At 34.3% G+C, this 142,016-nt stretch overlaps 1 protein-coding gene and 1 pseudogene across 1 annotated transcript; both read right to left on the reverse strand.

The window, feature by feature from the left end:
• Window positions 1-3,895: 3,895 nt before the first annotated feature.
• Window positions 3,896-104,352, reverse strand: LOC123387166 (cyclic nucleotide-binding domain-containing protein 1-like). The gene is made up of 4 exons (XM_045063124.1): window positions 104,249-104,352; window positions 102,552-102,702; window positions 48,725-48,792; window positions 3,896-3,998 (listed from the first exon to the last, which is right to left on the reverse strand). Exons 1-4 carry the CDS (start codon window positions 104,270-104,272, stop codon window positions 3,933-3,935), a joined length of 309 nt encoding a protein of 102 aa, XP_044919059.1. The 5' UTR covers window positions 104,273-104,352; the 3' UTR covers window positions 3,896-3,932.
• Window positions 104,353-123,541: 19,189 nt separating this feature from the next.
• LOC123387174 lies at window positions 123,542-124,843 on the reverse strand (annotated as a pseudogene).
• Between the last annotated feature and the right edge of the window lie 17,173 nt (window positions 124,844-142,016).

Consider the following 142,016-nt stretch of genomic DNA (forward strand, 5'->3'; position numbering starts at 1 on the left):
GGTGATGCATCTGCTTGGGAAATATTGTCAAAATGAACAATACAAATAAGCATTGATGCCAAACATTTTTCATTAAAAAGTTAACTTAGAATGTATGACAAATCCAGAGGGTTTTTTTTGATTCTTGTTAGTTAATACTGGAAAATGATTATTTCCCCTCAAATTTTGACTTCTTACTTAATCTTTCATTACAATGTGAATATCTCATCCCTCTGATTCCAGCCCTCCATCTAGTTTTGGTGGAATGGCTTGCTATTTCCTCATTATTTCCATTATTCTTTGTAAGTTTTAAAATTAAAAGCCAAATTTTTTCTCCGCCTAGTTGTTAACTCAGGTTTGTGTAAATGCATAATCTCACATACATCAAGAACCACTTGTGTTCCTGGGCCAGCTCCCAGAGAGCTGATTGGGTGCATCTCTCCCAACTGTACTTATAGTAACAACACATTGGGGACTTGAAATTGACAATGATGGGGATATTTACACCCCATGATGCTACTGGAATGCTACAAGTCAAATGCTTTTTATTTGGTTGGTTTTGTTTGGGAGGAGGGGAGTGGTTTGTTAAACCTTGATTACACCACCATTTTGTGCAACAATATATTTTTCCATACACTTTCCAATTGGTTTTTAGTTCCAGTTTTTATGAATCAATCAGAAAATATCTATAGGGCGCCTGAGTGGCTCAGTGGGTTAGAACCTCTTCTTTCAGCTCAGGTCATGATCTCAGGTCCCTGCTCAGCGGGGAGCCTGTTTCCCTTCCACCAGCCCCCGCCACCACTCCTCACCTCTCTCTGTCTGCCTCTCTGCTTACTTTTGATCTCTCTCTGTCAAATAATTAAAAAAAAAAAAAAACTTAAAAGAAAATATCTATGGAACACCCATACTGCTTAAGCCTATTAGGCTAAAAAGCATAAACATGAAAACTCACAATCTCTTCTTGTTAGTGTACACATAATACCTATAGACTATGAAATCTGATGTGTTCACTCTCATGAAGTTAAAAAAAATGCATAGGTATTTCAATATTCCTTGGTATATACATTACAGGAAGAAAGGAAATCAAAGTTTAGCTCCACAACTCCTTGGCTCTAGAAAATATATCCTGATAGGATCAATAATCAAATAAGAGGTAACAGGACATTTTTAACAAAATTCTTGTGGCAGATACCTTTGCACAATTGGCAAATAATTTAGATTTTAGTACTTGGGACAAGAATTACAAACGTCAGGTGCAACTCTGTGGATTGCTCTGTGGATAATCTGTTCTTGCAATAACTTTAATTAATCTGAGAGTCTTATACATCCAACTAGAAGTTCATGAATCATTTTCTAAAAATGTGGTGAAAGTGTGTCTGGCAGCAGGGAATCATTAAAGAAACAATAGCTTGATTGAAGGACCTTGAGCTCCCAGATTTTCCAGGGTTTCCTCCATCACTGATTAGGGAAGACATCAACAAAGTTATGGCATCTTTATTCTGGGCTATTTCAGCTATAAAAGCATCTCTGGTAGCATGTTTATCATTCATTCTAATTCTTCATAATTAATAAGTTCTCATCAGGTAATAGGCTCTATGCTTCTCATTATCTCATCCTTCCTGAAACTACAGTCTAGTAGTAAAACCAAAAATAATCAGTTACAAACTGATTATTACACCCAGTAAGGGTGAAGGTATTTCAGACAATACAGAGAATGGCCTTTTAGGGAATTGAAAAACATTTACTAGAGTATTTCAGACAATACAGAGAATGGCCTTTTAGGGAATTGAAAAACATTTACTAGAGTATGAGGTTCTTAAAAAAAATTAAAAAAAAATTAAAATCACATGCAAATTTTAAAAATCAGATTTGAATTTCTTTTCTTTTTTTCTTTTTTCTTTTTTCTTTTTTTTTTTTTTGTGTCAGAGACAGAGTGTGTGTGTGTGTCCGCGCATGTGGGCGCGTGCGGAAGCACCCAGAAGGGGGAGGGGCAGAGGCAGAGGGAGAAGCAGGCTCCCCACTGAGCAGCGAGCCCTACATGGGACTCAATCCTGGGACCGGGGATCGTGACCTGAGACGAAGGCAGACGCTTAAGCAACTGATCCACCCAGGCGTCCCCAGATTTGGATTTCTTAAGGAAATAATGGGAAAGTATTAAATATTTATTTTATTTATTTATTTTTTGTGTGTATAGGATTAAAGAAATGATCAGATTTTATTTTGGAAAGAACCTAAATTTAAAGGGAAAAATACCTAATCTTTAGTAAATTAAAATATTTGGAGCTATGCAAATCCCAGTGGGAGCCAAATCAGTGCTCACAAACTGAAAAGAATATGACCAAACTCAGAAGAACTAGTTCATTAAGAACACAGACAGGAATTTTTTAAGGAAAGAGCAAACTGTCACTCTGCCAAAGCCTTCATCATTGCAGATGGCTATGGGAAGTAGTGTTTCGATGTGGGAATTCATCCCAATCTTTGCTTCACTGTTCTTCTCTCAATAGAAATAATCATTTGGAAAGTTTCTTTGACATACTTATTCTTACTAAATGGGTCAGTGTTTCCATCATACCCTACATGCCTACAACATAAATAAGAAATACATATTGGGCTTAAAGTCATGGAGTAGTTGTTCAGTGCTTACCTCTGGTGTCCTGGAGCCAGAGCCTAAGATTGAGCTGCTTGAAGAGATTTACCCTTTTATTTATTTATTTATCTCCATAAAATAAGAAAAGCAATAGTTGTAAGTTAAAAAGATTAACTTATGGGGATGGGGTAACTGGATGATTGGCATTAATGCAATGAGCACTGAGTGTTATATGCAACTGATGAATTACTGAACTCTACCCTGAAACTAATAATACACTAAATGCTAACTCAATTGAATTTAAGTAGTATGAGTTTTAAAAAAGAGGTTACATTATATAGCATTATAGTCTGGAGTGTTTTTTTTTTTTTAATAAAATGCCCTATTTAAAATATCTGCCCATTATTTTTACTGTCTGTTAATTATTTAGTCTCTTGTACCAGATTAATCTATCATGTAAGTCAGAAAAATAAAGAGAGGTTGTTACCTTGAAAGGCGATGCATTGTCTTATTTCTTTATGGTGTGTTCTAAAATTTTCTTCATATATTGGAGACTATGTGTCTTAACTTTCCCACAGTTTCCAGAGTTATTCTTTATTTTGTTTCTAAATTCACTTAAACACGTAAACAAATGAGATATTTAAAGGTTTTCACCCACTGTTGGATAAGTGATGATGGGGATAATAATGATAATGATTCTGGGAGTCAAATTTTCATCTGCCAAAAAATTAGATTAATTCCACAGCTGTGAGAAAATCACCATAGTCACAAATTTTTCCTTTGGCATATATATTATAAAATATACTTTAATCCTCACTTGCCAACTTCATGCTATCATTCACACAGAAAGAACCATAAAATTAAAAATAGCTCATTGATTCTGGAATTGGGCAAACCCAAGTTGTATTACTGAAAGTTATACTATCTGTATCATTTGAACAAGTTCCTTAATCCCCACAGTCCTTGGATTCCTCTGCCATAAAATAAGAGAAACAATAACTGTGGTTAAAGAGGTTAAATGATACAGCATATATAAACTCCTTAGCACAGAGTAAGTACTGAATGCATAGTCTTCCCCTCCAAATTTAGAAAAAAATGTAATTACTGCAAATTTATTTTGCATGTTTCTTATAATTCAGTACAAAGCTATAAAGAATTAAACAATAATTTCAGTTTAATTATTGTTTAATTTAGCTACAAAGAATTAAACAATTTTTTTCAGTCGAACTGTTCTCTTTAACATCAGTTTATTATAATTATTTTCCCTAGTATTCATCCTCTCTGAAAAAGTTATCACAATTTAATATAGGTTCCCATAAAAAGAGAATGGTTAGTTATTCTATATATTTTCTTGCAACATTTAGTGTCATACCTTGAAATTTTTCCATTCCTTTTTTTGTTCCCTTTGCAAATATTCAGTTTTGATATCCTCCTGTAAGAAAATAAGATTCTATTGGTTAAATGAGCCAATACTTTTTCCAGTTATTTAGTATCCTGTACTGTGATTCAAACTATTTTTTTAAAATATTTTATTTATTTATTTGACAGACAGAGATCACAAGTAGGCAGAGAGGCAGGCAGAGAGAGAGGGAGGAAGCAGGCTCCCTGCTGAGCAGAGAGCCCCATGTGGGGCTCGATCCCAGGACCCTGAGATCACGACCTGAGCCAAAGGCAGAGGCTTTAACCCACTGAGCCACCCAGGTGCCCCTGTGATTCAAACTATTAGAATCTATTTAGAATCAAAGCAAACCTTGAACATGTATAACTGTTAGCAGCTAAAAAACAATAGCCAAGATGTTGAACAGGCACATGACAAAAAGAGATGCAATAACTTGTTTGAGCTTAAGAGATGAAGTGTCAGAGATGAAGAAAGAGTCAGATCTTCAAGGACAAACAGGGTTTTGAAATAAAGTTCTATTGGTAGCTGATAATGGATAATTATCAAATACGTAAGTAACTTAATTATATTAGCATAAATTCACCCACAGTCTTTCCAGCCATTCTTTTATCTTCATTAACACTTCCATTTTATAAAATAGTAAACAAATAAGAAACAGAGGGATGAAATTAGAATGGTTCCACATTTTTAAAATAAAGAAATGCTCAACATGATCTCTGAAATTATTATCCCATTTCTTCTGTGTATATCATCATTTTTGTTTTTATTGCTCTTAAATTTAAATTATGAACACAATGAGTGAATACACGTCTATATTTATGTTGCATGTTTGTAGAAAATGTAATAAAAATTAAAACCTAACAATTCTCTTACTAAGTCTCCCAGAAAGCTTCTAGTTATCAAATGCAAAAGGGCATTCTTACATTTTAGAAGGAAGTGATTGCTCATCTATTATATTTTACATAAATTAGAAGGACACAAACATAAATATAAAAACTGTTTTCTTAAACAAAAAAAAAAGAGCACCCCTTAACATATGAACTGTTCTTCTCAAAACCTTTAATATTACCTTATGGTCTATGTATAGTCAAAAAAATCCAAGAAATAATTAATTTGGCTTCATGCATTGTATCACATAATAAAAGTATTAAAGACATTATATACAGCAACTTATTTATCTTCTGGAATATGATCTTTCACATAAAATAGTAAGTTTCCAGTTTTTCAGTATGATGGATACATGTCACAGTTAATAAAATAATCAAATAAACAATTTAATAGAGAGTAAATCACATAACTATTCATTTTCAGCAAAAATATGAATGCAAGCTAACTAAACATAATTCAAACCTTGGTAATTCAGCAGGCACATAAGTGTTTTTTTCATTACTTTTGCTTTTACTTTAGTGTTCAGATATTATCAGTTTGCAGTGATTCCCAGGTAATAAATGCTACATAAAACTACTTTTGTTTTTATTTGGAGATTTGTGAGAGTTTGGCAATCATTTTTGGAATTATGCTTTTGATGACTCCCAGTGTAAAGCAAACCTTAGGATTAAATGTAGTGGCTGTGGCTTTCCTGACATTATTATTCCTCATACAAAGATAATCTGCTGGATAACTTCACACTGTAGAATAACTAATGACCCCATTCTCTTTTTGGCAGTCCAAATGAGGCATTTTTCAATGAAAACAAAGAACAGATGTTCAACATTAGCAGATGTCTAGGGTGACACACTAAACCTATGCAGGGAGTAGAAATCCTAGATCCTCTCATATGCGTAAGAAATGCTGACCAGTGCGTGTAAGATTTCCTAGTAGCATCATCTGGTTTTGTAAGAGTAAAATTTTGCTCATGTATTAGATTAGATAATGATACCATCCCACATTCTAATCCCTATCCTGCTGCCAAAACTATTTTTCTTTTGAAAATAATATTAATGATCCATTAGATTTTTTTTCAATATGCTAAATCTTTTTTTAAAATTTTTTATTTTTTTATAAACATGTATTTTTATCCCCAGGGGTACAGGTCTGTGAATCGCCAGGTTTACACACTTCACAGCACTCACCAAAGCACATACTCTCCCCAATGTCCATAACCCCACCCCCCCTTCTCCCAAACCCCCTCCCCCCAGCAACCCTCAGTTTGTTTTGTAAGATTAAGAGTCACTTATGGTTTTTAAGCTATAATTAGGGTTATATTACTTGTAAACTCTTTCTCTGTCAAATAACAAAATAAAAGACTGTAACACACAAAGATCATTTATCTGCACTACTCATATAAAATCTTGGCCTTTTTTTGCCTCAAGTCCATATGGCTTTCTCTATTATTCAATTTTTTAGCCTACTGAAATATCATATTCTCCGTGTCTTCTAAGTAAACTTGTCCCCTTCCCTGTGAAGGTCCTTCTCATCCTGATCAGGCTGCAAAACCAGTGCTTGGTAGCCACCTGTGCAGGTATTCTCTCTTCCCTGAAAAACTGCTAAAACCTTGTGCATAACTTCTGGACTCTTCTGACAGGACCTGTACTCAGTTCTCTTGTGCTCTCATGTCCTCTGTGGGACAGTTCTCCCAAGCTGGCAACCTTCTCAAACTGCTCAGGCTAAGACACTCAGCACTGAACCCTACCCAATAACCCCAATAACCCCTGCCATGCAACCCTACTAGGTGAATGCCACATTGTCCTGCATGGGTCTCCACACCCTATCCTTCCTTGCTGGTGCTGCCCTGCTCACCCATGGCTTCAGGACTAAAGTGTACAAGAAGGGAAGGAAATGGAAAGAAGAAGCACTCCTACATATATACTCTGTATATATACCGTGTGTATATACTCCTACATATATACCCTGTATATATATACTCCTACATATATACTCTGTATATATACTAATATATATACAAAATACATATCTACATATATACTCTGTATATATACTAATATATATACAAAATACATATCTACATATACTTATGTATGTACATATGTATACATATGTTGTAAACATAATTAAGAATAACCTAATAGTGAAAAAATAAACTCACACTATTTATAACTGAGTTATTTGTTTCAGATCTTATATTTTGGCACAAATATAATAATTCTGTTGTGAGTGAATGCAAATAACTTAAATGTTACTGTTTAACTTGGAGAATCAACTATTTTTTACATATTTTTGGTGGTGCTAAGTTATTTAAATGTTTCTTAGAATTTGTTTCTAGTCATGAAAAAATTTTTTTGAAGATTTTATTTATTTGTTATTTGACAGAGAGAGAGCACAAGCAGGAGTGGCAAGCAGAGGGGCAGGGAGAAGCAGGTTCCTTGCGGAGCAGGGAGTCCAATTCAGGACTTGATCCAAGACCCTGGGATCATGAACTGAGTTGAAGACAGATGCTTAACAGACTGAGCTACCCAGGTGCCTCTGAAAAAATTGTTTTATAAGTATAAAATAAAATACACTTTCAAAGACAAAAGAAAAAGATAAATCTTGAATCACTAGCAAAGTTGAGATGTACTTATGAGTTAAATAAATTAGTTTCTTGACCCAATGATAAAGAAAGCACATTTTAGCTCTCAGCACCTGAAAAAAAAAGTATATTTTCCATCTTCTGAATCCTTTTATAATTTAGGAGGCATTATTGTATATCTGGTCAACGTATTAATCCATTCTGCTAGGAACCCTTTTAAGGTAATGCTTAATTATTTTTAATTTCCCCCTATATTTGGAATTAAATATAATATATGTATATACACAATAATAATAAATAAGTATATAATGAAGATATATTTGGAATATATACTCTGGTCTATTTAACGTAGTTTCATTTTTAGAAGTTTTTAAACCTAGAATCCCAAATTTTTGTTTTTATAAATTTCTTCATCTTTTTTTAATCCTTCCTGTGTTATCTCTTTCTCTCTTCCCACTTTTCGTATAATACATTTCCGTCTCATTCTTTTTCTAGTTTATTCATCAAGGAAGTGTATAAAGCCTGATGTCACACTATTTGACACAAGTACAATTGGATTTAAATTTTAAAACTAAATCTTTTTAAAGTTTTAGTATAACATGGAAATTAGTAACTATTCTCCATCTAGTTTTGTACATGGTACCCACTAGTAGAATTATCAGGAGTGCTTATTACTGCCACCTCTCCAGATTATCCTAAATTGGTAACCACAGAGCACGTTGCCTCACTGATACAATGAAATGAGCTTTTGTGATTATTCTATTATTATTATACCTTTATTGGCTATTGCAAATGCAGTGTAGCCTGAGAAACATCTAAGCTTGATAATCCATTGCCTTCTTGAATTCATCTGCTACTTTTAATTGTCATTTGATTGGGCTTTTAATGGATTACTTTTCAATTGATTACTTAATTAAATAAACTATATGTATTTCTCATATGTCAGAAGCCAAAAGTACACAGATGAATGACATTTTTGGTTATTGTTCTTGAAGAATTCTCAGGTTATTTGAATATAAATATCCTTGAAAAAATCAAGGGTGCCTGGGTTGGAAAGTCAGTTAAGCCACTGACTCTTGGTTTTGACTCAGGTCACGATCTGAGTCCTGAGATCCAGCCCAGCATGGGCTCCCTCTTCATCACAGAGTCTGCATAAGTTTCTCTCTTCTTCTCCCTCTTCCTCTCCTCTGCATGCTCTCTTTCTCAAAACAAATAAATCTTTAAAAAAATAAAATTAAACAGAGCAAAGTTACACTGAAATAGCTATTTTATGTCTTCAGTGATAACATTGATGTTGCTTTCCCATAAAGCTCCCATAAAGCTCAATAAAAGCTGTACTTTACCTGACCACTATGATAAAGGATATGCTAACAGACACAATGAACAAACTACACTGTTTATTTCTTGCTCCTGTCATATTCCAGTGCAGGTTGGTAGGATGGCCGTGGTACTGCTTTACATAGATATTCAGGAACCCAAGCTCTATCTGTGGCTTCTTAATTCCAGAGACCTCAGAGGCTTCCTCTAATTCAAACAAGGGAAGATAGAAAATATAGGATCATGAGTGGGAGAATATGGAAACTACAAGGAAATCTGAAAAATACAATTTAGTTGTGTTCAGGAAGAAAGTGAAAAGATTTGGGGAACAACAAGATTGTTTCTGTCATAAACGTTATTTTATCCTTGCAGTTGACAAAGATCTAAAAATAATGTTTATGACAGATAGTTTATGGTTGATCATTTTACAAAATGGAAACATAAATCATGGAAAATAATAGAGAAATTCTAATCAATATTGAGATTTTTAACATGACAAATCTCTCTCTTTTTTTTCCTGGCAGTTGATATGTTGTAATAGATTTGTTTCTATTTTACTATAAGGAGTTCTTATTCTATATAGTATGCATTTTATCTGATTCTTATTTAAATAATCCTTAAGGACCCATCCAGTTTTGGTGCTGTTAGAAATGGGAGACTTATGAGATAATCTATAGCTGAAGTTATTGAAGATTCTATTGGTTGGTAGCAAGTATTAGCTAACTCATTTTACTCCAGCTCTCAAAACTATCACCTTTATAAAAAAAAAAAAAATGCACCTTGACTAAAAGAAAATAGTTACTATTACATATGCACTTTTAAAAATTCACATAATTGGTAAAATTTAATCATGGGAGAATTAGATTTTTATATCTAAATAATCTGACAGATTAAAAAAGCATCAACAGTAACAAACTGAATCATACTATTTTTGCAATTTTAGAAAGAAATTCATTTAGAATATTGTTGATAAATGAGAGATTACTTAACAAAGCAAAACAAAATCTGTGTTCAGCAAAAGTAAAATAGCAACTAGCTTTCTAAAGAACTAATTTAACCTGAAACAAAGACATATGACTTTTGATCCTGGTATTGTATAAAACAACATTTAGGAAAAGATTCTAGAATCTTTGAAACAGAATCTTAGACATATTTACATTAGCACCATAGTCCTGGAATTTCTTCTATAATTATCTTGAGACAAAGCATCCCAATCTTATTCTCAACACTTCCAATGGATGGAGTGTTACTACTTCTCAGGTGAACAAGAGCCATTGCTAAGTATATATGTCTTTATAAAAGGCTATCCTATACTGACTTAAAATAAAATTCCTTATGAGTTCCAGCCATTAATCTTTTTGTGTGTGTGATCTAAGACAATAAATATATTTATTGTTCTACATAAGATATTTTTAAATAATGATGATGGATTTAATGTAATCAATCCATCTCCTTTTTTCTGTTCTGAGCATCTTTCTTTTTACCAGTTCTTTAAAATTTCCAATTAAATTGTTGGCTTTCCTTTCAGAATTTCTGTGGGTATTCCTAACCAGAAAAACATGTTTGAGATGAGAAGCAACATACTTGGCATTTGTGATATCATTTTTAACATGAAAATATGCAGTAAAAATAATATACCCCAATAATGAAATCCTTGAACTTCAAATTTCTCATGCAATACAATAAAATTATGTTCATACTCTGTTACTTGGGTTTATTCTTTGAGTAAAATGGTGGCATTGTTATCTCAGGAAAAAATTGTTCTTAATATTTATTATTTATGAACATTAAGCTAGAGAGAGTACATAATTTTTAGGTCAGATAAATATCCAGTAGGATACATCCAACTGGACATGGCTAGAAGAATAGAAGTATTAACCATCTCTCCACCCTCAAATTCCAGGAAGCAAAAGAAAACTACTAAGGTAAAATCAAACACACAGCAATGTTCAGAAGGAGAACACAAGGACTAGTAAGATCCTGTATAAGATAGAAAGCTCATTTGGGGCACCTGGATGGCTCAGTGGGTTAAAGCCTCTGCCTTCAGCTGAGGTCATGATCCCAGGGTCCTGGGATCAAGCTCCACATTGGGCTCTCTGCTCAGCAGGGAGCCTACTTCCCCCTTTCTCTGCCTGCCTCTCTGCCTACTTGTGATCTCTCTCTGTGTCAAATAAATAAATAAATAAAATCTTAAAAAAAAAAAAAGAAAGCTCAGAAATGTTAGACATATTTTTAAAAAAAGAAACAAAAAACTTTTCCTACAGAAGGAACATTTGCTTGAGAGACCAACCAATTAATGCATATATTAAGTGACCTCTTTGAATCTTTCTTCATCAGAGTGGCTGACTTCAAGATAAATCCTCAGAATAAAATTAAGTAATTCCACTATTAGAATGGCGTTTGATGAGCTTTATTTCAGGAGGCCAGTGTAGGTTTTGGGTCAGAGAAGTAGTAGCATTATCAGAGCTTTACACCATCCTGCTGCTATTAGCCTTACACACATACTTGCTGAAGGAATCAAGAGCCAAGCTATACATCAATGGTAAACTCAATAATCTCCTTCTACTGCCCACTTTGTCCACATGGTCCAAAAAAGCTAAGCCTTCTTTAAGCAGAATCTACATTTCTTGGTTTTGTACAGAGTTCATAACTGGGTTGAAGATGAGCATTCTGACTACCAGATGTGGATGTCTAAAAATAGAGACACAAAAAAAGACCATAATAGATATATTTAATGTCAAATCATATTCGTGGAAATTAAAAACATAACTAGATAATACTTTTTAAAACTTCCTGATTAAATGAACAGTAAAATGTACTTGATGATTCACTCTGGTAAGCTTTAAGATCGAATGGAGGTTGTATCTTAATACTTTAAAAAGTACAAAGGAACCAAAATGGAAAGAATTAATAAAGTTAGAAAAATGAAGAGCAAATCTATGATATTTAGGATTCATTTCACATGTGTCAGAAGGGATAATGGAGATTAGAGCCTCTACAATATGAAGCCTTTAAAATATAAAGTGTTCAGAAGCCACAACTACCTTTCTAAACTCATCTCCTACCTCTCATCCACTCCAACCACTCTGGCCTTCTTTATATTTCTTGCACTTGTTTACCAAGTTCTCAACTCAAATAAGAATTGGACCTTTGAATATGTCTATTCCCTCTGTCTGAGACACACTTCCATAAAATAAATGTCTGATTCTTCCTTCAGGTCTCTGTTTAAATGTCAGTATATCCACAATGCTTTCCCTGTTTATACGTTATAAAATTGCCCTTCCAGCCCAATCTGGGGCACTCCATCTTTCTCTAGATCTGCTATATTTATCCCTACAATGCTGATTAAGTCAAATAAATTATGTACACTTTTATTTTCAATCTCTTTTGTCATACTGCAGGAACTTGCTCTGTTTTGCCACCTACTACATCCCTGTAATCAGAGCACTGTCTTGTACATAGTAGGTACTTAAAATACTCGTTGAATGACTGACTGAATGAAAAAATGAATGACTGGGGGGAGGAGCAAGATGGTGGAGGAGTAGGAGACCTAATATCCTTGGGTTCCAGGAGTTCAGCTAGATAGTTATAAAACCATTTTGAACACTTACACTCTCAACAGGAGATTGAAGAGAAGAAGAGCAGCAATTCCAGAAACAGAAAAGTGACCACTTTCTGGAAGGTAGAATGTATGGAGAAGTGAATCTGAGGCAACATACAGAAAGATAGACTGCAAGGGGAGATGCCGGCTCCTGGCAAGCAGTAGAGTGGTGGAGCACGAAATTGGAACTTTCAGAAATCTGCTTCACTGAGGATTGTGGCTCCAGAGGTTAAGCGGGGGGTGGGGTGGTGGGGGTGGTGTGTGGTGTGTGGTGTGTGGAACTCTCACCAAGACAGTGTGGTCTCAGAACCCATGGGGTCACAAAAGGACCAGGGGTGCCTGAATGTGGCAGGCCCTGAGATATCAGAGCAGGGAAGCCAGCTGCAGAGATGGGAGCTGAGGAGGGGGCTGTCAGGTCTGAGTTTCCTTAAACCGTGATCTGAGGCACAGTCAGGCTACTGCTCTTTGAGCAGGGACCCCAAATGTGGCAGATCTGGGGAGAACCCTTCCTTCTTCCTCTGGGAGGAGTGGTGTGGGAATGCACTGCAGGAATCTGCTGGGTTTGGAGACTCAAAAGGGGGCTGTGTGCCAGAGATAGAAATGATCAGTCACAGGCTAGGTGAACACAGAGTGCAACTGGAGAAAGGGAGACAGGAGCAATTGACTGCTTTTCTCTGAGGACACACTGAGGAGTGGGGCCCCGAGCTCTTGGCTCCTATAGGCCACAGACTGGGAGGCCACCATCTTCATTCCTGTCCTCCAAAGCTTTGTGGAAAGTGTTCAGGGAACAACAAGCTCCTGAGAGAAAACCCAAGCAGATTACTTAGCCTGGCCCCTGGCAAGGGCCCCTCCCCAAGAAGATCAGCAAGAACATACAATCGAGACCAAGTTCAATAGTCAATGAAAGCTGCAGACCTCCAGAGCTAGGGGAATGCGACACATAGAATTCATGGCTTTTCCCCCATGATTCTTTAGTCTTTCAAAGTTAAAATTTTTTAAATATTATTTTTTTCTTATTCTATTTTTAAAAATTTTTCCTCTTTCATATTTTGAAGTTTTTAAAATATTTTATCTTATCAATACCTTTTTAAAAATCTTTTAAATTTTTCATTGTTATAGTCATATGCTATCCATTCATTGTATTTAGCCTTATTTGTTGTATACATATTGGTTTTTCTTTCTTTAAAATTTTGGGATACAGTTTCTTCTAAGAGATCAAAATATACCCTAAATCTAGCGCATGGCTTTGTTCTAGTCACCAGCCTGATCACATTCTTTCCTTTTTCTTTTTCCTTTTTCTTTTTCTAACCAACTTCTTATTAGTTCTTTTTAAAAATATTTTAAAATTTTCACCTTTACAGTCATATTCCATCCCTTCATTGTGTTTACCCTTATTTTGTATACATATATGTTTTTCTTTCTTTAAAATTTTGGGAGGCAGTTTCTTCTGTCATACCAAAATACACCTAAAATCAAGTGTGTGGCTCTGTCCTATTCACAACTCTTATAGAGTTATATATATATCACGACCTAAACCAGGGAAAGGGTTGGGGCAGAAGCAGAAAGGAGAAACAAACAAACAAAACAAATTATATTTAGAACATTCCATCCCAATACAACAGAATACATGTTCTTCTCTATTGCACATGGAACATTCTCGAGAATTGATCACATCCTGGGTCACAAATCAGGTCTCAACCAGTACCAAAAGATTGGGATCATTCCTTGCATATTTTCAAACCACAATGCTTTGAAACTAGAACTCAGCCAACCACAACAGGAAAGGTGGGAAGAACACAAATACATGGAGGCTATAGAGCATCCTACTAAAGAATGAATGGGTCAACCAGGAAATTAAAGAAGAATTGAAATAATTCAGGGACACAAATGAAAATGAAAACACAACAGTTCAAAATCTATGGGATATACCAAAGGCAGTCCTGAGAGGAAAGTATATAGCAGTACACACCTTTCTCAAGAAACAAGAAAGGTCTCAAGTACACAACCTGACCCTCCACCTAAAGGAGCTGGAGAATAATAGCAAAGAAAGCCTAAACCCAGCAGGAGAAGAGAAATAATAAAGATCAGAGCAGAAATCAGTGAAATAGAAACCAAAAGAAGAGTAAAACAAATTGATGAAACTAGCAGATGGTTCTTTGAAAGAATTAATAAGATTGATAAACCCCTGGATAACCTTATCAAAAATAAAAGAGGAAGGACCCAAATAAATAAAGACATGAATGAAAGAGATCACAACCAATATAAAAAAAAAATCAAACAATTGTAAGAACATACTATGAGCAACTGTACACCAACATATCTGATAATCTGGAAGAGATGGATGCATTCCTAGAGATGTATAAATTACCAAAACTGAACCAGGAAAAAATATAAAACCTGAACAGACCCATAACCAGTAAGGAGATTGAAGCAGTCATCAAAAATATCCCAATAAAAAGAGAAAAAGAGCCCAGGGCCAGATGGCTTCCCAAGGGAATTCTACCAAACATTTAAAGAAGAATTAATACCTATTCTCCTGAAACTCTTCCAAAAATTAGAAATGGAAGGAAAACTCCCAAACTCATTTTATGAGGTCAGCATTATTTTGATCTCAAAACAAGACAAAAACCCCCTACAAAAAGGAGAATTACAGACCAGTATCTTTGATGAACACGGATGCAAAAATTCCCACCAAAATACTAGCCAATAGAATCCAACAGTATAAAAGGATTATTCACCATGACCAAGTAGGAATTCTTCCTGGGCTGCAAATTTGGTTCAATATTCACAAATTAATCAATGTGATACAATACATTAATAAAAGAAAGAACAAGAACCATATGATACTCTCAATAAATGCAGAAAAAGCATTTGACAAAGTACAGCATCCTTTCTCGATCAAAACTCTTCACAGTGCAGGGATAGAGAGTACATACCTCAATATTATCAAAGCCAGCTATGAAAAACCCACAGCAAATATCATTCTTAATGGGGAAGAACTGAGAGCTTTTCTGCTAAGGTCAGGGACATGGCAGGGATATCCACTATCATTACTGCTATTTGACATAGTACTAAAAGTCCTAGCCTATGCAACCAGACAAGAAAAAGAAATAGAAGGCATCTGAATTGGCAAAGAAGAAGTCAAAATCTCACTCTATGCAGGTGATATACTTTATGTGGACAACTCAAAAGACTTCACTCCAAAACTGCTAGAACTCATACAGGAATTCAGTGGTCAGGATATAAAATCAATGCACAGCAATCAATTGCATTTCTATACACTAACAGCAAGACAGAGGAAAGAGAAATTATAGAGTTGATCTCATTTACAATTGCACCCCAAACCATAAGATACCTAGGAAAAAAAGCTAACCAAAGAGGCATAGAATCTGTACTCAGAAAACTATGAAGTACTCATGAAAGAAATTGAGGAAGACACAAAGAAATGGAAAAACATTCCATGCTTCTGGATTGGAAGAACAAATACTGTGAAAATGCTACTAAAACAATATACACATTTAATTCAGTTCTTATCAAAATGCCATCCTTTTTTTTTTCAATTATGGAACAAATAATCCCAAAATCTATATGGAACCAGAAAAGACCCCAAATATCCAGAGGAATGTTAAAAAAAGAAAACCAAAGTTGGTGGCATCACAATTCCAGACTTTAAGCTCTATTACAAAGCTGTCATCATCAAGACAGTATGGTACTGGCACAAAAACAGACCCATAGGTCAAAGGAACAGAATAGAGAACCCAGAAATGGACTCTCAACTCTATAGTCAACTAATCTTTGACAAAGCAGGTAAAAATGTCCAATAGAAAAAAGACAGTCTCTTCAGCAAATGGTATTGGGAAAATTGGATAGCCACATGCAGAAGAAGGAAACTGAACCATTTCCTTACACAACACACAGAAATAGGCTCAAAATGGATGAAAGACCTTACTGTGAGAAAGGAATCCATCAAAAACCTTGAGGAGAACACAGGCAGCAACCTCTTCAACCTCAACTGCAACAACTTCTTCCTAGAAACATCACCAAAGACAAGGGAAGCAAGGGCAAAAATGAACTATTGGGACTACATCAAGATCAAAAGCTTTTGCACAGCAAAGAAACAGTCCAAAACAAAACAAAACAAAACAAAAGACAACCAACAGAATGGTAGAAGATATTTGCAAATGACATAACAGATAAAGGGCTAATATCCAAAATATATAAAGAACTTATCAAACTCAACACCCAAAGAACAAATAATCCAATCAAGAAATGGGCAGCAAACATGAACAGACATTTTGGCAAAGAAGACACCCAAATGACCAACAGACACATGAAAAAGTGCTCAATATCACTCAGCATCAGTGAAATACAAATCAAAACCATAATGCGATACCACCTTACACCAGTCAGAATGGCTAAAATTAACAAGTCAGGAAAGGACAGATGCTGGTGAGGATGTGGAGCAAGGGGAATCCTCCTACACTGTTGGTGAGAATGAAAGCTGGTGCAGCCACTCTGGAAAACAGTATGGAGGTTCCTCAAAAAGCTAAAATAGAGCTACCCTATGACCCAGCAATTGCACTACTGTGTATTTACCCTAAAGATACAAATGTAGTGATCCAAAGGGGTATGTGCTCCTGACTGTTTATAGCAGTAATGTCCACAATAGTCAAACTGCAGAAAGAATCTAGGTGTCCATCAATAGATGAATGGATAAAGGTGGTGTGTGTGTGTGTGTGTGTACATATATGTATATATATATATACACACACATATATATAAAATGGAATATTATATATGGAATATTATGCAACCATCAAGAGCCCCCAATCTTGCCATTTGCAATGACATGGATGGAACTAGAGAATATTATGCTAAGTGAAGCAAGTTAATCAGAGAAAGACAATTTTCATATGATCTCTTTGATATGAGTAATTTGAGAGGCAGGGCGTTAGTTCATTGGGGGAGAGAGGAAAAAAACGAAACAAGATGGGACTCTTAATCTCAGGAAACAAACTGAGGGTTGCTGGGAAGGAGGGAGAGGGATAGGGTGGCTGAGTTATGGACATTGGGGAGGGTATGTGCTATGATGAGTTCTGTGAATTGTGTAAGACTGATGATTCACAGACCTGTGCCCCTGAAGCAAATAATACATTATATGCTAATAAAAAAGAATAATAAAAATGAATGAAGGGTAGACAACAATTTTTTTGTTTCTGAAAGAGTTATAAATTCAGAACAAAAAAGCACAACTTTCATTGAAAAGGAAATATGTTCAGAAATAAATGACCTCAGGATCAAAGGAGAGTCAAGACAGAAACTTAAGAAAAAAGCACAATACAGGGAAAAGGAGGTTGACTTCAGATCACTTATCTGCAACAATGAGCAATGACTCAATAAAATAATATCGAGGCTATGGTTATTTATTCAACTAAGCTAGCATTCAAATGTGAGTTGAAAATAAGATTTTGGTACAAGAAAACCTTTAAAAATGACATTTAAAAAAATCAAACTGAGAAAAGGCATATTGAAAGACTTCAGAAACAAAATTTAAACTTAAAAATAAATATTATCATTAGAAATGTGACCTTGAAATACTTTATTAGGAAATCATTGATAACTAATTAGAAGCAGGATTTCAGAAATTACTGACATTTGTGTATTAACTTTCCAGATGAAATTAAAAGAGCATTAGGTGAAATGGAAGATAAAATGGATATTACCGTATTTTATTCAGGTCATATCTGTTTACATTTTCAAATTCATTTTGTATTAGAAAATGGAAGTGTGTATTTGGGTCATTGAGTAATATGTTTACTATTACTTTCATATATGGACTTCTAGTAAAAATGTTTTTTTTGTGTTAGAAGGGAGGAAATATTAGGGGACAAGAAGGACTTCAGTTTTTATTTCATTTATCTTCTGTAATTTCATCTGTGAAACATGAATCAAAATTTTGGAAAAAGTACCTGGTATTTCTGGTCAACAATACTAAAAGCAATATATAAAGAAGACATTTCAACCTCAAATTATTTCTAACTTTATTCTTTCATAATAAAATATTCTCAAAAGAAAGGAACTAAACAGTTGTTAAACCATATTCAGTCAAACATGCTACTTATTATCTTTTTTTATTAAAGCAAATACATACATCATATTGTAAAGGGTTTGAAAGTGCAAAAGTATCTGAAATAAAAACAAAAATGCTTATATCTCACTTCCTCCAGCCACACTTCTCCCCTTACAGATAACCACTGACAGACATTAACAATGACAAATTCTAGGAACATGCAAGTTGGAATTTTGATAGCAAGAACATAAGTCTACAAGGATATCCCGTCAAATAAATTACTCATGAAGGCACAAAAAGGATTTTGAGAAAGAATATTGTGATTTTCCTATTTCAAGACAGGAAATCAAGACAACTCAACGCTAATTCTTATGAGAACATGCATTCTCAGAACGCAGGCAATCTTACTTTTTGCAGTACAGAAATGAAACATCAATGCATTACTTCAGCTAAGGCACTCAGTTCACTTGCGAGAATTTTCTGGTTTATACTTTGATGATTCTAAGTAAAACATTGATAACTTTTTAAATATAAAAATGGCATTCTAACATTTATAGCAATCAGTCTCTATTTATAAAATATAACAGTTGTACCAGGTGGAGTCCATGTTCAGCTCATGCTAACACTTTAACAGAGGTTAAGATAGAAACAGGAAGACAGTTTCTGCACTTAAGCAGCTTATATTTTAGTAGAAGGGAGAGGTAATTTTAAATGAATGATAAATGAAATTAAGTGATGTGCAAGATCCAGATGCAATAGGAAACAAAGAAGTGAGGCAGGAACCTTCCCAGCAGGTGTGCAGCATTTGGAGAGGCTTCAGAGAGGAAGTTTCCCATGGAGAGGATTTGAAAGATGAATTTATTTACCAGGTTTGTAAGAGAAGAATACAACAAAGGCAAAGGCACAGGGGTGTGAAATTAGATGGTGCATTTAATAAATTTAAAGCAATTCGGCACTGGTAGAGCATAAAGAAGTGCAAATGCAGGAGGGGACCCTGGAGAAATTGTCAGGGGCTGAATCATGGATGGACTTGTATTAGCTAAGTCACTTGGGCTCTAAACTGTAAGACATGCATATGAATGAAAGTTTTAGAACTGGAGGATATTTAGAGCTTGTATTATCCGAATGTATCTAAGACTTCCTAAATCGTATATTACCATTGAGTGAATGTGATCTGTGAGCAATTTACACAAAATTCCTGAGCATCTATGTTCATCTGTCCTTGCTGGAAAGGTCCTGTGAGCAAAGTTCACAAATGAGTCTGGCTTATGTATTGTCAAATAAGGAAATTCTGGGCTAAAGGGAAGGTCATTAATTTTAGAAATATATCAGGTTTGTTAAATCACATAGAAAATCATTAGCAAAATATGATTTGGCCTGGATTCAATAATAGATTTCACCTGTTTCAATCTTTATGGTAAACTATGGAACTATTAATTCATTGCATATTTTTGTTTTCAATCAATCATTTAAAGGTGTTTATTTATCTACCTTAAAGAGTTTAGTGCTGTTGTGGGATGTCTCAATTAAAAAGGTGTTGCTCTTAGTTTAAAAATGCATAAGATTATGTGCTATGGTGAATGCTGTGAAGTGTGTAAACCTGGCGATTCACAGACCTGTACTCCTGGGGCTAATAATACATTACATGTTAATTTAAAAATGCATAAGATTGTTGGGGATACAGGGCATAAACATTATAAATATTAAATAATGCAAGAGATAAACAAAATAAGGTATCACAAGGTAAGTGTCAGCTTTATTGCTAACTGAATTTCTTTGTTGCTAAAGAAATAAGCATTATTTACTTGTGACTTCCTTAGAAATTCTTATTTTCTTCAATTCTAAGATTTATCATCAATTTTATCAAATGGATCTGGTCTAGATAAATAGTTAGTTAATTACCAAAAATATGTCCATAATTACAATATTGGATCTAGGATGCTAGATCACATAACACACATGAATGGAATGCCACAAGTTGACAAGCGGGAGAGTATATGAGCCATAAAAATGGATAAAATTGAATGCCTTAGTTCAAGTAGTAGAAGTCATTGCAAATATGAGATGACATGGGACAAAATGTAAATAGGTAAAGTGGTAATTTGTACATGAGTCAAACTCCTTTCAACAGAGAATGGAAATTGCAATTTAACATTCAGTGAATTTCCAAGACAGTCCCAGAGCCCTGCTAGCTTTTAAAGAGAGTGAAAATAGAATAATATTTACTTCATATAATTTGAATGTGATGGACTATATTGAATGCAATGCCCTAAGGTACCATTTGTTACCAAAGTTCTGCCGAAGACCACTAAATTTAAAAATCAATAAATTCAGGACTAAGCTGAAAAACTAGTGAGGCCTAAATTATCAAGACTATTTTGTTAAGCTTTAATAAAAGATGAGACATAGTCAATAGTCATCAGAGCAATGATGGGATATTGGCATGCACACTATTTCACACTTAACTGAGTTGATGTGAATGTTTTCTTTTCACTGACCTTATTTTAAATGGTATAGGAATTTTTAAAGCACAGATTTATTTTGGTTACCCACAGAATTTCTATGAATGGTATTCATAAGCAAAAGAATTTCAAAGATGACAATAGAGATTTTAAGTTAAGTATATCTTGAAACCATTAAATAAAATTTGATAAAAACAAACATTTACACATATTTGACTGCACTATCATATAAGCAGTAAAGAAAGAAGCTAAAAGGAAATCAGGGTTGTCAATTGCACACTAGTTAACATTTTAAAAAACATTCATGAAGATATATATCCAATACCTAGATTAAATAAAATAGAATTGCACCATATTTAGGCACAATTGTAAAAGTAAAAGTGTATATCAATAAAGTTTTCCGTACAGTTTCTGAAGTATGAAAAATGAATGTGAAAGATGTTATTTCTAGGATTGATAACTTAAGATACAGTACACAGAATGGTTAGTAGCATGAGTAATGGAGCCAGATAACCTGGGTTCAATTTCCAGTCATGGGCCTTATGAACCAAATGACCTTGGGAAATTTATCCGACTTCTTTATACCTCCATGTTCTTATCTCAAAAACAGAAATGATAATAGAAGTTACCTTATAGAATTGTAAAGATTTAAGCCATTAAATGTAAAGCATAGAGTAAATACTCTGTGTATTAACTAAACTACAGCAATTTAAAATCAAAGAGAATGAAAATCAAAAAGATATCTCTGGTATCTTTTGGAAAAGGAAGCTCAGTTGAATGTTATTTTTTTCTTTCTTAAAATGATAAAGCAATATCTTACACGAGTATTTTGATATTATTCATTTCTACCATTAAAAATGAGACATATGTATGATTTATCTCATTAGAAAGAAAGTTAATGCTTGTGATAACCACAGATTATCTAGTTTTATCATCTTAGATATCTGTAGGGAAATTGATTATAATAATTAACTCCATATTTAGCTATTTTTATAATGTCTGGTTATAACAAAACATGACTTGAAATGAGAATTAAATGAATTAGAAAATTCAGATTTGCTTTATATTAATGGTTAGAACTATGACAGAAATATACATTGAACATACATTGTTCTTCTGTTAATATTGTTTCAGTATTTTTCAAATTGATATACATTACTACTTACAAATATCACATGAGTCCTAGTATGTATTTGTCCATGTTGAAATATTAAGCATTGTGTTTTTAATTGAAGTGTAAAAGTGTAAACCTTTTGGAAAATAATATATATCTATATCTACATTTATGTCTATCTATGTCTATAAAATATGTCTTTTTTTTTAGTCTCTTTCATCCAACATCTTATTGTCTAATATATAACTATTTAACTGAGTGGATAGAGGATCCACCAGCCTTCAGCATTTTCAGAAATTAACAACTCCTCTGTTGAGGGCTGCGTAGGAAAAGAAAAAAGAATAACACGGAAGACACTGGGAGATGGAGAAGAGAAGTGAGTTGGGAGAAATTGGAGGGGGAAACAAACCATGAGAGACTGTGGACTCTGAGAAACAAACTGAGGGGTTTGGAGGGGAGGCGGTGGGGGAACAGAGTAAGCCTGGTGGCAGGTATCATGGAGGGCACCTACTGCATGGAACACTAGGTGTGGTGCATGAACAATGAATTTTGGAACACTGGAAATAAAATAAAATTCAAAAACAATTTAAGGAAAACAAAAAAAGAAAAAGGAGGAAAATTCCCAAAAGGTCATGTGCATACTCAGATGGGTTCATTGTAATACTTTGCTTCTTTTGCTCTGTGTTCTATTGTTATTACTCACAGCTTTGCTATCTCTTCTCACAAACTATACACCATATCTTTCCAAAAGTTATCTATGGTTCAAAAGGACTGAGGTCTCCTTTCTCTTATTTTACATAGATGCTGAGTGGTTTCTAGCGTAGTAAAATAGTCCTGATTATTTTGTGATTGATGTTAGTATGAGTAATAAAAATAATGGTTGAGAATCTACATTAGAAAGTAGGAAATTTGGTAATATACTTGTGCTTTTGGCTGCAAAATATAAACAGGCCATTGTACTTCATGAAAACAGCAAATTTTGCACTGCCTCTGTACACATTGGCGAGGCTACATTGAGATAGTCCAGATGTGACAGATGCATGAACCACACTGAGCTGATCTTTATCCTGGAGGAAATCCCAGAATATTCTGGCCAGAGAAAGGTGAAAGAAAGCACTTAGACTTACATCATGTACAACTTTAAATCCGGAAGCAATAACGAATAACTTGTTTTGTTTATTTGTATTTGAGATTTTTAAGACAACACCCATTGTGAAATGCCACAGGGCATATGTCTCATGAGAAATAAACAAAATGCAAAAAGCTAGAAGTCATCTTTAATTAACATATCAATTATGGAAAGCTCAATTGAACAGATGTCCCTTGCTTTGTGCCCAGAAGTTCGATGAACTGGAGTTCTGTCTGGTCAATAGGGGAAAAAAAAAAGTTTAATAGCTAAAAGTTTTAAGACTTTTTTTTAAGATTTTATTTGTTTATTTACTTGACAGAGAGAAACAGTGAGTGAGAGAGAAAAGAACACAAGCAGGGGGAGCAGCAGAGGGAGAGGGAGAAGCAGGCTCTCTACCGACCAGGGAGCCGATGCAGGGCTCAATCCTAGACTCTTGACTAAAGTTGAAGGCTGATGCTTTGAGCCACCTAGGCACCCCAGACTTATGACTCTTAATAGGAGCACTCTTGTTGATTTTACCCTTTGTGACCATACATATAGATAGCTATTGCTCTAAAAAAAGGATATCTTTTAAAGGCCAATGTCATATGAAGTTTTACTTATTATATTTGAATTTTATCACTGAATTTTATTACATTTTTATTACATCATTCAATATACATGTATGGAAGTCACTTAACTAAGTATATGTGGTATGTATAACCAACATGATACTCTTCCTATACTCATATCCTCAATCTGTTTTCCACATGAGTAATTTTTATGAAATATAGACTACATACCTTCCTGTATAAAAATCTCAGTGGAATACTAGTGATGGTAGGAGAAGATCTGGTCAAATAAAAATCAAGTCATTCACAAAATATGACACCAAGTAACTTCTCAGACTTCTTTGCTATAAATATCCATCAGAATCTCTCCATTTCAACCCTATGTTTTCCTTAGTAACTTAATAATTCATGTTGTGCTCAAAATATAGATCATCTCACCACTTCCTAACATTTACATCTGGAAAACTCTTGTCGATTCTTCAAAGCTTAGATAAAGTGTTTCATATAGAATCATTACATCTATACTTCATAAATTGTACCTGCAAAATTAACTGTTCCTATTCCTTGTCTTACTGTTTTTGGTAAGAATGCAGTCTAGCCCCACTATGAGGGCTTAAAGGAGTCATAGTTGATTGGATTAATGATATACAAATCTGGTGATAGACTGTTCAATTTACTAAACGATCAATGAAACAGGCTCTTTCTTTTTTGCTACAATACCTATTTGTAGGCAACATGAGAACAAAATGGCCACTTCTTTTCTCACAGTCTGTGCTCTAGTTCTTGAGAAAGGTCAAGAACATTTTGCTAGTGAGATATAGTCTGTTTCTTTAGAAGTGAAGCCATTTATAGAGAACCCCTGTAAACATTTAATCAGGTGACATGAACACTCCAGCTGCAATAGAGTTTGAGAAAATAAATATTTTTAAATTTCAGAATCTTGAGAACATCAGTATGTAAGTGACTCCATAATGCTTCTTCAACTGTCATAAAACTTACCAGTTTTGTTATTAATTATAGCTACTAATATAATTCACTTATGTTCAATTTTGCAATTCTGATTTCCTTGAAGGAAGATAGCTTTAGTAATCTTATCCCTCATGCATGAGTAATTTTTAGACCATATTTGTAGAACATATAGCTTTAGGAAGAAGATACTTTTGACAGAACCCCAGTCTTTGAAATAAGACACCAGAGGTCTATACACTAGCCGAAAGCAACTTGAAAATAGATCAATCATGATTAAATCAAGGTAATTCTTCTAGTACTCCTACTACTAACTAGAAAAAAAAATTCTCTCTGAAGAAAATATCATCATTCATAGACTTTATATTTTTGTCAAACTTTTTCAAAGAGAGATTTTATCATAATTCATTCCTACCAACAATGTATGAGTTCCAATAGTTTTATATCCTAGGCAACCCTTAGTACTATCAATATTTTTTAAAAATTTATTACATATGTAGTGATATTTCATTATAATTTTATTATTTATTATATTGAAGACTACATTGAGCATTTATTCATGGTTTTTGACTATTTTTATGTCATGTTTTGTGAAGTGCATGTTCAAAATTTGACCATGTTTTAATTAGTTTGTCTTCCTTTTTTCCTTTGTAAGAGTTATTTTTATATTCCCTATCATTTATTGAATATATATCTTTCAAAGAAGCTCTCCTAGTATTGGTTTTACTATTTAATTTTATTAATCATAACTTTTTATAATATTTTTATTAAGACGTAATGTGCATATCATAAAATTTACACTTTAAAGTGTAGGCTTTTGTGTTTTTCTTCCTATAGTCATAGAGCTGTAAAAGCACCAACATTATCTAATTTTAGAAGAGCAAAAATTTTTAATTTTCTAGTTCAATTAATCACTTTGTTTTCTTTATATGACTCATTTTTTGTCTCTTGTGTGATAAATCTTTGTTTATTCCAAGTTGCAAAGATTTTCTTCCATGTTTTCTTCTGAAATTTGTAGTTTTGACATTTTTTAATTAGTGTGTCCATGAGGTTTTATAAGGCACACATTTGTTTTTTCATATGTATATCCAATATTTGCAGGCTATTCTTTCTTTGTTAAAATATCTTTCTTCATTAAAATATCTTATCAACCTTATTGACCATCTATACATGGGTCTTTTCTTTTTCAAATTTTTATTTAAATTTTAGTTAGTTAACATACAGTGCAATATTGGTTTCAGGGGTAGAATTCATAATGAATTCAGGGTTCATCACTTATTCAGTGGTTCATCACTTATATATACCACTACCAGTGTTTATCATAACAAGTCCCTCCTTAATACCCATTACCTATCTAGCCCATCTCCTACCCAACTCCCTCCATCAACCCCATTTGTTTTCTATCATTAAGAATCTCTTATTGTTTTTTCCCTCTCTTTTTGCAAGGATCTACTCCTATTTGTATGTTCTGTTCCATTGGTTTGTTATACCAGTATCATTTGGTCAGTGTAGCTCCATAGTGTATCTTGATAACTGGTTCATCTGTTTCTAAATTGTGCACATCTATTTTAAATATTTTCATGTATTTCTAAATTGTTTTGGCTATTCTGTATACTTTATATTTACATATAAATTTTATAATAAAGTTTTTCAATTTCTAGAGAAAAACATTCTGGAATTTGTAATTGTGTCTAACTATAGATCAAATTGGGAATGATTGTAATGTGAACAATTTTGAGTCTTTCAATTCATGAACATGGTATTCTACATTTACTTGTATTCTTTGGTTTTTCTCAACAATTATTTTTAGTTTTCAGTGAACCTAAATATTTCATGGTTTCAATGGTATTTTATTTGATGCATTTCCCCCACTTTTTTGAGGTATAATCGACAAAATTATAAATGTCTAAAGTTTGCAAAATGATGAATTTATACACATGTATATTGTGGAATCATTGCTACAATCAAGTTAGTTAATATAATGAACACACCCATCACCTTACATCATTCCTTTTTTTTTTTTTTTTTTTTTTTTGGAGAACAGATACCAAAAATTTAAGTAAAAAAGGTACAGCAAAACTTTATATCTATCTATATATTATATTGCATTAAGTCATATCATATTATATTATATATGTGTGTGAGTATGTGTATTGTTTTGATCCTTTTGAGAATGGTGCCATTTTTGCTAAAAGCAGGCAATAGACCTCATAAGGGAGATAGAGCAATAACACACATTAACCAAGTAGCAATTACAGTCACTCTGGAAGTCACTCTGCTAGGTTCAGTCTGTAAGCTGCCACACACCTTTTGTGGGCTGTTATCCCAGTGTCAGTTGAGTTTTCAAGGACTTTGAAGTGCTTTCAGATCTGTCCCCAATATGTGACACCCATGGCCACCTGGGAGGTAGTCTATCTGCTGGCTCAGTTCTCAAAGTCTTTTTTAATGCTGATTAGGAATAGTTCTACACATGCACAGCTGAGGTATGAGCTCAGGATTTTTTTTAAAACAAATTTATAAACTGACTTTCATGAACTCCTTCATCTCATTATTCTCACTGGTACTTTCCAGTTCCCTGTGGTTCCCCCTTTCCACTTCTCTGGCCAGAAGGTTGTGGAATCAGTTATCCCATTCTGCCTTGTACTTCTGAGACTGTACTCACCTATAGGGCCAACCAACATGAAAAACCAAGGGGAAAATAAATTATAAACTCACTGTCAGTTTGGTGTTACTTTGAATTCTTATTTTCGTCTCTGATATACCTGCCACTATTTACATTTGAAAATGCTCAATAGCCTCCCTATGATTTCTGTCCAGGTTCTATAACTTCATTCAGTGAGAAAGACATAGATGAATGTGTTTAGTCCATCTTACCTGGTACTAGGTCCAACAGTATTATTCTTAACAATGAAAAACTCAGAAAAAACAAAATGTCCATAAAGGGCAAAGTCAATTGTATATGTTTGTTACATAGAATAATAGCATGTTTATACCAACTACTGTCATTCATCAATGAAAAAGAATAAAAAACTGCTGCATACAACCGCATTGATAAATGTCATAAATGTAATATCAGGAGAGGAAGCCTATGATAAAATAATGCATACTATATAATTCTATTCATATAAAGGTCAAGAGAAGGTGAAACTAACTTATGAGAAAGTTAGACTAACTCTTACCTTTGGGGAGAAATCAATGATATGGAGTGAAAATGAAGAAGGCTTTTGGGGTGCTGGCAATGTTCTGTATCATGAACTTCATGAACCTTGTAGGGGTTACATGGTTATCATTATGTACACTTAAGAACTGTACACTTTTACTATATTCATATTATACCTCATTATAAAAATATGTAAGGAAATGAAAACAATGAAGTGAATAAAACAGTGGTCATATCACATTACATTTTAATTTTGGGGAGCACAAACTTCCAGAGTGACTATAGTTGCTACTTGGTTAATGTATGTTATTGCTCTATCTCCTTCATGAGGTCAACTTGGCAAATACTCTTCTCTACCATCCCATCTCTTAAACCGTTTCTCTCTTTCTCTATTTAACTATATTTCTATCTTTCATATACATATACTTAGTGTCATTATGCAATTTAATCCTGAATCATGTGAGTTTAAATACAAATCTAAAAATAACTAAATATTTATCACAAATTTGAAACAAAACCTGAATAAATCAATGACTTCAAATTTTTGTTAAGCTTCCTGAATATGAAGAACATTAATCTTCCAAGGTGAAGAAAAATCCATAGAATTAAGGAATTCTATTCTTAAGGTATAAATCATAATTTTACTTTTCCTTAGAAATAAAACCTTTGGTCCTGAAAATAAATGCATGGCCATTAGAAGATCATCATATTTCAAAAATGATAAGCACTCAATTAAGTCAGTGCGGTTAACAATAGAATATGTCATATATTCAGTTGTTGAATAGATCATATGGTGACTCTAATTTCCTACTGCATAGAGTTAAAACAATCATGGTAGAAATTTTTGGGTCATTAGCTCCCTGGAGTTGTCAACACGTGTTAAGTAGTACAACTTCAGTGAACTTCTCTGTCATTTGGTTAACTGATTGAATCATTTGTACATGATTTACTTAAGGGTGCAATAGGAATAGCCTAACAACATTAATTATATATCAAATAGCAGGCATTAATTGAACAATTTCCATTCACTATCTGTACTTTATGTATTTCATGAGCAATAAAATATTGCACCTTATACACAGGGTAAATGGCAACAAGGAAAGTTTCATCATAGCTGCAATAGGGACTTTCTTAATTCAAAAATAAAACTCCGATTAAAATAATAGAGAAACTCAAATGATCTTTGTTATTTTAAAATTATTTATGCAAAAAAATAGTTGTTCAAGTAAGTTTTTAGAAAACTTGAAAACCATTTTTGAAAGAAGAAATAATTGCCAAGCTCTAGAAATTTCCTTTATATTAGTTTTTCCTTCTGGAATAATATGATTACAAACAGAAGGATTTCTCACAGTGATTATGCATGAAAGTAAGCACATTAAATCAAGAGTAATTTTAAAAGACCATAACATTTGTTCTAATTAGAAGCAGAGCAATTTTCATATTGCAACATAACATTTGTTTTTTGCTTCTTAAACTTTATTTTCAAAATTGACTTGGTAGAAATATAAAATAAGGTAGTCACATTAGACTTTTAAAATTCCTGTGTTTATAGTTTTTTAAACATTTGTATTAGAGAACATTTAGTTTAAACTAAAATTTAAAATCATGTATCAGATAGTACAGATGATCCACAGCAATCATAATATTTAGACCAGAAACATAATAGAATAAACTGACAGTTTCAAATATTAATTAAAGTAAATGTTAGCCTATTGAGTCTTTTTAAGAGGTAACTAAAGGGAAAGACTGGGTTTTATTCATTTAATTAAAAATACTTTCCAAAATATCTTAATTATTCCTTCCATCCATTCTCTTTTATTGTACATTAATCCATTATGCAAATGAATAAAATAAAATCACTCCCTAAAATTCCCTGGTAACAATATTGGTCATTTTAATGTATTGCTCTAGTCTCATTTGAACCATGAATAAAATGATACACTAGTAAACAAAAGCATACCATGCAAAATTATATCATTCTGATTATATTAAGGGTAAAATGATTTTTTTGTAGGTTTTACTTATTTATTTGAGAGAGAGAGAGAAGGAGAAAGAAAGAACGAATGGGGGTAGAGGCAGAGGGAGAAGCAGACTCCCCACTGAACAGGGAGCCCAACGTGTGATTCCAACCCAAGACCCTGAATCATGACCTGAGCCAAAGGCAGACACTTAATCAGCTGAGCCATCCAGGAACCTTAGGGATAAAATGATTTATATCAGGTGGTTGGCACTAGGTGATAATGATTACTATGAACTCAGTTTATTTTCTTTTCCTGTTAAAAGATATATCTTAAAAAGTTTTTGTTATAAAAATTCATGCAAAACTACAAAACAAAATAAATCAAGACTGACTAAGAAAATTGGGACAGAGGGAAAATGAGGATAGGAAAAGGAGATGATGTCAGAAGTAAGATGAGTACACTGAAAGCATACCAAATGTTCCTGTACATCTGCTAGAGACAGGACACAAATTTAGCCCAAGCTTTCTAGTAGTCAACACAAAGAAGGATCAATGATTCATTTAATGGGTCACAGTATCCTTGAAATGAAAACAAGGTACTCATTCAGGAAAAGACCTATTACTGGCACTATAACAACAACAGAAAAATCCCACATGTCTTAATAAAAAGAATATTGGAAATTACATCCATACCTACATTTTTACAATAAAGTACAGTCAGATGAGCTCTGACATTTTTAGTAAAAACATATTTAAATTAAGCTGTGCTATGACACAGGACACAATTCAGAAAAGCCAAAGCAATCTAATTTGGATGGATACAATTATCAGATGATATGGCTTAACCCTGCAATCCAGTGTGGACTATCTAAAGCAGGAGGCTTCATATTTTGACTTGTCCTAGGAGCTGTCCTATGCACACACATGAGTGCTCACATATACAAATAGAAACACAGATATAAGGAGATCCAATACCATTTTCAACAGGAAAAATTTAATAATATACTATTTTTTCTCCATTTTTATATACTGTGGCTTATATGTAGAAAAGCTTGAAATTGGTTTGTTTCTAACAGATAATTTAAAAAATTCCAGATCCGAGCAAGGGCTGGCTGAAACACTGTTTAGGAAATTCTGAATCACTAATTCTCAAATGAGTGAGAATTAGTGACAATTACTTCCATGTTATTCTTCCTAACAGATTTTTAAATTTTTTATTTTATTTTATTTTATTTTTTGTCTAGTACAAAACCAGTTATTTTAAGAGTTAGCAGAACACTCACCAGGATACTAGCCAATAGGATCCAACAGTACATTGAAAGGATTATTCACCATGACCAAGTGGGATATTTTCCTGGGCTACAAAGGTGGTTCAACATCTGCAAATTGATCAATGTGATACACCACATTAATAAAAGACAAGAACCATACAATACTCTCAATAAATGCAGAAAAAGCATTTGACAAAGTACAGCATCCTTTATTGATTAAAACTCTTTGAAGTGTAGGGGTAGAGGGAACATACTTCAATATCATAAATGCCATCCATGAAAAGCCCACAGTAAATATCTTTCTCAATGGAGAAAAACTGAGGGCTTTTCCCCTAAGGTCAGGAGCTTAACAGGGATGGCCACTCTCACCACTGTTGTTCAACACAGTACTAGAAATCCCAGCCTCAGCAATCAGACAACAAAAAGAAATTAAGGGCATCTGAATCAGTAAAGAAAAAGTCAAACTCACTTTTCACAATGACATGATACTCTATGTAGAAAACCCAGAAGACTCAACCCTAAAATTGCTAGAACTCATACAGGAATTCAGCAAAGTGGCAGAATATAATCAATGCACAGGAGTCAGTTGCATTTCTATACACTAATAATGAGACAGAATAAAGAGAAATTTAAAAATCTATCCCATTTACAATTGCACCAAAACCCGTAAGATACCTACAAATAAACATAACCAAAGAGGTAAAGGCTCTGTACTCAGACAGCTGTAGAACACCTATGAAATAAATTGAGGAAGACATGAGGAAATGGAAAAATATTCTATGTTCGTGGATTGTAAGATCAAATATTTTTAAAATGTCTACGCTACCCAAAGCAATCTACATATTCAATGCAATCCCTATCAGAATACCATCAACATTTTTCACAGAACTGGAACAAATAATTCTAAAACTTGTATGGAACCAGAAAAGACCACAAAAACCCAGAGGAATGTTAAAAAAAAAAAAAAAAAGCTGGTGGCATCACAACTCTGGACATCAAGCTATACTACAAAGCTATAATCATCAAGACTGTATGGTACTGTCAAAAAACCAGACACATAGGTCAGTGGAATAGAAGAGAGAACCCAGAAATGGACTATGACCCAGGAATTTCACTACTATGTATTCACCCAAAGGATACAAACATAGTGACCCAAAGGGTTACCTGCACCCCAATGTCTATAGCAACAATGTTCACAATATCAAAACTATGGTAAAAGGCCAAATGTCCTTCAACAGATGTATGGATAAAGAAGATGTGGTATATATATGTAATGGAATATTATTCAGCCATCAAAAGAAATGAAATCTTACCATTTGAATTAGAGGGTATTATGCTGAGTGAAATAAGTCCATCAGAGAAAGACAATTATATTATTTCACTCATACATGAAAGTTAAGAAACAAGACAGGATCACAGGGGAAAGGAAGGAAGAATAAAATCAGATGAAATCAGAGAGGGAGACAAACTGTAAGAGCCTCTTAGCTAAAACAAACCTAAGATTGCTGGAGGGGGAAATAAGTGGGTGGAAAGATGAGGAAATTGTGTGATGGACATTAAGGAGGGCACTTGATGTAATGAGCACTGGATGTTATATGCAACTGATGAATCATTAAACTCTACCTCTGAAACTAATAATACACTATATGTTAATCAAATTTAAATTAAAAAAAAAAAGTAAAAAGGGGGCACCTGGATGACTCCATTCCTTGTGTCTGCCTTCAGCTCAGGTCAGGATTCCAGGGTCCTGGGATCCAGCCCCACCACATTGCACTGGGCTCCCTGCTCAGCAGGGAGTCTGATTTTCCTTCTCCCTCTGCTTCTCTCCTGCTCCCCCCATACTCGTGTTCTCTTTCTCTCTCTCTCAAAAATAATAAAATAAAATACTTTTTAAAACTTTTTTAAAAAGAAAAGAACTAAGACAGGGTTGTTTTGAAAAGTAATAATGTTGATGAGGTATGCATACACTTACAAGGTACCCTGGATTACTTTAAGAGTCAAAGTTGTGCAGCTTTTATTTCAGGACCAATAACAAAGTTTAAAAAATGTGTTTTCAGATTGATGCCAGGTAAACGTTTTCAAGTCTCAAGGGAGCTTGAGTGCAATCATTTATAAAACTTTTAAAAATACAGGTGTCGGAGGAGGAGTCAAGATGGCGGAGAAGTAGCAGGCTGAGACTACTTCAGTTAGCCGGAGATCAGCTAGATAGCTTATCTAAAGATTGCAAACACCTGAAAATCCATCTGCAGATCGAAGAGAAGTAGTACAGCAATTCTGGAAACAGAAAAACAACCACTCTCTGAAAGGTAGGACTGGTGGAGAAGTGAATCCAAAGCGACAGGAAGATAGACCCCGGGGGGAGGGGCCGGCTCCCGGCAAGCGGCAGAGCAACAGCGCACAAAATCAGGACTTTTAAAAGTCTGTTCCGCTGAGGGACATCACTCCAGAGGCTAAACCGGGGCGAAGCCCACGCGGGGTTAGCGTGGCTTCAGGTCCCGCAGGGTCACAGAAGGATCGGGGGTGTCTGAGCGTCACAGAGCTTGCGGGTATTGGAAAGGGAAAGCCGGCTACAGAGACAGAGCCGACAGTAAGCTCACAGCTCCGTGTTACCTTGATCCAGTCGCAGGCTCCGTGAGCTCGGAGCGTGGCTGGAGGTCAGGCAGACGGGAGTAACTGGGCGCTGTTCTCTGAGGGCGCACTGAGGAGTGCGGCCCTGGGCTCTCGGCTCCTCTGGGCCGGAGACCAGGAGGCCGCCATTTGTATTCCTGTCCTCCGGAACTCTACGAAAAGCGCTCAGGGAACAAAAGCTCCTGAAAGCAAACACGAGAGGATTACTCACCCCGGGCCCCTGGTAAGGGCGGTGCAATTCCGCCTGGGGCAAAGACACTTGAGAATCACTACAACAGGCCCCTCCCCCAGAAGATCAACAAGAAATCCAGCAGAGACCAAGTTCACCTACCAAGGAATGCGGTTTCAATACCAAGGAGAGCAGCAGAATTCCAGAGGAGGAGAAAGCCAAGCACGGAACTCATGGCTTTTTCCCTGTGATTTTTTTTAGTCTTGCAGTTAATTTAATTTTTTTCTTTTTCATTTTTTGTTTTTTTTCTCGCCTTCTGGTAAAATTTTTTTTTAACTTTTACCTTTTTCTTTTTTAACGTTTTTTAACTAGTTTATCTAATATATATATATTTTCTTTTTTATATTTTTCTTATTTGCTTTCTTTTTTTAAATTATTTTCTTTTCTTTTTTCTTTTTTTTCTTTCTTCCTTTTTGAACCTCTCTTTATCCCCTTTCTCCCCCCCTCATGATTTGGGATCTCTTCTAATTTGGTTAAAGCATATTTTCCTGGTGTTGTTGCCACCCTTTTAGTAATTTACTTGCTCCTTCATATACTCTTATCCGGACAAAATGACAAGACGGAAAAATTCAACACAAAAAAAAGAACAAGAGGCAGTACCGAAGGCTAGGAACCTAATCAATACAGACATTGGTAATATGTCAGATCTAGAGTTCAGAATGACAATTCTCAAGGTTCTAGCTGGGCTCGAAAAAGGCATGGAAGATATTAGAGAAACCCTCTCGAGAGATATAAAAGCCCTTTCTGGAGAAATAAAAGAACTAAAATTTAACCAAGTTGAAATCAAAAAAGCTATTAATGAGGTGCAATCAAAAATGGAGGCTCTCACTGCTAGGATAAATGAGGCAGAAGAAAGAATTAGTGATATAGAAGACCAAATGACAGAGAATAAAGAAGCTGAGCAAAAGAGGGACAAACAGCTACTGGACCATGAGGGGAGAATTCGAGAGATAAGTGACACCATAAGAGGAAACAACATTAGAATAACTGGGATTCCAGAAGAAGAAGAAAGAGAGAGGGGAGCCGAAGGTATACTGGAGAGAATTATTGGGGAGAATTTCCCCAATACGGCAAAGGGAACGAGCATCAAAATTCAGGAGGTTCAGAGACCGCCCCTCATAATCAATAAGAATAGGCCCACACCCCGTCACCTAATAGTAAAATTTACAAGTCTCAGTGACAAAGAGAAAATCCTGAAAGCAGCCCAGGAAAGAAGTCTGTAACATACAATGGTAAAAATATTAGATTGGCAGCTGACTTATCCACAGAGACCTGGCAGGCCAGAAAGAGCTGGCATGATATTTTCAGAGCACTAAACGAGAAAAACATGCAGCCAAGAATAATATATCCAGCCAGGCTATCATTGAAAATAGAAGGAGAGATTAAAAGCTTCCAGGACAAACAACAACTGAAAGAATTTGCAAACACCAAACCAGCTCTACAGGAAATATTGAAAGGGGTCCTCTAAGCAAAGAGAGAGCCTACAAGTGGTAGATCAGAAAGGAACAGAGACCATATACAGTAACAGTCACCTTACAGGCAATATAATGGCACTAAATTCATATCTCTCAATAGATACCCTGAATGTTAATGGGCTAAATGCCCCTGTCAAAAGACACAGGGTATCAGAATGGATAAAAAAACAAAATCCATCTATATGTTGCCTCCAAGAAACTCATTTTAAGCCCAAAGACACCTCCAGATTTAAAGTGAGGGGGTGGAAAAGAATTTACCATGCTAATGGACATCAGAAGAAAGCAGGAGTGGCAATCCTTATATCAGATCAATTAGATTTTAATCCAAAGACTATAATAAGAGATGAGGAAGGACACTATATCATACTCAAAGAGTCTGTCCAACAAGAAGATTTAACAATTTTAAATATCTATGCCCCCAACGTGGGAGCAGCCAACTATATAAACCAATTAATAACAAAATCAAAGAAACACATCAACAATAATACAATAATAGTAGGGGACTTTAACACTCCCCTCACTGAAATGGACGGATCATCCAAGCAAAAGATCAGCAAGGAAATAAAGACCTTAAACGACACACTGGACCAGATGGACATCACAGATATATTCAGAACATTTCATCCCAAAGCAACAGAATACACATTCTTCTCTAGTGCACATGGAACATTCTCCAGAATAGATCACATCCTTGGTCCTAAATCAGGACTCAACCGGTATCAAAAGATTGGGATCATTCCCTGCATATTTTCAGACCACAATGCTCTAAAGCTAGAACTCAACCACAAAAGGAAGTTTGGAAAGAACCCAAATATATGGTGACTAAACAGCATCCTTCTAAAGAATGAATGGGTCAACCGGGAAATTAAAGAAGAATTGAAAAAAATCATGGAAACAAATGATAATGAAAATACAACGGTTTAAAATCTGTGGGACACAACAAAGGCAGTCCTGAGAGGAAAATATATAGCGGTACAAGCCTTTCTCAAGAAACAAGAAAGGTCTCAGGTACACAACCCAACCCTACACCTAAAGGAGCTGGAGAAAGAACAAGAAAGAAACCCTAAGCCCAGCAGGAGAAGAGAAATCATAAAGATCAGAGCAGAAATCAATGAAATAGAAACCAAAAAAACAATAGAACAAATCAACAAAACTAGGAGCTGGTTCTTTGAAAGAATTAATAAAATTGATAAACCCCTGGCCAGACTTATCAAAAAGAAAAGAGAAAGAACCCAAATAAATAAAATCATGAATGAAAGAGGAGAGATCACAACTAACACCAAAGAAATACAAACTATTCTAAGAACATACTATGAGCAACTCTATGCCAACAAATTTGACAATCTGGAAGAAATGGATGCATTCCTAGAAACATATAAACTACCACAACTGAACCAGGAAGAAATAGAAAGCCTGAACAGACCCATAACCAGTAAGGAGATTGAAACAGTCATTAAAAATCTCCAAACAAACAAAAGCCCAGGGCCAGACGGCTTCCCGGGGGAATTCTACCAAACATTTAAAGAAGAACTAATTCCTATTCTCCTGAAACTGTTCTAAAAAATAGAAACGGAAGGATAACTTCCAAACTCATTTTATGAGGCCAGCATCACCTTGATCCCAAAACCAGACAAGGATCCCATCAAGAAAGAGAGCTATAGACCAATATCCTTGATGAACACAGATGCGAAAATACTCAACAAAATACTAGCCAATAGGATTCAACAGTACATTAAAAGGATTATTCACCACGACCAAGTGGGATTTATTCCAGGGCTGCAAGGTTGGTTCAACATCCGCAAATCAGTCAATGTGATAAAACACATCAATAAAAGAAAGAACAAGAACCATATGATACTCTCAATAGATGTTTAAAACGCATTTGACAAAGTACAGCATCCTTTCCTTATCAAAACTCTTCAAAGTGTAGGGATAGAGGGCACATACCTCAATATCATCAAAGCCATCTATGAAAAACCCACCGCAAATATCATTCTCAATGGAGAAAAACTGAAAGCTTTTCCGCTAAGGTCAGGAACACGGCAGGGATGTCCATTATCACCACTGCTATTCAACATAGTACTAGAGGTCCTAGCCTCAGCAATCAGACAACAAAAGGAAATTAAAGGCATCCAAATCGGCAAAGAAGAAGTCAAATTATCACTCTTCGCAGATGATATGATACTATATGTGGAAAACCCAAAAGACTCCACTCCAAAAACTGCTAGAACTTATACAGGAAATCAGTAAAGTGTCAGGATATAAAATCAATGCACAGAAATCAGTTGCATTTCTCTACACCAACAACAAGACAGAAGAAAGAGAAATTAAGGAGTCAATCCCATTTACAATTGCACCCAAAACCATAAGATACCTAGGAATAAACCTAACCAAAGAGACACAGAATCTATACTCAGAAAACTATAAAGTACTCATGAAAGAAATTGAGGAAGACACAAAGATATGGAAAAATGTTCCATGCTACTGGATTGGAAGAACAAATATTGTGAAAATGTTTATGCTACCTATAGCAATCTACACATTAAATGCAATCCCTATCAAAATCCCATCCATTTTTTTCAAAGAAATGGAACAAATAATCCTAAAATTTATATGGAACCAGAAAAGACCTCGAATAGCCAAAGGGATATTGAAAAAGAGAGCCAAAGTTGGTGGCATCACAATTCCGGATTTCAAGCTCTATTACAAAGTTGTCATCATCAAGACAGCATGGTACTGGCACAAAAACAGACACATAGATCAATGGAACAGAATAGAGAGCCCAGAAATAGACCCTCAACTCTATGGTCAACTAATCTTCGACATAGCAGGAAAGACTGTCCAATGGAAAAAAGACAGCCTCTTCAATGAATGGTGCTGGGAAAATTGGACAGCCACATTTGATGTTCCAGGTATTAGGGACTGATAGACAGTCTTGAACCGTTCACTGGGAAAAAAAAGAATACAGCCAGACACTTGTTAAAAAAATGTACTGTAGACATGTCCTTGAGACAGAAAACCGTAAAAAGTGGTACAGCCTAAATATGGAAATAAAATTAATGAGGGAAAATGTTTTGGTTCTTGTTTTTCAGTAGAAGTATATGCAGAACTTCTGCCTCTGGGTAAAGTGGAATACTTTGTGGTAGACTGCCATTCCTTCTAAACACAATTAGAAAAGCTGGGAAAAACTTTTTTTTTTTAAAGCCTTCAGTTATCTTATAATCCTATGAAGATGTAAAGATCTGATAATCATGGTCTATTGTGTTTATAATTACAAAATCAAAGACTTTATGGGCCTCAAACACATGGTAAATTATCATCCATATCCCCGAAGCTGTACAAGGCAAGAACCCAAAATGCTTAGCCAAAAACCATTGAAAAAAAGCTGAATTTTCAGCAGTATTTCCTAGAGAGGTAAAAATAGATTTCAGAACTTTTAAGGCCCACATGATGCTTTCAAATTCCATGTAAAACCCTGGTGAGTGACAGGAATGAACAAATAGACTATTACCAAAGTTGTGATGCAGCCTTAATTCCCTTCTTGTTTTAAGTGTTGAACTCCCCATTCCATCTGCCTAAAAAGAAGTCAATTACTAGGTGGATGTCATGTGAAGTCTCCTGAATTTTTGTGCAAAATATCCAGCATGAGATTGAAAATTACTGGGCACGGCATCAAGTATGACAATGTCAGAGAGAACCAAGGTCATCTATCTAGATGATTTGGATGCATGGATAATTCAGATGTTATAGTAGATAAGGACTTTAACATAATTTTGACAGTTTTTTTCTGTTTTGTGGAGTCTTTAGGGCTTTCTACATTTATAAGCCCGACAATATTTTTACTTTTTTCTTTCCAATTTGGATGCATTATTTTTTTCTTGTCTAATGTTCTGTCTAGGATTTCCAGTACTGTGCTGAGTAGAAGTTGTGTAGTGGTCATCCTTGCTTTGGTCCTGATGATAGAGGAAAACTGCTGGTTTGTTAACACTGAGTATATTAGCTGTGGGCTTGTTAAGTATGGTCTTTACTTTGTTGAGGTACCTTCTTATCATAACCAGTTTGATGACAGTTTTTACCATGAAAGGGTATTTATTTTGTTAAATGTTTTTTATGCATATATTGATATGATCATGTGACATCTCTGTCATTCTATAAATGTGGAGTACCCCATTAACTGATTTGTTTATGTTGAACCATCCTTGTTCGAGGTAAATCCTGTTTGCTCATGATGTGTAATCCTTTTAATGTGCTATTGAATTGGTTTTCTAACATTTTGTTGAATATTTGTGATTCTATATTCTCCAAAGATATGGGCCATGGTTTTCTTATCTTGTAGGATCTTTGTCTGGCTTTAAAGTTGCAGGACACAGGAATATTTGGGTGGCTCAGTCAGATAAGTATCAGACTCTTGATTTCTGCTTGGCTCATGATCTTGGAGTCCTGAGATAGATCCCCGTGTTGAACTTTGTGCTCAGCATGGAGTCTGCTTAAGATTCTCTTCATCTAGAAGAGAAGTGAGTTGAGGGAAATCGGAGGAAGAGATGAACCATGAGAGACTACAGACTCTGAGAAAGAAACCAAGGGTTTTGGAGGGGAGGAGGGTGGGGGGTTGGGAGGGCCTGGTGGTGGGTATTAAGGAGAGCATATATTGCATGGTGTACTGGGTGTGGTGCATAAACAATGAATCTTGGAACACTGAAAAAATTAAATTAAATTAAATTAAAAAAGATTTTCTCCTTCTCCAGCCTTCCCTCCTCCCTTTGTTCTCTTCCTCTCTCTCAAAATAAATATATATATATATATATATATGTTGCAGGGCACAAAATCAACATCAGTCATATTTCCATATGCTAACAATGAGCCATCCAAAAAGGAAATTAAGATAATAATCCTGTTTACAATAACATCAGACCAAGGAGATAAAAAACGTGTACACTGAAAGCTATAAAAGAAATTAGTAATAAATGGAAAGAACTGGTATTCATGAATTGGAAGAATTAATATTATTAATATATCCATACTATTTAAAGTGTTCTACAGATTCAGTGCGATCCATATAAAAACCCCAATGGTATTTTTTAGAGAAATAGAAAAGACAATCTTAAAATTCCTATGAAACCACAAAGACCCCAAATAGCCAAAGCAATCTTGAGAGAAAAAAGCAAAGGTGGAGTTATCATACTTCTTGATTTCAAATTACAATCGACAGCCATTAAAACAGTATCTCAGTCATATACAAACAGACAAATAAGCCAATGGAACAGAATAAAGAGCCCTCGAATAAACCACACATGTGCTATCAACTGATTTTCAATAAGAATGCCAAGAATATACAATGGGAAAAAGATCATCTCTTCAACAAATGGTTTTGGGAAAACTGGATATATGCATGCAATGGGATGAAATTGGATACTTATCTGACACCATACATAAAAATCAACTCAAAATGAATTAAAGAGTTAAAAGTTAAGGATTGAAAGTATAAAACTCATAGAAGAAAATATAGGAGAAAAGCTTCATGACATTAGTCCGTGTAATGATATCTTGAAAATGATACCCAAAGCACGAGCAAAAATGGCAAAAATAGAGAAGTGGGACCACCTCACACTAAAAAGTTCCTGCATAACAAAAAACAAAACAAAGCAAAACAAAAGACAAACAGTCAACAAAATGAGCAGGTGACCTATGAAATGGGAAGTATTGGCAAACTATATATCTGATAGTGGTTAATATCCAAAATATAGTACGAGCTCCTTCAATTCAATAGCAAAAATATAAGTAAACTGATTTTTTAAATGGGCAAACAATTTGAATAGACATTTGTCCAAAGAAGGCATACAAATGGCCAACACATGTATGAAAAGGTCTCAACATCACTAATCATCAGAAATGCAAATCAAATCTGCAATAAGATATCACCTCATACTTGTTATGATGGCTATTATTAAAAAACAAAAGACAACTGCTGGTAAGAATATGGGGAAATTGGCACCCTTGTGTACTGTTGATGGGAATCTAAAATGGTGCAGCACCTATGGAAAATAGTATGGAGGTTCCTCAAAAATTAAAATAGAATTACCATATGATCCACCAATGACACTAATAGATATATATTCAAAAGAATTGAAATCAAGATCTCAAAGTGATATATTCAGTCCCATGCTTATTAACACATTATTTACAATAGTCAGATATGGATACAACCTAAATGCCCATCATGATTTAGATAAAGAAATACGGTATATGCTTACAATGGAAGATTATTTCACCTTAAGATAAAAGGAAATTCTGCCACATGCAACAACATAAATGAATGAAAGGTATTATGTGAAGTGAAATAAGCCAGTCATAGAAGGACAAATGCTGCATGATTCCAATATGAGGTGTCTCAACAATAGAACTCATAGAAACAGAGAGTAGAATGGTGGTTTTCAGGGGCTGGGGGCAGAGGGAAATAAGGAGGTGCTGTTTAATAGGTATCAAGTTTCAGTTATACAAGATGAGTAAGCTCTAGAGATCAAGTATACAACATTGTGTCTATAGTAAACATTATGTAGGCACTTAAAAATTTGTTAAGAGGGTAGATATCATGTTAAGTGTTCTTACCACAGTTAAAAAAAAAAACTGATATGTTCAAGATAAAGTGGGAAAAGTAGGCAAGAAGGATGAAAAAATGTAGATATCATCTGATAATTGGAAACTATACATTTTTTTTCAATTTATTAAAGCTAAAAAAATAGTTTACCCATTTCTCACGCCATCTCTGGCAACCAATAATCTGTTTTCTGTTTCTATGAGCTTTTTTTAAAATTTACTATTATTATTTTTTAGATTCCACATATAAAAGAGATCATACAGTATTTGTCCTTCTCTGACTGACCTATTTCACTTAGCATAATGTCCTCAAGGTCCATCTATTTTGTCACAAATGGGGAAATTGGCACCCTTGTGTACTGTTTAATAGTACAAGATATCATTCTTCTCTTAAGAGCTAAATACTATTCTGCTGTGTATATATACCACAATTTCTTTACCTCATCCATCAAGGAGCACTAGCGTTGCTTCCATATCTTGGCTATCGTAAATAATGCTGCTGTGAACAAGTGGGTGTGCATATATGTTTTTGAGTTAGTGTTTTTTGTTTCCTTTGGATAAATACCCAGATTTGGAAATGAAGAACTCAACAGCCAGATTTAACAGCAAATTAGAGTAGAAGATGGGATTAGTAAATTGGCAGGAAGAATAATTGAAAGTATGCAAATACACTGAAGCAGAGAGAAAAGGAAATAGAAATATAGAAAATGTAGAGGAGAAAAGACAAAGTACAAATTTTTTACACATATTTAAATGGAGTCTGAGATGGAGAGGGAAAAGATTGGAGCAGGATCTTTACTTGAAAAAATTTCTGGTTGTGAATTTTCCAAAACTAATGAAAGATATATACCAGTAGATTCAAAAAGCTCTAAAACCTACACCCCACTTTATAACTAAAAATAAGACCAAAACTAAAAGTTGGCACATCAAAATAAAACTACTGAAAAGCAGGGTGCCTGGGTGGCTCAGTGGGTTAAAGCATCTGTCTTCGGGTCAGGTCACGATCTCAGTGTCCTGGGACTGAGTCCTGCATGGGACTCTCTGCTCAGCAGGAAGCCTGCTTCCCCTCTTTCTCTCTGCCTGCCTCTCTACCTACTTGTGATCTCTGTCAAATAAATAAATAAAATCTTAAAAAAAAAAAAACATAGACAGGTACCCCTGGTGATAAAAATACATTATATGCTTATTAAAAAATTTTAAAAATTAAAAAAACAAATAAAAAATTAACAAAAAATACTACTGAAAAGCAAAGACAAATAGAAAGCCTTAAAATCCCAGAAGGTTATTTTGTGGATATTGATAAGTCGATTTTATGGTAAAATTTAAATGGAAATTCAAAGAAGGGGAAAATTGGCAAGACAATTATGAAGAAAAATAAGGCAAGAGGATTTCTTGCAGAAAAAAAAAAAAGCAGAGTTTATATATAATCCTCAAAAATTAACCTATTTTGGTGTGAGCAGAAAATGTACCTCTATTACATTATAGGGAATATATAAAGAGGCTCACACATATATAATCACCTGATTTATAAGAATGATGGCAATGTGGTTCAATGAGTAAAAGGATGGTCTTTTCAATACATAAAGCTGGAAAAATTGGACGTGTGTAAAAAACAAAAACAAAACAATACACTTGACCTTAAATTCATACCATACACAAAGTTCATTTCCAGATTTATTATAGATTAGTTGTGAAAGGTAAAATAATAGTTTTTAAAGATTATTTATTTTAGAGTGTGTGAGAGCTGCATAGGAGGGAAGCATAGAGGGAGAGGGAGGCAAGCAGACTCCTCACTGAACAGGGAGCCCAAATCAGAGCTCAATCCCACCACCCTGAGATCATGACCTGAGCCAAAATCAAGAGTTGCACACTTAACTGACTGAGCCACCCAGGCACCTAAAACAACAACGTTTTTTAAAAGTAAACACAGGAGAATTAAAAAGAGTTTGAGCAGATGAGTGAGAGTGAGATCCAAGCTAAATTTCAATGCTGGCTCTTTCAGCCATAAGAATTTGACTTTAAGTATCCAATAATTATACAGACATTAATGATCTGTGTCTGAAACTCCTCATTTTTATAAACTAGTAAAAATAATTGTAAGTCTGTGAAAAAAATGCTGATCAGCATGAATAAGGTGTATAGAAGGTACAGGTATTTCATTTGGATATATATTCTGTTCTTTTAATTTTGATTTTGCAGGAATTAGTTAAAATAATACTAGTTTGTACAAACACTCTTGTCTCACTTTCATCATAATGATTTAATCCAAAATACATCTGAGAGCTACACTTTAATCACAAATCCCAGTTGAGTTCTCGAAATCGAATCCCGATATTGTCCCCTTTGGAGGACTTCTATCCTCACCACACATTAGTCTTTTTTTTTTTTTTAAGATTTTATTTATTTATTTGACAGATGGAGATCACAAGCAGGCAGAGAGGCAGGCAGAGAGAGAGGAAGCAGGAGCGGAGAGCCCCATGTGGGGCTCGATCCCAGGACTCTGAGATCATGACCCGAGCTGAAGGCAGTGGCTTAACCCACTGAGCCACCCAGGCGCCCCACCACACATTAGTCTTAAAGGAAGACTCAACATGGGTCCAAATTCAACCACAAGAAAACATTGAAAACATCAGAGCGAGTTACTAATAGATGGCCTTGAAGGAGGCCAAATTTGAAGTAGATTTAGAATTGTCAGAAAATATCATAGTGACAAATACAGAACTAAAAGTGAGCACTTGCATGATTATTAACACATTGGAGAATAAAGTGTTGTTGTTTTCTTGTGCTACATAGTTTAACACATGTGGCTGGCTTTGTATGCAGCATCTCTTCTTGCTCGTGTCCCTAAACCTGAAGTTGGATTTGGCACCATTTTTCTACTAAACATAAAAAAATAAAATAAAATCACATAAAAATCATTAGTGAGCAATTGGAAATTCTAAGGCAAAACAGAACTTTTATTTTTAAACCTGCCACTGCAAGCAACTTAAAGTTTAATTGGAAATGTGTATCTTCTTCTAAGTCTATCTCTGGCCACAATTCCAACCTAGGATTTTCTCCTTACTCCATTTTGCTCTTTCTGCTGCCTTTTAAATGCCTGTTTCTCTGATATATCACATTTCCCCATCATGTTCAGTTCCCCAGAATGCATAGATTATATCTTTGCTCATTCAGGTATCAGTTCCTGCCAGTTAGCCAGCCCTTTCCAGCACTTCCTATATCCACTAACCCCATAAATAAAATCCTCTTTCTTATTTATACATTACAGAAAAAAAAACATCTGCATTCCCCTAAAAAAAAAAAAAAAAAAAAAAAAAAAAACAAAAAAAACTCAAGAACACCAGAATTTACTTGTGATACCTACGGCTCCAATGAGTACTAGCTGAAAGTCCTCTCCTAAGGAATAAAGGAGCCTTTTCAGTGTCCTCTTCTGAGTAGTGTTTCTGATCTAGTCTGATGACTCAGCTTTCAAGAGAGTCTCTTCTCTTAATTCTGGACTTGTCCCTCTCAGTAGAGTCAGGCAAAGTTATACTTGAGTCCGCAGAGGTCAGTAGGTATATCTTAAGTTCAGGGACTAGGCAATTAGTGCTACAGAAGCGGAAGTACAGAGGGGAACTCAGAAGTTCAGCCCTCATCGCTTCTCGGCCTTTTGGCTAAGATCAAGTGTAGAAGTTCAGCCCTCAACTACTTACCACATTTCATCCTAAGACGCAGAGCCCACCTGCCAGAAACTGTGGGCCTTTTCTCCACTTTAGCTTCTAATAGTGGTATCTCTGCCTTACTTTCAAACTACTCTCATTTTAGGAGCTTAACTTCTCTATGACAAGCATATAATTTGTATCCTTAAAACAATCTAAAATGAGTGGCTAAATGTTTCTACTTCCTAGAGTCTTGGAAAGTTCTTTTTGTTTTTATTTCCAAATCTGTTTCTTCATGTCTCTGTTGTGAAGAACAGCTCTATGTAGGACAACCATCAGACCAGAATTAAATTATTGGGTAATTTCAGCGCCCAGGGCAAGTTCTACAGGCCATTTTTTTCTTGTTCGCTAGCACATATGACCTCAGGCAGCTGATCCACGTTAGTAATCTGCGAATGGCCCACTTTGAACTGACAACTGAAGTTTCAAGTCAACGATTCCATTTTTATCTACCAAGGACAAGCATTATTACCTCTAATATTCTTCCTCCTGGATCAGCTTTACTTAAGAGACAGATAGGAGGGAGGAAAATTTGGGGTTTTAATGAATTCAAGCTCTTTCCAGGAGCGCTTATTTATAAATAGCTCTTAAAGTGACTATCTCTGAGTAATTCTAACATTTTCTCCACATCATCTTATCACAAGTCTTACCACAAAGTCTCTGGAGTTTTAAAATATATGTAGAAGTCTCTTATTACCTGTCTTTTTGACTTATGATCAAAATCTTGTCCTCTTAATCCTGGCTACTTTCCACTTTATAATATATTGCCCCCAAAACAGAGACATGTCCACCTTATGTAATTCTTAGCACTGGTCTTGAAATTGATTTTGTAATCTTTTTCATTTTTCTACTTTATACCTCCTACTCCTGAACATTTCACTGGCATATTCTAACCACAAATCAAAATACTTTTCTTATGTCACTGGCATTACACTCCCCATACATTTCTCTATTTTTTTTTTTTTGGTTGCTTTTGACCTCAACAAATCATTCTAATACTCAATTGACAACCAACTCACTCAATAGAGTAGTTTCTCCAAGAAATTCTACCTCTCCAGGCAACATCAGCCATGAACATCTTATAATCCTGGAAAGGTTTTGTTATCTTAAGAACTTGGTTAACTTTTGTAGCTCAAGTACATCCATTACTAGCCTAAGACTTTAGAATATCATTTCTTGATTCTCTCACTCAATACATGAAATGGTACATGAATTTAGTATTTTATTTTAATCTTCAGTATTAAACTTTGCAAATGCTCATCTCATAATGTTCCTCTTCTATGAAATCATATGCCAACTATCATCATGGTTTGTGTCATTTGGCAACCACAGTAAGGAAACACTCTTGTTTCACTTTCATCTTGGTGATTTAATACAAAATACAGCTGAGAACTGCACCTTAATCACAAATCCCAGTTAACTTCTCAAAATACAACCCAGATGTTATCTTCTTTGGGGGACTTTACCACACATTAGTCTTGAAGGAAGACTCAAGATGTGTCCAAATTCAACCATAAGAAAACACTGAAAGAACCGGAGTGAGTCATGTAGATTTCACTAATGATTTTGTGGGGAGACAGAGGGCAAGGCTTGCACTGAGCACCACACTATAAACAAGTTAGTCTTTAAAAGTTCCCTTTAGAGATTTCTGGTCCTCAAAGACCTTATTTGGTTAAAGGGCCAACCTGTTTCCTTTCCCTTTGACTTCTCTACCTTTTTTTCATATGACACAACATAGTTTGCCACCTTTCACAAACATCCTCTCCAGACATGTGGACTTGGGTTGTGCCTTTCATCAAGCTATCTGGCTTTCTCCAGACCTCTCTGAAATGTTATTGATATAAACTTTCTGCATACTTTTCTTTATATCATAAAGTTGTTCAAGGGTTTCTTCACATTTCTTATGTAAGTTATCAAATATTCTAACTTGAACTAACTAGTCTAATGTGATCTAATTTTTAATGGTCCTCTATGCATTCTATAGCATATTATAAATGTAAGTTTTATAGAGATTGGCGAAACATGTGCTTATTACAACTACAAGTAATACTTTAGTCACATAAAGTGGACATACTAAATCAAAAAATGTACAGCTTTTGAAATATCTATTTAAATGTATTGCTCTTAAAAATGTGAAATTATAAAAAATATTTTATTGTACTAAAAGCACTTAACATGAGATTTAGCCTCTCAAAAGATTTTAATTGATAATATAGTATTGCTATCTATAGGCGAAATGTTGTACAGTAGCTCTCAAGGATTTTATTGACTATATTATTGCTTTTATTGATAAATTTATACATTGATTAGCAACTATCCATTTCCCTTTCATTCTAGTCTTTGCTTCCAAGAGTCTAATTTAGTTATCTCATATAAGAGGAATCATAGAATATTTGTCCTTCTGTGACTGATTTATTTCATTAAGCATAAGACCCTCAAGGTTCATCCATGTTGTCACATATTATAGGTGTGTAAAAGAAGGAAACTAGACCCTTATCTTACATCAAAGAAAAAAATCAACTCAAAATTAATTATAAACTTAAATGTAAGATCTGAAACATAGGTGAAACTCTTTTTCTTTTAAGAGTTTATTTATTTTTAGAGAAGGAGATAGAGAAAGGGTGGGGGGTGGGGGCAGAAGAGGGAGAGAGAGTCCTAAGCAGACTCTAAGCTGAGCACATAGCCCCACACAAGGCTGCATCTCATGACCCTGAGATCATGACAGGAAACAAAATCAAGGATGGGAGGCTCAACCGACTCTGCCACCCAGGCACCCCTTAAGTGATTCTTTTTTATGTAAGGATGATTATATGGTACAGTTTGTTGAAACAGGTTATGAGAATTTTTGTGGTCTATTATAAATCCCCACGTTGTCAAAAATATTACCATAAGCCCACATTAAAAGACATAAGTAGGTGGAAATATCCCACTCTAGTATTTTCTAGGGAGTGGATAATATTCAAGTTATTTTAGTAGCAAAGGTACTAAACATTAAAATATAGTAGATGTTTGCATTTAATTACCATGAATAGTGATATTTATTATAACTTGGACATTTTACTTACATCTGTCAGATGGCCAAAAGTTGATTTAGCAGTATGGAGCATAAGTTGCTTGGTCACTGGGTCTAATTCTAGGGAAAAAAGCAGAGAACGTACTTATAATACCATCAAAATTAATAAAAAATAAGTAAAAAATGGAAAAGTTGTTCATCTTTATCAATATTTTGATATGAAAGGCCAAATTGAATTTCCCTTAACAATAAAATTTACTCATTTGAACTTTTTCCTAAATTCACATTCACAGACACCTTGATTATCACAGAGAATTTTAGCATAAGTTAAACTAATTTGTACAATGTCTAACTTCATAATCAGAAATAGGAAATGGTTTGGTACTTAATATGTGACAGACCTTATTGGTTGCCTACCCCAAAGCCATTACATTATCCCTTGCCAAAATCACTTTTTATGAGAGGCTAAAAATAATAGATTTGCTTTTTCATTCAGGATCTCATGCTCCGAAGGCATAGCCATGTGACCAAACTTAATTATAATTTATTGTCTAAACAGGAGCACATTTGAGAATAAAGAGGAATTATTCAAAATTCTTCTTGGACAATAGAGAACACCAGAAATTTAAATCCAGTAGGATTTAACAGGAAGTGTCTTGGGGGACTTTTGGGGAAATCTAAATTCCAGAATTTAAAAACAGTCTGGGGGTGGGCAGCTGCCCTTTATGTTTTGGGCAAAGTTGTGTTGGATCACAGAGCCTGCAGCAAAATTTTGGATGCATGAAAGGACAAGACTAAGGACAATAGCCAACATATTGAGGACAGCTGAGTGAAAAGACAGAAAGATCTTTGCTGACATCATTAGATAGTTTGCTTCTTCTTACATAATAAATAACTTTATCCTTTAAATTAGGTATGTTTTTAAATTGGTGTCAAAAGCAACCTAAGTAATATATTCATAAATATTAATATGTACTAAAATTTGGGATAATATTTTATGTATAACCCATTCAATTATTGGACAAACTTTTTGATAATTTTCCTCCTTGGGCTTATGTAATCTTCGTAGTCTCTTTTTTCCTCAATATTGAAATATAAAATGAATCCACTAATATTTTAATGTAAAGATGTCAGTTTCAAAACATTCTATGTAATATTAGTAAATATATTAAATAATGTTATAGTGAACTTAGAAATAAATACTAATAAAAATCATGATGTAACTTAATATCTTAAAAAATAAAAGCTGCCCTAAGTAACAAAATTCTAGAAGCACTGGAGTAATTAATGACTCAAACTCATTGGATTTGTAATATTAGAACATACTTAAGTTAGCTAAAGTAAAAAAAAAAGTATGCTTAAAAAAGGCATATAAAATAAAGAGTAGATTCTTAAAATATGGCATAATGAAATTTAGATATGAGATCAAAAATATTAGGAGACAAGGGTGCTAGCTTTGTACATTGGAAACTATTCAGTCCTTCTCCCACTCCCACATACTTTCCCTTAAATTACCTGTTCACTTTCTCCACTGACCCATTTTATGCAATACCTAATGTGGGAGACCCTCCAAATCAAGCTGATATAATCCTATAATTCAAGAAACTACCTGTTGGCTCCAGTATTTATGCCAGAGTTTATTTATTGAGAAAAGATAATTGGCTTGTCCCAACCTATAAATTTATTTACATTAATTAAGGATATATCCCTGGTTCAATTAGGAGAGACTAATTAAGGAGCTTTTTTTCTGGGTCTGTGAGTGGGACACAGAAATGAAATTGTCTGATACAAATAAGAAGTCAAGGAAACTAAAATTTGATTGATCATGTTAAATGCTAGGCACCACCAAGACAAACTTCATGTTATCTTTTTGTAATTCTCACGTAATATCTACAAGATAGGTATTCTTGCAACAATTTCACAAATGAGAAATTGAGGCCTCAGGGACGTTAAGCAAGTGACATTATTGTATTATATATATGGCCAAGATTTTGGCTAAGTTTTGTTTATCTCATTAAAAGGTAAAAAAAATGGATAAGGACCTCATTGTAAGCCATTAATTACTAACAGAAGGTACATCACAGAATTGTGTGGATTTTCTTCATTTTTATGGGTATCAAAGTATAGGAACATCATTTGTATAACAGATGTGTGCACTAATATTCATGTTTTACTTTTTTTTTTAATTTTATTTATTCATCTGAGTGAGAGAGAAAGAGAGAGCGAGAACACAAACAGTGGGAAAGGCAGACTCCTGGCTCTGCTGGGAACCTGACATGGGGCTCAATCCCAGGTCCTGGAGATCATGACCTGAGCTAAAGGCAGATGCTTAACCATTGTAGCCACCCAGACACCCCAATATTCATGTTTTTTTAAACACACCAACTTTACATTACCCACATTATGAAACTGCATTTAATAATTTAGAGTATCAGGGGCACCTGGGTGGCTTAGTCATTAAACATCATCATGATCCCACTGGGATCAGCCCCGTATCAGGCTGCCTACTCAGCGAGGTGCCTGCTTCTCCCTCTCCCACTCCCCCTGCTTGTGTTCCCGCTCTCTCTGTGTCAAATAAATTTTAAAAATCTTTAAAAAATAATAATAAATAATAAAAAATAATTTAGAATATCAAACAATTTAATCAGAGAAGAGAATATGTAGCTTAACTTAGTAACTAGAAAGCAGTTTTTGGTGTGCCTATGGTATTATCATAACTTTTAAATTGTATTTGCATAACAATAAAAGTAGTCTGGGATGTGAGTGGTCATTCAATAAGCAGATTTAATGTGGGATAATGTTGCCTCTCTACAGCTCAGGTGACTGCTACAGACAAGAATAAAAGCAAAAAGATGTCATCTCTGAATTCTACTCGACTCTGACACACAAAATTTTCACTCCTTTCTAACAATGTTTTAACAAGCAAAGAAGCACACTTTTGCAAAAGTGCATGCAAAAGAAACACCATGCGACTCCATTTCAGTAATTATGATAGCCATAAAAGAATTATTGTTTCCTTTTCTTTGTAGCTTCAGAGAGATCTCAGGAGGGACAGCTGAAAAAGTAATGTCAGATTGATCTACAGGATATGATTCAAAGGGCCCTGCTGTTAGCAAGTTTTCCTAAAGAAGAATGCCTTCAAGAGTTGACATATTTTTATTATAGTGCTTATATGAAGCTTGAAACTGCACTAATCATTATAGAAACAGTACTGTGTCTGAGTTCCTTGAACAAAAAAAATGAAAAACTACGGGTTTCTGAAAAAATGATTATATGATGTTTTTCATTTATTCTGAAATATAGTAAAATATATTGATACATTTTTGAATTTATACTAACCTTATATTTTTGGTACAAACCAAACTTGGTTGTGATAAATAGTTTTTCTATATATTTCTGGATTCAGTATCCTAACATATTAGTACAATTTTTCAAATGTTTATTTATGAAATTGGCCAATGATTTTTTTCTTATAATGTTTTTGAGATGTTTTAGTATAAAGACTAATTAAAAAGTTTAGGACTGTTTTTCTTCCTATTTAGAAGGGTTTGTGAGGATTGACATATGTCTTCCTTAAATATTTAGTAGAATTCACAGATTACCAAACAAAATGGGTATTTATAGGAAGATTTTAAATTATGTATTCAGTTTTTTTAATAGGCACAAAATTATTTTTATTTTCTATTTCTTTTTGTGAATATTTTTTTCTTAAGCTCTATACCCTATATGAGGCTTGAGCTCATGACCCCCAGGTCAAGAGTTGTATGCTCTACTGAGTAAGCCAGCCAGGCTCCCTCCCAAGGTTTTGCTTTTCCAGGTAGTTGTCCATTTTATCTTAATATTCAAATTTATTTGCTATAGTGGCTCATAATAGCCTCTCATGGCTTTAAATGTCTGTACCTGTAGTGTTCTAACCTTTTTCATATCTAATAAAATATATGTTCTTTCTCTCTTTCTCTCTCGATATAGATAGATATATACTAATAAGGAGATTGACCAGTTGTCAAAAATCTTCCAATGAAGAAAAGCTCAGGGCCAGATGGCTACACTGATGATTTTTAACCAAACACTTAAAGAAGTAACACCAATACTTCTCTAACTCTTTCAGAAAATTAAAGAGAAAAGAACACTTCCAAACTCATTATCCTGATACCAAGGGCAAATAAAGACCCTACTAGAAAAGAGAACCACCGGAAATATCCCTGATGAATTCAGATGCAAATATTTCTCTCTTTTTTTTAAAGAATGTATTTATTTATTCATTTGTTTGTTTGTTTATTTACTTTTTTATTTATTTGAGAGAGAGAAAGAGAGAGACAGTGAGAGAAGGGACACAAACAGGGGGAGTGGAAGAGGGAGAAGCAGGCTTCCAGCTGAGCAGAGAGCCTGCTGTGGGGTTCAGTCCCAGGACCCTGGGATCATGACCTGAGCAGAAGGCAGATGCTTAACGACTGAGCCACCAGGCGCCCCAGATGCAAATATTCTTGATAAAATTCTAGTAAACTGAATTCAGTAGCACATTAAAAGTAGCATTCACCAACATAAAGTAGAATTTATCCCTGGGATGCAAAGGTGTTTCAATATACACAAATCATTGCAATACCTCATATTAATAGAACAAAAGAAAAGAACCATATAATCCTCTCAATAGATGCAGAAAAAGCATTTTGCAAAATTCAACGTATATTCATGATAAAGAAAACACTTAACAAATTAGGCTTAGAAGGAATACATCTCAACATAATAAAGATCATATTTTAAAAGCCCACAGTTAATTTCATACTCAATGATTAAAAGTTTAAAGCTTTTCTTCTAAGATCAGAAACAAGAGTGCCTACTCTCTCCATTTTGATTCATCACAGTACCAGAAGTTTTAGCTAGAGCAATTAGGCAAGAAATATAAATAAAAAGCACTAGAATTGGACAGGAAGAAGTAAAATCATCACTATTTGCAGATGACATGATTTTATTTTATTATTTTTTAGTTTCTTTTTTAAAGTTAGTTAACATACTGAACATGATTTTATATATAGAAAACTCTAAAAATTCAACCAAAAAACTGTTAGAACTAATCAACAAATTCAGAAAGTTGCAGGATACAAAATTAACATACAAAAAGTTAGTAGTTTTCCTATATACTATAAACAAACTTTCTGAAAAAGAAATAAAGAAATTGATCCTATTACAATAGCATCAAAAACAATGAAATACTTAATAAATTTTACCAATGAGGTGAAAGATCTTTACTCTGAAAACTACAAGACATTAATGAAAGAAATTGAAAGAAGACATCAATAAATGAAAAGGTATCCTGTATTTTATGGATTGCAAGAATTAATATTGTTAAAATGTCAATAATACCAAAAGCCATCTCTAGATTTAATGCAGTCCTTAACAGGATATCAAATGGTATTCTTTAAGAAAATAGAAAAAATATTTCAAAAATTTTCATAAAATTACACAGAACCCAAATAACAAAAGAAATGCTAAGAAAGAAGAATAAAGCAGGAAGCATCAGACTTTCTGTTTTCAAGCTATTTTACAAAACTGTAGTAATTAAAACAGCATGATACTGGTATAAAAATAGACAAATAGACCACTAGAACAGAAATGAGAATTCAGAAATAAACCCAGGCATATATGGTCAAGTGATATTTCTCCACTGAGTCAAACATACTCAGTGGAGAAAAGACAGTCTCTTCAATAAATGGTGCTGGGGAAATTGGATATTCATATGTAAAATAATGAAACTGCAGCCTCATCTTACACAAAAATTAACTCAAAATGGATTAAAGACTTAAGTGTAAGATCTGAAGCCACGAAGCTCCTAGAAAACATATAGGAAAAAGTTTCCTTGACATGGGTCTTGGTAATAATTTTTTAGATATTATCCCTAAAACACAAGCAACTGAATAAAAAATAAAGTGAGACTACATCAGGCTAAAAGGCTTCTGCACAATAAAGTAACCATCAACAAAGTGAAAAGACAACCTAGAAAATGGAAAATATTATTTCCAAACCATATATCTGAGAAGAGGTGAATATCCAAAAGAACTCATACAACTCAATAGCAAAATACCAAATAATTCAATTTTTTAAATGGGCAAAATATATTTTGCCAAAGAAAATATAAAGTTTGGTTTTATCAAATGGACGGGATCAAAATGTATCAAAATGGATGGGACTGGAAGAGATTATGCTGAGTGAAATAAGTCAAGCAGAGAGAGTCAATTATCATATGGTTTCACTTATTTGTGGAGCATAAGAAATAACACTGAGGACATGGGAAGATGGAGAGGAGAAGGGAGCTGAGGGAAATTGGAGGGGGAGATGAACCCTGAGAGACTATGGACTCTGAAAAACAATCTGAGGGGGGTGCCTGGGTGGCTCAGTGGGTTAAAGCTTCTGCCTTCCACTCAGGTCATCATCCCAGGGTCCTGGGATCAAGCCCCTCATCTGGCTTTCTGCTGCTCAGTGGGGAGGCTGCTTCCTCCTCTCTCTCTGTCTGCTTCTCTGCCTACTTGTGATCTCTGTCTGTCAAATAAATAAATAAAATCTTAAATTAAAAAAAAACAATCTGAGGGTTTTGAAGGGACGAGGGGTGGGAGGTTGGGGGAGCCTGGTGGTGGGTATTATGGAGGGCACATATTGCATGAAGCACTGGGTGTGGTGCATAAACACTGAATTCTGTTACACTCTAAAGAAATTTTAAAAAGAGAAAATTTTAAAAAAGAAAATATATAGTTTACAAACAGGTACATGAAAGATGTTTAACATTACAGTAATTAAGGACTTAAAAATTAAAACTGCAATGGAATATCACCTAACACCATCAAAGAGTGGACACCATCAAAAAGTCAAGAGATAACAAATGCTAGTGGGATGTGGGGGAAAAGGATCCCTTGTACAATCTTGGCGGGATTATAAATTTGTACCCGCTATGGAAAACAGTATAGAAATTCTTCAAAAGAGTAAAAATAGAACTACCATATGATCCAGAAATTCTACTTCTGTAAATATATCTAAAGAAAATGAAAACACTAACTCAAAAAGATATCTGCACCCCTATGTTTATAGCAGCATTATTTACAATAACCAAGACATGGAAACAACCTAAGTGCCCACCAATGGATGAATGGATAAAGAAGACACACAGACATACACACACACACACACACAATGGTTATTCAACAATTAAAAATGTTGTGACATTTGTGACAACATGCATGAAACTTGAAAGCATTATGTTAAGTAAAGTAAGCCAGGCAGAGGCAGGCAAAATATGATCTCACTTATTTGTAGAGTGTAAACACACACACACACACACACACACAAAACAAACAAATAAACAAAGAACTCATGGAAAAAAATACCAGACTTGTCGTAATCAGAAGTGAGGGTTAGAGGAGGGGGAACTGGAAGAAGGTGGTCAAAAGGTACAAACTTCCAATCATAAAACAAGTAAGTACTAGTGGTATAATATATCACATGCTGTTAATACTTTTGTATTATATGTAGGAAAGCTTCTAAGACAGTAAATCATAAGACTTTCATCACAAGAAGTTTTTTTTTCCTTTATATTTATGTGAGATGATGGGTGTTAACTGACCTGTTGTGATAATCATTACACAATATATGTAAGTCAAACCATCATGCTGTACATCTTAAACTTCATACAGTGATACATGCAATTAGTTCTCAATTAAAACTAGAAATTTCTTTTTAAAAAGTCTATGAATATTATTTTCCCAATTTGCATAAAAGGACAAAAATAAAGGATAAGAGCATCTCAATTTAAATTGGAAAAACTTCTCAAGTTATATAAATTTTTCCTAAATGTTTTAGTATTCTAAATCTAAGATATTGAAGACATCTCTGATTATCAGGAAGAAGCAGTCCAGTGAATTTATGACCAAAGCAGTAACAAATGTTGAAGTAATCCACATAAAATTTTGGTCAGTTGCAATAATGAAAGAAAAATTTTAAAAAATGTGAAATCTTTCTCCTATACAATTAAAACCATATGTTTTTGCAAATGGCAAGATTTCATTTCTTTTGATGGCTGCATAGTATTCCATTGTGTATATACCACATCTTATTGATCCATTCATCTGTTGATGGACATCTAGGTTCTTTCAATAGTTTGGCTATTGTGGACATTGCTGCTATAAACAGCTTGAAAACAGAAAGTCTGATGCTTCCTGCTTTATTCTTCTTTCTTAGCATTTCTTTTGTTATTTGGGTTCTGTGTAATTTTATGAAAATTTTTGAAATATTTTTTCTATTTTCTTAAAGAATACCATTTGATATCCTGTTAGGGACTGCATTAAATCTAGAGATGGCTTTTGGTATTATTGACATTTTAACAATATTAATTCTTGCAATCCATAAAATACAGGATACCTTTTCATTTATTGATGTCTTCTTTCAATTTCTTTCATTAATGTCTTGTAGTTTTCAGAGTAAAGATCTTTCACCTCATTGGTAAAATTTATTAAGTATTTCATTGTTTTTGATGCTATTGTAATAGGATCAATTTCTTTATTTCTTTTTCAGAAAGTTTGTTTATAGTATATAGGAAAACTACTAACTTTTTGTATGTTAATTTTGTATCCTGCAACTTTCTGAATTTGTTGATTAGTTCTAACAGTTTTTTGGTTGAATTTTTAGAGTTTTCTATATATAAAATCATGTTCAGTATGTTAACTAACTTTAAAAAAGAAACTAAAAAATAATAAAATAAAATCATGTCATCTGGTGCCATTTTTGTTTCCTGGCATTTGCTAATAGGTAGAGGTAAAACAAGGTAGAGTCTAGGGGCTGAGAATCAAGAGAGTGGTATTCAAGCACCTGGGAAACCATGTAGAGCTTTCAGCAGTCCTACAGTGAAAAGAGGGGCAAAACAGGGCTCAGGACCAGTCTGATTAATACATCAGATTCTGGAAGGCTACACTCTAGTTATAAGAGCAAACCTAAAATAGACCAGCCCTCAAAAAAAACCTGAAATCCAGCTTTAAATTTGCCTAGTTCCAATACTGGGTTCAAGAGATAAGTCTGCAAAGGCAAAGAAAACAAAAGCAAAAATGAACTTTTGGGAATTCATCAAGATCAAAAGCTTCTGCACAGCAAAGGAAACAGTCAACAAAATGAAAAGGCAACCCACAGAATGGAAGAATATATTCACAAATGACACTACAAAGGGCTGATATCCAAAACCTATGAAGAACTCCTCAAACTCAACACACATAAAACAGATAATCACATCAAAAAACGGGCAGAAGACATGAACAGGCACTTCTTGAAAGAAAACATACAAATGGCTAACAGGCACATGAAAAAATGTTCATCATCATTAGCCATCAGGGAGATTCAAATCAAAACCACATTGAGATACCACCTTACACCAGTTAGAATGGCCAAAATTAACAAGACAGTAAACAACAAGTGTTGGAGAGGATGTGGAGAAAGGGGAATCCTCTTACACTGTTGGTGGGAATGCAAGTTGGTTCAGCCACTTTGGAAAACAGTGTGGAGATTCCTTAAGAAATTAAAAATAGAGCTACAATGTACTACTAGTTCCAGGGGTAGAATTTAGTGAGTCATCACTTACATACAATATTTGGTGCTCATCACAAGTGCCCTCCTTAATACCTATCACCCATTTAACCCAACCCTCCAGCCACTTCCCATCCAGTAACCATCAGTTTGTTCTCTATAATTAAGAATCTGTTTTCTGGTTTGCCTCTATTTTTGTCCCTGTCCCCATGTTCATCTGTTTTGTTTCTTAAATACCCCATTTGAGTGAAATAATATGGTATTTGTGTTTCTCTGACTGACTTATTTCACTTAGCATAATACACTCCAACTCCATCCACATCATTGCAAACAAAAAGAGTGCATTCTTTTTGAGGCCGGGTATATATGCGTATATATATATGCATACACACACACACAACCACATTTTCTTTATCTACTAATCAATCTGGACACTTGGGCTCTTTCCATAATATGACAATTATTGATAATGCTGTTATAAATATCAGCATCGCCCCTTCAAATGAGTATCTTTGTATCCTTTGGGTAAATACCTAGTAGTGAAATTGCTGGGTCATAGAGTAGTACTATTTTTCAATTTCTGGGAAACCTGAATACTGTTTACCAGAGTGTCTGCACCAGTTTGCATTCCTACCAACAGTCTAAGAGGGTTCCCCTTTCTCCACATCCTCACCAACACTTGTTGTTTCCTGTGCTTTTAATTTTAGTCATTCTGAAAGGTCTGATATGATATCCCATCATAGTTTTGATTTGCATTTCCCTGACGATGAATGATACTGAGCATCTTTTTACATGTCTGCTGGCCATCTGAATGTCTTCTTTGGAAAAATATCTGTTCATGTCTTCTGCCCATTTTTAATTGGAATCATTTGATTTTGGGGTGTTGATTTTGATAAGCTCTTTATAAATTTTGGATACTAACCTTTTATCAGATATATCAATTACAAATATCTTCTCCCATTCCATAGGTTGTCTTTTAGTTCTTATTCCTTCACTGTGCAGAAGCTTTTTATCTTGATGAATTTCCAACATTTCACTTTTGATTTCATTTCCCTTGCCTCTGAAGACATATTTAGTAATAAGTTGCCATGATCAGTATCAAAAAGGCTCAGCCTATGTTCTCCTGTAGGATTTTGATAATTTCCCTTCTCATAAGTAGGTCTTTCATCCATTTTGAATTTATTTTTGTATATGGTGTAAGAATGTGGTCCAGTTTCATTCTTCTGCATGTTGCTGTCTAGTTTTCCCAACACCATTTGTTGAAGATATTTTTTCCATTGGCTAGTCTTTCCTGCTTTGTTGATTAGTTAACAATATAGTTGTGGGTTCATTTTTGGGTTTTATATTCTTTTCCATTGATCTATGGGTCTGTTTTTGTGCCAGTACCATACTGTTTTGATCACTAAAGCTTTGCAATATAGCTTTAAGTCTGGAATTGTAATGGTTCCAGCTTTGCTTTTCTTTTTCACGATTGCTCTGGCTATTCAGGGTCTTTCCTGGTTCCAGAAAATTTTAGAATTGTTTGTTCTAGCTCTACAAAAAAAAGATGGTGGTAATTTTATAGGGATTGAATTAAATGTGTAGATTGCCTTGGGTAGTATAGACATTTTAACAATATTTGTTCTTGCATTCCATGAGCATAGAATATTTTTCCATTTCTTTGTGTAATCTTCAATTTCTTTCACCAGTACAGCTTTCAGAGTACAGATCTTTTATCTCTTTTGGTTAGGTTTATTCCTAGGTATCTTACAGTTTTTGGTGCAAGAGTAAATGGGATTGATTCCATTATTTCTCTGTCTGCTGATTCATTACTGGTGTATAGAAATGCAACAAATTTCTGGATTTGATTTTGTATCCTGCAACTTTACTCAATTTGTACATCACTTTTAGCAAAACTTGGGTGGTCTTTTGGGTTTTCTATGAAGAGTATCATGTCATCTGTGAACAGTGAAAATTTGACTTCTTCCTTGCTGATTTGGATGCCTTTTATTTCTTTTTGTTGTTGGATTGCTGAGGCTAAGACTTCCAACACTATGTTAAGTAACAGTAGTGAGAGTGTACATCCCTGTGCTAAGCACTTTTCATACACTGTTTTTATGTCTACAAAAAGGTATTTCATAGAAAAATGCAGTATCATATTATGGACCAAAAAAAAAAAAAAAAAGATACAAGGGCTTACATAGGTTAAATACTTGCCTAAAAATATATAGTTTCTAAGTGTTTGAAATTGGATTTGTACTCAAATCTCTATCAACCAAACCCTGCATTTATTTTATTACATGTATTACTTCTCCTCTTTACAACAATCTTTGAGTATATTAAGTTTTTCAAGTACAACTTCGACAGAATCATTTGTTCACTTTCTAAATGAATGAAAATGATTTATTTTTCCCTTAACTCGGTGCTGATATGTGTGATAGAAATTTTATGACTCAGAAATTCTTTCCTGCCTTTTCCCAGATATAACTCAGGCTGGTTATGATCAAAGCCATTGCCAAAAGTGAACAGGTGGAGCCCTAGACAAAGATATGTACAAAGATGTCATTTTAAAATTAGCTCAATCACGCTTTAGGAAGTTGTTAGAAAGACAGTGAAGCCTACAGGAAAAGATTACATAAGAAGGATAACCTGTTTGTAGCCAAGGAAGGATCTAGATAGTAAGTCAAATGACAGGCAGTTGCTATATATTCTTACATAGTGGAAAGATAACTTTAGCAATTTCACCTTTTGACCAAATATACAAAAAATTAAATACAAACTTAAAGACAGACTGACCTACTGTGGATACTACAGACCCAGTTTTCCCAAAAGAACATATATTAAATCAACAAAAAAGAATCACAGATATAAGCAAGAAATTTGGAGATATTTTAAGGTTAGCATGAGTTATATTAATTGATTTCAAAGAATTTGCTTCGAGACAAATAACTAGTTCTTGCCAAATAATTTCAACATGGTAAATCTCACTTAATAAAGATAGGAGTAAGGTTGAAGGTAGGGGGTGGAGATAGGATTCAGTATTACGTTTTGTCAAGAACAAGAAAGGAGATTAGAATACTGGCATTTAGATTTAGGTAACAACTTCTTTTTTAAGTATAAAAGTATAAACTGTGTCTGTGATGACACAGTTGTAATGAGAAGAAATCATGAATTCATTTTGTAATTGCTGCAATTTGTTACATATTACAAAATCACTAATTCAAGGATGCACTGCACAATAAGCAAGCTGTTTCAAATTTTCAACTCATTACAACTTGATTTATGTCCCTGCCACTTGCCCAGACTGACCTCCTCCACTTTCTCACATAAAAACTTACACTGGAGTGGCCCCATGCTTATTTCATCTACCTTCTTATCTAATATCTCCCTGATGCTGTTTACCAGACAGTTCTTTGTCGATCCCTTACCAGAATGCTGGCAGGAATCCTCTCACTAACAGGCCTCTTGGTTGATCTGGACAGCTGGAGTATATACTAAAAAAAAATCCTTGTCAGTAAATCACAGCATTTGCTGTTCAAAGATATATTTTTTTGAAAGAGAGAAAGAGTGTGCATGTGCAATGGAGAGGGGGAAATTGAGAGAGGGAGAGACAGAATCTCAAACAGAATCCCTGCTGAGCATGGGGCTTGACCTAAGGACCCTGAGATCATGACCTAAGGTGAAATCAAAAGTTGGTCACTTAACTGACTGAACCACCTAGACACCCATCTGCTGTTCAAATGGTACTATTTATAGTATAAATAAATCACATCAGGAGGTGTTGAGGGGTTGGCTTTCAGAGACTGGGTCTAGTATCTTAATCACTATTGATAACAAATTTTTCCTTGGGTGAAATGCATTCAGGGACCCAAATGGACTGTTAAAACACAAATCATTTCTGCTATAAACATAGCCATTTGTATGTCTTCTCTGGAAAAGTGTTTTCATGTCTTCTGCCCATTTTTTGATATGATTATCTGTTTTTTGTGTGTTAACTTTGAGGAGTTCTTTATAGCTCTTGGATATCAGACCTCTGTCTGTAGTGTCACTTGTGAGTATCTTCTCCCATTCCATAGGTTGCCTCCTTACTTTGTTGACTGTGTCCTTTGCTGTGCAGAAACTTGATACTGAATTCCCAAAAGTTCATTTTCACTTTTGTTTCCTTTGCCTTTGGAGACATGTCTTGAAAGAATTTGCTGTGGCTGATGTTGAAGAGGATACTGCCTATGTTCTCCTCTAGGATTTTGATAGATTCCTGCCTCACATTGAGGTTTTTATCCATTTCGTGTTTATATTTGTATATGGAGTAAGAGAATGGTTGAGTTTCATTCTTCTATAAATAGCTGTCCAATTTTCCCAGCACCATTTATTGAAGAGACTTTTCCACTGTATATTTTTTCCTGTTTTGTCAAAGGTTATTTAACCATACCATTGAGGGTCCATATCTGGGCTCTCTACTCTGTCCCACTGGTCTATGTTTTTGTGCCAGTACCATGCTGTCTTGGTGATCACAGCTTTGTAGAAATGCTTGAAATTAGGCCACATGATATTCCTAGTTTTGTTTTTATTTTTCAACATTTCCTTAGCAATTCAGGGTCTCTTCTGGTTCCATAGAAATTTTAGGATTGTTTGTTCCAGCTCTTTGAAAAATGCCAATGGAATTTTGATCAGGATGGCATTGAAAGTATAGATTGCTCGGGCACCTGGGTGGCTCAGTGGGTTAAGCCTCTGCCTTCAGCTTAGGTCATGATCTCAGGGTCCTGGGATTGACGCCCACATCGGGCTCTCTGCTCAGCAGGAAGCCTGTTTCCCCCTTCCCCCTCTGCCTGCCTCTCTGCCTACTTGCGATCTCTCTCTTTCTGTCAAATAAAGAAATAAAATCTTTAAAAAAAAAAAAAGAAAGTATAGATTGTTCTAGGCAGTATAGACATTTTAACATGTGTATATACTATACACAGCAGCAATGGCTACAGTCACCAAACTGTGGAAAGAGCCAAGATGCCCTTCAAAAGCTGAATGGATAAAGAAGATATGGTCCATATATACAATGGAGTATTATGCCTCCATCAGAAAGGATGGATACCCAACTTTTATATCAGCATGGGTGGGACTGGGGGAGATTATGCTGAGTGAAATAAGTCAAGCAAAGAGAGCCCATTATCATATGGTTTCACTTACTTGTGAGCATAAGGAATAACATGGAGGACATGGGAGATGGGAGAAGAAGTGCGTTGGGGGAAATTGGAGGGGGAGACAAACCATGAGAAACTGTGGACTCCGAGAAACAAACTGAGGGTTTTTGAGGGGAGGTAGATGGGGGGTTGGGTGAGCCTGGTAGTGGGTATTAAGGAGGGCATATATTGCATGGAGCATTGGGTGTAGTACATAAACAATGAATTTTCGAACACTGAAAAAAATTCAATTAAATTTAAAAAAAAAATCATATGTGGGATGGCTGGCTGGTTCGGTTTGTAGAAAATGTGACTCTTTCTCTTGGTGTTGTTAGTTTGAACCCCAATTTGGTATAGATTACTTAAAATTTTTTTTTAATATTATAGAAAAGGAAGAAAATAAACCCACAAGTTCTTTGTGCTGCAGCATATAAGAAAGAACACCTTAAAACTGTGATTGAGTGATTCACTGGATTTATTTAGAAAACACCTGGTCTCTATCTCTCAGGAGTAGTAATAATAGTAATAGTAGTAGTAGAAGTAGTATCAGTAGAAGGAGGAATAGTATAGATAATAATAATAGCACCGATGATGATAATTGTTTTCAGTGACTGTCTAGTTTGTTTCTGGCACTCTAACATGTAATTTACTTATGGTATTTCATTTAATTATCAGAAAAATAAAAACAGGGGTGCCTGGGTAGCTCAGTCAGCTAAGTGTCTGCCTTTGGTGCGGGTCATGATTCTAGGGTCCTGGGACTGAGTCCTGCATGGAGCTCCTTGCTCAGCACAGAGACTACTTCTCCCTCTGCCTGCTGCTCCCCTTACTTGTGCTCTCTCTCTCTCTTTCACACACACACACACAAATAAATAAAATCTTTATTTTAAAACAGAAGAACAAAATATTAAAGTCACATTTTATTTCAATATAATTATTTTAAAAACCTCAATAAGTTATTCTGTATTTGTTCCAGGTTTATTTAGTTGGCTAAACACAATACCCAAAGATCACATTTATGCACAGATTTTATGAATGTGAGAATTTCTGTTTCCTCACAGCACACCTTTGTGCACTAACCACCCTCTGGTTCACAAATTAATGACTTCAAACTGAGATAAATCAAAACCTGGAATATGAGCCTGTCCTCTAGGCTACGTTCCAGAGACTTCTTCAGTAAGAAAAAGTTATCCTTCAAGAATTACCTAGGGAACTTTTTTAAAAAACAATGCTCAAACCACTTTCTGAGAAAAATTAAATTGAATACAAATTTCAGTGGTTAGGAAGAAAGCATCATTATTTTTTTAAAAAAGCAATGTGCATCCAAAACTGAAACCACTGGGTTAACCGAAGGTATTTGAAAGATATTTAAGAATATAGGTTTATCTTTTACCTAATCTTATCCTTTGAGAATTCTATCTTTCTGCCTCAGTATATCAGATCTTAAATTTGGATTATATTAGTATATCAGATCTTAAATTTGGATATATATTTTCCATCAATGCACAGAATCAAGTTATCCATATTTCAGTCAGTTTGGAGAGCAACAAAAGAGAGGAAGGATTTTTATTATAAAACTGCCTTTTCTGAAAAAACTGAAGTTTGTCTCTTTCTTGAAAAATCTTAATTATGGTCATAAGAATCAATCAACACCCTGTAACATCCTGATATTTTCCTAACAAGTCCTTGAAGATGTTGCTCTTATTCCAAATATACAATAAACCATAATTTAACTAAATATAGCAAAAAAATCAGTGTTCTACCTGGAAATGATAGAATTCTTTAGCAAATTAATTCTATATGTTAGGGTATGCCAGCAAGTCAATTCTACATATTAGGATGTATTACTGCCAGTAATGCCGTCCTGGTACCTGTCCTTTTTACGTAGGTCTCAGTCACAATCCAGAGAAATTAAATCTTAACTTAAACAAAAAAAGAATTGTAGAGGGAAAGCAATTGGTGGCTCATTAAATCTCTGGGAATCCCAGAGAGTCAGCCTCAGGCAGACACAAAGGGAACCAAGGTTAACCAGGATCTTGCCACAGGAACAACCTATGTAAAGTGATTTTGCTGGTGCCATGCCCACTGATTATTAATTTGTGCAATAGGCAACATGTGCTTGATTCTTGTTCACCCTTCCAATCCATCTGATTATGCTTTTCCATTTATCCTTTTTTGATGTCAGTGTTGTTCCTAGAAAAATGTATTTGGAAAAGATCTGAAGTAAATAATTAAGTATCAGTTATAGTCAGTGGGCTGCTCCAGTTCAGTGGAACCAATTAAAATAGTCAAATATTTCCCTACCAGTTGAGTTAAATAACCATTGTCAAAACACCCTAAGTGTCCTATCGGCACTCCAGCTGCTCCACCTCCCTATTATCTCCCTATGATCTCTTACTACTAAGTTTGTGATGCTTGATGCATCAAGGATCCTTCAAGACATCGCTCTGAGAGTGTTCTTCTGAATGGATTAGTGTCAGGCTTTTCTAACTTTTAAATAATTTGAATAATACTCCTCCTCTTACTTGACTGAACCATTGGCACAGGGAGCTGTAAAGTAATTTTATAAATTATTCAAGAGAGCCCATAATGAAAGAATGGGTCCAGCATTTGGAATGTAACAGGTTCATTCCAAAGCCAAAGCTCTAAAGTACAAAATCATACCATTATCTTCTACATAAGTTTGTATACCATTAAGTGAATTTTCCTCACAAAATCCACAGATTGAAGAGGTGAAAGGCACTGGGGAATGCTTGAAAGGGAATCAGGAAGAGTATTAAAATGACCTTAAAGTCATATCACATACATATATGGTGACCAAGGCTGACCTTGTCTTAGGACACAAGCATCCTTAGTCCTGGTATCTTTAGGGCTAACACATATTTGGAAGATGCTTAAAAATTATTGCTGGTTAATTTCCATGAAGCATGTTTTTATCTACAAAAGAAAATATATATGTGTGTTTATGTATATATATATATACGTGTATACACACACACATATACACACACACACACACATTTATCCAATTTGATGGAAAAATAAATGGAAGAAAATAATTTTACTTTACCATTTTTAATTTCTGGGGGAACTTTTTGATATAATTAAAGAATGAATCACTGAAGACTAACAATCTAACAAGCAGAAAAAATATCCCACTTAGGGAACAATTTTCTCCTCACAGGAGGCTAGGTGGGTCTGAAAATTATAGCAGGAAAATCTCTAAGTTTGTTTTAGATTTACTGCCTCTCTTGGTCTGAAAAGAATATTAACAATAGAGTTAAAGCCCAATAACTCATGGAAAAAACCTTAAAAGAGGCATGTAGAAGCCTTCGGGCAAAATATGTTTACTGCTTAATGCACTGAGCATGGGTGACATGGTGAATTTAAACTTCCAAGACAGAGGAATTATACACAACCCTACAGGCCTCCTTGAGACTTACTTGGAGTGATGAAAGGCATGCTTGGAATACAATAAAAGGAGGATGGATAGGCTTTAAAGAAAAGTTGGATTATGTAAAGAGATCTATAGTTGTATGGAAATGTATGCAACTGAGAGTAAAAATATGCTGAACAGCATTTGAAAAAATTGTGGAGGATCATCGGAATGTATATTTAATGCCTGGTAACCATATACAATTCAACCAGGTATAGAAACTGCTTTTTACATTTTTGATATATATCAACAAGCTGGTTCACAAACAGACTCACGTAGGACTAGAGAATTTCTATTTTCTCTGGAGATCTATTTTCTCTGAAAAAAAAAAAAAAGTGCTAGCAGTATATGTCAATCCATAGCGATAGAATGAGGTGGTTCCAGAAATGGAAAAACAGTATAAGTCTTTAAAATCTTAACAAAATCCATACATAAATATTTAGATGCTTCCAGGAAATAGATATGTAAGAAAATATGAAAATAATTAAAATTTATTAATATATAAGGGAATACTTGCAGAAAGGTGTTTGTCTATAACACAGGTAAAATCCAGGCTATCACATAAAGATGAGAACATGTAAAAACTTAGAGGATGTTGATAATTATAATTTAATCATCAATTTATGATGATAATATAATTGAAGCATGACCACAACTGCATCTATATGATTCTTCTATGTTTCAATATAAAAAGAAGATAGTCTACATGAATTCTGAGGACTGTGAACAAAAAAAATGTAATTTCCCTGTATCTCCAGCACTAACCAAGAAAGAGAAAACTTCTGTTTCTTGTCATAAAGTGCCTGGCAACTATGAAGGTAAATTCTGTTTTGTGGCAGTTATGTTTCAACTATATTTCACAGCACTTAGGCAAAACAGTATTTGAATATCATGTTTTTTGCTCCGATTTCCCCCTTAACTAAACAAAGGACACCTTGACTTTATAAAACACAAAACCCAAAACCTTCCTTTTTAGGGGACTGGCTCAAGATGATAAGTGAAGCAATATATATATAAAGGAAAATGGGTATACTAAGCAATGCAAGCATTTCTAGTTATGGGATGTGGTTTACTCCTCTGACCTGAATAAACAGTATTAAAATTACCTGTTCAGTTTTAGGGTAAATAAACTTTGAAGCTCTGGAAGAAATAATGCACAAGAACAAATAAAAATATGGAGGGAAATTTTAAAAATAAGCCGAGAAGGGGGCACCTGCGTGGCTCAGTGGGTTAAAGCCTCCGCCTTCAGCTCAGGTCATGATCCCAGGATCCTGGGATCAGCCCCACATCTGGCTTTCTGCTCAGCAGGGAGCCTGCTTCCCTCTCTCTCTGCTGCCTCTCTGCCTACTTGTGATCTCTGTCTGTCAAATAAGTAAATAAAATCTTTAAAAAAAAAAAAAAGGCCAAGAAGTCCTGCAAATAAAAAGTTATACTATATAATAAAAGTAATTAAAACAGTATGATACCCTTCAGATAATAAAGCAACTAACTGAAATCGAGAACCCAAAACAGATGAAAAAAATACATTTTTAAAAATTTGCATCTATGACCATGATAAAATAATAGACTATTAAAAGCACAGTATTAGAAAAATTAGCGATACATGACTATCAGGGGGTAATGGAATGATCCTTTCATTACACGAAAAGAAACTGTAAGTAATACAAAACTAGGTGAAAAAACACTATAACACATTATACACAAAAGAAAAAAGCCATAAAATAGGCTGTGGACAATAGCTCTCATTACATTTTTAAAAAAGAAGGTGGCTGAAAATATCAGAAAACTCAGTGACAATAGATGGATGGGGGAAAATATTTCCAATATACATACAGGAAAATTTTCTGTCCTGTTAATACAAAGGAAACTCATATGAATTGAAAAAAGAACAATTTAATGAAAAGGGATGGGAGCTATAAATAGCTAATAGCAGAAAGAAATGCAAATGTCAAATATACAGAAGATGTTCTGCAACATTAATAATTAGGGAAATGTAAATAAAAATGATATACAGTTGATTTGTGTTATTCATGACAATCACATTCTATAAACTTGCCACAAAAACTGAACCACTGTTCCTGGAAGAATTATGGGAGTAGTTTTCTGAGAATCTCTAGTCACATTTTCATCAACTGATCGATACATAACCTTGTTTTATGGGTGCTTGTGTTTTTAAAATAACGTTATTTAATAGACACTGTTGATTAATTCATTGACATTGGACTCACAGCCTATAGCACCATAACTCATGCCTGAATGAAGCTTTTCTAACACATGTATTCGCTCCCTAAGGAATGTCACAGCCTTCTCGCACTTTGGAACATTAGACATCACTTTACCACTAGACATCCATTTTATTTTATTTTATTTATGTATTTTAAAATTTTATTTATTTCTTTTACAGACAGAGAGCCTCAGAGAGCCAGAGAGGAAGAGAGGGAGAAATCTTCATGCTGAAGATACACTCAGTACAGAGCCCTACTTGGGGTTCAAGCTCAGGATTCTGAGATCATAGCTGAAATCAAGAATCTGACACAACTGACTGAGCACTCAGGCACTCCTACAGGGCCATTTTAAACAGCAAAATCACCAATAAACACAAAACTGAGGAAAACATGGCACTAAATTAATCACTTGCAAAAATTACACTTATTTATAGTATGAAAACTGAAACAAGAAAGCAGCGTGTGTTGGCCACTTAGATTTTTTTGTTGCTGAGCATGTCTATGAATGGTCCAGAAAGCACCATACATATTGATTTTGGGGTTAAAAAATCAATTTCAGTGAGTAATGAGCGAAGTCTGAAAAAATTTTATATCCAATGTTGATGTAGAGAAACAGGGTTGGTGGAATATAATTTGGTAGTACTTTTTTGTATAAAATTAGACAGTACACACAAAAATTAAAATGTGCATGCAGTATGGCTAAGTAATTCCACTTCTAGATCCAGCCTTTGGAAATATAAATGCATTAAAACATAAATATAAGAGTGCTATATCAGGAACATTTCTCATAGTATAATTTGATAAACAATACAAATGTTCAGTTTAAAATAGTATTAAATTGAAATTTAGTGAATTCATGCCATAGTAATTTCTAAAAAAATATTTTGGACCAATATACACTCAAAAAGTTATACGTCCTACATACATCAGGAAGTAAAAAAGGCAAGTTGAAGCACAGTATGTTTAATTTATGTTAATAAACCCAACTTATGTTAACATTTAAAATTTGCATAGAAATTCATGTAAATATATGTTTAAAGTCTTGAAAGAAATAAAGGAAGATAATTAAGTGTGCTTACTTCAAGGATAAGAATTGAGATTTGAAGAGAAATTTTACTACACTTAGGTATGCTATTTATTTGTTTTACTGATTTTATGTACTGCATTGTCAACTTTTTCCACAATAACAACATTAAAAGTAATTCTTTGGTTGCTTTTTGGTTTGTTTCAAGATTTTATTAAGAAAAATACATTACAGGGTGCCTGAGTGGCTCATTCAGTTAAGTGTCTAACTCTTGATTTCAGCTCAGGTCATGATCTCAGAGTCATGGGATGAAGCTCAGTATTGGGCTCCATGCTCGGCCCAGAGTCTGCTTCTCCCTCTTTTTTTGCTCCTCCCCTGCTCCTTTCTCTCAGATAAATAAATAAAAATAAATAAATAAAATACTTAAATAATATATATTACATATACATATTACAAAAATAGGAGTTATAAGGAATAGAACACTCTATTTCCCTTGAAGACTTAATTAATTAAAAAAAATAAGAATTCATTTTGTTATATAATTCAAAATTACAAAATATTATGAAAGACAAATATCTAAGGTGTCATGAGAAAAAGCAGCTGATTCTAAGTTAAACACGGGCATTTCAGTGAAAGGAGTCAGCATCCCAGGAGTAGAAGTTTGCCAAATGATTTAAGAAAATTTTTAAAATTTTTAATACACCTTAATAATAAAGTGTTTGGGGAAAGTTGATTGGTATGGCTGCATAAATTATCATGACATGTTATAGATGAACAGTCATAAAGGATTGAAGAAGGTTGTTGTATTTCATAACTTCTGGTCGCTACGAAAGGAATGCAATGAGGGAAAATACACATAAGGGTTATATTCAAGACTCTCCTCAATATTTCCTCTCTCATAAGCTTCCTTTAAAAACTGTTATGTCTTTATCTTCCTTCTATTAACCTCTATGAATTCCTAAAATGAATGGAAAACACTCTGTTTGCATGCCTTTATGACCTCCCAACTCTGCTTCTAGAGGGAATGATCATGAGCTGTCAGGGGATTCTCAAGGGGTTAAAAATCCCTCTCTCTCTCTCTCTCTCTCACTCACACACACACACACACACAGGGTTTGCACCACTGTGTTACACAAAACAATTTTTCCCTTCTGCTATGCTCACAACTACTTTGTAAACATTTTTATAGAATTTTTCATATGATTTGGCACACATTGAGAAACCAATAACGTTTCTTAAATATTCATCTCCCTCTTCTCCAAAACTTGTGTTCTAAAAGTCATACAGTTGCAGCAAGAAAATTATTTTCATTGAAAAGAAAATCTATGCTAATTTCACAAGCAAACCAGCAATTATGGATCTGTACAATCTTTAAATTAATCTATTACTATTTATTATCATGTTAAATTTTTCTCTGAAGGGGTCTATAGTAATTTATGTCAACTTCAAAGCATATATTTAATTTTATATCATTATGTTCTCAGTGAGAAAACATGAAGCCAAGTACTTCGAGCTGTTAATCTATGCTTAGCAAGTAAAGTGCGAACAAAATATTAAAACAATATAATTTTGCTTTAATTCAGTTCATTGTTTTGGTGGTTTAGTGTCTTTACTTAAAAGGAAATAAACAATGTCTCGTATTGATCTGCTTCATCATGGCAGTAATGAAAATAATAGCGTTATTTCTTTCGCTTTAGTAAAAAACGATGATTCCTTTTTTGTGCATTTCTTTTTTATTAAGTCAGCAGAGAAAGAGCCATAAAAAATTTAAAAATCAAGATGGCTTAATCAAATGAATAATGAGTTTAATTATCTGAAACCTAAACTAAATGTTTTTGTTAAAAAATAACTAAGAATTTATGTCTCCTTTTGATATATGGATATCCGCCCTCTAACCGGAAAAATAAAACAGAGGTTCATAAATGTTAAGTATTCTGAAAATGAAGTACACACACCATCCATGAAGAAAGGTAAGTTTTATCATCACAGCCTTGGAAATGCAAATAAAAGAACAGAAATAATTACTCTAGTCTTTCTTAATAGCCATTTTTAAGTGTGTGGGGGGGTGGGGGCGGGTGATATGGAATGTGTAAGACATCTGTGAGAGGCAGAGAGATAGAAAAAGGGGAAAAAGGGGGACTGCAAATGGTTACAAACAAAATTTAAAAGAAGTAGTAAATGGCAGGACAAGGTGGTTTTTCTTTGGGATTCATATTTCTGAATTTAATGATAGGTCTGAATATATATAAAGTTGAAGAGTCCTATCATTTTCCCCTCCCCAGGCCACACCATTTCTTCATCTAAACAGCTATTATGTTTAGAGCTGGGAGTAATTATTTGACATTTATTGGTGCTTTGTGTTGGGAGGAATCTTCTTATTTTATATCACTAAGCTAAATTGTATCTCTTCAGGGCAGTTCTGATTTTAAATAGCCCCCAGAATATTACAATACTTAATACGAACACGATTATGTTCAATTGACAGACAAAATATCCCCTTTGATTATATATATAAAATAATCAGGTAATTCGATATTATTATTATATTACATTTTATATTACCTTTAACCTAGGAGTAGTTGATTGTGTCTTCTTCTCTGTTCAGCTGGTCATTTATTCAACTAACTTTATTAAATATTGGGCTATAGAGAATTTGAAGGATAATTCTTTTTTTTTTTTTTTTTAAAGATTTTTTTTTTTATTTTTTATAAACATATATTTTTGAAGGATAATTCTTACATTCCCTGAATAATCAATGTGCAGTTCAACCTTCTCACTTGTATTGACAATTGCTTCCCTGAATTTTGATTCTATTTCTCTCTCCCATCAATGTATCCATATAGGCTGTCTTTGAGACCTAGTAGGAGTCACACTTACTTCATAGCTCCTCCTATTGCCATCCACAGGTGGTTTTCTCTTCCTGTTCTATGGCGTAGCTTATTTCTACATGCATCTTGGCACTTAGCCATTCGCCTGTCTTTTACATCTTATATGTTAATCTCTTACTACTTTTAAACCTCCTGTTTTGGGGAGGTATTGCTTTTTTTCTTGCAATTCAAAGTTCTTTTCCTATGAACCCCACAATCTCTTTTAGGAAAGAAACAATGATCATATTGTTGAACTTCTCAAAGCTCAGTTTTGATTACATATTAGATGCTTTCTAAAAGGTTGAATTCATATGGGTAAAACACAATGACTAATAACAATTTACTCCATATGTCTATTTGCAATTACCCATCTTTGTTATTTTAGGAAACAATTGAGATTACTTGCTCACATCTTATCTAATTAATAGAACAGAAGAACAGTTTCTTTAGGTGGAATATTACTGAAAGATCAAAATTTGTTTAGTTATAGTGTTAACTATACTTGAGTCTTGCCAGTGGGAATTGTTTCTCCTACTTTGTCCTAAACAACAGACTGCTACCATTCTGTTTACTGTAATCTCCTCTTGATAATCTTCTGTCTTTTTTGAGTTAATATGCCTACAAACAAACTTGCTTCCTTCCTCAATCCTACTCTACCTCAATCTTCTAGATTCCTGTAAATGGCATCCTGATCTTTCCAATTCCTCTGCCTCAAATCTCATAGTCATTTCATAGCTCTAGCATAAAAACATCAAAAACAAAAAGCCAGCAAACAAACAAAAAATCCTCTGTAGGCATACCTTCAGAATACGAACTTTAGGGGCACCTAGGTGGCTCAATGGGTTAAGCCTCTGCCTTTGGCTCAGGTCATGATCTCAGGGTCCTGGGATTGAGCACAGCATCGGGCTCTCTGCTCAGCAGGGAGCCTGCTTCTCCCTCTCTCTGCCTGCCTCTGCCTACCTGTGATCTCTCTCTCTCTCTGTGTCAAATAAATAAAGAAAAGAAAAGAAAAGAAAAAAGAATACTAACTCTAACTACTTGAAATAATCATTTTGTAGATAAAACAATAGTTAAAAGCCAACAACATTGTACCATTTATCCATAATGCATTCAGAATCAAACTACTTTTCATCATCTTCAAAGTTACCATTCTAATCCCAGCCATTATTATCTATAAAATTATTTTCAATATTTTCTCCCATTGTGTATACACTTTCTTAATAGTATAGTTTGCATTGCAAAAGTCTTTAATTTTTATGAAGTCCAATGTAATTTTTTCTTTTCTTATATTTTTTTTGTATCATATCTAAGAAGAGTTGCCTAAGTTAAGGTCATGAAGATTTACTTCTAAGTTTTCTTCTAAGAGTTTTATAATTTTAGCGACATTTACTTCTATGATTCTCTATGACCCATTTTAAGTTGGTTTTTGTGATAGTGTAAAGTAGGGGTCCAACTTCATGTTTTTGTGTGTGAATATACAATTATCCCAGTATCATTTGTTGAAAATACTATTCATTTCAGCATAAAATTATCTTGGCACTCTGCCAAAATGTAATTGACAGTAATTTAAAGGTTTATTTCTAGATTCTCAATTTTATTCAGTTGATATATATGTCTATATGCCACGACTGCACAACTTTATAGCAAGTTTTAAAACTGGGAAGTATAAATTCTCCATATCTGTTATTGATCAAGATTGTTTTGGCTATTCCAGATCTTTTGTGTTTCCATATGAATTTTAGGATCAGTTTGTCATTTTCTGCAAAAAAAAATAGGGATTGCGCTGAATCTTCAGGTTAATTTTGAAACTACACTATCACCATCTTTTACACAGACTCCTTCCCACCCAGCTGATGTTTTCGCTTTGATCCTTGCTCCTCAAATCTATTCTGCATGTAGAACCAAAGTGATTCCTTGAAAACTTAAATCAGATTATATACCTACTCCCTTTACAAATGTCCAGTGTCTTTCTGCCTCATCCAGGATGAAATCTGAGGTCCTTACTTTGGTTTAATGGACACGCATATACTTTTCTTTGGCTGCTACTCTGATTTCATCTTACAATCACCCCCCTTAGTCACTTATTTCATCTATACTGAATTTATCATTAATCATGCTGCACACAATCCACCTCAGATTCTTTAAACTCCCTATTCATTCTGCTTATGTCCCTCCTCCTCTGAACATCCATCACCCCTTTGAGGTCCCAAGTGTAATATTATTAGATGGTCCTACTTGAAGATCCTTTTATCTAAAATAGCACTTTTGGGGCACCTGGGTGGCTCAGAGGGTTAAGCCTCTGCCTTCAGCTCAGGTCATGGTCTCAGGGTCCTGGGATCGAGCCCTGTATGTATCGAGGTCTCTGCTCAGTGGGGAGCCTGCTTCTCCTCTCTCTCTGTCTGCCTCCTGCTTACTTGTGATCTCCCTCTCTTTCAAATAAATAAATAAAATATTTTTAAAAATAAAATAAAATAGAATTTTCTCCATCTGTCTCCATCTTCTGATCTGCTTTGTTTTTTTCAGAGCACTAAACCACTGCCTGGACATTAATATATACCACACTTTTTTTTTTAATATTTATCCCCCAATATAATGTAAAATTCATGAAAAAAAAAGATTTTGTTTTGTTCACTATTTTATCCTTAGTGCACGACAGGCACTTAGTAAATATTTGTAGAAAAATGAACAATATGTTTTAGAAGTGTCAAACGACTACAGATGAAATAGCCAAATTAGCAGGATTCTGTTAGACAATGATATACACAGATAATACACAATTAAAATTTCTCCTTCCTCTTGTATTCAATTATTATTGTATTATTCAGTGGGTCCACTTTAAAACACATGTCAAATGATTTTGAAGACCAACATAGTCTTAAATGAGGAAGTCTTCTTTGAATTTTATTTTTAGTAAGTCAAAAATATTAAGGACTTACAATCATTATGAGTCCTGACAAGCAATAAAAATTATATTGCCATGTTCTAAAATGAATCATTGGCATCTCATATAGTATTCTAGACTAGGAAGCCAAGAGCATTTAACTTCTTCACAATTCTATTTTTAACTCTGCATGATTTGGAATGTGCTGCTGGACAAGTCATTTATCTTTTCTAACATTAGGTTGTGTTTCTTTAAAACAAAGCTAATACAACTTGCTGCTATTTATATTTTGTCATGCATATGGCAATGTTGGTAAAGGTGACATAATTCTAACCACAGGTTAATTTTGCACTGGGGAATTACCATTCAAAAAGAAAGAATTTCTGAGATATAAAACTTTCAGTGTGAATAAAGAAGGATATATTAATATCATTGTAAAAAAAATAACAGAACTATAAAGGGATGGGAAGCTGTATGGTACAGAAAAACATCAAGAGTCAGGGAAACTGACTTTCTTTTAAATGCTGACTCTATACTTTCTAAGTGTAGTAGTAACAAAAAAATTTAACGTTATGGAACCTTAGCTCCTTTTCTCTAAAAGGAGAGTAACAAGCACTTAAAGTAACAAGCACCTAACATGGTGTGAGGAGTATGGTAGATGCTAAATAAATGGACAGTTTAATCCCCTTGATAAGGACTATCAAATGGCCATGGCACAAAGTATAAGATCACAAGTCTAGTAAAAAGGTAAGCCGAAACAATTATCTCTGCATGGAGTATGTGGGATAACTTCTGAAATAAATTAATATTTCTATTATTAGTTTTTAAAGTAGCTGATATCTCCATAATAAAATCACATTTAAAAATGAATACTTTTTTTGGGCTCTTGGCTGGCTGAGTTGGTAGAGCATGTGACTCTTGCTTAGGGTTGTGAGTTCAAGTCCAGAGCCTAGAGCTTACTTTTAAAAAATGAATATTTTTTACAAAACTGAATATTAAAATAAAATGAAAAAATTATGAGGACTTTGAAGGTCTCATAAAAATTTGGGACCAAGTCAGCTATTCAGTATTTATCTATTTGCCTTTTAAATCTTCTTTATAGTTTTTTTTTTTCTTTTTAGTTCCAAAAGTCAAATAAATATCCTCCTAATCCAAATACTGTCAACCAAAGTTGACAGCCTGGTGAGTATATACCATTCTTTTATGTACATTCGTATAAATAGCTACTACGATTTTTATTTTTTTTTTGTTACATCTGCTTTATATAGACCCTGAAATATATTTTGAAAATTCCCAATGCCAACAGATAGAAATCTAACTGTAAAGACTAATTCAAAATCCAAAACAAGAAAGACTATGTTATTAAAACTAAGTTTGGACACCATTGCTAAACTGAGACTGCCCTGGGAGAAACAGAATATATGGTCACATCAGAATGAAATTAGTTGGTGTTAGTATCAAAATGTTTTATGACACAGTTATTCACAATTCAGTCACTACCTTATTAACTAATGTTTATTGAGGTTGCTTCTAGTTTTAGACTGCTTCAAAAAACAAACAAAAAGATGTGATGTAATAAATATTCATTTTCTTCTTTTTTTTTTTTTTCTGGTAGCTTTTTTTCCCTATAGGAGTGAGTTCTAAAATTGCATTGCTGAATCAGGAGTTTTATACTTTAAAAGATGCACAAGAATAATGTCAGATCACATTCTTTTTTTTTTTTAATTATTTATTTGACAGACAGAGAGATCACAAGTAGGCAGAGAGGCAGGCAGGCAGAGAGAGAGGAGGAAGCAGGCTACCTGGTGAGCAGAGAGCCCGACGTGGGGCTCTATCCCAGAACCCTGAGATCATGACCTAAGCTGAAGGCAGAGGCCTTAACCCACTGAGCCACCCAGGCACCCCATCAGATCACATTCTAAAGAGCATTTCACACTCCCTGGAATGATTTCTCTACAAGGAAAACAGTCATTACAAGAGAAATCAATAGTTACATGGATTGATTTTTCAATCCGTTCTGAATCTGATTAATGTGTATTTTCTTTTGGTAACCTCACATCCTTTTGCTTATAATATATTTAAAAATTGTTAACTCTTTTTGTAAATTTGGGATATTCATTGTTCCATAGGAATGTAAAATCATTTTATCTCATTTCCTAGCTATCTGTGTGGTTATTCTCATGAAAATGTTGAAATGCTGAACAAACTGTAGGTAAATTACATGTACATTGTGGAAAAGATTATATTTCATGAATTTAAATTTTGTCATCAAATCACAAATGATATTTCTTTGTTTTGTATTTTTTATTATTTTTATGAATTATATCACATATGCCCCAACTTTCTGTTATTGGATTACTAATTTTATTTTATATATATTTTGTCATTTCTAGTTCTAATTAGATATATTTAATTAGGAAAAGTTATTAAATTTTGAGTTTATACTCAATATTTGACATCTTAACATTAAAATACTAGCATTAATTAAATTACATTTATTTTTTTTAGCTGGTAATTAAATGAACACTCTTGTTTATGTAAGTAATCATGATAAAGAAAATTTGGTTCCTTTTTCTGTATTTATTCTTAATATTTCTTGTTTTTGTCTTATTGTATTATCTAAAATTTCCTAAACTGTCCTAGTCAGTGATATGTGTGTCCTGATCTGGGTTTTATCTTCAATAGCTTCAGCATCCCGTCACTTAAGAAACATTTTCATTGGTTTCTGGTAAATCATCTTTATCACGCTTAAGTCTTTTTCCTGTATTTTCATTTTACTTGGAATTTTTCTAAGACATTGCTACCAAATTCTGGAAAATAGATCTTCATTTCCATAAAATTTTATATTTTAGATATTCTTCCTTTTCAAAGATAATTTTTATTTTTTTTAAAGATTTTTATTTATTTATTTGAGAGAGAGAGAGCATGAACAGGGAGGGGCAGAAGAAGAAGGAGAGGAACAAGCAGACTCCCTGCTAAGCAGGGAGCCCAACCTGGGCTCTATCCCAGGACCCTGAGATCATGCCCTGAGCCGCACATAACCAACTGAGCCACCCAGAGGGACTGATGATTTTCATTCTTTATACACAAGAAGATTCATGCATTAACAAATTTACAATAATAAATCTGCTTTTTAAAAATGCTTGTCTTTTTAAACATTTTATTTATTTGACGGGGCAGGTACAAGCAGAGGGAACAACATAAAGAGAGGGAGAAGCAGGCTCCCCACCAAGCAGGGAGCCCAACATGGGGCTCAATTCTAGGACCCTGAAATCATGACCTGAGCCAAAGGTAGATACTTAATTGATTGAGCCACTCAGGCCCCCCAAAAATGTTTCTTTTCTAAAATTAAAATTATTGTGTCTCTGAATTCAATTTTCAGTGTTTTGATTATTATATTATTTAGTGATTTTCTTCCCATTTTTTTCTTATCAAGTTTTGCACAATCTGGAAAGCTAATGGTTAACAAGCTTGCTTCTTATCTCAAGCTCCTATCCTCATAGATTCATGTTTTACCCCTAGACTCAAGCTGGTGGAGTAGCCGTTATCTGGGATCTTTAAGATTTCATTGCAGAAGGAAAAATTAACATATTGGAATATACTATGATGCTTGCAATTTCTGCTAACACAAGACATAGATCCTTGCATTTACATTTCACTGGCCAAAGTAATTTACATGGTCATGCTTGAGTTCACTAGAGGAAGGCTATAAGCACACATATAGGTGACAGAAATACTATCTATTGATTGTATAAACTCAGTTGAATATAGACATTATATATATATATGTATGTATATGTTTTTCCTTTATTGTATGGTATCTATGGTAGGCAGAATAATGTTCTGCTTCAAAGGTGCCTACTTCCTAAACCCCAGGACCAGTGAATATATTATGTTACATAGGAGGGGGCAAAGGAGAATTAATGTAGCAGATGAAATTAAGGTTGTCTTTCAACTAACCCCAAAATAGAGAGATTATCCTAGGCTATCCAGGTGTGCCTATTATAATCACAAGAGTCCTTCAAGTGTGGAAGACGGGAGAGTATCAGAGTCAGAGAAAGATCTGGAGATACGATACGTCTGGATTTAAAGATAGAGGAAGAGGTTACAAGACAAGAAATGCAAGAGGCCTCTATTCTAATGGAAAAGGCAAGAAAATAGTTTTTCTCCCGGTGCCTCCAGAAGGCATGCAGTCCTGCTCACACCTTCATTTTAGCCTAGTGATACCCATTTCATAATTCTGACATCCAGAATTGTAAGATAATAAATTTCTTTTGTGAAGCCACTAAACTGGGGGTAAATTGTTCCAGAAGCAATAGGATTTTGGTACTTGGAAATGCGATGTTGCTGCATCAAACACTAAGAAATGAAAAGAGAGAAGAGGAAGTAGTAAAGATTTTGAAAGAAAGACTTTTACAATCAACTTTTCACATCATCCAGAATTTACTTTTGTATTTGCAAAAAGATAGTCATAGTGTTTATTTTCTCCCAGATTAAGTCAGCTATTCTAGCAACTTCACGTTTCTTTCTTTCTCTATTCTATCCTCAACTTCTTATGTTTTGTCTAACTTTTTCTTCTCATTTCCCTGAGCTAACCAAATAATCTGATTTGTCAGATCAGACATAAATATTTATTTACGAAGAATTCAAAAATACAAGCTAGTAGCAAGTAAAAGATATCTGGGATATTAATGATGATTTCCCAGGTCACTACATCATTCACTAGCCATGCATTTTCTAGCTGGATATACCAGGTCTCCATAGAAGACACATCTGTTACCCCACAGTAAGAAACATCAGGTTATGAAGCATTTCTAATTTATAATCAGATAGGTGATTCTACTTGATACTTCCCATGAAATTGCACATCACATATCCTAGGTTTACTTACCATAAACAATCCTAGTCACAGGATTTCTTCTAAGAGCATTCCATTGATAAGGACTCTTTTTCTATCATATAGAAATAGTTGACTTAAGACATCCAAAGAGATTATATTGGGTCACTTGTCTTCTGCCTTTCCCTAAAGTCATTGCCCCAATAAAGAGAAATAGATTATAGGGCAGCTGTTTTAACTCCTTCCTTCTCACATCCCCAGGAAACTCCTAGGTCTCTTTAGTTTTTCCAGAAGTGTCACTCTTTTGGTACAATATAGTCAGAGCTAGAAAAACACAATAGAATTTTGGGTAGAGAAATAGAAATTCCCACTTAAATTAGTTTGCTATGTGAATTTGGTTGTAATTATCTCTAATATGAACCAAGTATATCCTCACAATCCTACTTCAGAATTTAAGAATGGCATTTTTACACATCATCTCTAAGGGTGACATCATCCTTGTATCATATTACTACTATTTCCCTCTACTTGACCCTTATGTAAACCCATTCAAGAAATCTGTATAAGTTCTCAGCCATTCAGGGCACATAAGTTAAGTAAACAAATACCAAAGTTTAGGATTATGTAACCGAGCCAAGACAGTTTGTTTCTAAGATGTGCTATCACACAGATTAGACATACATCCTCAAGTTAATTTGTTTTGTCTTTCTAAGGTTACAATTTCTTCTCTATAAAATGAGAAGCCTGGGTAAAAACATGGGCTTTGGACAGAATTAGATCTGAATTCTGGGTCTACGACTTACAAACCCCTATGGAATTGTGCAAGTGACTTAAGTTATATAAGCCTTAGTTTCCTCTTTTGTAAAATGATTTTAATACGCTTAACTAAAAGGCTTTGCATTAGGATTGAATTAAATAATGCAAATAAAATAACTTGCTTCAGTAAACAATAACTAAATGTTAGCTATTATAATTATAAACATGCAGATTTCTATTAAATTGCTCGTCTATCCTATGACTATACATATTTAAGTGTGTGCCAGACACTTTTCTAAGTTCTTTCACCTGTGTCAGGATATTAAATTTGTTTTGTTTTGTTTAAGATTTTATTTATTTGTTTGACAGAGAGAGAGAGCAGAATCAGGGGGAGCAGCAAGCAAAGGGAGAAGCAAGCTCCCCACTGAGCTGGGAACCTGACATGGGGCTCCATCCCAGGACCCTGGATCATGACCTGAGCCGAAGGCAGACGCTTAACAGACTGAGTCACCCAGGCACCTTGTCAGGATATTTCTGGAAAGTAATTATTTCTATATCAAGTTTTACTGTTAAAATGTTAGGATCCAAGAGTTAGAGGAACTACTTACAGCCACAATTCACAGTAATTGATAGAACATGAATTAGAGTGCTGAATTTTTAAAGTGAAACACAATCTTACCATATCATACTGTCTTCATCAAAGGAAAAAGTTAATAAGCTTCATAGAAAAGGAGATTTTATATAGAGAATAGATATGATTTTGATAGGAAGTTAGGAGATTAAAAGGCCTGGGGTACTGGGGTGGTGCAGCTCAGGGTGTGATCTGAGGGTGAGCCCCATGAGGAAAACTACCTAAGACTTTCTCTCCATCTTCCTCTGCACCTTTTGCCATGTGCTTTCTCTCTCTCTCTCTCTCTCTCTCAAATAAATAATGAAAATAAATAAACCTTCTTTTTTTAAAAGGACATAAAAAGGCCTTTTAGCATTGAGCAAAGGTTTATAGTGGTGAATGAGGATATCTCCCATGGGGGAAGAGGCCTTAATGGCTAACCTAGTTGGATCAAATGATACCGATTGAAATGGAGGAAATACATACTGTGGATCAAATGAGATAAAAACAAATTGTACCATTTTCAACAGGAAAGACCAGACTATTAGAAACAAAGCATTCTAAGTGTGAAAGCTCTTAGATTAAAAAGTTAAGTACCTTCTTAACTTCAACTCTTAGAGTTTATATACTTATAATATACTATAAATTATAATACACATACTATACTTATAATACACTAATTTGAAATACAGCGCTACAGCATACAAAGTTTCCCAGGCTTATTGAGTACAGTTTCTGTGGAAATCCTTCCTAAAATTCTTTAAAGCCTTTTTCTTACAACTAGAATATTATCAGGGCCTGGTGAATATTATCAGGGCCTGGTGAATTCAACATCTTCTACCTCTGTCTACTGTTCTAGATCTCTCTCCTCCCCTGCTCATGACTGCTTCAGTCTCCTTTTTGATATTCATTGCACAATCATTCCCTTCTAAGAGTTTTTGTGCTTGTTCCTTCTTCAGCTTAGAATGCTCATCTCCAGATCCTCACCTTAACTGGACCTTTTCCAATTGAGGCCTTACCTCAAATGTTACCTTCTCAGAAAGAAAGAGAACCTCACAATTAAAGAAGCATTGTCACCTGTTATTTTCTCACTCATCTGAAATAATAATTGGGTCCCCCATTTCTGTATTTAATTGTGTATTATCTATCTCTTCTCTCATCAGAATATGAACAAATGGGATTAGGGTGTGGGGTTTTTTTTTTAATTAAATTTATTTATTCATTTATTTATTCATTTTAATAAACATATAATGTATTTTTATCCCCAGGGGTACAGGTCTGTGAATTGCCAGGTTTACACATTTCACAGCACTCATCATAGCACATACCCACCCCAATGTCCATATCCCCACCAGCCTCTTCTGTCCCCCCTCCGCCTAGCAACCCTCAGTCTGTTTTTTGAGATTGAGTCTTTTATGGTTTGTCTTCCTCCCAATCCCATCTTCTATCATTTTTTTCTGTTCCTACCTTCCAACTCCCCCACATTGCATCTCCACTTCCTCATATCAGGGAGATCATATGATAGCGATCTTTCTCTGCTTGACTTATTTTGCTAAGCATAATACCCTCTAGTTCCATCCATGTTGTCACAAATGGCAAGATTTCATTTCTTTTGATGGCTGCATAGTATTCCATTGTGTATATATACCACATCTTCTTGATCCATTCATCTGTTGATGGACATCGAGGTTCTTTCCATAGTTTGGCTATTGTGGACATTGCTGCTATAAACATTCAGGTTCACATGCCCCTTCAGAGCACCACACTTTTATCTTTAGGATATATATCCAGTAGCGCAATTGCTGGATCATAGAGTAGCTCTATTTTCAGTTTTTTGAGGAACCTCCATGCTATTTTCCAGAGTGGTTGCACCAGCATGTATCCCACCAACAGTGTAGGAGGGTTCCCCTCTCTCCGCATCCCGCCAGCATCTGTCATTTCCTGACTTGTTAATTTTAGCCCTTCTGACTGGTGTGAGGTGGTATCTCATTGTGGTTTTGATTTGTATTTCCCTGATGCCGACTGATGTGGAGCATTTTTTCATGTGTCTGTTGGCCATCTAGATGTCTTCTTTGCAGAAATGTCTGTTCATGTCCTCTGCCCATTTCTTGATTGGATTATTTGTTCTTTGGTTGTTGAGTTTGCTAAGTTCTTTATAGATTTTGGACACTAGCCCTTTATCTGATATGTCATTTGCAAATATCTACTCCCATTCTGTCAGTTGTCTTTTGGTTTTGTTAACTGTTTCCTTTGCTGTGCAAAAGCTTTTGATCTTGATGAAATCCCAATAGTTCATTTTGCCCTTGCTTCCCTTTCCTTTGGTGATGTTCCCAGGAAGAAGTGTTGCAGCTGAGGTCAAAGAGGTTGCTGCCTGTGTTCTCCTCAAGGATTTTGATGGATTCCTGTCTCACATTGAGGTCCTTCATCCATTTTGAGTCTATTTTCATATGTGGTGTAAGAAAATGGTCCAATTTCATTTTTCTACATGTGGCCGTCCAATTTTCCCAACACCATTTGTTGAACAGACTGTCTTTTTTCCATTGGACATTCTTTCCCGCTTTGTCGAAGATTAGTTGACCGTAGAGTTGAGGGTCTATTTCTGGGCTCTCTATTCTGTTCCATTGATCTATGGGTCCGTTTTTGTGCCAGTACCATACTGTCTTGATGATGACAGCTTTGTAATAGAGCTTGAAGTCCAGGATTGTGATGCCACCAACTTTGGCTTTCTTTTTCAATATTCCTCTGGCTACTTGAGGTCTTTTCTGGTTCCATATAAATTTTAGGATTATTTGTTCCATTTCTTTGAAAAAAATGGATGGGATTTTGATAGGGATTGCATTAAATGTGTAGATTGCTTTAGGTAGCATAAACATTTTCACAATATTTGTTCTTCCAATCCAGTAGCATGGAACATTTTTCCATTTCTTTGTGTCTTCCTCAATTTCTTTCATGAGTACTTTATAGTTTTCTGAGTATAAATTCTTTGCCTCTTTGGTTAGGTTTATTCCTAGGTATCTTATGGTTTTGTGTGCAATTGTAAATGGCATTGACTCCTTAATTTCTCTTTCTTCTATTTTGGTGTAAAGAAATGCAACTGATTTCTGTGCATTGATTTTTATATCCTGACACTTGACTGAACTCCTGTACAAGTTCTAGCAGTTTTCGAGTGGAGCCCTTTGGGTTTTCCACATATAGTATCCTATCATCTGCAAAAAGTGATAGTTTGACTTCTTCTTTGCCGATTTGGATGCCTTCATTTTCTTTTCTTGTCTGATTGTTGAAGCTAGGACTTCTAGTACTATGTTGAATAGCAGTGGTGATAATGGACATCCCTGCTGTGTTCCTGACCTTAGTGGAAAAGCTCTCCGTTTTTCTCCATTGAGAATGATATTTGTGGTGGTATTTTCATAGATGGCTTTGATGATATTGAGGTATGTGCCCTCTATCCCTACACTTCGAAGAGTTTTGATCAGGAAGGGATGCTGTATTTTGTCAAATGCTTTTCAGCATCTATTGATATGGTTCTTTTTCTTTCTTTTATTGATGTGTTGTATCACATTGATTGATTTGCAGATGTTGAACCAACCTTGCAGCCCTGGAATAAATCCCACTTGCTCGTGGTAATAATCCTTTTAATGTACTGTTGCATCCTATTGGCCAGTATTTTGGTGAGAATTTTCGCATTTGTGTTCATCAAGGATATTGGTCTGTAATTCTTTTTTGATGGGATCCTTGTCTGGTTTTGGGATCAAGGTGATGCTGGCCTCATAAAATGAGCTTGGAAGTTTTCCTTCCATTTCTATTTTTTGGAACAGTTTCAGGAGAATAGGAATTAATTCTTCTTTAAATATTTGGTTGTTGTGTCCCACAGATTTTGAACCATTGTGTTTTCATTATCATTTGTTTCCATGAATTTTTTCAATTCTTCTTTATTTTCTTGTTGGCCCATTCATTTTTTGGAAGGATGCTGTTTAGTCTCCATGTATTTGGGTTCTTTCCAAATTTCCTCTTGTGATTGAGTTCTAGCTTCAGAGCATTGTGGTCTGAAAATATGCAGGGATTGATCCCAATCTTTTGATACCAGTTAAGACCTGATTTATGACCCAGGATGAGGTCTATTCTGGATAATGTTCCATGTGCACTAGAGAAGAACATATATTCTGTTGCTTTGGGATGGAATGTTCTGAATATATCTGTGATGTCCATCTGGTCCAGTGTGTCATTTAAGGCCTTTATTTCCTTGTTGATCTTTTGCTTGGATGATTTGTCCATTTCAGTGAGGGGAGTGTTAAAGTCCCCTACTATTATTGTATTATTGTTGATGTATTTCTTTGTTATTCATTGGTTTATATAGTTGACTACTGCCTTGTTAGGGGCATAGACATTTAAAATTGTTAGGTTTTCTTGTTGGACAGACCCTTTGAGTATGATATAGTATCCTTCCTCATCTCTTATTATAGTCTTTGGCTTAAAATCTAATTGATCTGATATAAGGATTGCCAGTCCTGCTTTCTTCTGATGTCCATTAGCATGGTACATTGTTTTCCACCCCCTCACTTTAAATCTGGAGGTGTCTTTGGGTCTAAAATGAGTTTCTTATAGGCAGCATATTGATGGTTTGTTGTTGTTGTTGTTTTTTAATCCATTCTGATACCCTGTGTCTTTTGATTGGGGCAATTAGCCCATTAACATTCAGGGTAACTATTGAGAGATATGAATTTAGGGCCATTGTATTGCCTGTAAGGTGACTGTTACTATGTATTGTCTCTGTTTCTTTCTGATCTTTTAGGGTCTCTCTTTGCTTAAAGGACACCTTTCAATATTTCCTGTAGAGCTGGATTGGCGTTTGCAAATTCTTTCAGATTTTGTTTGTCCTGGAAGCTTTTTATCTCTCCTTTGATTTTCAATGATAGCCTAGCTGGATATAGTATTCTTGGCTGCATGTTTTTCTCATTTAGTGCTCTGAATATATCATGCCAGTTCTTTCTGACCTGGCAGGTCTCTGTGGATAGGTCTGCTGCCAATCTAATGTTTTTACTCTTGTATGTTACAGACTTCTTTTCCCAGGCTGCTTTCAAGATTTTTTTCTTTGTTGCTAAGACTTGTAAATTTTACTATCCAGTGACGAGATGTGGACCTATTTTTATTGATTTTGAGGGGCATTCTCTGCATCTCCTGGATTTTGATGCTTTTTCTGTTTGCCATATTAGGGAAATTCTCTACAATGATTCTCTCCAATATACCTTCTGCTCCCCTCTCTCTTTCTTCTTCTTCTGGAATCCCAATTATTCTAATGTTGTGTCATCTTATGGTGTCACTTATCTCTCGAATTCTCCCCTCGTGGTCCAATATTTGTTTGTTTCTCTTTTGCTCAGCTTCTTTATTCTCTGTCATTTGGTCTTCTATATCACTAATTCTTTCTTCTGTCTCATTTATCCTAGCAGTAAGAGCTTCCATTTTTTATTGCACCTCATTAATAGTTTTTTTTTTTTTTATTTCAACTTGGTTAGATTTTAGTTCTTTTATTTCTCCAGAAAGGGCTTTTATCTCCCTGGAGAGGGTTTCTCTAATATCTTCTATGCCTTTTTCGAGCCTGGCTAGAACCTTGAGAATCATCATTCTGAACTCTAGATATATCATATTACCAGTGTCTGTATTGATTAGGTACCCAGCCTTTGGTACTGTTTCTTGTTCTTTTTTTGTGTGTGTGGTGAGTTTTTCCGCCTTGTCATTTTGTCCAGATAAGATTTGCTTTTTCCTCCTCTGGAATTCCACTGTTCTCCTTGGTGGGTGAAGTTGGTCTTGGCTGGGTTTCTTGTTGATCTTCTGGGGGAAGGGCCTGTTGTAATGATTCTCAAGTGTCTGCCCCAGGAGAAATTGCACCCCCCTTACCAGGGCCGGGCTAAGTAGTCCACTCAGGTTTGCTTTCAGGAGCTTTTGTTCCCTGAGCACTTTCTGTAGAATTCTGGAGGATGGGGATGAAGATGACAGCCTCCCAGTCTCTGGCCCAGAGGTGCCCAGAGCTCGGGGTCTCGCTCCTCAGTTCACCCTCAGAGAAAAGCGCCCATCCGCCCCTGTCTCCTTGGCCTCTGGTCATGCTTGGAGGAAAGCTCTCAATCGCTCGCACTTGGAGCAAAGCGCCTGATCGCTTCCATCTCCGTGGCCTCTGGCTGCGCTCCGAGCTCACCCAGCCTGTGATCGGTTCAAGGTAACCCCGAGCTGAGATCTCACTCTTTGGTTTGTCACGGTAGCCGGCTTCCCCGCTCTAATACCTGTGAGCTTTGCGACACTCAGACACCCCCAGTCCGTCTGTGAGCCCCGGGACCTGGGGTTATGCTGACCCCATATGGGTTTCTCCCTGGTTTAGCCTCTGGAGTGATGTCCCTCCTTGGAGCAGACATTTAAAAGTCCTGATTTTGTGCTCCATTGCTCTGCCACTTGCCGGAAGCCGGCCCCTCCCCCCGCAGTCTATCTTCCCGTCACTTTGGATTCACTTCTCTGCAGGTCCTACCTTTCAGAAAGAGATCGATTTTCTGTTTCTAGAATTGTTGCTCTTCTTCTGATTTCCGGTTGGATTTGTAGGTGTTCGCAATGGTTAGATAAGCTATCTAGCTGATCTCCTGCTACCTGATGTTGTCTCAGCCTGCTACTTCTCCGCCATCTTGACTCCTCCCCCTAAGGTGTTTTTTCAGATGTCATTCCGCTAGCACCTGGAAAAGTACTTGGATAATGTAAGTGCTCAAAATTGTTTGTTAACTGACTGAATGATGGATGCATGGATGGGTGAATTTGGACTTCCTTTACTCAACCCTCATTTTCAAATACAAAAGTTGGCAAAAAAAAAAAAAAAGTCTTCTTCGTTTTCCCTTGAATTACCCACCCTGACCAGGTGACAAGAACTTCCTCTGCCTGGGAAGTTATATGCACTCACTTTTTGAGTTGGATTCTGATTATACTCTATAAAAGTATATAGGCAGTATCTCAGTCACCAAAGACTTTGGCAAACAACCAAAGTCTATTTTATTGGTCTTGTTCTGTTTTGATTTTCCAAGCACCTTGACAAGATTATTACCCATTTTTCTACAAAATTTTAATCTCTTTTCAGATACTGTGTTGCCCAGATAATCTCAGGAGTCCTAACTCCTATTCTGCAATTTATTTTATTTTATTTTTTATTTTTTTAAACAGATTTTATTTATTTATTTGTCAGAAAGAGAGTTTAAGAGCATAAGCAGAGGGAGTGGCAGGCAGAGGGAAAAGCAGGCTCTCTGCTGAGCAGGGAGCCCCATGCAAGGCTCAATCCCAGGACCCTGGGGTCATGACCTGAGCTAAAGGCAGCCACTTAAGCAACTGAGCCACCCAGTTGTCTCTCCTATTCTCCAATTACACATTCCTGATTCCTATGTATAACTTCCATGATTTACTGAGTACAAGCCTTCACCCCAATCACTTTCTGACCTAATCTGCCTTTCAAGTTCCTGATAAAAGTCCCCATTCCCATAGCACCTTAGTTCTAATCCCTATAGAAGTCATTTTTATGAGTATTTGTTAATTTATCTTTAGACACTCTGTTATTTTTTAGGATCTTTCTCATTTTCCCATCTCCAATAAAATACCAACACCAGTCTTTTAAAGACTGAATAAGCCTATTGGAAAGATCTAACACAATAGCCTAGCACAACACACAATACAGAAAAGTCTCAGCAGTCAATACATATATAATTAAATAGCAAACTAGTAAATATTTACACAGAAAGTGGAATTCCTCCTCCAAAAGATCTATGCATCTCTTATAGATAAAGATCCAAATAGACATAAAGCCTGAAAATAGACATAGGATGGTGAATGCATTTCCTACAAGCAGATCAGGGCAGTATTAAGGAAGAAATCCAGTATTGCTGTAGAACAGAACTTAAAAATTTTAAGTCAGACTTAACTACTAATAAATGGTAACTAAGCAATTTTGTGGGATTTTATATGAGAAAAGCCATTTTGAAATAAAGGATAAAAAAATAAAGTATAAGAATTTTGCCTTGCATAATATAATGCATTTCATTATTTTTTTGAGATTTTGGAATTATTTCTAAGCCAAGATTTCAATCTAATAGACTTAATTCAGTTCCTATAACATAATATCCTAAAGGGAAAATCTGTATAATACACTGATTATAAAGACTTACTTATAATGAATTCTATGCCTTTGGAAAAGATGGTCATTGCAAACTCTCACAGTAGATTTACTGATAACCTTGTCTGCAAATATTTCTGAGTCATTTTCTATTAAATCTTGGTGCATGTTTATCTGACATAACCTATTGAGGCTAATTTTGATTAATGATTCATCTAACTTTTTGCTTTCTCTTCAAAATGTACTAAATTCTACTTTCTGTGTTAATTGGCACCACATAGTATATTCTATAACTTGGTTGTATTCTGGAAATAATAACTATAACACAGGATTTTTTTCATTTTTTAAGATTTTACTTATTTACTTGAGAGAGAAAGAAAACAAGAGGTGGGGAGGGGCAGAATGAGAGACGGGGGTTGGGGGAAGCAGACTCCTCACTGAGCAGGAAGCCCCATGTGGAGCTCAATCTCAGGACACAGAGATCATGACCAAGCTGAACGCAGACCTTTAACCAAATGAGCCACCCAGGTGCCCCATAAGATATTTTTAAAAGATTTTATTGTGAAATTTAAAGTACACTGATTTTTTTTAAAGAGTTGAATTTTTTTTTGCCATCTCTTGTCTATATGATATTATGAACTTTCCAAAAATAATTTAAAAACTTTTTCTAAAAATTAACACTTTCTTTATGTACATACATATTCTTATTCCTATATGTGTCTTGAAACTCTTTTTGAGTAGAAGATTTCTGAATATTAGGAATAAAAGAATAATCATAAAAAGCATATTCATTTAATGTCCTAATTTGGAAATTTTTACTTTTCTAAGAACTCCTCAGAAAATTTTGCTTTTTTGCCAGTTGTATGACTCAAGGTAGCACTTGCTAGTTACTATAACAAACAAACCAAAATCGTGGTTGCTTAATTCAACAAATGTTTATTTGACACTTGTACAAAGTCTAATACAGATGTTCCTGGCTGAGCTATTCTGGGAAGTTCCATCCAAGAAAAGGATCCCAGAGTCTATGTTCCCACCATCATGTGATTCTTCTATCTTGGAACACTGCACTTCCAGACAGTGAGTGAGATCATGGAAGATCATATCTTTCATGGACAGCCCATAATAATTTCCCTTTATTCTATTAACCAGAGCCAGTGGTATGGTTCCAACCTCCTTGCAAGAGAGGCTGGGGAGTTTAACCTCTCTTTGCTCAGGAAGAAAAAGGGGGATTGCTGAGCCTCTAGTCAATCTCTGCCATAAAGTTATGCCAGTTGAAGAACATGGTAGAGGAAGTAAATATCAGCAATGGGAACAAATTTCTTCAATGATAGTTTCTTTTACTAAAATTATCTTTATTAAAGTCTTGGTTCCAAAAAAATTCTTGATTCAAGGAATCAAATTTTAAAATGTAGTATTTTTATTATTCATATATATAACTCTGTAAATAGAAATGATTTTACTGAGTTACTTATATTACACGTTTTATTCAATTGTGTTTTCCTAGAAAATTGAGTGACAGTCAATAATTAGCCATCAATCAAGATGCATTATCAGAAATACTCTAGAAAAACACTATGGCATAATACAAATAGATAAAGTACAGAGTAAATATTCACTTTAATTATATTTTAGCAGGTATATTACATATTAGATATAACTTTCATATACATATGATGGGATACAATATTTCCTACAGTCTGATTTTCTTTTTCATGAATTATTTTATAAAGGAACTGTGTATTTAAGGCAATTATTTTACCCAAATAATATAAATAATCAAAAGATAAAAAATACTATACTATGGAAGTATGGTTGGAAGTGGCAGAAACTGTAACATTGAATTAATCAGGTGTGAACTATTGTAGATTCTAACAATTAAGCAAGCTTTTGCAATATAAATATTAAAACTTATCAAGAAATACAATGTAAGTTTGAACAATTACATAGGTGTATACATAGATTTGGAGTCTCTAAATATATTGAGGCATAGGGTTTACAGAGAAACTTGATCTGAAATTTTATGTGAACTAATTCTAAAAATAATTAAGAAATACTGGTTTTTCCAGGCACCTGTGAGGCTCAGTTGATTAAGTATCTGCCTTTGGCTAAGGTCATGATCCCAGGGTCCTGGGATCAAGCACTACATCAGGCTCCTTTCCTCAGTGGAGAGCCTGCTTTTCCCTTTCCCTCTGCCACTCTCCCATTAGTGCTTGCTCTCTCTCTCATGTTCACACATGCTGCCTCTCCCTCTCTCTCAAATAAATAAAATCTTGAAAAAAAAGAAATACTGGTTTTTCATCAATCTTTGGGTTGAACTTCATTTTAATTATTATTATATATATTATATAGATAGATGATAGATAGATAGATATGGTATTATCTTCCAAACCAGCAAGATAGCCTGTATGGTTTGGTAATTTCCAAAAATTTATAATAATTTTCTTTATTTACAAGTACTTCAAATTTGAAGTATACAAAACATGTTCTAAGTAAATATAATACATTAACTATTTTTACATGATTTGTCCATTCAGATTCCTTGCTGAAAATAAATTCATGATTAAGGTTTCATATACTTACAAGATTGAAGAATCAAAGCCCATAAAGATTAAGGGCTAAAACTGAACTAATTATTTTTTTTTAATTTTTTATTTTTTATAAACATATATTTTTATCCCCAGGGGTACAGGTCTGTGAATTGCCAGGTTTACACACTTCACAGCACTCACCAAAGGACATACCCTCCCCAATGTCCCTAACCCCACCCCCCTTCTACCAACCCCCCTCCCCCCAACAACCCTCAGTTTGTTTTGTGAGATTAAGAGTCACTTATGGTTTGTCTACCTCCCAATCCCATCTTGTTTCATTGATTCTTCTCCTACCCACTTAAGCCCCCATGTTGCATCACCACTTCCTCATATCAGGGAGATCACATGATAGTTGTCTTTCTCTGCTTGACTGATTTCGCTAAGCATGATATGCTCTAGTTCCATCCATGTTGTCGCAAATGGCAAGATTTCATTTCTTTTGATGGCTGCATAGTATTCCATTGTGTATATATACCACATCTTCTTGATCCATTCATCTGTTTATGGACATGTAGGTTCTTTCCATAGTTTGGCTATTGTGGACATTCAATCAAAACCACAATGAGATATCACCTCACACCAGTCAGAATGGCTAAAATCAACAAGTCAGGAAATGACAGATGCTGGTGAGGATGCGGAGAAAGGGGAACCCTCCTACACTGTTGGTGGGAATGCAAGCTGGTGCAACCACTCTGGAAAACAGCATGGAGGTTCCTCAAAATGTTGAAAATAGAACTGCCCTATGACCCAGCAATTGCACTACTGGGTATTTACCCTAAAGATACAAACGTAGTGATCCAAAGGGGCACGTGCACCCGAATGTTTATAGCAGCAATGAACTAATTATTTTTATCAAAATACTTCATGTCCAGGTAAGCAAGAGATGCATCACTAACTCTGCTGGTGATGATGTCTTTTTTTTTTTTTAAGATTTTATTTATTTATTTGACAGAGAGAGATCACAGGCAGGCAGAGAGAGAGGAGGAAGCAGGCTCCCCGCTGAGCGGAGAGCCTGATGCGGGGCTCGATCCCAAGACTTTGAGATCATGACCTGGGCTGAAGGTAGCGGCTTAACACACTGGCCACCCAGGTGCCCTGGTGATGATGTCTTAAAACCAAAATTCTGCCTGGTTGCATTTCAAATTTTGTTATTTGTAATCAGGGTCAGCTCTCTATTTCAATATCATCTATGAGGCCAGTGGCTTCTCCTAAATCTACTAAGCTGATACTTCTATAATTCTGGGTCAGTAGGAGTATCACAGGTCATTAATCATCATCTTTAGAAAAGTCCAATGTCCAACAGCATTTGCTTTTATCTGGCCAAAATTCTGGCCATATTGAAACCCACTAATTAAAAAGAATAAGTAGGGCGCCTGCTCAGCAGGGAGCCTGCTTCCTCCTCTCTCTCTCCGCATGCCTCTCTGCCTACTTGTAATCTCTGTCTGTCAAATAAAATAAATAAAAAAAAATTTAAAAAAAAGAATAAGTAAACTCTGCTTTTCCTTATCATTGAAAGAGTAAATCCCTCTACTTCTATATCACATATAATAATAGTTATATATTTTTAAAATTTATAACATGTTTACTAAAAAAAGAATCTGACATAAGGTAAATATGTAATCAGAACTAAAAAATGATTAAAGTAGCAGAAATGGAAAATAGTGAGAGAAAGGAAGAAATACCAATGTGAATTTATCTAGATAAGGGAAGTTACCACAATTAAAGGCAAAGATGACATTGTTCTTTCTGGGAGTCTAAGAAAAATACAGGTTTTTTTATAAAGAGGAAGCACACCATCTCACTCACAAAAGAAAAAAAAAAACAAACTTGTTCTGGAAATCTTTAAAAAGTACCATATGTGAATTAATTGAACTTAAATCATTAAGAATTTTGCTGTATGTTAATTCATATGTGGAATTTAAGAAACCACACAAATGAGCAAAGGGAAAAAGAGAGAGAGAGAGAGAAACCAAAAAACAGACTCTTAACTATAGAGAACAAACTGATGGTTACCAGGATGGAGGTGAAGGAAGATAGGTGAAATAGATAATGGGCATTAAGGAGTGCACCGGTTGTAGTAAGCAGCAGGTGTTGTGTGGAAGTGTTGAATCACTAGATTGTACACCTGAAACCAATATTATACTCTATGTTAACTAACTGGAATTTAAATAAAAACTTAAAGAAAAAGAAGTTTTCTGTATAAAAGTTTGGGAATTTTAATAATGGGATGATTATTTATAAATAAGAGTCTTGAGAATGAAGTAGACCATTTATTTGTGGACAAATAAAGTATCATGTAACAAAGAACTGTTGTTCTTTGATTTTCAGTGTCATTAATATTTATTAAACTATAGGTTCTTTTCTCTGTAAAATGATCTTCCAAAAAATCCATCTTGAAGACACTGTCAATAGCAACCCTTAACCAGAGAACTAAACCATATTTTATGAACATACTTGGAAATTAATGGGTTTGTGGAAAAAATATTAAAAAGTATTGACTATTCAGAAAGAATCTAGGTGTTACAGGATATTAAGATTAACAATGGCATATTCTTTGACCTAAAGAAATTTATAATCCAATTAGCAGGATAAGAAATAAACAGGGATTGAACTGGAAATTGTGTAATACTAGTTCTAAAAAGGAATATGTAAAAACAATGAAAGAATGATATTCAGTAAAGCATTCATTATGTATTTTAAATGAGTGTGAATGTGTTAAAGGGTCAGCGTAATCTAAAGTCATCAGTATAACTTTACAAAGGAGGACTCTGTAATGTCCTGCCACCTACTGAGCATTTATTGTGAAGATTGTCTTTTTTTAAATTTCTTTTCAGCATAACAGATTCATTGTTTTTATACCACACCCAGTGCTCCATGCAATACATGCCCTCCTTAATACCCACCACCTGAATCCCCCATGGAATGGGAGAAGATATTTGCAAATGACAGTACAGAAAAATGGTTGATATCCGGGATTTATAAAGAACTTCTCAAACTCAACACACACAAAACAGATAATCATATCAAAAAATGGGCAGAAGATATGAACAGACACTTCTCCAATGATGACATACAAATGGCTAACAGGCACATAAAAAAATGTTCATCATCACTAGCCATCAAGGAGATTCAAATTAAAACCACATTGAGATACCACCTTATACCAGTTAGAATGGCCAAAATTAACAAGACAGGAAACAGGAAACAACGTGTGTTGGAGAGTATGTGGAGAAAGGGGAACCCTCTTACACTGTTGATGGGAATGCAAGTTGGTGTAGCCAATTTGGAGAGCAGTGTGGAGATTCCTTAGGAAATTAAAAATATAGCTTCCCTATGACCCTGCAATTGCACTACTGAGTATTTACCCCAAAGATACAGATGTAGTGAAAAGAAGGGCCATCTGCACCCCTATGTTTATAGCAGCAATGGCCACGGTCGCCAAACTGTGGAAAGTACAAAGATGCCCTTCAATGGACAAATGGATAAGGAAGATGTGGTCCATATACACTATGGAGTACTATGACTCCATCAGAAAGGATGAATACCCAACTTTCGTAGCAACATGGACAGGACTGGAAGAAATTATGCTGAGTGAAATAAGTCAAACAGAGAGAGTCAATTATCACATGGTTTCACTTATTTGTGGAGCATAACAAATAACATGGAAGACATAGGGAGATGGAGAAGAGAAGAGAGTTGAGGGAAATTGGAAGGGGAGATGAACCATGAGAGACTATTGACTCTGAAGATTTGCCTTTTGACTTCAAAGTTTATTAAGAAAAGAGGTGGAAACATAAAATAAAATATTGTAATATGTGTAGCAAGAGGACTGTTTATAAGGAAAACTTTCCTGAGAACACATATTTGGAATTTGGAAGTATAAATAATGGTATTCCAGCTGAAAAAAAATAATGGTTTTCCAGCTGGTTAAGGAGAAAAAATCCATTTCAGAGAAATGCAATAGAATAGACAAATGGCTTAGAAACATAAAACAAAATTTCCTGGAAATTATACTTAATTTGATACTGCTGGGCAGTTAGGCAATTAGAATGAAGAAATAAGTAGTTTGGCAGAGCCCATATTGCAATGGATCTTAAGCCATCTTGAGAACTTTCAACTTTTCTATAGAACTCAGAGCTTTTCATCAATGTGTATGTAACAAAAGGGTTAAAATGTACAGAGATACAGATCTCCTCAGTCCTGATGCAGCTAAAAGGGATTGAAATGCAGAGAGTCTGACAGGTCATAACTTAGATCAAGAGAGGAAAGTATCTTAATATATTTACCCTGATTTCTTTAAAATATTACAATACTTATGTGTTCCATGATGAACACTTTAAGAAGCCCTGCTATAGATGAGGGGAGTCAATAAAAGGGTTCAAGTTGGGGGGGGGGACTAACAGATTTGCACTGTAGTAAGTTTAGTTTAGGACTGTATGAATAATGGATTAGAAATGATAAAAGCCAGAAACAGGGAGACTAATTAAGCGGTTCCTGGAAATCTCAGTAAAAGATGATTAAATTATGAACTAAGGTATGGCATTGGATATAAAGATGAGGAAAGAAATTTAAGAGGTATTTAAGAGGGAGACTTGATAGGATTTGGTAGTACTACAACTTCGCTAAACTCCAGGAGTGTGTATGTCTACAGTAGAATGCAATGAACTGGTGGGTTCTAGTGGCCAATACAATGGCCCAGTGGATGTGGGGATTCCTACAAAGTATTAGAGGAAATATAGCACTGCTGATTTCTTCAGGACATAGGATAGAGAAAAATTTATGCATTTATGGCCTCTTTCTGCCATGTCAATCATTCCTAGCCCGGAGCAAAGATTGAGATACTGAGTTCTAACATTTCCTTTCCACCTCCCCTTGGGATCCAGCTTGTCTACCAAGAAGGATATTTCTTCCTGTTTCTCCATAATCTTTACTGGAAAGCCCTACACCATCTCCTGCATGAAGAGACATTCGGTGGTGTAGCAATGCCAATGACTCTGTAGGTAATTCAGGTGAATTTGGGGATTCAGGATTAGAACTCTAGTCTGCAGATATAAACCACATTCTCCAGTTTATATCAACAATGTACTATTTTGACCTCCCTTCTACTCTGTTCTTTTGTCTTGTTCTTATTCGCTTTAGAATTCAAGCAAATAAAAGGAATGTTACCTAGCAGGCTCCAAATTCCAATGTATGGTGTTGAAGACTGAGGAAAATGGAACTCCATCAATCAAAATAAGATACATTATTATTTCATGATCTTTTTTGATATTTCATAAGATAATATCCTCAAGTAAGAACTACTTTTATTTTATTTTTAAAAATATTTTATTTATTTATTTGTCAGAGAAAAAGTGAGAGCACAAGCAGGGGGAGTGGCAGAGAATGAAGCTGCCTCCCTGCTGAACAAGGAGCCAGAAGAGGGACTGGATCCTAGGACCCTGGGAATATGATCTGAGCTGAAGGCAGATTCTTCACTGAACCATCGAGGCATCTCTAAGAACTACTTTTAAAGGTCTGCAAGATGTTCAAAATATTTGGCTGGTTTTATCATTAACAAAACAGTTCTTCAATATATTTATAAAACACCTAATGGAATAAAATAATTTACTAAGTTATATGAAATATAACCTTTTCACTCAAAACTATCTATGTCCATAAAAGCCCAAATTAAAACACAAATTTTACTCAAATTAATTAGCATTTTTTTCTTTCAACATTATTAGTAATAAGTAAAAAAATATCCATAAGAGGAAAAAATACTTTTAAGTGTCATACTTTTTTTTTACTTGGAGATATATTTTCATATCAAAATTTTATCATAAACCAAACCAAAATACAAAGAAAAGGGAAGCATATTTACTCTGGCAAATCGTTCAAGAGTTTAGGCTCTTCTGATTAATGTTGTTACCAAGGAGACACCTGGTTATAACCTGTCTCATCAAGAAAGAGAAATACTGATATCCTGGGAAGTAGATCTTCTGGATAAGAATGTATTCATTACTTCTAAAACGTCTAAAAGACCTATCTATAGTAAAAAATCTAGTTTCCTAAGCTTTTGATTAAGAGAATCTATTAGAGATAAAAGTCTTTGGACATTCTTTCTGTTTAAAAACAAATAGAAACTTTCAGATAGTTTGTAGCAATGTCACCTTGCAATTTAAATTTTCCTTTTGAGAAAGGCAATTTAAATACCTAGCTATCTCTTATTTTTTCAAACATGGATGGTTGAATTGAGATATAATTAAAAACAGTGGTAATTCATTTTTTAATATTAAAAGCAATTATTTATCATTACAAAAGTAATACACTTGTTTTAATGGTAGGATAAGAATTTCAGATACCAGTAAAATTAAAATTGTTGGTATTCATAATTTTAGTCTAAATGACTTGAGGTATAAGTTCTGAATCTGGGCAAAAATACATTACTTTCACAAAAATAATAATCTGATAAACTATATTCCCAATGGCATTATATAAAAGAGAATGTACTTATATTTGCTTAAACTTAATAATAATTCTACACTCATTTTTTTTAAAGATTTTATTTATTTATTTGACAGAGAGAAAGATCACAAGTAGGCAGAGAGGCAGGCAGAGAGACGGGGAAGCAGGCTCCCCGCTGAGCAGAGAGCCTGATGCAGGGCTTGATCCCAGGACCCTGAGATCATGACCTGAGCCGAAGGCAGAGGCTTAACCCACTGAGCCACCCAGGTGCCCCTCTACACTGATTTTTATTTAGATGTTCAAGGTAATGTCTGAAAAGCATGAACACATATTGCAAATGTTATTTGCAATTTTCGAAAGAAAAGTTAACAACCTAAATGAACAAAGAAATCACTCAATTCTTAAAAGAAATAGTATATTTAACAATTTTGATAAATTAGAAAATGTAGGCAATGTAATCCACTGTGGGTGAGAATTCTGTTGGAGCACATTGGTTTTATTAGTTTTTGTTATTTTTTTTTAAAGATTTTATTTATTTATTTGAGAGAGAGGCAGTGAGAGAGAGCATGAGCGAGGAGAAGGTCAGAGAGCGAAGCAGACTCCCCATGGAGCTGGGAGCCTGATGCGGGACTCGATCCCGGGACTCCGGGATCATGACCTGAGCCAAAGGCAGTCGTCCAACCAACTGAGCCACCCAGGCGTCCCAGTTTTTGTTATTTTTTAATGGGTCACTTCAAATATAAACAATTATTCCTAACACCAGTTAAATACAACTAATAACAATATTATCTTGATTGCAAGATGACATATACTTGACATTTTTAAGGACTTTCTCTTAAGTCCTTCCCTGTGCCATTTTACAGAGATGGATTCATATTTCAGATAATAAAGAGTAGAACAGATGGAAACAAAATGAAGTACCATGAAAATGCAGAAATAAAGAACATTGTTCATGTGTGAAGATGATTCTTTCAGTAAAATTAACCATTACATTTCTCATTAAAATTATTTAGCTATTTTTTTTGGAATAAAATGTAAAACAATTAGAATGTAGAAATAAAAAGACTGAAATTAGGGGCAGGTCGGTGGCTCACTCAGTTGAGTGATTGACTCCTGAATCACTATCAGGTCAGGTCACTATCACAGGGTCTTGAGATTGAGCCCTGTGTTGGACTCTGCAGTCAGTGGAGAGTCTGATTCTCTTTTTCCCCCTCCACCCCTCCCCCTCCAACTTGAGCACGCTCTCTCTCTTTCAAATAAGTAAGTAAGAAAAAAAAAAAAAAGACTCTGAAATTAAATACAGTTGACCTTTGAAGAGCAGAGGGCTGGGCCACTAACTCCTAAGCCGTCAAAAATCCAGATATAACTTTTGACTTCCCCAAACTAAACTACTGATAGTCAGCAGTCAGTTAACACAGATTTTGTATGTCATATATGTTTTATATTGTATTCGTATAAAAAAGTAAACTATGGGAAAGAAAAGGTTATTAAGAAAATCATAAGAATGAGAAAATATATTTTCAGTACTGTAATGTATTTATTGAAAAACTCCATATATAAGTGGACCCACACAGTTCAAACCCATGTTGTTCAAGGGTCAACTGTAAAATATTTTATTTTCTTGTAAGTTATGGCAAAACAAAATGTAATCCTTAAAAACATTTCTGTTTAAAATGTTTAATTAGGGGGGCGCCTGGGTGGCTCAGTGGGTTAAGGCCTCTGCCTTCAGCTCAGGTCATGATCCCAGGGTCGTGGAATTGAGCCCCGCATCGGGCTCACTGCTCAGCGGGGAGCCTGCTTCCCCTCTCTCTCTCTCTGCCTGCCTCTCTGTCTACTTGTGATTTCTGTCTCAAATAAATAAATAAAATCTTTAAAAAAAAAAAAAGAAAAAAAATGTTTAATTAGGCACACAATGTATCAGTAGCTTTAAGACATCCTTCTCAAATGAACAAAATGTAGAAAGAAATTTTAAGTATGAACAGCACACATACAAAACACAACTAAAGCTTATACTAAGCTATCTATTTTAATTTTAAGTTGCCAGACAGCAAAGATTCTAATACATGCTTGAAGGAAGTACTTTCATGTGTGAAATGTTGATTTACATAAAACAGTCCACAATGTATTTACCTTGCACCAGTTAATGTAATTAGTACACTAAAAGAAAAACCTAGCCTATATCAAGTGAGAGTATTGTAATTTTAATCGGTAGTTGGTATTTATTTTTAAATGATATTTACCTTTAGGAGGGGTTTGTCTTTGAATGCCACAGAAACAAAGAAAATTAGTCAATGCTATTTCAAATTTATAACTTTTAAAAAATGGATATATGATTTGTGAAATCATGGATAAAAATGGATATATGAGTTATGTTAAATCACAAACTGGTAGAGATTACATATTCTTTAAAAAACATAAAACCTTGAAATTCAAGATAAGGGAATTTAGTCAATCATACATGGATAATAATGGGAATGTTTCTTTTTGTTTTTAAAGATCTTATTTATTTATTTGAGAGAGTGAGTGAAAGAGAAAGAGAGGACACACGAGCAGGAGCAGAGGGAAAGGGAGAGGGATAAGCAGACTCCCATGCTGAGCAGGAAGCCCATGTGGTTCAATCCCAGGACCCTGGGATCATGACCTGAGCCAAGGGCAGGCGCTTAACCAACTGAGTCACCCAGGCACCCTGGGGATGTTTCTAATTGAGTTTATTTGAAGGAAATTTCTCACCCATGTTCAATTCCATGAGTTTTTCCTCTTTTATCCTTGATCTGATGTTTGCTATTCTTAGTTTCATTATATAAAAAACTATATTTTTCTTTAATATGTTGTTATGTCATCATGTATTAAACCCTATTCATTTATCCTTCACACTCACTGGCATTTCTCATTTGAGTATAACTTTTGGAGGACCAAACATGGGTGGCTACATGATTATTCTTTTAATACTACTAGAATGCTAGAACTTCAGGTAAAGGTTTAAATGCTACAAGCCATGATTCTTCATATACAGTTGATCTAGATTGTACCTTAGAAGATAGCACACTCTTGACCTGAACCAGAAACACAGAAGCAATAATTGTAGATATGAAAAACCAAAAGATACTTCATAAAAGGAAGGAATGATATTATTAATAGTAACTCGGGAATTAGAGATTTTATTAATTTCAAATCAAAGTGATTTGAAATAGTGTTAATACATTCTTAATGTAGCATAATTAAATCAGAATATGAAGTGTTAAAAGGGACTATCTATAGATACATTGTTTTTGTAAATAACATATATATACACCTATACTTAGTTATCTTTCTATGAAATATATCCACTCTTGTCAAAAGCTCATCAAATAAAAATGGTATGAAAAATATGTATGTATTTACCAAATAGGTCCTTATCTTCAATGATTGCCATTTCAACCTCTTTTCCAGTAACTACTGTGCATGTGAAAGGAACTTGAAGAAGAACACTAATCTCACCAAAGGACTCCTTCTCCTTAAGTCTACCCATACAAACAAGTTTTTGAATTTTTTTCTGTAAGAGATATAGATAATTGATGTTCAATGAAACTACTTTCATTCAATGGATAAATACCATTATTATCAGAAATTCACTATTCAGAAATAATTTTGGTGTATGGTATTTAAAATAAATTGCAATTTCATTCAAGTCAGAGAAAAGTGTTGTACACATGTATTTAAATTATATTAGAACAATAGTAAATTGATAGACAATTTCAGGATATCTAAGGTAATTCAAAGTACTAGTACTGTCATTTAGTGATCTGCAAATTAAATTTTTAATCCACTAAGGTGTTTCGGAAACATTGAGCTCATTCCATTTTTCAAGGTCCTAGGGTAGCATTTTGTAAATATAGCTTAGTTTTGGTGTTTTCTGAGCTACCATTTATTTAAATCAGCCCCAGAGACAAAACACATTTGTTGGACTAACACAGAATAAGAAAATAAGCACAGATGGCTAGGACCAGAATTGATGGAATTAATGGCCACAGATGGAACTCCATCAAGACTTTCTTGTTTAAATAAAAAAGAAACATGGAAAGTGAGTTTGACCAGGGAACTAGCAATTTAGGTCCAAATTAGAAACAGTGGAAAAGGGCCTACCAGGTTTCAGTATGCATGATTCTGGAGAAAAAGTTGAAACTCCAAATTAACTTTTCATGGCGATCTCAACAGCTTTGAAACAGGGATGAGTTGATGAGAAGTAAGATTTTAAAAAAAATTTTAAAAGTGTAGTTCTTGAAGTAGGTTGATGACATTAACTTGGAAGAGATCAAAGCCTTTACTAAGCATCCTGGGGTCAAAAGCCAATATCTAACTTGAAGAATTGCTGCCCTGGCAAATCTTCACACTGAATATAATTTGGCAGAATTCAACTAAGTTTACATATTAAATTGAATGCCACTGAAGACTGCCTGGCCAATGAAAAAAAGGATTAGCTCTAACTTTTCTATCGCTGCATTGGTGTTTTACCTGTCCTAGAACTTCATAAAACTGAAATCAAATAGACTGCACTCTTTTGGGTTTGATGTTTTAGCCAAGCATAATGCTTTGAGATTCATCCATATTCTTGTATGCATTACTTCTCTTTATTAAGTATGTCATTCCATTGTATGAATATATCACAATGCTTCTATCCATCTAACTGTCAATGGACATTTGGATTACTTACAGTTTTTTGCTTATGAAGATTCATGTACATTATATCTCTATTTCTTTTGAGTAAATATTTAAGTAAAATTTCTGGGTCATATGTTAAGTGTATTTAAACCAATCCGATATTCTTAAAGTAGTACCTTGTTGTGGTTTTAATTTACATTTCTCCAAGGAATAAAGATATGAAGCATCTCTAAATGTGCTTTTTGGTCATTCCTATGTCTTACAACTCACTATACAATGTATTTTACATTCCTGTGTCTTACAACTCAGTAAAAAGAAAAGAAATTAAAAAAATAGTAAAAAATGTTAAACAGAAATTTCACAAAAGGAGACAAAAAAATGTTCAATAATTAGGCTAGATTCAATTATGATTAAAGAGAATACATAAGTTTAAAACTTACCACTCTTTTTGGCTGTAGTTTCATAAGTCCTACAATATTTCTATAAATGTCACAATATCCAGAATTAATATAAGCCACAAAAGAAATTATCTTTCCACTTTCCACTATCACTGAAAATAAAAGAGATAATTCATTATTTTATACATTCTTCTCTACAAAAATTATTTTAGATATCACAATGAAAGATGACATATTTAATTCAGGAACTATTAATGGCAAGTTTTTTTATGGCTGGCAGTTCATATACAGTACTCAGCAAATGATAAAAAATTTACATCTGTTATTTATATCTGTAACCTAATATATAGGTAAATATTGACAAGACTTTGGCAGTAAAGGCAGTGGCATGCTAATAAACTGTCAGGTGGAGGAGATGAAAGTGTGGAGCAAGCCCCAATTTGTAGCATTTGCTAATTTTTTATGATATAAACATTCCTACCATGACTAATTTCAAATTGCTAGTGGCTTAACAACCAGCTCATAAAATTGCTGAATATTTAGTTTTTGACTTTATGAGGGCTGTGCCCTGAACCAGGCCTGGCACTCTACTAAATACAGCAGTGGTTAAAAACAAGGACTTTATACAGTTTTTTTTTGTTTGTTTGTTTTGTTTTGTTTTGTTTTGTTTGTAAAACAAAAGACAAATAACAGAAACAAACAAAAAAACAAGGACTTCGAGGCCATACTGGCCTGGTTTAAAACTCTATTCTGCCACTTCATATATGACCTCAGATAGATAATAGAACTTTCCTGAGCTTCAAGATTTTCATCTTTAAAAAGGCAAAATTGGGGGTCCTTGTTCTATACTTGACATGTGGTAATTAAATGTATATAATTTATCATAAGGTTTGGCACAAAGTATTACATAAAAACCATATTATTATTATTATCATTATTATTTTCTCAGATTTATGAAACCACCCTAAGGCCAAGATATACTTGAAGGTGAACTGGATAATACCTTTACAACTATCAGTGGATTAAAAAGCAATGTAAATAAAAAACATCTGATCTATATAACATTAAATTATCAACATAATATAATTTAAATAATAAAATCATTTGGATTTACATAAATTTAAATTACTACTTCAGATTGAGTTTCAGATTGAATTGTTCTAAAACATATCAATATTTTTTTCTAAAAATCCAAACACGGGTGCCTGGATGGCTCAGTGGGTTAAGCCTCTGCCTTCAGCTCAGGTGATGATCTCAGGGTCCTGGATTGAGCCCCGCATTGGGCTCTCTGCTTGGCAGCGAGCCTGCTTCCCCCTTTCTCTCTGCCTGCTTCTCTGCCTACTTGTGATCTCTCTTTGTCAAATAAATAAATAAAAATATTTAATAAAAAAGTATAAACCCCAAACACAAAAGTGATAATATACATATAAAGATGTATATGTATCTTTCCTGTGATTTTATAAAGTAGACAATTAAAAATATTTTCAATTATTCAAAAGCATTTATTTCATAGTGTAGAAGAGTATATATCAAAATGATAAAAATATTGATGTTACTGAAAAATAAGCTAGAGAACAGCATAGCTCTTTAAAAATTATGGTTAAAAAAGAACAAGGTAGCAGTTGGTAAATATAATTTATCATAAGCAAAAAATAAATGCCAACATACAATGGAAAATACTTTAAGATAAATCAAGTGACATTTCAATTATTTTTATGACATGTTTATGAGAATATTCTATCTCCCTTTCCTCATATAGTATTCAGAGCTCAAAGTTTATAATTAAAAAATTAAAAGGTTATTCTGCTATCACCTATCATTTATTTTGCTTAAATGAAAATTTATGGTAATGCTTCTACTGTCTTATATTGTATTTGTTACATCCAAACATTGACACTATACATTTATCTTAAAACATCAAAGTATATCTGTAAAATTATGTGTAAATTGTGTAGACAAAAAGAAATTTTCTCATAGATTGTACTCTGAAAAGCAAAGAGTATCTTTCTACCAAAAGGTTATGATAGTAGAGAAAATGTTATATGATAATAGAGACTATCATATAACTGTTTTCCTTCTTTTAGTCAATCATTAGGACATAAAGGGAGGCATAGAGCCTCTTGGTAATTGTAGGAAAAGGATACACTTAAATAGACACTAAGACGACCATTATTTCAAACGTTCAGAGCTGCAATATTATAAACCTTTTCTTGAAAGTCAAGTCCTATATAGATCATAGAGAATCATACATAATATCAAAGAGGATAAAGACCAAAGAAATTTTTCTTCGTATTGAAGGCAAGGCAACAATGAAAAGGCTGAAGCACTCATATGGCAGTCTCATTCCATAGAAGCGATATTTGCTGAGTAATTGTTTATGGTCTTTATAATAATCTTAGCAAATGTTTATCTTAGTGAAGAAAATACAGAAAATCCATTTTCATCTACGTAAGTAGTTTGAATTTAGTAACATTAATAACATTACAAAATGTACAAGATGTAACATTACAAAAATATGTATCATCACTTAAGTAAGATTTTAAGTATTACTATTTTTGACTAGAAAAATAATCATATGAAGTACTTGTAAAGATTTAACACCCCCCCATTATGTTTCCTAGTTTCTCCCATTGGATTTCTGATCCTGCTTCCTGTTACAAAGAACTTAAGTCAGTGATGTCAAGATTAATATTGTGATCTTATCTTCATTCCTCTTAGGATACATAGAAAATGACAACATAAGATCCAAAGGATTATAACAGAATATTATACAAAAAGATTTAGTCATGAACTGTATAGATTAAATTTTATTATTTTTTAAAGGTCATATTCATTGATGTTAAGGAATTAAAGTTGATTTGTATTTAAAAATTAAGTTTTGCCAGAACCCTATCTGGAGAGAATGGAGGACATATGTTTATGATTGCTTAAGTGTGTAAACCTGGTGATTCACAGACCTGTATCCCTGGGGATAAAAATATATGTTTATAAAAAATAAAAAATGAAAAAAAAATGAAAAAAAAAAAAGACTGATATTCTTCCACCCAACATGAGATTCATTCATATGAGTGGATACACTACCCCATAAGAAAATGTAGATTAAGAAGTTTGGAATTTTACTAGGATTCCAGAGGCACAGAATTGAGTCTTAAAAGATAGGAGAAGAGGAAGAGAATATTCAGAAACATACAGTGCATCTGTATCAGAAAGCAAGGGTTTAAGTGGAGAGACTTGCTGTAAATACCAGAACTTTCTCCACTGAAATGTAGTAACAAAATCAGCCCTAGTATTATGACTTGCATTTCTCCTATATATGTGTCCTGATGCAACTGGTTCTTGAAAATATGAATAAAACTAAAGGAAGGCACTAATGCAAACTCCTTCTGAACAGAGTTTTGTTGGTTATAATATCACAGTTGATACTACTCCCCACCCTTAAGCCCAAAATGATGTACATCTTTGCATGTGAGAAGGGAGTTGAAAGGAAGAAATACAAGAAGAGAGGTTCAACCTAGAATCACCACTTCAAAGAGTAAACAAAACCAAAATCTCTGTAAGTAAACATACTAATATCAATATCCAGAAGAGTATTATTTAAGTATTACTTTAATTACCTTTATTGCTTCTGTTATTACAATTATTTTGCTCATAAAAAATCAAAAAATATACAAGAATACATAAATTACATGTATCTTATACACATATACATACATGTGTATAAATATATAAAAATGTGGTGTATGTGTAATATATATGCTCAAAAATATATAGCACAAAGATAACTATTGTTGATATTTTTATTCACATACACTTCCAGAATATTTGGAAAATTCTGGGAATATATACGCATACATGTAAAATTATAGATTTGTATGATAATTTATAATGACTGACCACAAATAAAAAATCTTCCCCCTTTAAATATAAGCTTGGGAATCACTGGAGTAAATTGTCTTAACTAAAATAAAAGTGAGGTACAAGTTCCATTTGTCATAAATGTTAAAAAAAAAAAAGCTATTTGAATTTCAGGAAAATGTAAAGGAAGCCATCAATGACAAAAAGTGCAAAAATCAAAGATGTATCAGAAAAAAAGACTAGTGAAAATGCCTTTGTATTTATAAACTAAATTTTAAGATTTTTATCATTAATCCAATTAATATATTTTTAATCTGATGACAAATGTAAAGGCTCTTAAGATAATATTCTAATTTTCAATATTTTTTATTCAAGAACATTGATAAAATCAATTTTCTTTTAAAATGGAAAAAAATTAGGTTTTGAAGCTCCTCATAAAAAATTCACACCCATATTCTAAAACCTGAAATCATTAGACCATTACGAAAAGAACAAACTCGATTTTATCTTAAGGTAAATACCAGAAGAAAACTAAACATTAGGCATTATTCTTTATATTTCTGTTGTTTATTATGCTAGAAAGTAGTCAGGAGTCCAATAAAACAATTTTATTCCAATTTTCAGATCAGAGTCATGATAAGAAGGAAAATTCCTTACTGGTTATTAGTATTATTACTGGACAGTTTAAATGGAAACTAGTGATTAGAAAGATTGTTAAAGGACATCTTAATTAAGATAAACTCCATCCCATTAGCCTAGCAGACCAAAACACAGTGTTGGAGCAGAAGTATATCTGAGGATCTGTAAAACTGATACAGCTTCAAGCAAGAAATGCATTAGCTGAATGGGTATTGGTTTTCCTTGTAAAACTAGGCTACTGGAAAAAGAATGATATAGAAGAATAGCACTATTGATTGATATTTTTACTGAAGTATAAGTGACATATAGCATTATATTAGTTTCAGGTACACAACGTAATGAATCAACATTTGCATACTTTGCAAAATGATCACCACAATAACTTTAGTTACTATCTGTCAACACACAAAGTTACAAATTGTCTTCCTTGTGATGAGAACTTTGAAGTACCATTACCTAAGCAACTTTCAAATTTATAATACGTTATTGATTATAGTCACCATACTGTACATTTAATCCCCATGAGTTATTTATTTTATAACTGGAGGTTTGTGCTTTCTGATCCCCTTCACCCAATTTTCCCATTCTCAAACCCCCTCTCTCCTCTGGATACCACCAACGCATTATCTGTATCTGCGTTTTGTTTTGTTTGTTCTTTTGATTCCACATATAAACAAAATCATTCAGTATTTATGTCCTTTAAGTTTGCTTAGTATAACATCCTCAAAGTCCATTCATGTTGTTGCAAATTACAAAACCTCATTCTTTTTTAACTGCTAGGTAGTTATTCCATTGTATATATACATATAAAACACATCTTCTTTGTCCATTCATCTATCAGTAGACATTTGAGGTGTTTCCATATCTTGGCCATTGTAAATAATGCTCCAGTGAACACAGGGGTGCGTGTGTCTTTTAGAATTAGTGTTTTCATTTCCTCTGGATAAATATGCAGAAATGAAATTGCTGGATCAAATAATAGTTGGGTTTTTTTGCAGTTTTAATTTTTTGAGGAGCCCTCATACTGTTTTCCATAGTGGATGCACAAATTTAAACTCCCACCAACTCCAGCTTCGATATTCTTTCTCATTAGATGATAGATAGATGATAGATAGATAGATAGACAGATAGATGATAAATAGATTGATTGCTTCTATATAGGCACATATATGAACATATATGCTCAAAACCAGAGGTTTAAATATATATAAATATACATATACATACACATATACTTGTATAGGGGAAGTGTGTGTATATGATATTTCATGAGGTTCCATATTCCTTCCTCACATATATCCTGTCTTCTTATGATCTTGTAAAAGGACTGATGTTTAAGCACCTGTTATATTGTGTTTTGGTTAATACTGCTGCTTTTATTACTTAGATTTTAATGAGCTTGGTGTTTTCAGAATTACACATTTGGTTTTGTCTTTTCATTTGAATTTGGAGCACTGCTTTGTAATATTACATTTGATTCCCCTCACACTTAAGGATTACCTTAGTAAATATACAACATGCATTTACCTGTGTCTACCAGAAAGAAAATGCTATATACGAATTTGCTATTATTATACTAAATTTTGATCCTTAAGTTTTTCAGATATTCTAACCATATCTGGGCTTTAACTAAATATCATTAAATAGCAAGATTTAGCTTAAACCCCAAACTATAAATATAGAATTCCAAATACCTCAAACTCTGGAGGTATAGAACATAAAGTGATTATTCAAGAAATATTAAATAATACAAAGGTGATTTCTGGAAGGACTTGTGTAAGATAGAAACTTCTCTTTTAAGTTTGGGAGAATTAGATCATCTGATTGTTTTATCTTGATTATTAAAAAATCCCTTTTTAAAATGAAATTTGGCTTTCTTCAAGTTTCCTAATTTGTTCTTCTCTTTCTTTTGACTTTTGATATATTATAGAAGTATTTTTTTCCATCCAGTTTTTTAAATAATTAGAATGGACTTGTTTATAACCCTTTATTATCCTTAAAACTTTATTGTGTTTATATTATATTTCATTTGTTTGTAACACGGTTTATTATTTGTAATTTTTTCTAAACAGCATTTCATTTCATAAATAACTACTATTTCTGTGCAGTTATTGCTTCATAGTTCATTGATCTCTGCACTTATTTTATTACTTTTTAAAATATTATTTATTTAGTCTTGCTTTCTTTTTCCAAACCTCTGGTTTCAAACGCCTAGATCATTCATTTTTCTTTTTTTTCTGATTTCTTAAGCATTCAACACCACACATTTCTTTTATCTACAGTTTTAATTACATTTCATATATTTTGAAGTAAAGTGATTTTGTTATATGGTTGAGAATTTTTCTTAATAGCCTTTAATCAGTGGGGTACAATAATATGTAACTTTCCAAACACTTAAGGACTGTCCTTTGCTGTCCTTTTAAAGTCAGTTTTAAGGTTTTTTTAGTTTTGCTCTTGACTCTATGTGAACACTCTACATAATGTATTTTTGTAAATGCTGCTTATGTCTTATTTGCTGGGGGAAAACTGCTCTCTCTCTCTCTCTCTCTCTCTCTACATATATATATATATATAATGGCTTGAATTCTTTATTTGTAACATTCAGTATCTAGTTGTCCTCAGTTTTAATCTATTTGGTCTAGAAGTTCCTGAGAGAGCTATATATAAATAGTTAACTATAATTATTATGATACTTGTTTCTTCCTATAAGCTTATCAGTTGTATATATACTTTGAGGCTCTTGGATGTGTACATGTTCCTAAGAGTCACATTTCTCTCTCTCATTCTTATTAGCAATATATAATGCCTTATTTGTTTACCACAATATTTTCATTGAATTCTATTTTGCTCTATCTTAAGATTGTTTCATCAGCTTAACATTCTTTTAAAATAAATGCATCATGTCATTTATACTGTTCTGTGGTATGATTTCCTTTTTAAATTATTTCTTCTTTTATGCTTGTCAATGTTTTCTAGTGAACTTTCTACTTCTGTATGTATAGAGAAACATTATTTTTAAGACTCCATGGTGTAGAGGTACTATAATTTAGGAGAATATAATAATTTTTGTAAAATTAAGCTTTTAAGTGGTTCCAAGTTTTGCTAGTTGAAAATATTTTCTAATAAATTTCTTTTATGAACATCTACAGATAGGTGCAAAATTTTCTATAAATTAAAATTTTTCAGCTGACAGACAGATGAAAAGATGCTCAATATCCCATTAACAAGGAAATACCAATCAAAACTACAATGAGATTTCACTTCACACCTGTCAAAATAGGAAAAATTAATGCCACAGGAAACAGTAGGTATTGGTAATGATGTGGAAAAAAGGGAACCCTCTTACACTGTTGTTGAGAATGCAAACTGGTGCAACCACTCTGGAAAACAGTATGGAGTTCTTCGAAAAGTTAAAAATAGAAATACTCTCTAATCCAGTAATTGCACTACTAGGTATTTACCCAAAAGATACAAAAATGCTGATTCAAAGGGGCACATGCACCCTGATGTTTATAGCAGCACTATCAACAATCGTCAAATTATGGAAAGAGCCCAAGTGTCCATTGACTGATGAATAGATAAAGATGTGGTATATATATATATATATATATATATATATACACATATATCCATCAAAAAGAAGGAACTCTTGCCATTTGCAGTGATGTGGATGGAGTTAGAATGTATTATGAAATTAGTCATTCAGAGAAAGACAAATACCATATGATTTCACTCATTTGTGAAATTTAAGAAACAAAACAGATAAACATAGGGCAAAAAAGAGAGAAGCAAACTGTAAAACAGACTCTTAACTATAGAAGACAGACTGAGGGTTAGTGGAAGGGACATGGATGGGGGATGGGCTAAATATGTGGTGAGCATTAAGGAGGCATTTGTTGGGATGAGCACTAGGTGTTATATATAAGTGATGACTCACTAAATTCTACTCCTGAAACTAATAATACACTATATGTTAACTAACTGCAATTTAAATAAAAACTTGAAATTACAAAAAATGAAATTTTTCATATAGCATCTAATAGTAAATTCTGATATATTTTTGATAAATTTTTAAAATGAATTCTAATTATTTTAATTGTTATGTCCTTGATATTTACTGAGAGTTAGAATCCATTTATTTATGTATTTAGTATTTGAATATTTTAATGAATTTTTGGTCATATATAGTGTCCATTTTTAAAACTGAGCTTTCTGTCTTTTTTTATTTATTTGTAGTAATTCTTCAGAGTATGGTTATTTAATCTTCATTATTGTACACATTGCAAATGTTTACTTCTAGTTTCCCAAGAATTATTTCATTTATTTATAATCTTACCACATAATTTTAACTACTTAGTATGTGATCAAACCTGTTAAAATTCTATTGATAAACTAGAAACTGAGAGAGACAATGATTACTAACATAATAATTCCATATTTTGAGACACCTGGCTGGCATAGTTGGTAGACAAATAATTCCATATTCTGTTTCAATAAATTTTTAACTTTAAAATTTTAAGGTTTTTAACTTAAAAATTTCATATATTTATAATTTGAATAATGTATGAGATAAGAGTTTTTATCTCAAATGGATAAAACTCCCAAAACAGTTGTTGAAAATTCCGTCCTAGCCCAATTGATCTGAAAAGACCCTGCTATCATGTAGAAATTGGTAAGTTTTCCTATTGAAATTTTACCAAAATTTTCCTGGAACATATTGTATTTGCTCTTCCAGATAAAATTACGGCACTGAATATTTTGTTTGTCTCTCCAACCCCACACACTCTTAACTTTCTCTACTCTGTTGTTTGCCCTAGAATGCCAATACTCATACAATTCATCAACCAGTCTCCTTCATCCTTCGGGTTTTGTTTGAATTTGGCCAATGGGATGTAAATGAAGGTGACTACAGAAGAGGGAATTTGAGATACTTATTCCCCATCTGCCTCCCTGATAGACTACTATGTAGCAGAGGCTGAACACCTGTCCTAAGGTCACCAACTGCTACAGCAAACTGCTTATACCTATAAATGCTATCATATACTGATAATTTTTTTCTAATCTTTCCCCCTCAAACCTAGACATGGTAGTGGTTTTCTACTATATATGTCTCTGTGTTTCACCATCTTTTGGTACTTTTCCGTAATCTTACCCTCACCTTTGCATGTTCTCTTCCTTAAACTCTCTTCCAACACTCCTAAGTAATATGTTGTCTATTTACTGCCAGACTCTTACTGATACTGATGGGCTTCAAGTCCCATAAGATATTCTGTCAATATTTTCATTAGCATTCTATTCAATTCATGTATTTGTTTAGGTGGAATTAAATGTTTACAATATTCCATTCTAATTTCTATTCCCTAAGTATTCTTTATGCCATTTTAAAAAGTATATAGTTTGGGACCATAAAGGGGTTTACACTTTTCTAACCGAGTTCATTTCTGGATACTTAAATTTTTTATATTTTAAGTGATATTTCCCATTATTTTACAAAATTAGTTACTGTTTCTTGTACAAACTATGACATATTGATGTAATAAAAGAAGAGTTTTGAGGAAAAGACTGACACCTGACCCAAAGTCAATATCAATTACAGTGTCACAGTCAAAGTAAATAAAGCATAGTAATTGTTATACTCAAGAAGTTTATTCTACAAGAAAAAGTAGTATTGAGCAAATGTGGATCAGATAGAAGATCCACAGAGGTCTTCCTTTTGTGCAAGATGTGTTGATCATCAAAGAATTTCGGTGGCATTACTAATGACTAACTTGATGCTAAGCAAATAGAAATATTTAAAAGGAAACATTTCAAATAACACAGGAACTGTATAATTACCATTTTCCAAAAATATTTTTGATTTCACTGGTATCATCATTTCTCCCCCTAGAACTGTGATTAATGTTGATATATATCATATATATATATATATATACATATATATATATATGGAGATGGATGATTAGTCTTGGTATATATATAAGATATATATATATATATATATATACACATACACACACACACATATGGTTAGTTAAATACATAAGTAGGTATATATATATATATTTCATTTCTGTGGGATGCTGAAATGAAACCCATTTTAGTGGGTTACTGAAAGCAACCATTGTATATAACCAATTTTCAGTTGTAATGGCAAAAATAACTTTATCTCACAGAATTACCTAGAGTATTAAAGAGATAATCTAACCTAATCCGCAAGAGACAGTGCTTTATAAATAGCACTAATTTAATAGAAGAAAATTATTTTGTATTTATGTAGAAAAATAGAAGTTCCTACGTTTTCACCTGATAAGCATATATTTTAATCATAAATTCTATTTAATCATGGTAATTGTTCATTTAACAATGATACTCTGATTAGTTACTTCATTTTGACACTACCTAACCATCCTATTTTGATTTTATTTCAATTACTTAAGTAACATTATCTCAGAGAAGAATAATCACATACTAAATGGACTGGCCCAAAGAGTACTTTGGTAGTATGATGTATTCATAATTTGTATCTAGTATATATGATAATTAAATTTATTCATTATTTGAGATAATGATTTACTTCATTAATTTCACAATAATTAATTTTGATTCAGGAGCTATTCCATTTGGTATATGTTAATGTAATCTGGACCAACAGAGCTAAACTGTTCAAGTAAAGAGATTTATTTTATTATATGCTTTCAGAACATTGGTTATTTATACGCAAATTAGTTCAATCATTCTCTATGATATTTATGCAAATGTATACTTTAATATATCTATTAATGATCCAGTCATCATTTTTGTGCACAATATTCTGGCTTGAAAAATATGTGAAAATTTTCATTTTTAATATTTTAGTATTTCTCAAAACAACTTTAAAAAGATATGCTAAATCCCATTTCCATTTTCAGAAGTGGAATATTAATGTTTTTCCTATAAGATTTTATTTAAAATTTTTATACTAATCATTTTTATAGTACTTATTTGTTACCCTGAAACTATTGTTTTCCTTTTAATCTCATTACTTTTACACATTGAACTTTCAATGTGAATTGTATACCCATAATTTTCCTATTGTCATCTCTATTTTTAACTTAACGACTAATAATTTTTCCTATTGTCATCTCTATTTTTAACTAACGACTAACATTTTAAATTGTTTTTGCCACATGATATCTAATTAAATATCTTCTTCCCCACATTGTGCAAATTGTTTGTTTTCTAACACCCTTTATTTTAAAAAAAATACTAGTCTTTCCCATGATGCATGGTACTTTCTGTTATATACTATATAGCAACATATATATACTATATATATATATATATATACTATATATCTGCATGTTAGTGTCTTACTTAAGATAACACCCTAATAAAAACCTAAACCAAGAGTATGAAAAAGTTGTTAGAACTTTTATAAGAAGTAAACTTAAAGCATGTGTCAAGAATGATATAATTATACACATTGATGAAATATTTCTAAGAATTTTTCCTAAGGAAATAATCAGGTAAATAGGTTGGGTATTAAGTATTCAAAACCGAGCATGTAATTTTTTATGCAACTTAAATAATAATCAAGAAAGAAATGTTTTAAAAAATTATAATAAATCATAAAATATATTATGCTTCCACTAAATTCAGAACTCAGAACTGTTATTGGTGTGCATAAATTCATTTTATAAGAGCCAGTGAAAAAGAGTTCCATTAACTCTATAGTATTCAGCTTTGACAAAATATATAAATATTATTTGCTTTTGAATTAAAACACTGGAAAGAACATAGGTAAAGTTTAATATTTCTATAAGAGCATAATTAGAAGTTACATATGCTTTATAATTTTTTGTTTTCCCAAAATGTATACACTGAGATATAAATTACTTTCATGAGTATATGTCTGGGGCCACTGAAAACAAATAGGAGGTGTATAGCCTGCTGCTTCTCCAGAAAACTCATGGTATAGCAGATAGGCCAATAAAAAATAGCATGGTAGACTTTCCCTCACAGGGAATGAGAATTGTGGTACATCATTCAGTGTTCTGCTTGCTGTTTGTTAGGCTGCTTGATGGGTTGGCTTCTGCTCCATTTCTCTTGGATCATGGGTGGTATTTGGCATCTTCTTAGATGTATGGGGGCTGCTAAGAACAAAAAGAACAGGGTGGCATGTTGCTAGTTCAGAGGACCCATTGTACCTCAGAAGATACCAGAAAGTATAAGAGATTATGAGTTCCTGAAAAAAAATCTAACCAGCAAATTCCTCTAATTAAGAATCCACACACATAAATCCAGAGAAGAAAAACCCAAAGAAAAGTTTGAAAGGTCCTAGATTCCCTAGCTAGATGGACTGGTGAAGCTTTTTCCCTGTATAATCATAGTTCATAAAAATTGGGAGAGGTAGATGTTTTTTTCAAATGTACAAATACGGAAAAATAACCCAAACAAAGGGACAAAATTAATCTTCAGAAACCAATCCCCCCAAAATAGAAATATATGAATTACTTGGCAAAGAATAAGAAATAACATGCATAAACATTTTCAGAAAGTAGAAGCTAGGAAGATGGTAGAGAAAGCCTCAGACCTGTATTCCCCTCAGAGAAATGGAATTAACATTACACGACTAATTGCCTTTGTGAGAAATCCAGAGAGCAATTAAGAAGTTCCTGTACTGTAGGCAAGCACAAAACCAAACACATAAAATCTGGTAGGAAAATTCATGGCACTTTCTCACCAGACTCACTCCTAGTCGTGTTGTGGCATGATTAGGAAGAAGCCACTAATACCCAGATGCTCCCTGGGTAGGGAAAGAAATGGAATGTATATACAATGTTCTGACTTTTGGGAAGCTGCCCAGGGGAATGATTTCTATCTTGCCTGAATTTAAGCACTGATGAGAAAGGAATGTCAGGTTGGGATCCACTGAGAACAAAAATGTTCAATATATACCAGAGTATACAGTACCACAGACAGACACTAACTAGGTACTGTTCATTAGTAGGACTTGGCAAACTTCTTCAGTAAGATTACACATATAAACTCAGAGAGAACACATCCCAGAAAAGCTTTGAAAGATGCTTAGAATATCCAGGTGCGGTGACTTAAGAAAAACTTCCCAGGGCAAAAACCATAACACAAAGATTGGAGAAGTGATTGATATTTTTTTTAATTTCCAAGGTCCCAACAGAAGATAGCAAAATATACAAAGAAACAGAGGGATATGAACCATTTAAAAGGACAAATTAAATCACAAGAAGCTGGCCCTAAAGAAATGGAGACAATAACTACCAGGCATAGAACTAAAGAAAAAAAAAAGGGGGGGGGGTCATAGAGATGTTGAATGAATTAAAAGAGAACACAGAGAGGCAATTATATGAAATCAGGAATATGATGTATGAACAAAATGAGAATATCATCATAGATAGAAAAAATGTAGAAGAACCAAACTGAAATTCTAGAACTAAAGAATAAAACAAATGAAATGAAAATTTCACTAGAGGGATTTTATAGCTATTGACCAGACAACAGAAAGAATCTGCACTTGAAGATAGGACTTTTGAAATTACTGATGCACAGGAGCTAAAAGAAAAATAGAAAAGAACAAAGAAAACCTGAAGTACTTGTAGGACAGCATTACATAGAACATGCATATTATAGGACTCCCAGAAGTAGATGAAAAGAAGAAGGGGCAGAGAGCCTATGTGAAGGAATAATGGCTAAAAACTTCTTGACCTTGAGAAAAAAATGAATATATACACTCAAGAAGCTCAGTTCACTCCAACTAGAAGAAAGCATACACACAGACAAATCATAATAAAATTGTCCAGTCACATTGAGAATTGTGAAAGCAGCAAGTAAAAACAGCTATCACATACAAGGCAACTCTAGGGATCTGCTGTACAACACTGTGTTATAGTTAACACCACCATATACTACGAAGTCGTGTATGTCTGTGCTTGGTGTTTATTACCACAACAAAAAATTAATTGGTGCTAAGTAACTTGAGTTACTAATATTTTTTTCATTATTTCTGCCTTAAAACATAGCCTGAGTAACACACACACACATACACACACACACACATATGCAATTTCCTATCAACAAAAATTCTTTCAGTTTTTGAAATACTGTTAATCAATCATTGACTGAGGGGAGATGGCACATAATTTTAACTTTGACAAAGTAATTTTGCTCTATTGAAACTCCAGAATTATAATCACACCAGATGTGTTTACAGAGACACCTGAGAAAAGTCTCAAATATTTTTAGTTAAATTTTTAGAGTTGTTGAAAATATGTTACTTTCCAAGTTTGAAGATTTGATCTTATTCCCCTTACTAAAAATGCAAATGTAGAAACAAAAGAACCGGTAAAATTATCTAATTTAATTAAATGATTAGTATGTACCTTTTGCATGCACAAAACACTATTAATCATGTTTTCGAAAAGCCTGAAATATAGTTACCGAGAAGAGGCAAATAATGAAAAATAAAGCAGTAGTATAGGACAGTAAAATGTTTATTTGGTTCCACATAAATTTTGTTCTTTTTTTCTCTTTTGGTGTTAAAGTAACATCTTCACGATGTAATGTAATGCAAAAAGCAACCATTCAATATATTTTCTTCGTATGGTGTGAAATCTGGACTTGGTTTTGGAATGTGTCACTATTCTAAGAAGCTTCCAAGCTGGAGGACGTAAATATTTTTAAAAAAATTCATTCAGGGGGTGCCTGGGTGGCCCAGTGGGTTAAAGCCTCTGCCTTCAGCTCAGGTCATGATCCCAGGGTCCTGGGATGGAGCCCCTCATCTGGCTCTCTGCTCAGTGGGGAGCCTGCTTTCTCCTCTCTCTGCCTGCCTCTCTGCCTACTTGTGATCTCTGTCTGTCAAATAAATAAATAAAATCTTTTAAAAAAATAAATAAATAATTTTTAAAGATTGATTCAGATCACTTTAAAATGGTGCAATTATCAAAAAGAAAAAAGACATAATTCACTGAAAAGACATCAAAATAAGTTATATAGGTTCATGCACATTACCTTTATCAAAATATAAGCATTTATAAAATGCTTTTATAATAAAATAAAAACATTTATAATCTACATAGAATCTTTTTCCTGATTGGTTAGCACTGTCTCTATTTTCAAACTCTACAACTTTCACTGTTAATTTCTTTCTCACAGAGCAATGTTATTTTGAAATTAATCGGTATTTATTGATTAAAGTATTAGAATTAAATTTAGGTAAAATTATGTTAGCTTCCTCTCTCTTACATATATGTATAATTATCTGTATATATATTATAACTAATTATAATAATAAATACAAATATATAAAAATATGTTATGTATAAATTAATATATTTATTATAAATTATGATATTTAATATCTTTGTGTGTATACATACATATGTATGTGTGTGTGTGTGTGTGTGTGCGTGTGTGTATATAAAACTTATCTGTTGAGAAAATGTGTATTTTTCCTGTGGCTACAAAAGATATAAATCTAATTTCTAGAGATAAGAACTAAAATGACTGGGTGGAAAACACAGGATATAATTTGTAGTAGATTAGACAGTGTCAAAAAATATTAATAAAATGAAAACATGGTAATAGCAAGAATCCAAAATGAAACAATGGGGGGGGGAAGAAATGCACACATATACACACACAAAGGACAAAGCAATAGTGAAACAGAGGACAAGTTCCATCAGCCTAATATACAAATAAACTGGGGTATCCTCCAAAAGGAAAGAATATTTGAAAAAATAACAGCCAAAAATAGTCTACATTTGATTGAAATGAATTTTTCACTCCATAATATCAGAATACATATTGTTTAAAAGTTCACATGGAACACTTACCATATAGACCATATTATGGACTATAAAACAAGCCTTGACAAACTTTAAGGAATTCACAACACATAAAATATGCTCTTTGACAAAAATAAAATTTAAATTTAAAATCATTAACTGGAAAATACTTGGAAGCATAATAACATATTCCCAGATAAACTATGGGTCAGTAAGTAATCAAAAGGAAAATTACAAAGTGTTTTGAGTGAGATGAAAACAAAGACCAATAATCAACATTTGTGCAGTACATCCTAAGCAGTATATACAGGGAATAGCAGTAAATGGCTATATTAACAAAGGAAAAAGTTCTTAAGTCAACAACCTCAGTTTCTATCTTGATCCTATAATGGTGTATGAAACTCAACATATGCAGAAAAATAAATAATAAAGAGAGGCAGAGAAATCAACCAAAGGGATAATAGCAAAATACAGAAAATCAATAAACAGACAAAGCTGATTCTTTGAGAAGGTCAATAAAATTAATATACCTCAAGCTAGACAAATCACAACAGAAAACTCTGATAATAGCCCTCAGAGATTAAGTACTATTATTATCCCTATTTCCAAAAAAGAAAAATGAGGCACAAAGTTACATGACTTGTTCAATATCTCACAAATAATAAGTAGTGTAGCCAGAATTCAAACCTAAGTGATTATCCTCCTCCAGTGATGCTCTATAATATATATTATGCTATGTAATGTTTATTTATATAATTATAAATTCATATTCATTAGTATATCTATCGCTATATAATTATATATGGATATAATTTAGTAAATAATTGCATACCACTAGAGCCAATCTCTAAACACATTCTGCCTCTTTTTCACTTTTAAGCATATCTTGAACATCTATATACATCTGCATACATGACTCGCTTCATTCTTTATATTTGCTTCATTCTTTTTTTTAAAAAAATTTTTTTTAATTTTTTATTTTTTATAAACATATATTTTTATCCCCAGGGGTACAGGTCTGTGAATCACCAGGTTTACACACTTCACAGCACTCACCAAAGCACATACCCTCCCCAATGTCCATAATCCCACCCCCTTATCCCAAACCCCCTCCCCCCAGCAACCCTCAGTTTGTTTTGTGAGATTAAGAGTCACTTATGGTTTGTCTCCCTCCCATCCCATCTTGTTTCATTGATTCTTCTCCTACCCACTTAAGCCCCCATGTTGCATCACCACTTCCTCATATCAGGGAGATCATATGATAGTTGTCTTTCTCTGCTTGACTTATTTCGCTAAGCATGATACGCTCTAGTTCCATCCATGTTGTCGCAAATGGCAAGATTTCATTTCTTTTGATGGCTGCATAGGATTCCACTGTGTATATATACCACATCTTCTTGATCCATTCATCTGTTGATGGACATCTAGGTTCTTTCCATAGTTTGGCTATTGTGGACATTGCTGCTATAAACATTCGGGTGCATGTGCCCCTTTGGATCACTACGTTTGTATCTTTAGGGTAAATACCCAATAGTGCAATTGCTGGGTCATAGGGCAGTTCTATTTTCAACATTTTGAGGAACCTCCATGCTGTTTTCCAGAGTGGCTGCACCAGCTTGCATTCCCACCAACAGTGTAGGAGGGTTCCCCTTTCTCCGCATCCTCGCCAGCATCTATCATTTCCTGACTTGTTTATTTTAGCCATTCTGACTGGTGTGAGGTGATATCGCATTGTGGTTTTGATTTGTATTTCCCTGATGCCGAGTGATATGGAGCACTTTTTCATGTGTCTGTTGGCCATCTGGATGTCTTCTTTGCAGAAATGTCTGTTCATGTCCTCTGCCCATTTCTTGATTGGATTATTTGTTCTTTGGGTGTAGAGTTTGCTAAGTTCTTTATAGATTCTGGACACTAGTCCTTTATCTGATATGTCGTTTGCAAATATCTTCTCCCATTCTGTCAGTTGTCTTTTGATTTTGTTAACTGTTTCCTTTGCTGTGCAAAAGCTTTTGATCTTGATGAAATCCCAATAGTTCATTTTTGCCCTTGCTTCCCTTGCCTTTGGCGTTGTTCCTAGGAAGATGTTGCTGTGGGTGAAAAACCCACCGCAAATATTATTTGCTTCATTCTTATATTCTTTATATTTCCATTCAATGAATGTCCCATAATTCACTTAACCAGCCCTTTCCTGGTAGACATTAATTAGTTTCCCACTGCTAAAAATGTACAATTAAAATTATTATATATATACCTTTGAATTAACAAGTATATATTTACTGGCAGTATAAATTTTTAGCAATAGAATTTGCTGCTATAAAGTTTTTTTTTATTTTTATAGATTTTGACAAATTAGTCTTGAAACATGCTGTACCAGCTGACATGCCCACATAAAATGCACAAGATTCTTGTTTTTAACTTCCTAGAGAATCTTGTGTATTAAAATTATTTTCAATTTTTGTCAATGGGATAGGTAGAAAATTCTAATTAAAATAAAATTTTTAAATTATGAGTGAAGTTGAGTTATGCAAGGTTTTTATTACCTCATAGAGACTCTTTTTTTTTTTTTTAATTTAAGACAGGAATTCTTTACTCAAACCCATCAGAGAAATGGACAGCTTGAGTCTGTAACCAAGTGTTGTGGTTTTGTTTCTTCCTTTCTTTCTTTCTTTCTTTTTTTTTTTTTTTTTAAGATTTATTTACTTTAGAGATACACACACACACACAGAGAAAGAGTACATGAGCAGGGGATGGGGCAGATGGAGGAGAGACAGAACCCTTAGGAAGGCTCCCTACAGAGGGTGGAGCCAGAAAGTGGACTTGATTCCAGGACCCTGAGATTATTACCTGAGCCCAAATAAAAAGCTGGTCACCCAACCAACTAAGCCACCCAGGCGCCCCAGAAAGTATTGTGTTTTAAAGCATATGTCAGTCATTTTACATGAAAGTATACCCTATTACATACAAATCAACTAATCAGAGCACAACTTTTCAGTGTTTAAAACAGAATAAGCTACCCAGTAAGGGCAGCACATTTGTGACCTTTTTAACTATAGTATTCCTCTCCTTCTTCATCTTCTTCTTCAACAGAGTCCACACCAACCTCCTTATAATCCTATTCAAGGGTAGCCATATCCTCAAAGACCTCAAAAAACTCTCCTTCCTCCATGCTTTCACCCACATACCAGTGAACAAAGGCAGTTGGCACACATCAGCTCAAACTTGTGGTCCAGGCAAGCCTAGGCCTCAGCAATGACTGTGATGCTGCTCAGCGTGCACACAGCTCACTGTACTTTGGCCATGTCTCCACCAGGTACAAAGGCTGGTAATTAATGCTGACTTTGGAACTGGTGGGGCAGCAGTCCACAAACTGGATGGCATATTTGGTCCTGATGGTAGCCATGGCAGCACTGACATCTTTGGAAACCAAGTCATCATAGTACAACAGGTAGCAAGCCATGCATTTACCATGGTGAAGGTTATATTTCACCATCTAGTTGGCTGGCTCAAAGCATTCATTGGTGATTTCAGCTACAGAAGCTATTCAAAGTCAGCTTTCTCAGAAGAGATGACAAAAAGCATATGTGGCCAGAGGAAGGTGGATGTGGGACAAGTCACAAAAGTTGGTCTGTCTGATTCTGTCAGATCAACATTCAGGGCTCCATCAAATCTGAGGAAAGCAGTGATTGATGACACAATTTGACCTATCAACCAGCCTACTTAGGACATTCAGTATCAAGATTTCTACAACAGATATTATAGATGGCCTTATTGTCTCCCATGAAGACACAATGAGTGCTCCCAGGTGGTGTGGGTAGTGAGGATGGCGCTGTAAAGCTCAACTAAAGCTGTGGAAATTGGTGAGGGCAGAGGGGGGGATGAGCTGGTTAAATGGGGAACTCCAGCTTGGACTTCCTGCCATAATTATCAAAGGAATGTTCCATCAGTGGGTTGGTGAACCCTGAACCATTCCCCTCCAAAGTTGTGGAAAGCCAAGAAGCCCTGAAGACCTGTGCCCTGGTGGGCCAGTTGGTGAATTTGGTCCAACACAAGGTCACTGATTTCCTTGTAGAGCCCTAGGGTTTAGTTATTGGCAGCATTTTCCTTGCCTGTAATGAGCTTCATCAATTACTGTGGGTTTCAGGTTTACAAACACTGCCCTGGGCACATGCTTTCCAGTGCCAATCTCACTGAGGAAGGTGTTGAAGGAGTCATCTCCCCCAATGGTCTTGTCACTTGGCATCCAACCATCTGGCTGAATGCCATGTTGCAAACAATAGAGCTCCCAGGAGGCACTGACAATATGGACACCAGCCTGGGTAACATGGAGGGAGATGCATTCATGCATGGTTGCTTCTTCGTGGCTGCTGAGCAGATGGCAGACAGGAGGAGGTTGTTTCTTCTTATAGTGCAACTTTCAGATGGTCAACATAAGAGAACCTGCTAAGAACTTTTTATTATATTTTTTCTTCATTCTCTTTCCCCTACCCATCCTCCTTGAGATTTTACGACTATTGGTAACAGCCATTTTTAAATTAAAATAATTTATTTCTTATGTGTACAGCAACTTTATTAGCCTGACATTTATATATCAATGGTTATGGAACATTTTTTCCATTTAGAATACTGAATTTTTGTTATGCAGAGATAAATATTTCAATTTCCTTTACCTTTTTCTTTTGTCATGTTTTAAAGGATTTCCTCCACCAAGGTTAGAAAATGAATTTGCTATTGTTTTATTATGGCAATATTATGACATCATTGTTTACATAGAGGTTTTTAATCCACCTGAGATGTATTTGTACCCTGCTTGTCTAACAATCAGATATTTAATGAACTATCTTTTTTCCTACTCTTTTGAAATAACACCTCTATATTATACTAAATTTCCACACTAAATTTGTCATACGGAATTGCCATGTTTTCTTCCTTAGTCTTTCAATTAGTCAGCTTGCCAAATAAAATATTTTATTTATATTACATTCTCTTAGTATTTTAAGCCCTTCAACAGACAAATGGATAAAGAAGATATGGTACATACATATAATGGAATATTACTCAGCCATCAGAAAGAATACCCAACTTTTGCATCAGCATGGATGGGACTGGAGGAGATTATGCTGAGTGAAATAAGTCAAACAGAGAAAGTCAATTATTGTATGGTTTCACTTACTTGTGAAGCATAGGAAATAACATTGAGGACGTTAGGAAAAGGAAAGGAAAAGTGAATTAGGGGAAATTGGAGGGTGAGACCAACCATGAGAAACTGTGGACTCTGAGAAACAAACTGAGGGTTTTGGAAGGGAGGAAATGGGGGGGGGTTGGGTGAGTCTGGTGGTGAGTATTATGAAATACGTGCCCTCCATAATACTTATTTCATGGAGTACTGAGTGTGGCACATAAACAATGAAACTTGGAACACTGAAAAAATAACATAAAATTTTTTTTTAAAAAAAGAAAAGAAAGCACTTTTAAAGTTTGCTTATTTTATTTTGTATGTAGATATCAGTATAAACATCAACTTTAAAAAGAATTCCTGCTGCTGTTTCTTATTATGTTTACATTAGGCTAACAAATTTGTGAAAAAAAATCATCTTTCCAGTAACGTAGTTTCCTATTCAAGAAAAAATTTTGTTTTAATTACTGTCTTATTTCATGTAAGTCAGTTGATTTTTACATAAAGTTCTTATTAAGTGTAATTCTAGACATTTCATATTTTTGGTTGCTATGATATATATAAAATTTCTTCTTCCTTTAAATTTTTAAATAGGTTTTATAAAATAAAACTTAAATATTAAGCTTGCCACCACTAGTTTCACTGAATTACATGGTTCCTTATAATTTTCTCATTGACTTCACAAATAAATAATATAATAAGTAAATAATGATGATTTTACTTCCCACTTTTACAAGTTCACATTATTACTTATTTTATTTAAAAATGCTTTACTGAGTATTGTATGTAAGTGTTGAATCACTAAATTATACACCTGAAACCAAGATTACACTGCATGTTAAATTCTAAACTGGAATTTAATTAAAAACTTAAAAAAATAAAGAAAGAAAAATGTTAGTAAGTTCATCACTTTAATAATAATTCTTTTGCTGTTTACTATTAAGAACATAGCTAACTTATTTTTTGAGATCTGGATCATTTTATATTATAGAACATTTTATCTATTCTTAATTTATTAGGATTTTGTGTCGGAATTTCCTCAAAGGCGTTTTAACTGCCATGAACACAAGTTATGTTTCCACCTTGATCTATATTTTAGTAAAAGATACTAATGGCTTTTTTTAAAAAAAAGTATTTTGAGTAATTCCCATTGAATTCTTTGAATGAATCAACTTTTTTAGTGTCTTATTCCTTAAAGTGCTACAGGATTATGTTTTCCAATATAATTTTCAGGATTCTTATATTGATATTTACATTTGAAGTTCCTAGTCTTTTTCAATATTTTTATATACTTTTTGTATTATCTTCATCAGCTTTAACTCTCACGTTTTACTAAATTTGAAAGAGACCACTGGTATCACTTGTTCTTTAACAATTTAATCAAATTAACTGTTAGCTATATTAAAATATTCATACTGTTATTACAGTGTGCTTCTGGTACTCAGTAAGAAATTTTCCAATATTCTAGAAACGGATGCTATGATTAGTCTACTGAGACAAATAGACAAAGCAAAACCAATAATTTATACTAGAAAATATAAGATAGAAAACTGGGGCTAAGACAAATTTTTTTTTTTTTTTTTTTTTTTGGATCATACAGTAGTTCTGTTTTTAATTTTTTTGAGGAATCTCCACATTTTTTCCCACAGTGGTTGCACTAATTTGCAGTCCCTTCAATAGGGAGCAAGGTTCTCTTTTGTCCACATCCTCACCAATATTTGCAATTCCTTATCTTTTTTTTTATAATAGTCATTCCAACAGGTGTGAGATGATAGCACCTTATGGTTTGGATTCCCATTTTAAGACAAATTTTTATCTTGATGTACCATTATGGAAATTATTTCTGTTGATGACAAGTTTTTCCTACTGTTATTATATAAGAAAAGTGACTAAAATGTTAGAAATGTGAAATCTATATAACTATTGTAATGTATATTCTTATATTTTTCTATTTTTTAACAAGTAATTCTACAAGTAACTTTCAATCTAATGAAGAAAGCATAAGAATAAAATATAAGGCATCAGATCTCCCTGTGATAAACAAAAACATCACTTATGCAAGTTATGCAGGACATTAAATAAGTGGCTGAGGTGGTTTGTTAAGTGATATTCTTGTGGTTCAAATGCAATGAAAACTATTGATAGTTTCTTCATGACTGAAAGATTTGTTCAAATAAGGTATAGTTCTTGTCTTTAAAACTGTGTTTTAAATATTTGACAAACAGCATGGATAAATAAGGGTCCAAAGTGCTTCTTGAAAATAACTACTTAAGCACATAAACAAAATTATTCTGTGTAAAATGCCTAAATAACTATCATCACGTTATTCAAAAACATATATTCTTGGAGAGTAACTCAAATTTGATTTATATTTTATATTCTATGGCAAATATTATCTCAAGGTAAGTTGCAGCAATATTTTCTAAAATAACATTTGTCAAACAAACATAAGTGGATTAATATTAATATAGTATGTGCAAAAAAGAAGCAAGCCTCTCAAGTTCAAGATCATTTTGTTCTGTCTGAAATGGAATTTAAGTGGATGATATTTTAATATAAAGCCTTGCCAAGTTTTCTGGGTGAAGAATTGACTTAATGTTAAAATAAACATCAGGGGCGGCTGGGTGGCTCAGTGGGTTAAGCCACTGCCTTCAGCTCGGGTCATGATCTCAGGCTCCTGGGATCGAGTCCCACATCAGGCTCTCTGCTCAGTGGGGAGCCTGCTTCCTCCTCTCTCTCTCTCTGCCTCTCTGCCTGCTTGTGATCTCTGTCTGTCAAATAAAAAAATAAAATCTTAAAAAAAAAAGAAAACATCAGAAGGGTGCCTGGGTGGCCCAGTGGTTAGTGTCTGCCTTGGGCTGAGGTCATGATCCCAGGGTCCTGGGATTGAACCCTACTCAGTCTCCTTGCTTAGCAGGTACTCTGCTTTTTTTCCTCTCCCTCTGCCCCTTCTCAGTCTCGTGCTCTCTCTCTCTTTATCAAATAAATAAATAAAATCTCTAAGATATAATAGATAAACATCAGAAAATAAGGCTATTATTACAAAAACTCAAAAATTAAGTATTAAAAATAATTCAGAAAATAGAAAGTATGTTATTTGAGATGTTTAAACAGAACACTATAGCACTTCAGCCTAAATTTATGTTAATGCTCACATTCTTCTCAGAGCTGTAACTATCTCCTAACGTCTCCTGTAAGATTTGGGTATCTACAGAGACCAAAAGGGAAATACAGATCGTTGACATGGCTGCCCTCTACTAATCCAAGATTTGTCTTGATTCTTGATTGAACAAAAGACTTTATGGATTATTATTATTTGAAATATTTAGTTTTACCAAAATACTAGATTTATTTTAAAAAATTATTTATTTATTTGACACTGAAAGAGAGAGGGAAAGAGAGCACAAGCAGCCAGAGCAACAGAGGGAGAGGGAGAACCAGGCTCTCCACCCAGTAGGGAACATGATGTGGGGCGTGAACCCAGGGCCCTGGGGACCATGACCTGAGCTGAAGGTAGATGCTTAACTGATTGAGCCATGCTGGTGCTTCCCAAAATGCTAAATTATAAAAAAGATGCAAACAACATCTTTATTATTAAAGTCTGAAAAGCAACATGTGCACTTATGAATAATTAATGACTCATGGCTGTCATTTGCATGTAGAAATGCAAAAAAAATTAAAATAGTAAATAAGAATGCTATAGGCAGAGGTAGACTGCACCTAGCAGAGTTTTTTTTTTCTTTTCTTTTTATAAACAATGTAAATCTCCACTATATTTCACTAGCGCTAAGATCCGCTCCTTTTGTTATTAGCTAGTAGCTTGGAAAACTTTGCATAAACATCTGTTTGATATAAAAAATATATAACAATGCCACTGACATAAATTCAGTACTGCTAATATCTAAAGAAATATAACTAATCATATGCTATACAGGAGGTTGTGCATATATAATATATATAATTCTCATATATAATGAGAAATGATTAAAACAAAAGCACTAGTACCTTGGAGCAAGGTATTAATTTGTTAAAAATAGATTATTATTGTGGTGCCTGGGTGGCTCCATCGATTAAGCTTCTGCTTTCAGCTCAGTCATGATCTCAGGGTCCTGGGATTAAGCCCCACCCAAGTTAGGCTCTCTGCTTAATGAGAAGTCTGCTTCTCCTTCTCCCTCTCTGAAATCTTTTGCTCTCTCTCAAATAAAGATAAAATATTTTCAAAATTTAAAAAATAAAAATAGATTATTATCTTGAAACTACTGATACGATGCTTTGAGGAGACAGAAAGTACAAGAGAGTAACTTCTAGGTGCTCAGTCCAGAAGATAATAGACATGATAGATGATAGCTAGATAGATAGAGCTATAGATATATAGACTTTTGCTTTGTTTAAACTATGGAAACCTGAAAAAGTCTTCTTATAATAATCCTGAGCAAGAGTCATTCTAGAGATTCCAGAAAATTCATGCAGGGGATTATATTTCATGAAGTCATATAAAGGCAGTTGCAAATACAAATACACAAAATGATATCATTAGAAACATTGCCTCTGAGAAAGTTAGAGGAAGATCTGTGATTTAACAGCTAAACAGCAGAAAATGCTTTTATGTCCTGGAAAATGCCAGGCTTGATTCAAGTTACAGTGTGATACAGCAGGAGAAATGATTTGGGGTCATGAAGAAATAAAATCATAGAGAAGACAAAGCATATCTGGGTCTAAAAGGAGGCAGTCCTCTCTGCCTTTAAGTGCTGCCCCAAAACTTTAAAAGTTAGATAATGCCACACTTCTACTTGGATAAAGTTTGCATTTTTTTGTTGTCTCAGCATCTCTGTAGAGACACACTCAACCTCTTTGGCAATCCAAGTGGTTGAAGGAGAACTTTACCATTTTCCAGGGGCAGGGCTGTGATCAAGCTCCAGCTGAATGACAAAACCCCTCTCCTAGCCAGAGTGAGTTGTTGAGTGTATATGTGACTCAGACCCAGCCAGTGAGACTTACTAGATTTTTCCTGGAACAATCAGGAATAGACCTTTTCACAATGATTGTTTGCTGTAACAAAAATGTATCCCCTAGATATTTTTGGCCTTAAGATGGGGAAACTTGCTGGAGAAGGGAATGAATACAAATCAAAACAAAACCAAGGACTGGAACAAACAATCATAGTGCAATTAGGTCAGATTTTGGATCAAGGTTTCCTGAAAGATAATTCCTGAACTTCTTAATTACATATACCAATAAATTACTTTGAGTTTATTAGTATATTTTCTCTTGATTCATGAGTTCAATTTCTGTCATTTAGGATGCAAATATATCTAATAAAACACATTAACGTAAGAATTCATGAAGCCTTTCTTGAATACCCTTGCTATGTTCTGATCATTTAAGTTTTTAGCAAAAGTTCTCTTAAACAGACTCCACTTTAAGAGATATACCAAGCTAAAAAAAAACTATAGGGGGAGGATTCAAGATGGTGGAGAAGAAGCAGGCTGAGACTACATCAGGTAGCAGGAGATCTACATCTATAAATCCAACAGGAGACCAAAGAGAAGAGCAGCAACAATTCTAGAAACAGAAAATCGACCACTTTCTGAAAGGTAGGACTGGCGGAGAAGTGAATCCAAAACAACGGGAAGATAGACCTCAGGGGGAGGGTCCAGCTCCTGATAAGCAGTGGAGCAACGGAACATAAAATCAGGACATTTAAAAGTCTACTCCACTGAGGTACATCATTCCAGAGGCTAATCTGGGGTGAAACCCATGCGGGGTCAGCGGGACCCCAGGTCCCACCAGGTCACAGAAGGATCTGGGGTTTCTGAGTGCCACAGAGCTCACAGGTATTAGAGTGTGGAAGCCGGCTACAGAGACGGAGCCAAGGAGTGAGCTCTCAGCTCGGGGTTACCTTGAACTGGTCACAGGCTAGGTGAGCTCAGAGCGCAGCCAGAGGCCAGGGACAGGGGAATGATTGAGCGCTTATCTCTGAGGGTGCACTGAAGAGTGGGGACCTGAGCTCTCAACTCCCATTCCCATCCTCCAGAACTCTATGGAAAGCATTCAGGGAACAAAAGCCCCCAAAAGCAAACCTGAGCACATTACTTAGCCCAGCCCATGGTAAGGTCAGTGCAATTCCGCATGGGGCAAAGACACTTGAGAATCACTACAACAGGCCCTGCCCACAGAAGATAAACAAGAAATCCAGCCAAGATCAAGTTCATATACCAAGGAGAACAGCAGAATCCCAGAGAAGGAGAAAGCAAAGCATGGAATTCATGGCTTTCTCCCCATGATTCCTTAGTCTTGCAGTTAATTTAATTTTTTTAAAAATTTTTTTTCTTCTAAATTTTTTTAACTTTTACCCTTTCCTCTTTTAACATTTTTAACTAGTTTATCTTAATACCTTTCATAAAAAATAATAATAATCTTTTTGGAACCATCATTATTATAGTCATATTTTATCCTTCATTGTATCTAACTTTATTTTTTGTATACACATAGGGTTTTTTCTTCTAAAAAATTTGTGGTACAACTTCTAATAGATCAAAATATGCCTTGAATCTAGCTAGCTCCAGGCTTGTTCTAGTCTTCAACCTGAGCAAAATCTCTCCACTTTCTTTTTCTTTATTCTCCCAACCAACTTACTTTATCAACTCCTTTTTTAGAAATTAAAAAAAAATTTTTTTTTCATCTTTATAAGCATATTCCATCCCTTCATTGTGTTTACCCTTATATATGTTTTTCATTCTTTAAAATTTTGGGAGGTAGTTTCTTCTAAGAGACCAAAATTAAGTGGATGATCCTGTTCTAGTCACCAGTCTACTATATAAATTTTTTTTATATTTTTTTCATTTGTTTTCTTTCCTTTTTTTATATTTTTTTTCTGATTTTTTTTTATCCCTTTCCATCCCTTCATTGTGTTTACCCTTATATATGTTTTTCATTCTATAAAATTTTGGGAGGTAGTTTCTTCTAAGAGACCAAAAATTAAGTGGATGATCCTGTTCTAGTCACCAGTCTACTATATAAATTTTTTAAATATTTTTTTCATTTGTTTTCTTTCCTTTTTTTAAATTTTTTTTTCTGATTTTTTTTTTTTATCCCTTTCTTCCCCTCATGATTTGGGGTCTCTTCTGATTTGGCTAAAGTGCATTTTCCTGGGGTCTTTGCCGCCCTTTTAATATTTTATTTGCTCCTTCATATATTCTTATCTGGACAAAATCTCACCACAAAACAAACAAACAAAAACAAGAGGCAATACTAAAGGCTAGGGTCATAATCAATATGGACATTGGTAATATGTCAGATCTAAGAGTTCAGAATGACAATTCACAGGGTTCTAGCCGGGTTTGAAAAAGGCCTAGATGATATTATAGAAACCCTCTCTGGAGAGATAAAAGCCCTTTCTGGAGAAATAAAAGAACTAAAATCTAACCAAGTTGAAATTAAAAAAAGCTATTAATGAGATGCAATAAAAAATGGAAGCTCTTGCTGCTAGGATAAATGAGGCAGAAGAACAAATTAGTGATATAGAAGACCAAATGACAGAGAATAAAGAAGCTGAGCAAAAGAGAGACAAATACTGGACCACGAGGGGAGAATTTGAGAGATAAGTGACACCATAAGACAACACAACATTAGAATAATTGGGATTCCAGAAGAAGAAGAAAGAGAGAGGGGAGCAGAAGGTATATTGGAGAGAATTATTGTAGAGAATTTCCCTAATATGGCAAAGGGAACAAGCATCAAAATCCAGGAGGCAAAGAGAAACCCCCTCAAAATCAATAAGAATAGGTCCACACCCCATCATCTAATAGTAAAATTTACAACTCTTGGTGACAAAGAGAAAATCTTGAAAGTAGCCCTGGAAAACAAGTCTGCAACATACAAGGGTAAAAACATTGGATTGGCAGCAGACTTATCCACAGAAATCTGGTAGGCCAGAAAGAACTGGCATGATATATTCAGAGCACTAAATGAGAAAAACATGCAGCCAAGAATACTATATCCAGCTAGGCTATCATTGAAAATAGAAGGAGAGATAAAAAGCTTCCAGGACAAACAAAAACTGAAAGAATTTGCAAACACCAAATGAGCTCTGCAGGAAATATCGAAAGGGGTCCTCTAAGCAAAGAGAGACCCTAAAAGTAGTAGATCAGAAAGGAACAGACAATATACAGTAACAGTCACCTTACAGGCAATACAATGGCCCTAAATTCATATCTCTCAATAGTTACCCTGAATGTTAATGGGCTAATTGCCCCAATAAAAAGACACAGGGTATCAGAATGGATTAAAAAAAAAAAATCAATATGCTGCCTACAAGAAACTCATTTGAGACCCAAAGACACATCCAGATTTAAAGTGAGGGGGTGGAAAACAATGTACCGTGCTAATGGACATCAGAAGAAAGCTGCGGTGGCAATCCTTATATCAGATCAATTAGATTTTAAGCCAAAGACTATAATAAGAGATGAGGAAGGACACTATATCATACTCAAAGGGTCTGTCCAACAAGAAAACCTAACAATTTTAAGTATCTATGCCCCTAACACAGGAGAAGCCAACTATATAAACCAATTAATAGCAAAATCAAAGAAATACATCAACAATATTACAATAATAGTAGGGGACTTTAACACTCCTCTCACTGAAAAGGACAGATCATCCAAGCAAAAGATCAACAAGGAAATGAAGGCCTTAAATGACACACTGGACCAGATGGACATCACAGATATATTCAGAACATTTCATCCCAAAGCAACAGAATAGACATTCTTCTCTAGTGTGCATGGAACATTCTCCAGGATAGATCACATCCTGGGTCACAAATCAGGTCTCAACCGGTATGAAAAGATTGGGATCATTCACTGCATATTTTCAGACCACAATGCTCTGAAGCTAGAACTCAATCACAAGAGGAAAGTTGGATAGAACCCAAATACATGGAGACTAAATAGCATCCTTCTAAAGAATGAATGGGTCAACCAAGAAATTATGGAAGAATTGAAAAAATTTATGGAAACAAATGATAATGAAAAGACAACGGTTCAAAGGCAGTCCTGTGAGGAAAATATATAGCAGTACAAGCCTTTCTCAAGAAACAAGAAAGGTCTCAAATACACAACCTAACCCTACACCTAAAGGAGCTAGAGAAAGAACAACAAAGAAAGCCTAAACCCAGCAGGAGAAGAGAAGTCATAAGATCAGAGCAGAAATCAATGAAAGAGAAATTAGAAAAGCAATAGAACAAATCAATGAAACTAGGAGCTGGTTCTTTGAAAGAATTAATAAGATTGACAAACCCCTGGCCAGACTTATCAAAAAGAAAAGAGAAAGGACCCAAATTAATAAATTCGTGATGAAAGAGGAGAGATCATAACCAACACCAAAGAAATAAAAACAATTATAAGAACATACTCTGAACAACTCTATGGCAACAAATTTGACAATCTGAAAGAAATGGATGCATTCCTGGAAACATATAAACTACCACAATTGAACCAGGAAGAAAAAGAAAACCAGAACAGACCTATAACCAGTAAGGAGATTGAAACAGTCATCAAAAATCTCCAAACAAAAAAAGCTCATGGCCAGGAAGCTAACCAGGGAAATTCTTTCAAACATTTAAAGAAGAATTAATACCTATTCTCCTGAAACTGTTCCAAAAAATAGAAATGGAAGGAAAACTTCCAAACTCATTTTATGAGGCCAGCATCACCTTGGTCCCAAAACCAGATAAAGATCCCATCAAAAAAGAGAACTACAGACCAATACCCTTGATTAACACAGATGCAAAAATTCTCACCAAAATATTAGCCAAAAGGATCCAACAGTACATTAATAAGATTATTCACCACGAGCAAGTGGGATTTATTCCAGGGCTGCAAGGTTGGTTCAACATCTGCAAATCAATTAATGTGATGCAATACATTTTTTTAATGAGAACAAGAACCATATGATACTCTCAATAGATGCTGAAAAAGCATTTGACAAAGTACAGCATCCCTTCCTGATCAAAACTCATCGAAGTGTAGGGATAGAGGGCACATACCTCAATATCATCAAAGCCATCTATGAAAACACCACCGCAAATATCATTCTCAATGGAGAAAAACTGAGAGCTTTTCCACTAAGGTCAGAAACACAGCAGGGATGTCCATTATCACCACTGTTATTCAACATAGTACTAGAAGTCCTAGTTTCAACAATCAGACAACAAAAAGAAAATGAAGGCATCCAAATCGGCAAAGAAGAAGTCAAACTATCACTTTTTGCAGATGATAGGATACTATATGTGGAAAACCCAAAAGGCTCCACTCCAAAACTGCTAGAACTTGTACAGGAGTTCAGTCAAGTGTCAGGATATAAAAATCAATGCACAGAAATCTGTTGCATTTCTTTACACTAAGATAGAAGAAAGAGAAATTAAGGAGTCAATGCCATTTACAATTGCACCCATAAATAAATAAAAAGTCTTTAAAAAAAATAAACAAAACGGGGCGCCTGGGTGGCTAAGTGGGTTAAGCCACTGCCTTCGGCTCAGGTCATGATCTCAGGGTCCTGGGATCAAGTCCTGCATCGGGCTCTCTGCTCAGCAAGGGGCCTGCTTCCTCCTCTCTCTCTGCCTGCTTCTCTGCCTACTTGTGATCTGTCTGTCAAATAAATAAATAAAAAATCTTAAAAAAAAAATTGCACCCAAAACCAAAAGATACCTAGGAATAAACCTAACCAAAGAGGCAAAGAATCTATACTCAGGAAACTATAAAGTACTCATGAAAGAAATTGAGGAAGACACAAAGATATGGAAAAATGTTCCATGCTACTGGATTGGAAGAACAAATATTGTGAAAATGTTTATGCTACCTATAGCAATCTACACATTAAATGCAATCCCTATCAAAATCCCATCCATTTTTTTCAAAGAAATGGAACAAATAATCCTAAAATTTATATGGAACCAGAAAAGACCTTGAATAGCCAGAGGAATATTGAAAAAGAAAGCCAACATTGGTGGCATCACAATTCCGGATTTCAAGCTCTATTACAAAGCTGTCATCATCAAGACAGTATGGTACTGGCACAAAAACGGACCCATAGATCAATGGAACAGAATAGAGAGCCCAGAAATAGACCCTCAACTCTACGGTCAACTAATCCTTGACAAAGCAGGAAAGAATGTCCAATGGAAAAAAGACAGTCTGTTCAACAAATGGTGTTGGGAAAATTGGACGGCCGCATGCAGAAAAATGAAATTGGACCATTTCCTTACACCACATATGAAAATAGACTCAAAATGGATGAAGGACCTCAATGTGAGACAGGAATCCATCAAAATCCTTGAGGAGAACACAGGCAGCAACCTCTTTAACCTCAGCTGCAACACTTCTTCCTGGGAACATCACCAAAGGCAAGGAAAGCAAGGGCAAAATGAACTATTGGGATTTTATCAAGATCAAAAGCTTTTGCACAGCAAAGGAAACAGTTAACAAAATCAAAAGACAACTGACAGAATGGGAGAAGATATTTGCAAACAACATATCAGGTAAAGGGCTAGTATCCAAATTCTATAAAGAGATTAGCAAACTCAACACCCAAAGAATAAATAATCCAATCAAGAAATGGGCAGAGGACATGAACAGACATTTCTGCAAAGAAGACATCTAGATGGTCAAAATACGCATGAAAAAGTGCTCCACATCACTCAGCATCAGAGAAATACAATCAAAACCACAATGAGATACCACCTCACACCAGTCAGAAGGGCTAAAATTAACAAATCAGGAAATGACTGATGGCGAGGATGCAGAGAAAGGGGAACCCTCCTACACTGTTGGTGAGAATGCAAGCTGGTGCAACCACTCGGGAAAATAGCATGGCGGTACCTCAAAAACTTGAAAATAGAGCTCCCCTATGACCCAGCAATTGCACTACAATTGTAGTAATACAATTGTATTTACCCTAAAGATACAAACGTAGTGATCTGCTGGGGCACGTGAACCTGAATGTTTATAGCAGCAATGTCCACAATAGCAAAACTATGGAAAGAACTTAGATGTCCATCAACAGATGAATGGATCAAGAAGATGTGGTATATATACACAATGGAATACTATGCAGCCACCAAAAGAAATGAAATCTTCCCATTTGTGATGATGTGGATGGAATTAGTTGGTATTATGCTTAGCAAAATAAGTCAATCAGAGAAAGACAACTATCATATGATCTCCCTGATATGAGGAAGTGGAGATGCAACGTGGGGGGTTTGGGGGGTAGGAAAAGAATAAATGAAACAAGATGGGATCAGGAGGGAGATAAACCATAAGTGACTCTCAATCTCACAAAACAAACTGAGGGTTGCTGGGGAGAGGAGGGCTGGGGGGGGTGGGGTTATGGACTTTGGGGAGGGTATGTGCTATGGTGAGTGCTGTGAAGTATGTAAACTTGGTGATTCAGAGACCTGTACCCCTGGGGATAAAAATACATTATATGTTCATTAAAAAAAATTAAAAATTTAATTTAAAAAAAAGAAAGAAAGAAATTGAGTCTCAGAATTGTCTTATAGCTAGCCAAGGATACTGCTGGGATTCAGACTCAGCCGGTTTAAGTTCAAGCTCCATACTCCTCTTTGTCATGTGCCATTTAATGGCACAGGAAAAGATGGAGGTGGTGATTGGAAGACTTGGAAGGCATGGTAATGGAGTTTTAAACTCCCCAACACCAGAGATCATAATTTCAAGTATGCCCTATGCCAAGAGTACAGATACTTTCTTATGTGAGTGTATTTTTTAACGGCCAGGTGATTCAGAACTTAAACTTATGGATTTGTTCTACTGACTTAATAAATGGGGTGCCTAGACAAAAAAAACAAAAATCAAAATAACTATAGAACACAACCAATGCCCATGTCTCATTGAGTATTGGCAGCTAATAAATTATACTTTAACATAATCAAATGTTTCAAGTACAATAAAAAAAGCTGTATTCTAGACAACAGTTGATTGTGTTTGTTTCAACACAAAAATACGCTGTTTATGTCCATTGTATTTCTCATTGTAATCATAAGTTTTAATAAAATATTAAACCAATAAATATTCTATGTGAGAGTTTATTTCTATGAAATCTAAACATGAGTGCATTACAAAGACATAATAGTTGTGAGCTGCACAGGAAAATATCCTAAATAGATAATGGAAAGAACCTAGAAAAAAAGCAAAATCTAATCCTCACAAAATATTTTATTTCTTTTTCCTCTTTAATTAATTAACTAATTAATTAAAACTATTCTTGTTCCTCTTGAATTAATATTAGAATTTATGGCTGTATTAAAAAAGTAAAGATCTCTAAGGTAGATTCATATTCAAAGAGGTCTTCAACTTCCATCGAAACTTGGAAAATAGGGAGTATGTAGACTATTTTATTTTATTTTTTTTAGATTTTATTCACTTGACAGAGAGAAATCACAAGTAGGACAAGTAGGCAGAGAGGCAGGCAGAGAGAGAGGAAGGGAAGCAGGCCCCTCGCTGAGCAGAGAGTCCAACGCGGGACTGAACCCCAGGACCCTGAGATCATGACCCGAGCCAAAGGCAGCGGCTTAACCCACTGAGCCACCCAGGCACCGCATAGACTATTTTAAATTAAAATAAAATTCTTAAGCTACCTATATGTCATCTTACACAATTACTTAATTTTTCTCAATTATGTTACCAGTTGCTGGTTCTAACATACCAACCCGTATTCCTCACTCTGTCTCATATTGGAGTGTCTTCTGTCCTTATTCTATTTTTCTCCAACAAACCAAGGACTCAATAAATTTTTCCAAATTTACAATATGAACTTCTTTCAATCTATGATTTTCTGGGTAACATATTTTAGTATAATTCAGAACTATATATACCCAAAGATTTATCACTTCATTTATACTGTTCTCTGTAAGGTCTAGGTGAATAAATGGGGGGGGTACAGAATATTGTGAGGAGCTTTTTAACCATACGTCTATTTCTCACTTTATTATAATAATAAGAGTTTCCTGAAACATCAAACACTTTTGTATATCCTTCTGAAAGAGAGAGCAAGGCAAATTCTGTAAACTGCATGGGATCTAACAAAACCATGGGGACTACAGAAGTCTGGCCATCAGCAGAAGTAGAGTAATAAACATGGGCATTGATGAAGGAAGGTTAATTCTCAGAGTGCACAGAGGCAAATATGTGAAAATGACAGGAACCTGACAAGTTAAAAAAAATTTAACTCCAGATTTTTTCTTCCTGGAGTCTAACATGCCTACTTCTGCTAACAAATAGGCAGCTGCTTCTGACTCTTCCAAATACTAGAAAATCTCTTGGAAAAATAACATGATGGAAAGATTTTCCATTATATCATATTTTCATTTTGTCATTAATCAGTTTTGGATTTCCAATTTGACATTTACTAGAAGTCTAACCTTGGAAAAATAAATTTTTGAGCTTTTGTTTCTCTCTCATGAAGTTTCTTTTTTTTTTTTTTTTTTTTTAGATTTTCTCTTGATTTATCTGACAGAGAGAGAGGAGGAAGCAGGCTCCCTGCAGAGCAGAGAGCCTGATGTGGGGCTCGATCCCAGGACCCTGGGATCATGACCTGAGCCGAAGGCAGAGGCTTAACCCACTGAGCCACCCAGGTGTCCCAGTGAAGTTTCTTTTTATTAATATACAATATACTTAGCTTATAGAGATTTATGAGAAGTAAATGAGAAAAAATACATATAAAAGTAACCAAAAAGTAACTGGCATAGAGTTGATGTTAAATAAATGCTCATTTTCCCCTGACCCAATCAGTTTTATTCCTTTTTTTATAGTGGAGTGAAGTAACCAATATAAATTTGAATCTAAAAGAATGACCAATTATGCTGTTCAATAGCTCAAGGAGGTAGTGATGAGTTGGGTGAAGGGTTACTTTTTATTTTTAGAAACAGAGAAAGATATTTTTCAAGTCCTCCACCATAAGTAGGGGTGACATGATTTAAGACGGTTTTGCGCACTCTTCTAGGAACCTAAGCACCTAATACCATTTTCTTGGTGGGGTGTAGAGAGGGAGGGGTTGGGAGGTATTACAGGTTCCAAACATATGATGTAAAGAATATATATATTTGCAATTAGGGCCAGTTTTGTGGAAAATCAAATTATCTTTATGATAAAAAAATGTATGGCAATGTAGTTATAATCTTAATAATGATAAACAGATTTATAAAGCTTGAAGATTCCTTTCTCAAATAAATTGTTAGAGAATGCCTTTAAATACTAACTTCCTTGATAATTATAGAATACAGTTTAGAACTTATGTAATTCTACCTAAATAAGTTTAGAAATACAAATATCACTTTATAAGTCATTAACATCTGTGAAGATAAAGATCTGTGGTATTCCATAGGTTTATTCGTTTAATATAGACAACACGGCCTGCTAAAAAATTAAAATACAAGTATTGCATGTAACTATGTTTTCATTTTTCTGAGATTATCTTAAACCCTGCCCCCCCCCCAGCAGACACGCATCCAGAAAAATTTAGGATGCTCAAATGTCAGAGCAAAGAAAACAAAACTATAATGACATGGTTCGCTTTCTTAGCTGTATTCACTCTTTAGATAGTAGTCATTAAAATGATACATGAAATATTTAAAAATGTAGCCATATAGTTACTCACTATTCAGTAGATTTAAAAAATCCAGTTCTGCAAATCTATTACACCATTATTTTTGTCCTTTTTTTGTTTTGTTTTGTGATATCAGAAAAAGTATTGCAAATTCTAAGTCTGCACTATCTAATATGGAGCCACCAGTACATATTAAGCATTTGAAATGTGGCTAGACCAAATCCAGATGAGCTGTAATTACAAAATATACACTGCATTTTGAAGATTTTGAAGCTGTAATTACAAAATATACACTGCATTTTGAAGATTTTGAAGATTTAATATAAAAATTTAATACAAGTAAAATAATATAAATTATCTAGTTAGTAATTTTATATTGACTGCCTGTCGAAATTAGTCATATAGAGTTAAAATATATTAAATTTAATTTCTTCTGTTTCTTTTCACTTTCTTAAATGTAGCTAGTAAGAACTTTAAAATTATATGTATACCTTGTATTATATTTCTTTTGGACAGCATTACTCTAAGATTTATATTTCCTCAAAACCAAATATTATTACATTATAATCCTTTATAAATTATACGTTCTGTTTTAGGTTTTTAAATCTTATTTTATAGCCATCATAAGTGCAATAAAAAAGAACTGAGTCATCACTGGTCAACACAGTCTTACCAAACTAATACAGACACTGCTTATAATTATTATGGCTATTACTATTCATGTCTT

This window comes from Mustela putorius, unplaced genomic scaffold, assembly GCF_011764305.1.
Source record: "Mustela putorius furo isolate JIRA1106 unplaced genomic scaffold, ASM1176430v1.1 tig00003846_pilon_pilon_pilon, whole genome shotgun sequence".
Classification (NCBI taxonomy): domain Eukaryota; kingdom Metazoa; phylum Chordata; class Mammalia; order Carnivora; family Mustelidae; genus Mustela; species Mustela putorius.

What these genes read in the sequence shown, in the direction of transcription:
- LOC123387166 (XM_045063124.1), bottom strand. Translation starts at nt 104,272, where the DNA reads ATGAAACTACAGCCAAAAAGAGTG. An exon ending in AACTACAGCCAAAAAGAGTG is followed by an intron (nt 102,703 to 104,248) that starts GTAAGTTTTAAA and finishes TATCTCTTACAG; the next exon opens with AAAAAAATTCAAAAACTTGT. An exon ending in TGAAGATAAGGACCTATTTG is followed by an intron (nt 48,793 to 102,551) that starts GTAAATACATAC and finishes TTTTTTCCCTAG; the next exon opens with AATTAGACCCAGTGACCAAG.